The following is a 144,179-nucleotide window of genomic DNA, read 5'->3' as shown; positions in this document are numbered from 1 at the left end:
TAACAGGTCGTTTGGGAGCCGGTGATAGTCTTATAGTCCGCGAGAACCTAAAAAATTAGAACGTAAATCTACCACTGTCCAACTTGTATAAACGCGCCAGCCAATCAGTATCGCTCAATTTCATGACGTGATGGCACAGAGAACCTGTCACGTAATGACATGACACACAAATGGTGTCCTTTCGATGGCCAGGCACTGCGAGCCACCGAAAGCACTGTGCTTTTTGTGTCCACTAAACCACGTTTCGTCGTGCAGTCCCAGCTGTCCGAACCTGCTTCAGCTTCAGTCTCGGAAGCCGTCTTTCGCGGCAGTACAAATTTGTGTTTGAGATCCCATGCGCGGGCTTGGTGCGTTCTCGCCCACCGTTGTTTCACCACCAGCAAGTTGCAACACGGCATATGTGTCTCTCTAACCGCTCGGATATTCGCATCATTCGGATACTCATTACAGAGTCACCTGAAAATCAGGAGCCTTAACAAATCTAATCGTGCTCATGCAGGTGCAATGACACGAAGGTGCAGTTTTGGCCGAACTGTTGAACGTCCACGCCTGTGTATGCCTTGTCGCCGTCGAAAGCCTTATTCACCGGCACGCGGTACCGCATCCGTGTCGATATCTGTGCAGGTTTAGTGCTTTCAGATGACAGTGCGAGAATTATGGGGATCTTTTTTTGATATCTGTTGGGCCCATCGGCCAAATGAGTGGTTTCAGTGCAGCTGACGCAGTAAGCAGAGGGAGACGTTTGCTGACGCGACGACTGTGCAAGTCAGCACATCCATGTATGAAGAATGCGGAGTGGACGAGTGCAATAGTAAGACGGTTTCGCTCGTCCGGCGCACCAATTATGGGGCAGCTTGTGTTTATTTGTAGAGTTACTCATATTTCCGGAAGCGCATTCATTAGCCCATCCTAGCTGTGAGGGCCGGTCACACTGGTGGTTCTGGACCTGCGTGTGTGATTCGCGTATTGTGCTCTGCATGGGAGTGCCATAGGTGCTAAAGCGAATAACCAATGCTTCGCAAAAGGTAGCAGCCTCTGCACGTTAAAATCAACTGTTGTCACCAAACGGCGAAATTAACAAGGCAAATATAGTACCTGTGTTACACGGTAACTTGCCATCGCGATCAAGCGAGTGCCCCTTTGATAGCGCTGTAAACGGTTTTGAGAACAACAATTTTTAACGGCGTCGTAATCAGATGATACTGTCAATTTTTACCTTTTCATTAAACGTGTGTGTGTTCTTAGTATGCCTGCATTCTGAAAACATTGTATCAGCAATGGTGATTGATTTACTATGGATTGTAAATGTTGGCAATATGTCCAATATGTAACCGGCTTCTTCACCACTATAAACTGCTAAATGATCAAAGTGTGATGATTGGCGAACTGAAGCATTTCAGCTATATAGAAGTTCACAGGTGATTATGGCTCCTAAATACATAGCCAAATTATTCGCTGTACTGCATTTCTTCCCTTCTATTAGTTTTCTTGCAATGCTGCAGACATCTTAGTATGTAAATTCACTGACCCATGCATTAGGTTTTTGAATTTTGTCAGCTGTCCATGTTGTGAAATAATGAAAATTAGAGCGAAAATGACAGTCGTGGTAAATTTCCCTTGGAAGCAGCACAACCAAAGCGAATTTCATAAACGTTTTCTTACTGCTGTTCGCAAGAAAGTTTCTTTGTGCAATTTTCTTGCGGTAGCTAATGTATGGCACAGATTTTGACGTGTTCGCCTAGTGATTATGAATTTTTTCGATGTAACGTGCAGTCCTTCAACTTTCTTCATTGTGTGAAACCAGATTCAGTAGTGGCTACGAGCACGTAGGTAATATTTCCGTGTTTTTCTAGTTTAATACAGTAACAATGTCACTTCCTAAAGTAAACAATTGCATCAGTGTTGACATGACAGCGTATTTACATAGTACAACCCTTCTTGCATGCTCATAAAGTAGACAACAGTACATTTGCACTGACCTGGTCCCGGACCCATGCAGCGTCATCCTCAGCATTTCCAATGGCGCGCCTGCGTCCTCCAGGTGAACCGGAAGCAACTCTCTTCCACCCGTCTCCTAGGCCGGAAGAAAGTTGCCTGCGGTTCACATAGAGTAACCAACCAGCACCACCAACCAGTACCTTCATGAGGTCATCACCATTTCCCTCATTATAACCCCCTCACTGATCATGCAACGGTGAGCTGTTTTGCGTGGACTCTGTGTGATGCTCCCGTTTGCGCTAATGTAATTCAAGTAATGTTTCATGTGAACTTTAGGCTTAGCCTTGAAATGCTTAAAATATGTTACCCACCTATTTTCCGTTTCTTGTGTGTAGTAAAGACCCTGTCTATGTCAGCGGGAAAAAAACCGCTTTGTCCTCCTTTCGGTGCTCTGAGATCTTGCCTCAGTGACCCACTGAAAAAATAAGAACGTGCATCACAAGGACATGCAACTAATTTAAGAAAGTGTGGCACAACCTGAGTAAGAACACTGGCCGTCTTTTCATCGAAGCCTGCCGGTATGCGTATTGTAGCGTATGTGTTATATCCTGACACTGGTAACATGAGCAGACAGCACCGATGACAACGACATCTTTAGTTTCTTCGGTGGGTCGCAAAGCATTAGAAGAATTTCCCTTTCGTACCGTTGCAGTTGGGGAAAAAAGAACAGCCTCAATACAATCATCATTATCCCGTTGCTAGCGCCTTCACATCACCAACCTAGCTGTCATTACAATAATGGTGAGTGAGTGAAATAACTTTATTTGGGCCCAGAGAAGACGCAGGTGTCCGTGCATGTCCCCCGGCTAGTCCCACGTAGGGACTGCCAAGCCGAGCTTGACATTACTCTAGACATCCAGGGTTTGGTCGTTGAGTTCGGAACTGCCCAAAAGCGCAGCCCACATATCCTCGTTGAAGGCGGAGCCAATGGCTTCACACTCCCAAAACACACGGTTCAATGTTGCCGTTAGTCCACAGGCAGGGCAGTCCGCACTGGGATACCTTTCAGGGTATATAGCATGAAGAACCGCAAGGTTAGGATACGCGCGAGCTTGTAAATGTCGAAGGGTCCGCGCCCTGCATAAGGCAGGGTGCGGGAGGTGGAATACCTATCTTGACAGACAATACTGCTCCGTGATCGCATTATACGTCATCAATGGCTCCCCGCGGGGTAGGGAGACTGCGGAGGCGGCGTGGTCAGTGAGTCCTCGCGCGGGCTCGTGCGAGCTCACGTTAGGGTTAGAGGGAGAGCCCTCAGTCGACCCCAAGTGAGCGGGAAACCAAATGGGAGAACGCGGAGAGATACTTTTTAAGCTTTGGAGAATGCGAAGGGCCTGAGGGGAGACCATCCCTGTTTAGTAGGCCTTAATGGCCGCCTTAGAATCGCTATATATTGCCTCTCTGCGACCATCGAGCACAGCCAGCGCGATTGCAACCTGTTCGGCCACTAAGGGCTTCGAAGTGCGTACTGTAGAGCAGCAAGTGATCCTGGAATTAGAGTCGACGACGGAGACGGCGAACGCCTCTTGTTCGACATATGCCGCGGCATCCACGAAGCTTGCCTCAATGTGGTTGTTATGGACATGTTCGAGTCGAGCTCTACCTCTGGCCCGACGTCTACCGACGTTGTGTGCGGGGTGCATATTGCGGGGAATGGGCACGATGTGCAGTTGAGATCTGATGTCGCTGGGAATCCACACGGCGTCGGGGCACTGGTTGACAGGGTAGAGGCCCATCTCGTCGAGTATCTTGCGGCCCGCCGGGGTGCCGGATAGCCTGAGCAGCTGTGAACGATCTTGCGCCTCTATTATTTCTTCTAGCGTGTTGTGCCCTCCGAGCTTTAAGAGGTTTTCGGTGTGAGTGCTTACAGGTAAGCCCAGGACGAGCTTGAAGACCTTTCTGATGAGGGAATTTAACTTGTTCCTCTCTGCAATATGCCAATTATGCATGGCTGCCGAGTATGAAAGGTGGCAGAGCACAAGAACATGTATAATAAGAACGAGATTGCCTTCCTTGATTCCCCGGTGCCTGTTGGCGATCCTCCGGATGAGGCCGAGAGCACTCTCCGTCTTGGCGATGATTCTTCTGAGTGCGGTACCATTGGCACCGTTAGACTCGATATACATCCCCAATATTCGGAGTGAGTCCAGTCTGGGCACCGGGGACCCGTCACCAGTGAAAAGCCGTATTTCGCTTTCGGACGCCGGTTTCCAATCACGATGGCCACCACCTCTGGGTCTTTTCTTGTAGAGAAGTAGCTCAGACTTGGATGGAGAACATCTGATCCTAGTGGGGCGGAGAAAGCGGTCGGTCGCATCGATGGCGCTCTGCATGGCGTCCTCAACTTGGCCGTCGCTCCCTCTAGCGCACCAGATGGTGATGTCATCTGCGTAGATGGTATGGTTGATTCCTTGAATCTTGGCGAGCTTCCTTGGAAAGCCCGATCACTGCGATGTTGAATAATGTTGGCGAGATGACTGAGCCCTGAGGCGTGCCGTGTGAACCGAGGGTGATTTCTTAGGAGAGGTATCCTTCGATCTTGAGCTTAGCAGTTCTCTGGCTAAGTAATGATCGGACGAAGTTGTAGACCCTCTTTCCAAGCCCGAGGCCGGCAATTGTCTGGAGAATGTATTCGTGTGAGATATTGTCGAAAGCCTTTTCCAGGTCTATTACAAGGATGGCACTGGTAGCTCCCGTGCTCCGGTCGATGATCTGATGCTTTATCAGCTTCATGGCGTCCTGTGTCGAGAGGCCGGCTCTGAAACCAATCATATTGTGGGTGTATATGTCATTGGTCTCGACGAGCACCGTGAGCCGGCTGAGCAGGGCATGCTCTGCTACTTTACCTACACAGGACGTCAAGGTGCTTCCTGGTGCTTTGCCAGGTTTGGGGATGAGTACCGTGCAGGCCGTCTTCTACTGTGTGGGGACATGTCCACTGCGCCAGACTTCATTAATCCTTTCGGCGAGTAAGTAGATCGACTCATCATCGAGATTCTTGAGCATCTTATTAGTGACGCCATCTGGGCCAGGGGCAGATTTGCTGTTCAGGGAGAAGATCGTCGGATCTCAACCGCAGTGAAATTCTGGTGCAATTCCGGCACATCACACCCCGTGTAGTCTGGGAACTGGGTAGGGGCAGAGCTATCGGTGACTGGTAGATAGTTGTTTGAGCCTGTCGGCAATCAACTCGTCCGGGGTAGAGTCTGAAACGAGGCGGATGGCTTGCGCAAGGGTTCGTCTCTGGCTGGACCTGGTGCTGCCCTCATCGAGAAAGTGTTTGAGCAGACCCCAGCTCTTGTCGGATCTGACCTGGCCCTGGACGGATTCGCAGAGCTCCTCCCATTGTTGCTTACAAAGGTTCTTGCAGTGCTCTTCGATCTCCCTGTAGACCTCGGAAGCCTTCTTGCGGAGCCTCCTGTTATGCTTCTGCCCCTTCCATCTCGTAAGGAGGGCTTGCTTGACTTCGAGCAGGTGGGCCAGCCTGTTATCCATCTTGTCAACGTCGAGGTCAGTGACGACCTCCTTGGTCGATGCCGCGGCATCATCCCTGATTCCTTTGCACCATTTTTCTAAATCTGTCTCGGCCGTCGGTACACACTCCAGTTGGACACGGCTCGTTCTTATCTTGCGGAAAACGTCCCAGTCGATCATCTTGAATTTCCTCGTCCTAAAGCCGGCAACCGTGAAGGAGACCTCGATGACGTAGTGGTCACTTCCGAGGTCTAGAGCCGTGTTTACCCACTTCACCTTCCCGACGTTCTTGACAAAAGAGAGGTCTGGGGTAGTGTCCCGGCATGTGGAGTTGCCTCTCCTAGTGCGGAAATCCTTATCGGTGATGAGTGTCAAGTCCGCTTCCATCGCAGTCTGCCACAGGTCGCGTCCCTTGGCCGTGTCATAGGTGTATCCCCACACCCTGTGTGGGGCGTTGAAATCCCCGACGACGACAAGGGGGTTCCCAACCGCCAAGACCGACGGTCCTCTTGAGGAGAAACTCCGCTCTCACTCTGGGGTAGCTGGGACTGCAGTATACGTTAAAGATACAGAGGCTGTTCCTTCTGAGGGCCCTTCTGGGTGGGTTCATGAGGATTTCGGTCATGACATACTCGATGCGATCACTAACTGTGCCGAGGTCGCGCGAGAGGCAATTGTACTTTTTGTTGACGAGGGTAGCAACTCCCCTACCTCCTGAATGTGATGATAATACCAGATAACCCGCGAGTTTGATGGGGGTAGATGCAATTTGCTGAATAGTGATGATTTTGGGTTTACCTGCGAGGATTCGTAAACATTGCTGCAGAAGTAGCTTCTTGTTGGGAAACCCTCCGCAGTTCCATTGCCAGATGCTAAAGTTCTCGTCCGCACTATCCATGTCTAGGCTGAGGGGAGGGTTGAGCAGATAACGCGGCCCTCAGAATCGCGCCTTCCGTTGATGGTGCTAGTACATTGCGTTGTACTGCAACCTGCGAAGGAGCTGGCCTGGCATCGACCTCTTCCAATTTGCTGATGCGCTCACTGAGTGCACCTAATCCCATTTTGAAGTGCGCTATAGCTTCCTGGACCTTTTCTAAGCAAGCCTGCATGCTGGCGACGGCATTATTGAGCCCCGAGAGTAATTTTATAGTCTCAGCTTCCTGTATGTTCTCTACCGCTCGATGCTTGGGCGCGCTAGACCCGTGGGATGCCTCGGACGTATCCATGGCGACCGGGACAGGGACGGAGGCGGGTAGCGCCGGGGAGGGTGAAAGAGCGAGCTTCCTAACCTCCGCCATCTCCGCAGCTAGCCTGCTCATTTCTTGCTGAACCCGTGAGTTTTCTTTCCTCAACTGCTTGTTAACTGGGCGCAACTTCTCGAGCTCGTTCGCGTGGTGCGATTCGCGACGCAGGTCGTCACCTCTGGGGGCCTCACGCCCCCCTCGGGCCATGTCGGCCCAGGAGAGCGTCTGCTTCTTGCTTCTAAGGGAGGTGGGCGTGCGGGAGCGGGACCTGATCCGCCCCGACGTGTCGTGCCCCGGCCTGGAGCTGGAGCGAGGCCGAGAATCAGAGCGTCCCCGGGAACAGGCCCGTCCTGTGGAACTGGAGCGGGAACCAGAACGTCCCCTGGACGCGGAGCGGCCCCTAGATCCAGAACGGCCTCTCGAGCGGCTCCTGGAACGGCAGCGTCCTCTACGCTGAGGACCCAGGGTGGACGAACCTGGAACTCGTCCGCGGTGTCGGCACCGGCCATCTTGCAGCACTCACTGCGACGGCGACGCACGATGTATGGGATCTTGAATCTTTGAGCACATTCCTTACTAGCCGTGAGATGTTGGCCACCACAGAGTTTACACTTGGGGGTACACTGATGCTGCTCCTCGGGGCTACGGGCAGCACAGCCACGGAAAATCGCGTCACCGGGAGTGGGGCACACGTCGGCGCGATGACAGAGGCGGCCGCATGTATAGCACACGTCGATTTGCTTGCGGTAGAGGGAGCACTGCAAGAGCAACGGTCCATGCCTGACAAAGTTTGGTACACGATGTCCGTCGTACGCGACGATGACTGTGCCGGTTTGGGCTATTCTCTTGGCTGCTAAGGCGAGTGGATTATTGGCGTTGACAATCTTGGCATCGACGACTTCAGGGCCATTTTGAAGGTCGATGTTGCGGATCACCCCCTTGCACGTGGAGTGCGGGTTGTCTCGTAGGCACTGATCTCACGTACCTTGCCTGAGGTGAGTATCTGACTCATCCGGACGTAGGGGCTCGCATTCTCACGCTTGGGCGTACTGGCAACCATAATATTTTGCTGTAGATTCGGGCATAGAGTATCTTGGCATAGATCTTCCTGGCTGATGAAAGCGGCGGCGAGTATTGCGTCAGATACCGTAACCGCGCCAATCTTGGAGATATCCAGTCCACCTCGCGGCCTAATCACAATCTTGATATCATTTCGAGGAAATGAGGGCATCCTTTCCGCTCGTAGCACCTTGGATTTTAGCGCAGCACCACCCGATTTGCCACGGCGCTCTCCCGGCTGCGGCGATGGCGCATTAGTGTCAGCCGTGCGCGTTTTGGCGCCAACTCTTCTAACCCTCGCGGACCGCCAACATTGATCTTGAGTAACCTTTTCCGGAGAGATATCCTCCCCATCCACGTAATAGGGCATCTTGAGTAAGAAATTAAGCGTTCCGGGCCTCCAAAGGGCCGGCCGCAGGCAAAAGTAAGCCTAGCGTAAGCACGGTCTCCCGAGCCGCCCGGTAGGGTTAGCGAGAGCGCCGCCCCTCAGGAGAAGAGGCGGAGAATCACTCACTGTGGTCAAATATGGTATCGATAGAATCGTGGTGTCTTCACGGATCCGAAGCGAACAACAGTTCGCTTCGGATCCGTTTTTCTAGTGTTTTGCACTCAGTGCAAAACACTTTGTGATGCACTTTAATACTGGCCAGCGCCGTGTGATGGCTTCTAACAACCGCAAGAAAGAGTCTTCCTAGAGGGAGCCCAAGCGATCCGTGGCTTCTAACAAACGCAAGAAAGTGTCTTTGCAGCGCACGTGGCCGTTGACTGCCATAACATCCATCCCCCGCTTTGCAAAACACAATAGAGAGCGCACCGTGCGAGAGCAGAGCGGCTCGGGTGTGTTGTTTTCGAATGTGTCGGCCGCAGTACGACACAGGCGTGTTCGTTTATCTAATATATGTCGGGAGCAGCCACTGACACCGTGACGTCAAAATGACATACACCGGAACTACTAGGTGGCGTGACTTATTTTCCGGTTTTGCTCAACTAGCCAATCAGGGCGCGCCTGAAAGCGTAAAGCGAAATATAGCCGAAGTGGAACGTTTCAGAATATGTCCTCAGTGGGGTTAAGCGCGTCGGCGCTAAACCATACATGATTCATCGAAGATTCCAGAGTAATCGCTGGTGTCCGCGTGTCGTCCAGAAAGTACTACACCATTCGCGTAACGCATGCAACCGCATTGCACAAGCGTCGGTGACAGCAGACGACGGAGAGAGCCAACGATAACATTCGAGAAACGTCCGATACAAGCAGGCGCGTCCTGCGCTGAGCGATAACACTTGTCACGCGGTAAAGCGCCGGCACCCGAGAAAGATGCACTACACATGTCAATACCCTCCCCCCCCCACCCCCTCCCCTTAAAAAACATCGTCCCGACGATGCTACAAACACGAAAGCGAAAACAGAACTGCGTATAATAACGGAAAATAAACAACAACAAAGCAATTCAGAAAAAAAGTCCCTAAGTTCGTCAGCGGGCGTAGAAAGGCTTTAGGCGCACCACGTAGATGACTTCAGGTCATGCGTGGCGCCGCTGTGATTGCGAAATGCCGTCTGGCACGATCTCGTAGTCTAGTGCGCCTATACGTCGGATGGTCTTGTAGGGTCCGAAATACCGTCGTAACAGTTTCTCGCTAAATTCTCCTGGGCGTATCGGAGTGGAGAAACAAACATGGTTGCCGGGGTGGTACTCGACCTAGAGTAGTTGAAGATTGTAGTGTCAGCTGTCAGTCCTCTGCTGGTTCTTGATGCGCGAGCGGGCGAGCTGTCGGACTTCTTCGGCGCGCAGGAGACTGAAGCAGGTGGCGACGTCGAGATTAGACAGTTTTAGTATTGCGGAAATAGCACCACACTAAACGCAAAATATAGCGGGGTCAGACTGCGCATGCTCAGAACGCTATTTCAGTTTTACGCGTCGTGTGTCCGCTATTTTTCGAATTTAACGGAGGCGCTAAAAGCTCGCTAAGTTTGTTGCGTAGCAAACATGGCGACACCCTCAGAGTTGACGGCTGCCCGCTTCGCAGAAATCGTCTCGTCCTGCTGCTGCCTTGTGGGACTCGCTGGTTTACAAATAAATGGTGTTGCTGGTTTTCGCTTCGGGTATCCTTGCTTCGGTAACGGCCTACGGACGATAAGACAGTGTTTTGTCGCTGTGGATTCTAGGTTAAGCACACTCCACTTGCACAGCAAAAGCGTACCTCTGACTGCAAACACTCGTCAGACTGAGGAAAGAAATATTCAAATTATTCTTGCCCAATTTGTTTTCTTAATAATTGTTAACGAGTTTCAATTGTTTTGAACTTACTATCAGTAACCGATACGTCTCAAAGTTGTTACCGATTAAATTTCCGTGCCTGAGCGCTTGACTTTCTCATTACTAGGCGGCGTTGGCGGCGCCGCTAGAAGCCGACTGCAAGGCGCGCACTTTGAGCGCGAAATCAGTCAGAAAACACAGACGGAAAAGAACTTTATTGTTGAAAGCACCTGCGAGGTTCTAAACTTTCTCGTGCGGCACCCGGTCGAGATGGCAGCATCCAAGACAAATGCGAATGCGAGGGTGCGCTTCAGTACGTCTCACGGCCTTGCCCTTCTACGTGAAATACTTGCTTCTGGAGCTGCAAGCGACTGTTCGAAATGGCCGGAGGTTTCCTCCCGCCTGTGTTTTGCAACCAGAGCGGGTGGCTGAGAGAATAAGTTCACGGTCCGTGCGATGCACCATTTGACGTGCGACCATTTTGACTTGCTGCTGTTGCTGCTCTCCACTGCCGATGCAGCGAATCTCAAGAAGTAACTAACTAATGCCTTGGAAATGTACAAACCTCCCGCCCCTTTCTCCCTTTTCTAAGAAGTTTAGTCACTAAGCATGTGAAACGCATTTTCGTTCCCGTCGAGTGACTTCAGGTGATGTAATCTTCGATATTCCAGGTCAGGAACTGATGAAGAGTATTCCGAAAAAGAACAACTATTGACGGAACTTCTGCAACTGGTGCGCGAGGTCGGCTATAAACATTAAGTTAGAAGAAACACCGCAGCGCAGGCTGAGAGCCAAACCTCGATCCATGCACGAGAGGCTGCGTCTGCAGCATTCTCTTCCACCTTTGAAGATGACACGGAGCGTATGGTCTTATTATTACTCTTTTTTACTTCGTGCGCACTCGTTGGTAGGTGCTCATGTGCAAAGGTTCTTAAATGCCTGCTTTGCCTTGCATGCCATCGAGCGCAGTCACGCTGTACTCGAACTACACATACACCAGAAGAGCATCTATACTTATATCAGGCTAACGCCAGCTAATGGTACGAGATGATTAGCGCGTGTGTCACATTCCGTAGCAATGTGCGCGATTGCACATCCATGTGTTCGAGCTTCTTTTACATCAAAGACGCAGCAACAAAATGCGCAACGTATTATATTTTGATTATCTGGCTCAGTAAAGCTTCGCTTCACAGATACTCCAGGATGTGCGTTCGGTCTGCATACTTTTTTATGATTTGCTTTTGTATAAGCCGGTTTCGGTTGAATGCGTCGTGTTTGTCTAAGCCAGAAGGCATACCCAGCCGTATATACATGACTACAAGGTCCTCTACACACGCCTGTAATATAAAAAAGCGAAGCCTAAGAACTTAGGCGCTCAACTTTTTTGTTTATTCGACGTTGCACTGCTTATCACAGAGCACGTCCATATAGCGTTTTATAGACTTGTTTTTTCGGAATAGCGGCCGTAAGGCTTTAGGGCGAACGTTCGCGAAATGTTAGCATCAAAAGAGTTGGCTGAATTGGCACCGCGCGAAAATAGTGGCAGCTGTAGTGTTAGAGCACAATTGAGAATGGCTCACAGAACGTTGGCCATGAACTGAAGCCCATTTATTGCAAGTGCGCAATGAATTCGCGAAGCTGAACACAAAAAAAGTCATCTAGAAAGCGTTACACTTTGAAGCCACATAGCCATTTCTTTCTTGTTTGAAGTTCCTTAATGTTTTTTTTTTCAATTTCTTTTGTGTTACGAAGTGAGCAGGTGGGCATTGCCCGCGTTTATTACCGGATTTGCGTCAGTTTAAAATAATTGCCGAGCCTGCTGCGCTTGATATTATTTGTGTTTAAATCTCAGATCCGGTGCTCCTTCAACAGCTGCTCTAAAGTTCCACACTGAACTATGCCACCCCACGATCAATGTCACGCTTCAGCTGCATAGTTTATGCCAGACCATCTCAGCCGTTTCATATTGCAGCACTAGCTGTTATGACTGTTGACAAGCTTAAAGATGTCTGCATGTGTAGTAGACGTCTGTCGTAATGCTTCCAGTACATACAGAATAACACCAGAATTTGCTAGCTGTTTGATTAAGGTTTACCAGGATCTTAAAACTCGCTTGTGGCGGGCGTGCAGTACAAATCTTTGACTTCAGCTGGAGTAACCAAAGAGGCAGGCGTAAGTGGCAGCAAAAATAAAAAAATGACCATATAATTATGAGGATCATATATTTCTAGCTTTTTACATTAGAGCACATATTTCGATTTCCGAGTTTCAGCCGAAGAGATTAAAAGAACATCTTTGGAGTAAGCGCCCTCGAACTGCTGGTAAAAATGCAGTGACGTTTCAGTTTTTTTTAAAATGTTTTTCAATGTACTGATACAAGAAAATAACTGCACCACCAGTTTTTTCTTCACAGATTTCGGGAATCAATATCTCAAGACTGGCTTAATTACCGACATTTTTTTCGAAGTGGAAACACATCAATTGCGGACTCACCGGCTCCAATTTTGGATTGCAACCTCTTCCAAAAAGCAACTGCTTGCTAAACTGTTAAAATGATTCATTTATGTATTTAGATGTATTGCAATGTACTGCAATGTACTGCAATGTCCGATTCTTAGAGTAATCAAGCTCAAGGAGTGGAATTGTGCCATTGGCAACGGGCGATTAAAAAAATCATGAGCCATTCCACTCTGTGAAGGCTGATGACCAGCGAAGCTGTTTAGCACACGACACAGAGGTGGCACAGAATTTTGAATAAAGGTAGGAACACGTTTATTGTCTTGATCGGTTGTCATCGTGACAATAGGAACACAAACACATTCTCGTACCATCTGTGTAATTGTATTATATCCATCATATTCGCGTACAGTCCGGACTCCCGAGGAGTACGTGCCTACAAAGAGTGACGGCAGGAACATAGACGAGAATGCAATCGTCGCCGGTGGCCGGCCAACACCACAGAGGAAGATCGTGCACAGAACGCCAAGCGAACTGCAATTTGTATTTCTGGTTCTTTATACACATTCACGTGGACGACGGGAGCGCAGTCCCGAGGCGCCGGAGGCAACTAGACACGCGTGACGTTTCGACAGCACCGCCACCGCGGGAGAACGAAAGGAAACTAGATACGCAAGCGCTTGGAACGCCGACAAAGAGAAGGCAGTGCGAACGTAGACATGGCCGATGCGCGTCGGCCTTTTTTGGTACGATCCGGTTACAGTATCTGTTCTTACCCTTGTGCCTGGGACCTCTTTCGGTCCCAGGTGTAAGAAGGGTAGTTCAACGGCCCGTTACAGGTCTTGGAGCTCATCACCGGAGTCGACAGGGATATGTGCCATTGCGCTTAGACCCTTCCTGCACAATCTCGGGAATCGGCTCACGAGGGCGGAGTTTTTGCTCGCGTACATAAAAAGTCTAGCCATAGGTGCCATACATGAGAAGTCTAGCCATAAGCAACTTCGCTGTAAAATTTTAATAATATGACGGGTAGATCGAGGTCCGGCTTGCGAACCACTACACTTGCGGACAACTCTTATTGGCTATGCAGCGATGGATACCGTACCAAGTCGTGCCTCTTAAACCGCAGCTGCAAGTAGTCCCGTAGTTTGTTCATGCCCCCACGTACCCCCACGTACCCACATGCCCCCTCCCCTGGTTAAGTTAATGGTTCTTGCTACTGCCGAAAATCACTGCCCTCTGAATATTCACACGTTTAAATAGCTTGCTACTATGCGCATATACCATATATGAGGTCAGTGAACTAAGAACATATGCAGCACACAACATTTAGTGAAACACAACAGTCGACTGGGGTTGATTAGACATTTGTGAGACTGAAGGGTGCGCAAACGGCAGAGAATGCAGTCCAAATCAGCCACTATATCAGCCGTTACAAGGGCCAACAGAAGACGATACAAACTTGCTACGTTTATGGATTGTGGGAGCCAGATATTTTGGTGTGAGCGCAAACATGTGCAGTCGATAGCAGTTAAAAACAGAAAGCAACGTTGTGGGAAGAGGATAAGAAATTTAATCATCTCTGTGGTTCCATTGTTCGCAAGGGAAGTGCACTCTACGAGAGCGACCATGTTTCTGATGTGGCTGTGACTTGAAATGGCCAGTAGACATGCGAGCGAACTGATTTCTCCATACAAGCATGACACTGCGCACCATTATGTAGTTTTATGTCATTGTAGTTGCCCAGCTCTGTCGTGTTTTCGTTATTTGATTACCCTAATGAGCCTACTGTACCAGCGCGACGAATTAGACACCCGAATGGGCTACAGCAGCCACGCGTTTCCTTCCAGCTTAATGTGCCTTGAAGTGCCAACACGGTAGGAAAACAAATATTTTCTAAGCTGTTGGTGAAGTAATGTCACTTGTTTTTGTGTCGGTATGTAGTCCAGAAGGTACATTTTAAAACAATTCACTTCACATGCAAATAATCTCGCCGTACAAGACACACGGGAGATGGGTAAAAGAATATTGGAAAATGACATATACCCTAACAAAATACAACCACACGCACACGAAAGGCGCAAACGATTGCTAAAAAACTTCCGGCCTGCAGTACCCAGTAAGTCTGGAAAGCCGACGGGATAAAAAAAAAAAAATCGCTTAACCTTGCACTCAGCCGCGCAACGCTTCAAACAGCGAAGCTGGACGATCGTTCCCCAGCATTTTCGGGAAGTGCGCGCGAACTTTTCATCTTATTACTCATGATGATGATAAGTTCTTTTCGTGCGTCTCGCACTTACGACCGTCACTGCGCTTTGCATAGCGCAGCTTGCAACACCGACACCGCGTTCCAATGCCGACACCACGTTCCACCGCGTTTCAATGCCGACAACGCGTCCCAGCAGACCCGCTCCATGAATGCATCTCTCTCCCTCTCGCTCTCGTATCGTGAAAAACCTCTTCTTCACCTCGCAGAGCACGAGCGTGCGAACGCGCCAGCTGTGGACGAAGACGAGGGCGCTCGAACGCAATCATGGGCGCTATAACATAAAATGATTCCAAGCTGCTTTGATTCCAATTTCTGCAATCAGTCTCCAGGATTGGTCAAAACATTTTCGGGCCACTCCCAATTTCGCCTGTCTGTCACGCGACGTCACGAAAACCGCGATAGCTCTCTATCTGATATAACGTGTACACACTGATTATGCATAATTAAACCGCACGAAACAAAAATAAGCATTCCTGATTCGGCACCTTTTCACCATTAGCCCTCTGCTAGTGGTCCAAACCGTCCAATGTTTTCTGGCTACGCCCACTTCGCCTGTCTGTCACGCGATCTCACAAAAGCGCGAAAATTCACCACGTCAAAGTGACGTGTACGCGAGAAAAATGCCTTAATATGCCGAACAAAACTGAATTTTTTTCTGAATAGCCACAGACTGCCCCGTTCCGAAAGGAATAGAAGATGGCTGCCCGCCAATCGCTCAGGCCCTCGCTACTCGCACCTGCCGTTGAGCATGTATTTATTTGCGCATGATAAACCTTTTTGCATGGCAGTAAAACGTTATCGAGCCCTTTCGGCATGCATACGACATCGCTCTACCAACTCTTCCTTGCTGAGGATCCGTTTTAGCGGCATTCTTATCCTTCCGTTGCACGCCGCCGCGATTTTTGACCAGCCACCGCAAGCTAAGTAAGGCGAAGCGGACCAATCGGAGAAGCGGGCCACCCTGTTCATGCGGTTATCTATTTTCACTGTGCTGGCTCGGCCCCATCGAAACCCTCTCGCCTAGAGCGTGCTCCTCGCCTCTTGTGAGCCAACTAGATAACAAAAACCACTGAGTGTTGAAAATGTTATTGGTTTTGAAAGCGAATAAAGGTGACCTCCTATAAACGAGGAGAGTGTTTGATTGGGTTGTTCAGGCAACGCTGCGGGTCACTGCCCGATGCTTGCGTCGGTGGTTAATTAAATTTCACGTCAGGAGTTTGCAATAAAAACAGTTGGGAATCATTTTACGTTATAGCGCCCGATATTGCTACACGCGTGTGGTACTTGATTGTTTGAACGAGGCGCGCGGGCGCCATCACTCGAGAAAAGAGGAGGAAGAACGAACTGGGCTCGCGCTGTGAATCTAACCGGTCAGCGCTGCAACCGTTGTTCTAAATATAACCTGTAAATAGTTGCTCGTCTTACCGACTCGTCCTTCGTGTAACAATATGGTTCGCATAAATGCACGCTCTGCAAGCGTGGCTCTATACCGTAGTGGTTACGACGGTCGCCTTCGGACCGTAGGTACGAGGGTTCGAATCCCGCCTCGGCAAGAAAGTTTATTCTTTTATTTCTTGAACAAGCCACAAATTATGGCTGGCTTAAACAGCTTCGCTGTTAAAATTGCGCAAAAATATACTGTACCCAAGGCTCTACACACGGTCCTTTCCTTGAAAGCATCCTAGGATTCCTGTATGCTGAGTGGCATGCAGTATTGCCAGCGTGGTTCACAGCCTCATATTTGCTCGTGAGAGCCATGTTCTGCTGTAGCAAATAGCCGTCTTGGATGCATAGGTTTTGGCACTCAGTTTTCATTTTCTCTGGTGAATGGAACACACCACCGTCAAATTGTGTAGGACTCAGGAGCTCGTAAAGCTATTGTTTTCACTTCTCTAGTGCCTGCCGAGCAGAGCTCTCACAAATGTTGATTGATGAACAAATTCCAGCAGTAAATAAGCTCCAGCAGTATATTTTATAGAATGTATCTGCGGACAACGGGGTCCTCAAGAGCGAAAGAAGAATGGGACTCACCGGATTTGGCGACGACATGCCGGTAGCAACCCCACTGCCCATTGCGGTAAACATTCATGACGAGGTTCTTTTCCATTAGATCCTTGCATTCTGGATTTGTCAGGTTGAAGTCAGCTAGCTTGTCCGTCCCGGCTGAACTAGCGTCGAGCACACATCTGTGTATGATTAAGGCACAGAGAAAAGCTGCGGACTCACCAATGATAAAGGCAGCTAGCGAATCGTTACAACAGTAAGATTCATGATGTTTCTTACAGAATCGGCTTTACTAGAGAACTGCAATGGCGCGTCTATATATGTTGGAGAATCACCACTCAGTCAATTTTGCGTACCGCTATTCCTTATGCAGTCGTTCCTATTTCTTGCTGCTAGCACCACGTATTTTTATTTAAGCGCTCGCCAATTCCTCGTTTACAGTAAGGCACACCACCGCCACTGCCTTCGTGAAAAAATGCTGCCACAGAGCTCGCATTGCTTCGATGTCACTGCAGCACTGCTGGCAGAGCCTGATGTTTTTACTGGCTCAACGAGTAGATGGGACGTTAGTCTTCTGGCTTAAGTCAGGATCGTTGTGTAAGTTTATATATATATATATATATATATATATATATACACGTATAAAATGAAGTGTTCATTCTTTCTTTCTTACTTTTTTTTCATACCTCTATGTGAAAAGGAGTAGCCGGCGCCAATTAAAGGCGCCAACATCTCCTAAAAACCATATAATAAAAAAATGTAACCATCCTCTTTAGCACTTTGGCGTCGTTGAGGTCAAGAGCACTTGGTCGTCTGAACCTACCATGACTTCCACGTGTACAGAGCTTGGGAGAAGCTGGGCAAAGCAACTCAATCAGTGCGACTGCTGTCTCGGTCTCTAACCTTCGACACATTATATCTGTAATTGTGTGGCTGCATGTCTTTATTCACATGAAAGGGAATTTGTGCACCGTAAACTCTTGCGTAGCCCGTCGATACAACAAAACAGAAAATTGAAGTTTGTCGCATTTTCGTGCAGTCGTCTGACATCTGTGGTATGTATAGTCTGAAATTATTATTGATATAAAGAAACAGCCCGTCAGGGCGACATGAAGACTAAGAAATGGCGATCACTGACCAAATCAAGAAGAAAAAAAATTTACAGGCAGAACTCCAGATGAGTGCTAGGTAATGCAAGCATTGTTGTATGATAGTAAAGGGCACTCACAAACCGTGATGAAATTCTGAAGCAGCACGTACACCGCAAGTTGGGACGATGAAAACTTTACATGAAATTGAATTGTTAGATAGGATGATTATGTACGATTTTATGATTTTACACTTTTACATTTTGTACAATAACACATGCGTTCATCACTTGACATAATTACTCAATGTCCGTTGGTTCAGTGACTGTAGTTTCGACTGTGTCTGACGGTGACATCACTGGTGGTTTCAATGGTGAATTCAACAGCAGCGCCCATTCTGGTGGCGCTGCTGTTGCACAATTCAAATTTCTGCTATTCTCGCACTGGTTATGAAAATGCTTTCTTCTTCTTTCTTGGGTTCTATGTGCCAAAACCAGTTTTGATTATGAGGCACGCCGTAGTGGAACTCCGGAATAATTTTGACCCTCTGGGGTTCTATAAGAATGCCTGTATTCCTGTACAACAAAGTTAAAGTAGCTAGTTCTAGTGACTCTACTTCACCACTTGCACGCATGCATAACTACCTTTTGCTTTTTTTCAATTCTCTATCAAATACAAGACAGTTACTAAGTTAGGTAAAGACGGTGCGCCATTATGGGCGACTGCACTGGGGCCGGATCGCCACGTGGCTTCACACGCGTTCTTTTTTCCGCGGTAGCATTAAAAACGTAGCCTTTTGGTACGAATTGTTTCGAATTATTACGTGCATGACAATGATACGAATAATTTTCAGTTATGTATAAGCGGCAACCTTATTACGTTGGTTTCTTTATTTCTAAAAACAATGGCCGCTACCTTCCGTCAAGTTTACAACACCGCGCTAAAGAGTTCATTATATTAGCCACTAGCAACTCAGTTTTACGACGTCCTGTCTCTAGTGATTGCACCGTTACACACAATCCGCTTGTAACATTCTATTTCTGCGGCCCTTTTATAGCATATAATCAAAGTACCAAAGCACAAAAACTCACTTGGGAGGCAAAATGATTTTTGCTTAGTGGCATATACACGTAATAAAAGGGCACCTCAGGAACAGCTAAGGAGGTTCGCGTAACCACTAAGCGACAGTCATGCAATTGTACGCCTAAGACAAATTGGATCCTGCGACATCAGATGAGGGCTTTCTTTCCTGCTCCGGGGTGATCTCACGCATCCTCGTTCATCTTTCGTGGTGTCACAAAGATTGCTCAATGGCCAACACATCGTTACGAGGAATCGCTAAAGCACTGCGTTCAAGTATTGCAGCGACCACTTTATTATTTCCAAGGACGCAGCATGTTTTTTGTGAAGCGCTTAAATCTCAATGCGGCAATAAAAAACTTGGAGTACGCTCAAGCTTCGCGAATGAAACGCGATAGCATTATTGGACGCCGTTACCGTATTTTCTGAGACATGGTGCCTGATCAAAACGAATTAGCAGGTAAAGTTCCAATTTGACCTGCCTAGGATGCGAGCGCCATCTGGATATCATTTTTCGCAACTAAAATGCCCGAACACGCGGCTGTAGGTCTGGTAGAAATGCTGGAAACGGTGTTTGTGTTTGAGTTTCCTCGTAGCAGAATTTGGTTTTCTCGTACATTAAAATTACAATTCGACGCCGATTGGTAAACAATCGACGGCGAATCCAACGCCGAATGGTAAAGTCATACGCCACCATTTTTCTGACGGATTTCACTGTAGAAATTCAATTTTTGTTCACCAGAACCTTGCACCACGCGGAGGGCCTGCGCGGTCGGGGTGGTTGGGGATGAATTCCTCCGCCACTCTCCCGACATTGCACGCCGGTTTCCGACACCAGATTTTCTGCGAAACTGGGCCCTTAACGCTTTCGCGTTAAAATTTCACATATTGTGACTAATGGAGGGTGAAACGATCACACATCACGGGCTCGACGCGTGCATGCACTAATTTTATTGCAGCGCAAGGACCACAGCTCAAAGCCAAATGTCTCCACACAGTAAAAAAATGCCTACCACCATTTACGACTGCGATACAACCACGGAACACACAGACATTAAAAAATATGTGCGCCGTACGTCCAGATGTAAACAAGTAGCGGCTACCAACCGACGCAAGGCGCCATCTGCAATATCACCGACACACGAAGTGCCAGACAAACACTGGCGCAGAATGGCGCCAGACCCACACGCCAGGCACACAGAAACACACTAGTGCTCTGTGTGTATGTGTGTTTCTCCCTTGCGTGTGTCTTTTTAGCGCGTCGAAATTCATGTTGTCCAAACTGCACCAACTCGCGCAAGAAGAAGCGTTATTACCAGAAATTGCTGTTGTTTTTTTGGATTTGGATGGCGTTTCACGTTGCGGTCCATTGTTAAAATGTTACATAGAATTGAAGGAACAATAAGCCATTTATTTCTTCAATCCTATCGGGGAAAAAGATGGGGAGGTTGGGCAACCATCCATATTCAGAGATTATTTTGCAGGCTTTCGTGCGAAATGGTATCTCTAGCCAGCGCTTGGATAGTAATAAAGTGCTCTCTTAACGAACAGTGCGTATATTGTGTGTGCTTGCTGAGCGTGGTAATCTGCTCAGTTGCAGAACGTCGACCGCGGCGCCAATACAAACCATTCCCGAGTAACGTGAAGACAGGGGAAGTTTCTTAATGTGAGCTTTACCGGGTCACGCAAGGAACTAGGTGATTTCTGTAATTTATTTACCCGCAGTTTATTTTGTATGATCGGAATGATGACATGAAGACTAGTTTTGGGGAGGCTGCTACAGTAACGGTGCGTCTACAATCTACGGAATGATGTTTCGCGACGTTGAGGACGCATCCTCAGAGTACGCACCGCAACAAATACTGTAAGATCATTCACGATCTCACAAAGTACATAAAAATATTTTAAAAATTTATGTGGCTAGTAGGCTTGAGTATCTCGTGCAATTTCGTTTTTTTTTAATTCTTGCGTAGAATTCTGACTTAGCATGTTTAGTGTTTGGTGAGTGAGTGAGTGAAATAACTTTATTGAGGTCCAAAGAAGACGCAGGGGACACCCCGCGCCACCCGGCTAGTCCCACGTAGGGACCGGCACGCCGAGCTTGACGGCTCGATCGCAGGCACTCTGGACGGCTAGGGTTTGGTCGTTGAGTTAGGGGCTGCCCAACAGCGCAGCCCACCTATCCTCGCTGAAGGCGGAGCCGATGGCTTCACACTCCCACGACACATGGTTAAATGTTGCCGTTAGTCCACAGGCAGGGCAGTCCGCACTGGGATACCTTTCAGGGTATATAGCGCGAAGAACCGCAAGGTTAGGATACGCACGAGCTTGTAAAAGTCGAAGGGTCACCGCCCACGCCCTGCGTAAGGCAGGGTGCGGGAGGGGGAATACCCGTCTTGACAGATAATAATGCTTGGTGATCTCATTATACGTGATCAATGGTTCCCCGCGGGGTAGGGGGACTGCGGAGGCGGCGTGGTCAGTGAGTTCTCGCGAGGCCTCGTGCGCGCTCTCGTTAGGGTTAGAGGGAGAGCCCTCAGTCGACCCCAAGTGTTCGGTGTTATAATATCATCAGGAACGTATGCGGGGTTCTAATTGATGAATTATGCATTGAGAAAAGACAGGTTCGGACAAATAATTTCGAGTGCGGAACAAGAAATTGTTGAGACAAGTTTTTTGCAATGAATACCGACACAAGTAGTTATAGCATATTGCGGCTTGCCGAAATATGAAATGTTTGAGTAACATCTTCGACAAACAATTGTACACCAGCAAATTTTCAAGAAGCTATTACTATTATCATGGTTATTTGGCCTGAAATGTCTTCAGTCGGGTTTTTGTGCGGGGACGCTGCTTAACTCATGCCATTTTCAAGACATTAGAAACAGAACTAAAAGAAAATATTGCGCAGAAACGGTATTTATTGCCTGATGTACGCTGGCTTCCACATAATCCGTGTTGTTTCGGATGCAAGCGAATTTTAAAGAATATTGCTTTTTTAGCCATATAACCGAGGCATGAGCATATTTTGGTTCTTATGTTAGGCAACAAATAACTGAGAGGTAGATCCAATTTCAGGCTGGCCTGGCCAGTATCTGAATGCCACTGAAAACTCACGCCACTTATTGCGGAATAGTAGGCAGATAACTAATATCATAGTCGCTGATACTAAGTCAACTTAGATGAAACTGCGTGAACCAGAAAAGGCTGCATGGAACCGTGTCCTGCTGATTGAAGCAAACTGCATGCACTTGCGGAAACGGTAGAACCGACGCAGAAACAGGATTTAGTTTTCGGCATTGAGCCTACTATGTCTTTCAATTGTTTCCACCTATTTTTGCTTGTACAAGTATAGTTCATTGCTTTGCTTCTGACAAGACGGAATGAAACTCTGAGCCGAAACTCTAGATTTTTGACATTCTCCATTACCAACCTATCATATTTAGAGTTTGCACTTACAGTTTACTGCTTTTCAGTGAGTGAATGTGTCTTCTGACCTGTGAGCCGACCCATTTGCTATTTTACGGTAGTTTTAATCATTCACATTGAAAATTAATGAGCGTCATAATGCATGTCGAGAAACTTCAATCACCATGGCTCGGAATATTTATTGGACATTTTTTTAAAGATCAGCGATAAATGTTTTGTTATTATAAAGAAAACGATGGTTAAGGATTCGCAAAAAGAAACAAAATATCTAGACGGAGATTTCTCACCTGATGTGACTTCCTCCGGATGCGTATCGGAGACAGTTCACCAAGCCGACAACGCCGCTTGCTCCAGGCCCTTCTGCAAGCAGCCACATGTTCTCTCCTTGTGCCTTCCACTCGTAGTCGAGAGCTTTCTTCTTGACCAGATCGACCAAGTTGCAATGTTCACTGTCAACCATGACTATTTCCTGCATTGCTTCTTCGACGGGCACGGAAAGCTTTCGGAAAAGATAAAGACCAGACAAGTTGTTAGACTTTAAAGCCACCAGACGTAGCCCGTGCTTCAAGAACTGAGCTTCCACCTCGTCGGCAGGCGCTACCTGAAACTCGACGCCTCCGAATTCACCGAGTAACCGTTCGGCAGGTGTCAGTGCTGTACGCTTGGCGATCAAAACGAAACCATTTTCTCTACAAATAGAAGACACTTCATCGACGAGGTTTCTGGTTTCACTAGAGGACCAGGTGGCGCTTCGGGCCACAATCAAGTCCACTTCAGGAAGCGTCTTCCTAGATGCGGCCGAGCCAAATGACACTACCGTGGCACCTTGAGGGACCTTTCCTGACAGTCGCTCTGGAGATGAATGTGCTATTGTGTACTCGGTAGTAGGCAACAAGTTGAACTTGGAAAGATACGTCGCTAACCAGGAGGCGAGCAGACAGTCACTCCCTTCAGCCGCCAATTCCAGTACTCTGAGCTTCTTCGGGTCGGTGTTTTCGACCACGGTGTCAAGGAGGAATCTCAAAGGATCTTCCTCAAAGAGGGCAGTGCTGAGTATATCGGTTTCCAAGTCTTCGCTGTGTGCAGGAAAAGCTGACTGGATATACGCCGCAAGGGAAGTGTCAATGCGATCTGCTTGCTGATGGACAGCGTGAAGAAACCGCAGGAGGCCGTGGCTCATATGAGAGTCTTCTAGATACTGGCTGACCACGTGCTCGGGGATGTTACGGACGTCGCTCATAACGTCACGAACAGAAGACTTACTGTCGCAGCAGCTGTCGAGGGCTCGCCTGGCAACGCTGTAGCAGACTTCAACGTATTCACGTGTGATTGACTCTCTCTTGTCCATGCTGTCTTTGTCGTCCATGTATGGTACGAAACGATACTCTTCGACAAGCGGCGTCTGTTGCTCGGTCCCGCTGTTAATGGTGCTGGTCTTTAGGCCTCGTATGACGACGCCTCCAGCACGGCAAGTGTCTGTCGCCGGATTGTAGGTGACTTGCACACCTGCAAAAAGTGGAAAATATGGAGCGCAACTGAAGAATATGTGCTGTGAAATTTTTATCGTTTTGATGTTCATTATGCGGAGGGGTATCAAGAGACGCTTGCTAGCCGACGAGACCTGTTTGTGGATAAAGCGGTACGTCCGGCTTTTTTTTTCACTCTCTTAAATATAAATTGTTGCTGCTGTTAAAATATGCAGCGGATCTCTATGCATTATATGAGTACCGAGGGCCATATCAACTGCAAAACTATATATTGACAATTGCGTTGATTGGGAGAGGAGTTACGGTATATACCCAAATTATCTAGGCTTCGGTTAATGTGTTAAATTGTTAAAAGTTACCCTGTATGCCCCATGAAGCCTAAAATGTTTCTACGTATTCCTTTCTCTAGCGATTTGGGGTCAGTATTTCACTAACAAAGACGCAATGCATGTCAGTAGCATGCTTGACTTGAAAGCACCAAGCACGAAGTGTTAGAGAGAGTGTCTGAAACAAAATTGCATTTTGCAACAAAATTACGTCCTCTAGCGTCCTTTGTTTTCGCGTGAAACGGCGAACTCAGAAGCGCTTATGTGACAAGCTGCGCAAAAAAAAAAAAAGAAAAACTGTCTAGATCCGACGCACTGTGAAATTTGTTATGCGAAGTATTTTGCAGGCACCAGGCTATCTAGCATTGTTTTTGGGGTCCCGCAAAGCAATACCAGGTTGACCAACGTGTTCCTGTAAATCGAGTAATTGCGTGTGTGGGGGTCACGAGCATACGTGTCTGTGACGACAGCACTATGACGACGTCCGCGTTGAAGGCGATTGCACGGCGGCAACGGCGTGATTTCTACGCCGACCGTTTGAAGCGGGCTTTCGGGACAATAGACTGATCCCACCGACCGATCTGCGCATGCGCCGGTTTTCCGTATGTAGCACTACCACCATCTTGGTAGTAGTTAACTGGTCAACCACACCACCGCAGTCCGCGCTCGTTGAGTACTGCGCACGAGCTTCCCAGACATCTCTCCGACTCCACCACCGAGAAACATTCGTCATGTTTTTTTAAGAAATTACATCGGTTGTGCATTGAAACATGCGAGGCGAACGTTGAAAAGTGCCTACTGCTCTTTCATTTTGGTCGTTACCCGCTGATTACGCGTTGAGCATCGTATTTGTTCGAGCTTTGTATGTAGTAGATGCTGATGTACGCGGTCGTCTTGCGTTAGTATTTTTGCACACGTGCATCTAGGTGACTGAATCGTTATGTTTGCTTAGTGACGGACATAATGGGATTTGTATACCTGTTGGAGACAGGTTTGAAATGCGGCGCCAAAACTTTCGTGCCCTAATGAGGCTTACCTACATGGGTTTCGCGCACGACTTGCAGACTTCGGTAACAGCGATATCTAGAAGTTCTTAGATAAGCTGCCAATAAGACAGCCAATGATCGTCAAGTCATCGATACCCGATGAATAACTAATCGATAATCAATCAATAATCAATAAATTCCGGAAAATGCTGGGCATGATTGGTAGTGCTTAGCCTAGCCCAAATACGTGGCCAATACCTTACGATAGCCAATCAATTGCTAATCGATAATTGATCAATAATCTATAAATTCCGGATAATGCTGGGGATGGCTTGGTAGTTCTTAGCCTAGCCCAAATACGTGGCCAATACCTTGTGATAGCCAATCGATAGCTAATCAATAGCTAATCGATAATTGATAAATTATCAATAAATTTCGGGAAATGCTGGGGATGACTTCGTAGTGCTTAGCCTACCCCAAATACGTGGCCAATACCTTGAGATAGCCAATCTATAGCCAATCAATAGCTAATAGATAATCGACAAATATTCTATAAATTCCGGGAAATCTAACTACACGCCTGTTTTCGCAATTTGTCCCCATGGAAATGCGGCTGCTATTCGTCACTGTGTTCCTTCTTGCCATGTGTATTACCAGTAACACCTATTAATCCGTTGCATCCACGTCTCTCGAACCTTTCGCTCTTTAGAAAACACAGAATCCGAAGCCTTTGTCCCTTGTGTGGTTGTTGTAGCACCTAGGAACGCAGCAGGTCAGCCATCGCACGATGGCTCTACACGAACCATAAGAAATTGCCAAAAATCGTTCAGAAACAGGAAGCACAGGCACTCCGGGCGGCTGGAGCGGCCGGATGACTACAAGTACGAGCATGCACCACGGCAGCGGTGGCGTCGTGAAAATGGCCGGTGGGATCGGTCTATTGTTGGCTTCTACATAAGTAGTGCAGATATCCGACGAGCGTAAACGAGAGAAACACAGATTGTTACGTCATCAGCGACTACATGATTTGCACTCGGACGTATATGTCTACGACACGTGATGTTTGTAAAACAACGATAAAATTTGTGCTTAAAAGCAAGGAATTGGTAAATCGTGATTAAAGGCGCGAATATAGTGGGGCGTTTCCAGCGTGACAGGCAGCGGCCGTCGGATGCGGTGCGCCGGCGACACGACGATAGAAAAAAAATTCTACGACCTTTCCACCCTGTGAAGGTGGATGTACATCGAAGCTATTGTCGACGTTACACAAGCACTACCACCACATGCAACTCACATCACGCGCGCACACACATGTGCGGATGTGCAGCATATATCCTCATTCTTCTAGGCCCTCCACCGAGCGCGAGTGGCTTGTTGAAGTAAATTAATGTTTAAAAGTAAATTGCGTCAGAAAAATGCGTAGAGTACGACTTACACCCAAGTTGCAGACATGATAGCTTCGGACTGGTATTCGAACATTGGAGAAAACATAATTCTGTTATGTGGAAAGTCATACACAAAACCCTCCAGCGGCCATTTGATTTTCGGTGAGCACAGACCGAAAAATCCCGACAAACTAGACACTAGCAACATCGCTGCAAAACGTTTGTGCTTTCTGCAAACGTTTGTGCTCAACGCACCGAACTATAGTTCGGTGCGTTGAGCTTGACCCGCAACAGCAGCGTTTAGCGAAGGCGCCAACCCTGCGCAGTATCTTCAGTGTACGCTAACTGTTGGCCAGCATACTGCCGGGCCAGACTAGATGGCACGTGATGCACTTTAGTCTAATGGCTGCGGCGTGAGATTGGACATCTTCTATTCTTGCGCTGGCCCCGCCAAAGCGTGCCGAACGCCGTCAGGCACGCTGGCTGCGTGGTGACGCTAGGCTCTAAGCCCACTTTGTAGCCAACACAGCGCAAGTGCGCCGCAATTGCGCCGTAACGCAACTTGCGTCCGCGTTACGCGGTAATTCGGGCGATCATAAGTCGGTACAACCATACAACGTCACCCAATTTCTACGTATCGTGTTACGAGGAAAGTACTCACAAAAGTGGGCTGGTGCCGGAGATCGTGCACTCAAACACGGCGCCTCAGTGCACGAACTGTCGCAAGGAAAAAAGACGAGGAAGGGACATGGGGCGCACGCACCGAGCATTTCAAAGAGCTGGTTTGCTTCAGTCGGAGAAGAGTGTGTGTGCGATCGTGGCCTAGGTTACCGATTAAGTTAGTTGCGAGGTGCGATCATCTGGAAACGCACTGAAGGATTATTACTTGAAGCAGCGTGAAGACGACGAGGACAAGAACCGAAAGCAAATACATCATGAAGACCGCTCGAAACAACGTCGTGTTGTGTTTATTTTCGGTTCCTGTCCTCGTCATCTTCGCGTTGCTTCAAATTATACTCAGGATGTACTAGCTCGCCCAAATGAAGTTGTTGCACTAAAAAGCTTTGGCTTGGTGAGGTACCGTCTAAGCGCGCTTTGGCCCATAATAAAGCTCACGCCAAGCTAAATAACATGAAATAAATTCGCTACTGTAGCAAATTGATTAGTGAACAAAATTTATTCATCGAGCGTTTTTGGAATGCTCTCGTGAACTGTTTAAACAAAGTAATGATGTTATACTGACAGGTTTGTATTCGAGTTCTTGAAACATGTGTGAAAATTAGACAATGACGCATGAGCTTACCCGGAACTACCAACCTGCTCGCGGCAAGTCGAAATGGCAACCAATGATCTGACTTTGAGCAAGGATCTAACGCCTGACCATTTGGGTGCAGGCTTTTATAGAACCTTAGCACAAGTGCGAAAAAATGTTTACACACAATATATACCGAGGCAATCTGATCCAGAATGGGTACCTGCGTCGTTTCTGAAGTCGCATATTGTGCGTAATGCAAGACGGACGACTCAGTAAAACTTCAGTAGGCAGATTCATTCCGACCAATATCAGTGACAACCACCGACTACAAAATATTCACGAAAATATCAGCCAAAGAGTAAAAAATTCCGTAAACCAGATAGTACGTCCAAACGAAACACGGGGGATGAAAAGATTGATATAAACTAACATCCACATATCCAGAAGTATTTTAGAATGCTATGACACCTCTAATGATGGTGTAGCAATGTTGCAATTACATTTGCAAAATGCATTCGATCGTGTGACGCCTAATATATTGCTCCGAGTACTGTAGCATGTCAATATTGGCGCAGTAACTTTCGATGGTGTGAAGATGTGCTATGTGAATTGCATCTAGAGACTTATTATAAACGAGGAAGGAACTGAGAGATTTGTGTATGTTCTTTCGTGCGTCACAACTGTCCTTTGAGCCCCTTATTTGCGTTTGAGCTTAAGCCTTCCTGGTGCCGAAAAATTATAAGTTTTGGTGACATTTCAGATTTTGATGCTCTAAACGAGGAATTAAAGGTGCTTACACACGCCGGCGACAAAGCACTATCCTGTACCATAAAGAAAGTGCCGCGACTGCTGTGAAGGAGGCGTTAGCACTGTATAGGGTCTGTCAGTGCCATTAGATACATACTCGGACGTGTGGCATGGAGGAAGAGACAAACCTCATGTCACACAAGAATACTCAATGAATCGTGACGCCGGCTAAGTATCTCGGTGTGCTATTAAAACATTACAAATACCCAAAAGGATATGATAATGATGAAACAGAGTGGGTGTGGGAGAAAACTGTTAAATTGAATGGCCATGACTTGTCCATCTTTGATCGCGTTACATTCTCCAAGGTGTCTACATTGGTCAAGGTGTGTTATGTGCTACAAGCAGTTAGTATGACTGGAGCTACACAGAGTGCTGGCCATTTTTGCGTGGGGGCTCAACGTGGGAAACGTGTTTCGTCCCATCAAAGCAGGCGGGCTTGTATTTGGACACTTGTTTTTAGAACAAATAGTATTACGAGTTTTCTGTTTGAGAGACCAAACGGATTTGTTTTTGAGAACTGCCGTATACATGCAAACCTCGCCGTAGCTATGCCTAGTTTCGTGCGTAAACGTGTCCCTTAGTCTTGTTACTGTAAGCCGGTTTATGAAGGAATTAGTATACACGCTTATCAATTTTGGAATGTGCAATTCTCAGCCGAATACCTTAGTCCTGTAAAAAAAAGAGTTGTACAAAGATTGATCGATTCGGTTTTGCCAATGCCGCTATGTCGCACCATATTGTGTTGGATTGGAAAGAGATGGCCTTATACGCGTGAAACGGAACAGTGTGGCCATCGGCGAAGTCTTTGTTATTTCAATTTCATAAGCACCCCCTACAAGTTACATGTTGGCTTGCAGAAAAAAATATTTTGCTTCGTGATTCTTAGATTGCAGTTTACGACATAAACTAGAGACAATAAAACATATATTTTTGGAGTGTTTAGAGGTTGTGCTCCATTGAACATCACTCACAGGGCATTGAAAAAGGTTCTTACCGATAATGCCGTACGGCTTTTGGTTCCTTTACCAAAAAAAAAAACAAACGAGAAACTGGTGTCAATAGACGTTTCTCTTGTTAACCTTGCACAGCTTATGGCGTATAGGTATACGGCCGTCCGATGAATTTGATTTAAATGTAGGCTTTGTTCCGGAAAACCTATTACAGACTAAATGCTATATTAAGGAAGTTTATAATGAATTGTTTGTAGAAGCACTTTGGTTCAGTTTGTTGAACGATCTGTGGAATCACAACCGTCTTTAGTAGGCTGTACTGAACAAGCGACATGTACTTTTAGCCCTAGAACAACGTTGTACCCTTGTATGTGATGAGAAGCAGGTAATAGAGAGAGATAAAAAAAGAAAGCAGCCGTGGCCTAATGGTTAGAGCACCAGGATACTGTAATCGAAAGCAGAGGTTCGATTCCGCCGTCGGTCACACATTATTTTCATTTTTATTACCGGGAGGCGAGACAGCAACCTACCTGCTGCTTACCTACCTAGCTGCCGCAAGGTGCCAAGAATGAGGTACGGAATGCTTCGCATTAAAAATGTATGTGCGAAACAAGTATCTGGTGAATAAAATTTGCACGCCTGAGACTACTGCCAACACCTTGTGCTTTTACTCGAGGCTTTGAGGAAAAAACGGGCCCATATTTATTGCATATGGGAATCCATTCTCTCTGTCCTCCCAATCACCTTTCGTAATCCTTTTTTATTCACTGTTCTGCTTTGCCGGACTATAATAGAGTGTTTTAGTTCAGCGTCTTTACGGTCCGCTCCGCTCCGAGTTGCCCCGCTAAGCCACAGCGGAGCGGCGGGCGACCTGCACGTTTTAGTTATGCGTGTAGCGTAGCGGAGCGGAGCTTTCGTAGTTGCAGCGCCCACTGGGCAAATTCAGCGTAGCGAAACAAAATAAAAAACCGTTTTGTCACTTTTACAAAGTAAGACGAGTAGATATAACTTATTTGTTCATGAAGTATCTAGACGGGTGCTTGTAATACGTTACCGGTCCATTTTATCGAGTGGAAAATGAAGCGTCGACTTGGTGAACGCCACGTGATGGCCAGCGAGTTTGCATTTCGAATCCAATCCAATCCTTTCTGACGCCAATGCTACAGTGTACTAGAAGGGGGCAGTGGGCTTACTCTCCGGCGGAGGCTATGCGATGCAGCGGCTCCACGAATGTCGCCAATATGAGCTTCTCCAATAGCCCGAGCGGCGGCGCTGGCGTCGGTTTCAATGGAACGTGGGTGCGACGGCGCAGCTGCCCAGTGCCCGCCCAGTGCCCGATCATATGAGTTGGAGTTGCTGAGCTGCGTTGTTTTTTCTGTGGACGTCGTCGCGTGGTTTTTTTTTTTCCTTCAGTGTTTTTTTCGCACACAGCCTGCAAGAGATTAGTATGCTTTTCAGTAACTGAGCCATGCCGCGGCATCGACAAAACCACTGTTACGCGCCTGGGTGCCAAACAGGCTATGTTTATGTGAAGGATGGGCCGAAGTTGTCCTTGCTTGGCGTCCCGAAGGATAAAAATAGGCGAAAATAGTGGGAAAAGAACCTCCACAGAACCTCCCCTGGACGACACGAGCGCAGTATGCGACCTCCATTTTGAGCCACTACGTTTTGTGCTCAACTCCAACGCAGTTCCTGATCACTGTGAATTGTTTTTATTTTTATGGTCTAGTTAGGTCAGTTAGCGAAGGAAACTGCGAGGATGGTACACTGGCCTCCTTATTGGAAGTTGACTCTCTCGAAGCATCAGGTGACAGAAATGAGTTCAGTCAAACTGCTGCTAGCGCTATACTGCCACAGAGTCCACACAAACGTGGTACCCCAGCATTGCACGGGCCTGCGGGTTTCAAACGATCACAACCAGCACGTGGCCAGAAGCGACTCGAGGCTCACTTACCACATTCCGGGCTATGTTGCGCGGAAGTGTATTGTCAATTTCAGCACAGAATGCCAAGAATGCATAAGGATGGATGGATGGATGGATGGATGGATGGATGGATGGATGGATGAGGCTGAACCCTTTAAATCGGGCGGTGGCATACGCCACCTAGCCATGACTATGAACATATTTTGTACTTTGTGGTGGGTGAAATTTCACCCCTGCCTTGATTTTATCCACCAATCAGATAACCTCTGTTTGGTTATTTCTACCCGCTTAATGTCTATTTTGCCTTCACTGTCCCTAAACCCCAATGCTTTGAAAAAATCAGCCCCGTTGCTTTGCACTGTAGGGTTAAGCCCTTTACAGAAAAGTATGAGGTGTTCAGCCGTTTCCTCTTCTTCTCCACACGCACAGCACAACGTGTCTATACCTTGGTACTTGACTCGGTACATCTTAGTCCGCAATACTCCCGTCCTGGCTTCAAACAACAAAGAGCTTCCCTTAGAATTATCATAGATATTTTCTTTGGCAATTTCTTGCTTGAAAGTTCTGTATGTTCCCAGTGCTGATTTCGTCTGCATCCGTGTTTTCCACAGACCCCTCTCTGTTTCCTTAACCTTTTTCTCAACCGCTGTTTTCTAGTTTGCACCCCTCCTGCAGTCCAAATATTTGATTGACAGTTTTCTGGTCAGCTTCCTCCATTTTGTATCAACATTCCTCATGTACAAATAACTGAAAACTCTCCTTGCCCACCGCTTTTCTGTCATTTCCCTCAATCGCTCCTCAAATTCTATCTTGCTGCTGGCTTCCCTGCCCTCGAATGACGTCCATCCCATGTCACCCTGTACCCCCTGATTCGGTGTATTTCCGTGTGCTCCCAGAGCCAGTCTACCTACCCCTCGCTGCTTAACTTCCAACCTTGCTCTAACCTCTGATCTCATGTACAGGACCGCATTGCCGAAAGTCAAACTAGGGACCATCACCTCTTTCCAAATCCCTCTCACCACTTCGTACCTATTGTAATTCCACAGTGCCCTATTTTTCATCACAGCTGCATTTCTGCTACCTTTAGCCATTACATATTTTTCATGTTCCGTTAGGTACTCAGCCCTATTGTTTATCCACACTCCAAAATATTTGTACTTATCCACCACCTACAGCGTAACCTCCTTTATCCTGTGCTCGCTGCCCTGATTATCATTAAAATCATGACTGCCGATTTTTCTTTACTAAACTTCAAACCTAAGCTATCTCCCTCTTCACCACAGATGTCCATTATTCTCTGCAAGTCTTCCTTGCTGTCAGCCATAAGTACAATGTCATCCGCATACATCAGTCCTGGTAATTACTTTAATCCATTCTCCTTGCTTGAAATAGGAAAGGTTGAAGCCAAGTCCACTCCTCTCTAATAAAGCTGCTCACTATGACGCCACCAGGCGAAAGTTTTCAACTTGTCCGGCTAACAAACTTCTGTGACCGAGGAGGCCTCCTTTATTCTTCCAGTCAGCTGTACGGCTTCGTGAAAAAGCTAGAGGATCTTTTCACAGAATGCTTCTGTCAGAGTGAGCTACCCTCTGACAGCGTTATGGATATGCTGGCAGTTGTTAAGAGTAAGCTTTCCCTTGAAGTTGGCTGCAATGCGCACGCTCTTAGCCTCACAGCTGAAATAATTAGTTTTTACATTATCACACGTCTGCATTTTCATGGGAAAGGAATTAACTGTGACAAGGCAGGAAAGCGGCAGAGGGCCAAGCAGCTGAAGTTGAGCTGTTGCACATGGGTTGAAGTGCATGAAACAATGGCTTGGTGTACTTCTTGCAAATAAAAGCTTTGTGTCAGCAACAGCCCTGTTAACTTCATTTTGCTTACCCTTAAATAACTGTAGATAAGCATAGGCGTGAGCCTTTGTCAAGTGAACTAGTTTTCACTTTTTGTTCAGGCCTCCCTCCATTTCTTTATGGAAAAATATAAACCTGATTTGATCTAACAAATGTGTGCCGGCGCGTAATGATGGTTAATAATAAACGCAGAAGGCTACTGCGAAGCATGGAACAACTAAAGTGCAACAATGAAATATTTAAGCCATATATACAAATTCATTTTGGCTAAGCAGAGGCACAAACCTGGTTAGCATGCCTGATTTGTTTTTCTTTTTTTTTTGAGCCCAGCTGGGAAGTATGCGCGCACTGTTTTCTGTCTGACAAAATTTTACATTAGGTCGGCACGGCATGAAACCGTTTTCATTTTTTTAACGATTGCCCGATAATTCGGAAAATTCGAAGGCCCCTTCCGCATAAGCAACATCCGTCAGCGGCGACCTCTTCGCACAAAAAGTTTAAGAGTTAGGATAGGCAGCAAATTGCCCAAGAGTTGCCGTCTTCCTTTTCCACAAGGTACTATTATGGCAAATATCATGTGGCCTAAACAAGTATAGTGCTTGCTAAAGATATGTAAAGACTCTCAAGTATGCCAAAATTAAAAACAAGTAAGAGTGTGAACTGCTTCGAACTGAAACCTACAGAAACGCAAGGAAAATCAAAGCTTCTGCAAGCAAAGCTTCCATTGCAGTTGCCAGTGGCGCCACCTCTTGGATGCGACGCTGACTGCGTCAGAGGAGCAGCTGAGTAAGCCCACTGCCCCCTTCTAGTACACTGTACCAATGCGCTGGCGACGTTTTTGGTAGCTGTGCTGTTCACTTTATTTCCTGAAAAAAAAAAAAAAACCAGCTGGGAGGTGTAATACACAAGTTATTCGCGCTCACACGACTAGTGCATCGATGCAAGGTGCTTCGATGCACGCGCGAGAGAGGGCGGGTGCATCGACCACACACGCTAGCGGAAGACGGCAGCAACGCTCCGCGCTCCGCTAAGGCAGCTTGTAAGCGGACCGTGTTTCTCGCTCCGCTAGCCCGCTTGCGGCTAAGCGGAGGACGCATGCGCATTCGTGCTTCCGCTCCGCTCAGCACCTATGCGGAGCGTAAATACGCTAGACTAAAACACTCTAATAGCAGGCACGTCATCTCGGGCCCACCCTTAAAGCCACATAAGGTTCTCTCTGAACAAATGGGAGCAACATGCAGCGCTGCATAAATATTTACCATTCGGTCTCAAATAACAACCGCGCTGTTAATAGTCGGCGATCATCGTATTTAGATGTACAAATTTTGAAACTAAAGCTCACCTGTGTCATCGGTCTTCTTGATGACTTCGTCGTGAACGCAGGGGTCGAAGCGACACGATTCAATGCTAGTAGCCATGCGGAGCTCTCGATCAGGGCTCTTGAACATGATGTACTGAATCATGCTGTCGAAGAAGGTCACCCAGTTCTTCTGCCATTGGAGCATTCCGTGCGACCCTGGTGAAAATGGCAAGCGAACGTAGAATGCAGTGTTGTTGAGCAATACGTACGAGAGACGCTATACTGCATCAATACTCGCCCAAAATCAGCCATAATAATTGAGGCGTCTCTTGTGGCGGTTGTGTGGTCGCAAAAGAAGACGGGCAGGCTAGACGACTGGTCGATAACTTGCAGCGCAAGGCAATGGGGCAATGAAACCCATAAATTCATGTACCTACATGTGTCTGTTCTTGTGCTTACGTTGCATGGAGTACTCCTGAGCACAACGTTAGCACAGCTGTTTAAGCAAAAACAGGGTCAAATGTGCGACGGCAGAGGAGGGAAACGGCAGTAACGATAGCTCCAGATTAGCGGCAGTTTTAACTGCGTTAAAGAATTCGGAAACCAAGAGAACGTGCCTTTTAAATTGCGAACCTTAAAATTCGTAAACGAATCCTTCGGGCACAAAACCGAGGTGCGGGGGTGGGGGGTGGAAGGGGGTAGCACTTGTATATTAAAAGGTTGGTTTGAGCAAGTAAGCTTTTTTGAGGTTTAAGTACGCGCTTTATTACCTATGATTTAGCTTTAGACGTGGCCAACAAGCAGAAGGAGCAAAGTTGGAACAACCGAGAGTGACAGGAAGCAAATTTTTCTTTATATGACAGGGTTTTTATGAATTTGCTGGTGCAGAATTCGCCAGCTTCAGGAAATTGTCTGTATCAACTTGCTTGAAGCGTGCGCCCGTCTCGCACGTTGTAACCATAGGAAAACTTCCAGTCTCTCTCGTCGGGGGTTCGGATACCTGACGAGAGAGACTGTTTCGTGAACAGCATTTTTCGTAACACCTGACGTAACATTCGTAAAATCTTTAAGAAATCCGCAATTCGAAAAGCTTACGACCAATTCGGGAGAGCTGCCACATATGCGAAGAGAATGAACATATATAAAACGAATTGCGCTGGGTCATGGTTAAAAACTACTTTCCAAGGCAAGAGTGTGCAAGGAAGCCGCGAACAAGCGTTCATCAGCAACTCTTGATGTACACAAAGCAAATGCCTGCCAACACGGAAGTATCACTTTCTATTGCCCCGTATTCGCATAAATAGAAATACCTTCATTCAGCCGATTATATAGGCATCACAATGCATCGGTAAGCCCAGCCGCGCCTGTTACAAACTGTAACACGCTGGAGCTTTTTCGTCGCGAATTTTCAGCTTCAGGAAGGACACTAGCGCTACGGCCCGAGTTTCCCGACCTTTTTGTGCGGGGAAGACGGTACCTCAGAACTGCAACTGATTTGATTTGCGGCAAACAAGCTTACAGTGGCGTTTTAGGAAGCAGGTTCTTTCGTTAACACGTTTAACTGTCTCGGTTTTGCCCTACACTTCTAAACCAAGACTGCTCTGTTTCTGAGTAGCATAAAAAAAGTCGCACTTTCGCCCGAAAGGTGAAGCATCGATTGCGATAGTAAACTAGTAAAAAGCCATACGAAGTAAGCATGGTAGTTTTATCGGCCGTAAAAAAATTGTAAACATACGCATGCTAACTAAATTAAGAAGCATGGTGTCCCGCGCGCACAAGAAAACCTAACCGCATCTCACTCGAAGACTGTGGAAACTCGCTGTCAAAACGCTGTAGTCAGTAAGCTCAACAGCAGTAGCGAGCGAATAGACCTTTGTCCCGCCGCTCGCATCAACGCGAACTAAGCCGCGAAAACACAGCGCAGGGAGGAAGGACTCTGCCCCCACCACATATGGCTTTCACGAGACAGCCGCGCAGGCGGGAGCGCGCGGCGTAGTGCGCAGCCTCCCCCCCCCCCCCCTCCCCCCGGAGCCTTGCTGCCCGGCGGGCGCGCGCGGTGGATCGGGCCCTTCCCTTCCCTCCCTCCGGAGCCTTACACGCGACTGAAGGACGGCGCGCTTCCTACCCGTTTCGTTCGCTTGCGTGCGGGAGACAGCCGCAATCGCATGCTCACCCTCGTTTCACTCACACATAGAGCATGGAGACGATGGTTTTATCGCCCATGGATTTTATGCGGAACCTCACGGCGACGGCGACGCCGACGGCATAATGCGCCTGTAGTGCCCATATAATTGCTATCGCAATAGAACGAGGCAAAAATAAAGAATCATTTTTGTCAACTTGGCTTTTTTAGGAGAGAGGCCACGGATTTCTGAATAAACGACGCGGTTAGCTAAATCTCTGCGTTTATGACGTCTCAGCGTTCCTTCCCGCGGAACGTTGTCGCGAGGAGTACATGTGGTTTACAACTAAGATAACGCAGAAGAACGTTTGCACTTAACGTCAGGAAAACAGTTCCTCTTTCAGTATATGGCAATGCATTTGCGATGGTTGTTCTGTAGGTTTCGCTCGGCTATTAGGGCTTCGTAAATCACGTTAGAGTTGTATGATCACGTGGGAAACTCTTCCAGGTATAAGTTGTGAAGTGAGTTGCAGGGAATGAACGCCATACAGTACCACCCTACACTCACTAAGCACTGGCGACGACCTCAAAAGCTTTGCTTGAAGAGCGCATCCCCGCTTTTACTGCACGAGGAATAGAACACGGAGCATTTTGACAAACTGCATCTATTACCACGAGAGTTATTTTTCTTGGCTGGAGTGTTAACACTAACAATGACACGGCTATAAAAAACAGTTTACATTGTAAACACATTGTCTAATATAAAGCGTAGCAGGTACGAAAGATAATGTGATGTACACTTTTGGGCAAGTTGGTTTTATACAGTTACGGGAACTATAGCGTTTAGGTGCGCGGACAGATCCTAGTCGTTCTTTCTAGTCCGTGTCACCTAAGCGCTATGACGTAATGATGAGATGTTCGCTCTCTCTTAACTTCTGTTGTACATAGCTCTATGCCATAAAAATGAAGTGCCTTCAAATTTAATGTAGCAGTAATATCAATAGACCTGCTACGCAAATCTTTCATGCACAGGCTTTTATCCGCTTTGGTGGACAAAATTTCGCGAACAAGCGTGACAAACATATATTTATGAAAAATTTTTAATTAACTAGTTTTAATTTCACGACAATGGTTAAACTTATATTATAGAAACTTGAAGACCATCGTAGCCGAAGTCAATTACACTTTGTCTGTTAATAATACTTTATTTTGAAGGAAGTATATATAGTATATGTAAAGGGACGTTTTAGACCTCCGTTCAGAATACCCAGGCGAGTAAAAGTCCCCCCCCCCCCCCCCCCCCCCCCCCTTGGGGTTTCATTTCATTTCATTTATTGCTGAAAGTGCGCAAGAAAAGTTCCATGCCTTAGTATTGGTGCACTGGTGTTACAGAAAGATACCGGGTCGGTACAAGGTTGATAGCAAGGAGCTTTATGCTGTGAGCGCACCACAAGAAAGAAAGGCGGAAGGCGATGCAACCTCTATTTGACGTGGCGAGCAGACGACACCTTGCCGACCGCGGGGGGAACGGGCCGGTCGCCACAGCGAACAGACGCGACTCCACATCGCTCCGTCCATTTCGCCCTATTTATGCCGCAAATCTACAGGATTTCCACCGAAGTTTGTTTGCAGAGACTCCCTTACATCTGGAGACCAAGTGGATCAAGTCTGAAGCCAGCTGGGCTGCCCCAATAATTTCTTCGGCACGTTTCACCAGAACCGCCTGGGTTAACCCTGACGAAGAACAGGGAACGCTGCGACGCTCTTGCGTGCGCGGCCCCGACGCGCGCCGCGTCGATACAGCATGCCTCCTAAACTCGTCACAGACGCCGACGGCTGGACCTCCAAGGCCCCGCGCACGCCCAAGGGTAAGCCCAACCCCGAGAATTTCCTGACTCTTATCTTGCGGCCACCAGCAGGATTTAACTTAGCGGTCGTCCGTCCACAAGATCTGCACGCTAGTCTGGCTCTATCGGCAGGCCTCACGAATTCTGAAGCAAGCTCGACCACCCTCAGAATACGCAACGAGAAGAACTTGGGCGTGATAGAATGTGCCGATGTAGCCGCAGCCAGGAAGTTGCAAAACGCTGAATCATTCACCTACGACAATCAAACGTACCCTTCGAGGATCTATGCCATGCCGCCACCTGACTCATGCAAGGGAATTGTACGCAATATCGAACCCAACACATCATCGGTGGATCTAATGGAAGGACTTCGAGCTCCCAACTACGAAATACTTAGTGCACGCATGATGGGTGCCACCGCAACGGCCCTTGTCACGTTTCGAGGCACGTACATCCCATATGAAGTTATCTACAGAGGGGGCATCCTCCGCTGCGTTCCACACCAACCCCGAGCTCAATTTTGCACCGCCTGCTTAGCTATCGGCCACAGACTGGATGTCTGCCCCAACAGCAATGTTAACCGTTGCAAGATTTGTGGGCACACAACGACCGACTCGAACAGCGCACACCACTGCAAACCTGGCTGTCCCAACTGCGGAAAGGACCATGCGGCAGATGATCCAGATTGCGAGACCCGTAAGGCAGCAGACCAAGCGGTGCGCCGGGCAGCCTACCTCAAGCGACTAAGACATAGACAACATGCCAACCCAGAGATCCATGTTCAAGGTGAAACACCACCTGCACCTACCCACAAAGTCGTCATTGTTCGAGAGGAAAGCCAGAGCCCAGAACGGAACAGGAACCGCCACAGGAGCCGCCACAGGAGCCCCAGTAGCAGCCGCAGTAGAAGCCGCAGCAGAACCGGCCCCACTGTCCAGGGACCCATAGTGCGCAACACCTCTATAGCCTCTGTGAAGGCCCTCTCTGGGAGCCCCAGTACAACAAGGGAAGCTAAGGTGAGTCAGCCACTCGATACCCCTCCTTCCCAAGGCCTCTCTTCAACCCGTACTGTTAAATCACTCACAAAGCAAGCAACACTCGACTATCGACGCGCTCTCATGAAAACGAAAGTCGCACCGCCACACCCTAATACACAAGGGGCACGAGCTTTATCCAACACAGCGGACACGCCATCAGACAGCATGGACACAACAAACATAGACAACCCGACAAATTCTACTGCTGAAACTGCACTGCCTGCACAAGAGGTTGATGTAGATACACAATCGCCGGAACCAAAACGAGCACGATGCCAAGCTACAACGAGTCAGACACTCGAACAGCGCCTTGAACAGTTCGACGCCATGATAGATGCTAAGATTACAGCAGCCTTAGAAGAGTTCATGACGCGCCTTATGCCAAAGATCGAATCCCTCATCGACACCATTATAACCAGGAAGTTAGATGCTCTACTCATGCCGCAGTTAGAAATCGCACTCCAGCCAATAACAGCACAACTGGACGTGTGCAGCAGCAAACTGAAACGCTACGACGAAGCAGAACTTACTAGGTCGCGTAGGCAAACAAGCACTGCGCGCACCACTCCATACCCCTCACCGAATGCAATCCAAAATGAGTGATAGCACCATGGCCGATGATCTCACTGTGTGGCAATGGAACTGCAGGGGCTTCTCTAAGAAGCGAGGCTTGCTCACGCAGTACATTGCCGCACAGGATCGTCGCCCGGACGTTTTACTCATTCAGGAAGCAAACCACACACCGAACTTATCAGGCTACAGAACTTTTTGCACCCACAAAGAAAGTGCGCCAATCGCTATCATGGTTCGTAAAGACCTCACGGCAGCACATGTTCATGACACACCGCAAAGCCTAAGCATTAGGATATATCCCACACAAACAAATAAGCCAAGTAGCTCTCATCACCTGTACATAACAAATGTGTACAGTTCACCAAAACAGAAAGCAGATTTTCTCGCGGAAGTAACACATATGCGCCCTGCAAGACATTTCACACATTTAATTGCTGGAGATTTTAACGCGGCCCATACGTCTTGGGGGTACTCAAAAAATACCCAAAAAGGCACCTATGTCAACCGGATCATACAACAGGAAAACTTCACGGTGCTAAACGATGTCGACTCACCCACGCGACACGGAAACTCTGTCGAGCGTGACACCACCCCAGACCTAACACTACTTAAAGGCCCCATAAATGCATCGTGGATCAATACACACGACACGCTTTCCAGTGACCATACCCTGATAAAAATAATACTGCACACAGGATGTTATAAACGAAGAACACGCAAGCGCCGCTTAACAGACTGGACTAGCTTTAGAAAAGAACAATTGGGAGATATAACGGAGCATACACTACAGTCATGGAGCGAGTCTCTGAAGAAGCGCGTGAAAGCACATACCACAGAAATTAGTGAAACAGAACACACACCCAACATAGATACGCATCTTCTTCACATGTGGGAAGCGAGACAGGGCCTGATAAAAAGATGGAAAAGAAACAAAACGAATACGAAACTCCGAAGGCGCATAGGGCTACTAAACGAAGAGATTGCCGCGTATTCAGACCATCTCACCCTCGAAAGCTGGCATACTACATGTGACAATCTGAGCAATACACTACACCTGGGGTCGGCCTGGCACCTTATAAGGGCTCTTTTAGACCCAGCACAGACCAAAACCGAAACAACAAGCTCACTCCGCAAGCTGCTTGACGGCTACCAAACACCGGAGGATCTATTCCAAGAACTACATGATAAGCACATAGCCACAGCATGTAAACCTCAGTATGCCGATTACACAGGCCCAGAGCCCACGAACCCTAACCTTAGTGGCGAAATTACACTTGAGGAGCTCAAGCAAGCGATAGCCGAGACAAAATCCAATAAAACTCCCGGACCCGATCAAATCACAACATCGCAGCTTCGAAATCTCACCAATGACGACTATGAATTCCTCCTTCAACAAATGAACAAAGCATGGAATACAGGTCAGCTCCCACAGGAATGGAAGACGGCTAGGATAGTGTTCATACCGAAACCGGGAAAACCCCTAGCGGTTGAAAATCTCAGACCAATTTCTCTCACCTCTTGTGTGGGGAAACTATTAGAGCGTATAATACTCAATAGGCTCCGTACACATCTAGATAGAAGGGCATATTTGCCACACTCCCTTATAGGATACCGGCAGCACATATCTACACAGGACGTGTTGCTCCAACTACAGGAAGATATCACCCGAGAACCCAGCATGGCCCAACTAAGAGCCATCCTTGCAATAGACCTTAGAAAGGCTTTCGATTATGTGACACACGACAGCATGCTACAGGAACTTGCAGGTACTGCATGTGGCGTAAAACTATACAATTACATCCGTAGCTTTCTGAAGGAACGCACCTTCACGATTAGCGTAGGTAGCATGACGTCAAAGGCTTACCCGCACCCTCAGAAAGGCATACCGCAGGGATCAGTCATATCCCCCACGTTGTTCAACCTTGCCATGTGTAGAATACACAGGGCGCTACAACAAGTTCCAGACATCAAATACACAATTTATGCCGATGACATCACGATCTGGATAAAAAGAGGATCCCCAGGTTTTATACAAGACACCCTTCAAGAGGCTTTCAACATTGTTCAGGCTGCGGCGGCACAAATTGGACTTGGATGCGCTCCCGAAAAATCAGGACTTCTCCTAGTGCACAACCCCAGGTGGAAACCCCCATGCATCACAATTATGTGTGAGAACACACCCATACCTCAGCCCAAATGTCTAAGGATTTTAGGCCTCCATGTACAGAAAGACGGTGGCCCCGCCGCTACAATACAACACTTGCTTAGACAAGGAGAGCAAGTTCTTCACATGATGCGAAGGGTATCTAATAGAAACCGGGGACTAAAAGAAGCAGACATGCTACGCCTTCGCGACGCGTTACTGATATCCAGACTTCGATACCATTTGCCTTACACCAATCTTCGCAAACAAGATACGGCACGCATCGATGCGTTAATTCGCAAGGCTACCAAGCTAGCATTGGGACTCCCCGTCAGCACGAGCACACAACTACTTAACGACACGGGTTGTCACAATACCATCACCGAAATAGTCACCATTCACAAACGGAGACAAGAACTCCGACTGCAACAAACTGCGCAGGGCAGACACATACTTGACAGTGTGGGCTTTCAACCATCACCCACACCCATACCAGCCACACTGTCACTTCCACCGCAAACTAGGTCACTGCTCAAGATCGCGCCACTCCCCAGACACATGCACCCCGTGATTAATAAGGCTAGGCGGACACAGCGAGTAGCATACTTCAAAAGATACATAGGACGCAACCCACACGGCACATATTACTATACAGATGCTAGTGTTCAAGACAAAGGCACTTCTATAGCGGTGGTAGATCACACACTTCGGACGATACACAGTGAATTAATTCCAAACACTGATACGACCACAGCAGAACTACAAGCGGTAGTAGCAGCGATACAACATCTCCCAGTAACACTCATCACTACACCCATCATATTTACTGATTCAATGTCAGCATGTAGAAAACTCATACATGACGACTTACCTAAACATATCACACAACAGTTACAAGAATGTCTCCATCGGCAGGTAGAGATTGTCTGGATTCCTGGTCATGAGGGGATGTTGGGGAATGAACGAGCTAACCTGCTTGCCTGCGATATGATACTCCAGGCTCCCAACATCCCCCGGCCAAATCTATTAATCTCACCAACGCCTCCACCACAATTGCAACCATTTAGGGACGAGCGTAGGATATACCCTAAGCTACACCAAGACATTACAAGGACACAGGGCACACTCATCAGACAAGCCCAGACGAACACCCTGCTCACTCCAGCACGGAAACACCTCCTGCAAGGCATAATTACTGAAGACCTCCCTCGCTGTAGCCACTGTGGTGCCTATCCCCCCAACACATCACATATCCTATGGCAATGCCATCCAAAACTACCCCCCCTACCCAAACCTTCATCCCTCCCACCTACCCCTTCCTCCGAGTGGCTGACCGCCGCAACCACCCTTCACGACCAACGATTCCTTGCGGACTTCATCGGCCTAGCGCTGAAGCACGCCGCAAGTGACGCCCTGGACTGAGGGCGTCGATGCTTTTTTTTTTTTTTTTTAATCTCAGAATAAAGTGATTTCTCTCTCTCTCTATTTGACGTCGATCAAAGAAAACGTCTTCCTGAGTGAGGGGGGGGGGGGTTGAGAGTAACCTGTTACGCACGGTACGCTTGCGTGTCAACACTCACGTGAGGGGACTATAGGATTGTCTTGGGAGTAGGACTGATTACTAGATTTTCTTCGCAATCGGCCCACATTTTTGACTTCACAACCTCCGGAATCGGCTCAAATGGCAGACTGAACTTACCGACGGGAACGTCCCACATTTTTAGACTGATCTACCTTCGGGATCGGCCCTTATTTTAGACTGCGCTGTCTCCTGGATTAGTCTATGAAAGAGTCTAGAACACATATCCATTTCGGGATAGTGTTCTCAACTTGAAAAATCTCACCTTGAATGTCAGCCTTCATGATGCCTCGGAAAGCTCCTTGGTAGTCATGACCACGAACGGCGAGGTCCTTGTATATGTCTTCGGCGTCCAGCTCGTACGTTATGCCCTCGGTAGAGGCCACCGGCAACTCCGTGTCGATCGGCGAGGCTCCACCTTGGACCGCGCGAATGCAGCCACTTGCGGCCAGCGTGCCGTCTTCCATCACCTCGAACTCGCCAGAGGAGTGCACGATGGTGATGAGTCGCACAGTGCCTGGTTCACGGGAGATTCTCTTTAAGGCATTCAACGAAGCGCACTGTCGCTTTAATACGTATATTAGAGTGCCGTGTAAACCAATGAATATTTAATGCTCACAGGATCACCCAATCGACACATTCGATTACTCTGATCTTTGTGCTACGTGAAAGTAGATACCCAATAAATTATAGAAAGAATGCTTGAATGTTTTGCAGCATCCTAATTGAATTACTATTGATACAATGCAAAGCATAGTCAACTCCTCTGACATCTGCGTAATGCGAAGCATTGCGTTTATGTCACTATGTAGGTGATGTTTGTTGTTGTGATATCCAGTGAATAAAGTGGGCATCCAAAAGACTCATTAAAGAGCGCCCGTACCCTGTGGGACAGACCCAGCGACAGATACGGATTGGCCCCCGCAGTACATCGGCCCACATTTTTTCAACGGTGCTGGATCGGCCCATGAAAACGTGCGGACGCCGACTAGATTCCGGGAAGAGAAACCTGTTTTGAACTCGATAAGAATGCTACGCATTAGAAACTATGCGGATTAACATCTCGAAACTTCCCAGTCGGTTATGACGGAGTAGTCGAGAGTTACACACTTATTGTGACAACTTGGGCTTCTTAACGTGCAGCTAAAGCGTGGCACGCCGGGAATCCAAGTCGTCATTGTGCTTAACAGCGCAACACCACAGCCACTGAGTAACCGCGGCAGGTGAATAATGTACTATAATTTTTGTTTGCAGGTATGGTGGATACGTCATGAAGTCTTGGTACACTGGCTCATCCGTTCCTACCAAACGCACGAGAAGAAACGCACGCAGCATTCTTTATTTTATTTTCATGAGCAACGTCGTCCCACTTAGCCAACTATAATACTACTATCATGATCGTGATCAAGTGCATGAAGCCAGCTCTGTTAATTTCCCGACCGACTTTGGTGTGAAATTGAAATACCTGATAACTGTTTCCGAGCAATCATACTTTGCAAGGTGATTATTTTATGTGTAAATGCGCGGGTGAAACACTTTCTACAACTTTGAATGTATGTGCCAGCACTCATCCAAATGGGATACTTAACATGAATATTAGGCAGAGTCGGATCGCTTGAATTACACTCTTGTAATGCCAGAGATGCCAGTATTACCGAAACTGCAGGCATCGTACCACAGGAAATGCGCAACAACGACAGACAGGTGGTGACGTCACCTTAAAATTAACGCTCAGTTCATCGTGCCGTCACGAATTTTGGCACCGTTTTGGCATTTGGTAACCGTTCATTAATAAAGAAATAATTACTATTTGGAAGGGTCAAGAGATTCAATTTAGGAAGCTCCAAGTTCTTTTCGACACAAAACGAAAAACAGCCTATATGCGCACAATTACTACAACGTTTAGGACGTCGCACTGAGGGCTGTGACACTGAGATGTAGGCACAAAGTGCCAAAAAGGAAAGCTTTAGTTTCCATGTCAACTGCTAGTATTGCACTAATGTCAGCCGTATAAATAAGACTTTGAGATGTGTAAGGATAATTTCTTATTACAAGTTTAATTATTCTATAAATTTTCTGTTCATATAACGCAGACATCATCAGTACAATATTTAACGCACTGGTCGCGCAAACACAGCAGTACAATTTTTACTGCGAAGCTCTTAACGCAGCTATAATTCTAGGTTTTCTGGTCAAAAAACTAGATCACTCACAAAGTTTCTATGTTCACGGAATGTGAGGAATGTTTGGGGCAATACGCAAGCAAACTTTCAAGTTTTGAAGCACGTAATGGGTTAAATGAAAATGGCTAAACCCTCGTTTTCAGCCTGCTTCTTAAAGAGATGTGTTATATTAAACGCTTACAAAGTTTCCCAGTTTTGCAGAAGGGTGGCTTGCTGGGCTAGTTGGTTCATTGCAACTTATGTAACAGCGCGAAAAATAACAAAGAAGGGACGACGATAGAGACAGATAGAAAAGAGCGCTGACTTTTAACTTTTATTCTACCGACGATGCTAGGCAAATGTACACACAAGAATCGTCAGCAGGAAAGGAAAAACAAGGAAATAAGGAAAGAAACAACAGTCAGCATTAATCGCACAAGGTGATATCAACATGGACCCAATCACCAACCAATGTTTTCCAGTTTCCCTGCGAAGACAAAGAATTGCACATAATTTATATTTCAATAAAATAGTGGCTACTTGAAGGTGATTTGGACCGAAGCTTTGAAGCGTGTAGGTTAACTATGAAGTCTTTGTAAGCAATGCCTTAATAATTTGTTCAAAAGTGTGATACGGCTGTTATCTGCCGTGCTTCACAATGTTCACAGATAACTCTGCGCTGCTCCAAATGTACGTATGTTTGGTGGAATGGGTGTGATAATGTGCAATGTGTAACGAAACTTTAACGTTTACATCCTTATCAGAAACGGTGCGAGAGATCGCTTACTTCATTTTCTTTCGTCTTTTTTATCTGTTTGATAAGATTAGTGTTTTTATGTGTATGACGATGTTTGTAGTAAGTTTCCCCGGTGTCCTCCGTCGATTAACAAACGAGACACCTCGAGACAGCGTTGTTTGGCGCTGCGTAGAATCGAAACCGCATCATATATGTTCAGACAATCTCGCCTGAACATATACTCGCACACGTGCTAAGCGCGGACTTCTTGGCGGCACCACCAGGTGGCGTAGTTTGTCAAGAGGGAAGCGCGCGAGAGAAATCCTGCTGCATGCTCGTCTCATACATAACACGTCTTTGAGGCGCAATACGCCGTGTCACTACATTGCTTCAAGGTTAATCGCATTAACGTCGACATTATTAGTGAAATGAGTTACTACTACTACTACTACTACTGCTACTGCTACTGTTAACTGCTAATGGCTGCTACTAATATTAATATTTATTTTGCTATGTTCGTTTATCCAACTATTTTTACATATCCATAAAGTATAACTTACACATCGTTCAACCTTTCCACATCCTTTCTTTGTCTTCATTGTCTTTCATTTCGGATGATTGCGCGCGCCTCAATTCTGTCATGCTAAAGTATATCGTGAAAAAACTTAATTTCTCTCACGCGCTATGCACTATGACTACTTCCCCTACTAACACAGCTATACGTTCCTTGTATAATTTCAGTAATCCCGCTGGAATGTTCGTGGTACACAACGGTGTATATATGTGCGCCTCATTTGCTCGCTCCATACCCGTCTCAGGCAGGACGATGTTCCTGTGAACCGTGATGTTCTCTAAGATGACGGGCAGCTCCTCCATATATTGACCCCGACGTTTACTCAGAGACTTCCACGCAAGCACCAGGTGACCACCGACCGGGAATATCGCCTTGCCGGCCAACCGATGCCCAGCCAGGTAAGCGTTCGCCTCGTTTTTGCCGATGTCAATGTTTGTAATATCGTCCTTTCCCTGCGCATGATAGATAACGTGGTTACCTAGCGATGATCATCCTACTGCAAGTTTGATGTTCCAAATAACAATGTTGCAACCATCTGAAGCAAACATACTCCGCGGAAAGCATACGGGAAGTTAACTGACAATTTTATTTGAAGTTTAATAAGAATGAGGTAAACGTAAATGATAGTGCACGAAAACAACTTGCCGGAGGTGGGAGCCGAACCCACGCCACCATACGGGTGGCGCAACCACTATGCGTACGTGGTGTGCCGCTTTTTGCACTGCAGTATATCACGTCGGCCACCTTTCCACCTACTTTCTTGAGTATTTGCGTATATGTACAAAATGAGCTCGGTGGAATGTCAGCCAGCGCTATTCACAGCCACGGAAGCCGTATTATGGGTCATATAACGTAAAACTATCCCAATCTGTTTTTATTTCAATCCACTGATGTCACATTTACGTAACCGCCTACGCAAGCACCAGGCGGTGATTCGCAGTGTTGTTTGAACAGGTGAATGAAAGGCTCTCCTCGTTTATAGGAGGCCAATTTTGTTTGCTTTCAATGCGAATAGCGTTCCCTTATTTGACAGGTTTTTCTTATGTGATTGACTAACAGAGGCGATGAGCATGCATAAGTGGAGAGGGCTTCCGTAGGGCTAAGGTAGCGCAACGAAAGTAGATAACCTGATGAGCAGGCTGGTGCCGGTGTTTACGATTGGCGCGCTTCTTCTTGCTTAGCTTCCGGGGTCTGGTAGAAAATCACGGCGGCGTGCAACGGAAGGGTACAAATGCAAATAAAATGGATCCTCAGCGAAGAGAATTTGGCCCATCAATGTCGTGTACGTGCCGAAAGGGCACGATAGCGTTACATAGCAACGGAAATTTTTTTATTACACCTAAATAAGTCCATTCCTCCCGGCAGCGCCGAGTAGCCAGTGCCAGACTGATCGGGGGGCAGCCACCTTCTATTCTTTTCCGAAAGGAGCAGTCTCCGGCTATCCAGAAAAAAAATGATTTTGTTTTGCATATTAATGCATGTTTACTGCGTACACGTCACTTTGACGCGGTGCGTTTTCCCGGTTTTCTGACGTCGCGTGATAGGCAGGAGAAGTGGGCACAACTCGAACACTTTTCACCAGTTACCGAGGGCTGATGGAGGAGAGAGATATACAAACTTTATTTAAAGAGCAGACGATGACGCTTGTCCCCAGGTGGGTGGCATAGAATGGTAAAATCGGAAATAATCACTTTTCTTTTGATGGGACTCATCCTGCATAACTAGTGTGTACATGTCATATCAGGTGAGGAGCTTTCACTTTCAAGGTTTTCCTGACGTCGCTTGACAGACAAGCGAAGTGGCGGCGGCTTGAAAAACGTGTGACCAATTGTGGAGGGCTGATTGCAAAATGGAATAGAAAAGTTTGGAATAGATTTACATTATAGCACCCACGGATGGTATACTGTTGAATACATGGTAAATCTAGGTTGGGTAGTTTGTTTATTCATATCGGTAATTTTATTGGACTCATTTCTTACGTTTTAGATTGGTTTATTATTGTTAGGGTTAGTATTCTGTAATAGTTATGTTTATTTTCTATTTTTTCACGTGCCGCGCCGAGGTACCAACTCTCTCTAGAGGCATGGTTCACAAATACATATATTCTGCATATAATAAATAGTGGGTGAATTAGAAATCCGATAGGCCAGTATCAACGTTTCGACAAGGGACTTCGTCAAAACGGGGGCTTTCGTTCTGACATCATCATCATCAGCCTATATTTTATGTCCACGGCAGGACGAAGGCCTCTCCCTGCGATCGCCAATTACCCCTGTCTTGCGCCAGCTTATTCTGACATCATCAGCTTCATAATCAGCCTATATTTATGCCAACTGCAGGACTAAGCGAGAGCAAATATTTATTTTAACGCGACATCGTTAAGGGCCTCGTGTCGCAGAAAATCCGGTGTCGGCATCGTCCCGCGCTGTCCTTTACCGAAAATTACCGCATATATTTAAGTGTATGTATATGCTATGCCTCGCATAGATTATGCAAAGATTATTAAAAAGCATTTGATTCAGTAGAGATACCAGCAGTCATAGAGGCATTGCGTAATCAAGGAGTACAGGAGGCATACGTGAATATCTTGCAAATATCTACAAGGATTGCACAGCAACCTTGGTTCTTCACAAGAAAAGTAGACAATTACCTATTAAGAAAGGGGTCAGGCAAGGAGACATAATCTCTCCAATGCTATTAACTGCATGCTTAGAAGAAGTATTCAAGCTCTTTGACGGGGAATGCTTAGGAGTGAGGAACGACCGCGAATGTCTTAGCAACCTTTCGTTTGCAGATGGCATTGTCCTATTCAGCAATAATGGGGACGGATTACAGCGAATGATTGAGGACCTTAACCGAGGAAGTGTAAGAATGGGGTTAAAGATTAATATGCAGAAGACAAAGATAATGTTCAATAGCCTGGCAAGAGAACAAGAATTCAGGATCGCCAGTCAGCCTCTAGAGTCGCTAAAGGAGTATGTTTACCTAGGTAAATTACTCGCCCGGGGACCCTGATCATGAGAAAGAAATTTACAGAAGAATAAAATTGGGTTGGAGTGCATACGGCAGGCATTGCCAAATCCTGACTGGGAGCTTACCACTGTCGTTGAAAAGAAAAGTGTACAATCATTGCATTCTACCGGTGCTAACATATGGGGCAGGAACTTGTAGGCTAACAAAGAAGCTCGAGAACAAGTTAAGGACCGCACAAAGAGCGATGGAACGAAATATGTAAGGCCTAACGTTAAGATACAGGAAGAAAGCGGGGTGGATCAGAGAGCAAACGGGGATAGCCGATATTCTGGTTGACATTAAAAGGAAAAAAATGGATCTGGGAAGGCCATGTAATGCGTAGGATGGATAACCGGTGGACCATTAGAGTTCCAGAATGGATACCAAGAGAAGGGAAGCGTAGTGGAGGACGGCAGAAAACTAGTTGGGTTGATGAAATTAGAAAATTTGCAGGTGCAAATTTGAATCAGCTAACGCAAGACAGAGGTAATTGGAGATCACAGGGAGAGGCCTTCGTCTTGCAGTGAACATAAATATAGGCTGATGATGATGATGATGAAAACCAGTTTAAGGTAGCACGTATTGAGCAACAGAACTCTATATCGCGAGTTTTTCATTGTGCTCTACAATTTTCTGATCGACACTTTTCATGTAATTATAATATTCGAAAAGTTGATTTAATAATTAGGATTAATTATGTAAGTAGGCGGATTGTACAAAATAATCTGAGTATATCCAACCGACCGCAAACAACATTACCTTGGTTCTGTCCAGCTACGTGGCAATTGCATATTTTAAAACCTTGGTGCATGATAGTTGGGATACCCTGTATATTGCCCAGGCCAAACATGACACGGCATTGCTATGATTCTAAAGTTTCGGGAAGTTGCCTTCTGGATATCAAATTTAATCACGAGCGAATCGACAAGTACTGCTTAATGAAAACATATCTGGGCCTTTTTCTTACATATAGACGGTTATAATATTTTTTTATAATCTTTCCTCATTGCTTTATGACTTTTTGTGTCAGAACATATTTGTTAACCCCAAATTGATAATGAGCGGTATGTTCTCACATTGCACGGATGAGCTATTCGGTGCCTTGAAGCATTCGTTGATTAGCAACGCTCTTCTAAACAAGTGCAACACGACAGGTGGAATTATCAGCTCAGTGAAATTTAGTGTTGAGTCAAAATTGCAACCACTTTCGACGACTGTCTCTAAAGCTATAGAACACTTCAAAATGTATTAAAGCTTTAGAGATAACGTGACAGTTGTATTTAAAATTATAACAATGGAGCCAATTTAAAAGCGGTCGTAGAATAAGTCTTTCGGTCTGTTTGTGAAAAAGCCGCACACCCTAATTACATTTCATTTCAGACATCGACCTGGTTGTTCACCCGAATATATTTGGACTGCGTGCTCACAGTAAAAAAAAAAATCATAGATTATGGCGCTCTCTTCAAGTCTACCAATTGTGAATTTTCGACAATTATTTGCTGCTGCTGCGCGCACGGTGACATTTTCTCAAATAACTGCCAACTCACCTCTATGAGGTTAAGGTCGTCTTTCCACGATGCGACGGCCCACTGGTGCGAGTGGTCCCAGCTGACCAGATGTCCAATAGTCGGCGTGCCGCGAGGCACAGGCCACGGTACGGGGGGATAGAGTGCGGATAGGTCCAGTTGCACTCCCAGGGTATGGAGCTTGCCAAGCGAGCCCAGGAAGAATGACTGGTTGTCCACGTCTCGATTCATGAGGCCGACAATGGAGGTGCCAGAGTCCAACGCACGACGCAGAACCGACTGCGGACAGATCTCTTCTTTAGCTACGTACGTCGAGCTATGGCAGGCTATTTGCATTTACTTTTTATTTTGAGGCCAAGTTTTTTTTGGGGCCTCTTTTCTACAATTTGCAGATGCTAGCTGCTGTTTGACTTGCCGATTACACAACTTGTGCCAGTTGGCGTGTACCGCTGTGTATGCGCCCGAATAGACAAGCTGGGACATTGCATATGTGCACCTGAGCATGAGCGACTGGGTTTATGTCCGGATGAGCTATTTGGGCCACTTGGTATTGCGCAGCTGGACATATGTGGCCCTAAGTATGTTAACATTCTTGGCCAATCCCCCACAATGGGTATTTGCCTCTGGGTAGGTGCCAAAATAGCAAAGAAAAACTAGAGGTAAGAAACGAAGAAGCAGGCAACAGACAGTTGAAGTCAACTACAGAGAAGTGATGAAGTCGTTAATTAATGAAGGCGTTAACTGAGTGCAGAGCAACATGTAGAGTGAACAGAATGGAACGAGAGCCTGCGTTGAACGAGCAGCGTTGAGTTACAAAGAAGCAGTGAAGCCAGCTACAGTAATGTGAAGTTGGCCACGCAGAAGTGACGAAGATGACAAGAGAAGCATCGGAACCTGGAGAAGGAGCTAAGTAAACAAAAAATTGAAGGACGCTTAAGCTCAGCCTTTAAGAGTGGAACGCGATAGCGTTATCGGGCTCCGTTCGCATCACATTCTTCTGTATGAGTATGCTTCACTGCAACACAAAACGTGGAAAGCCAGCTTACAATTAAAAGCTAAGCTTACGCTGATCCCCTTAAAGTCAGCTTCACTTTTAAACAAAAATACATTGCTGGGAAGACATTTTTACGGGAGCAATTTAAGCCGTCTTATATGAAGATGTGAAGGCCCTAGGACCTTTTTTTGTTCTTTTATTAATTGTTTGCTGTGGCCGGATGCGCACGCGTTTCCAAAACTTAGAAGGGCTCGGTTTTCAACATTCCTCTCATTGCTGCCTAGAACCAAAGTACAACCAAACACCATCAGAATTGGAGGACACTTAAGCTTCGCCTTTAAGAGTGGAACGCGATAGCATTCAAAGGTCCCTGGCTGCTTATCAGGCTTTTTTCTCTTATATTCAATTTACAATCAGACGCTATCACGCGTGTAGGTTGTGGTTAAGTCGTACTTGACGATGTGAGGGATTTTACTTCGGGAAATTCAATTTTTGTTCACTAACGCCTTGCGCCACGCGGAGGGCATGCGTGGTCGGTGTAATTAGGGATGATGTCGTTCGGCATGGTTATTTCCGCCGGACACCCATGCTTAACGCGGACGCCACAGCCGACGCCGGATTTTCTTCGACACGGGGCCGTTAACGCTGTCGTGTTAACATGGAACTAGATCGTGCAATGAGCGACAGCGTTGGCCTACCCAGAAGTGAAGAAGGAGAAGTGAAGACATTTCCCCAAACATCAAAGAAAGGTTCGCTTATAACTGAATCCTCTCAGGTGCGTGGGATGCGCCGATTTTAAAGTCGAGTAGGAGCAGGATGAGATAGAGGCAATGTAGGGAGGTCAGCTGAAAGAGCGCCCACTAAGCTGCGCTTCGCCGGATGAAGCAGGTTTTAAGGAATAAAACGAAGGAACGAATGAAAAGGGAGGCACTGACATTGTTAACACTTGGGCCTTACGATGAAGCCTAGCAGTGGTCAGAGGCCAGCTGATTTGAGAAACTCTAAAAATGCCGGAGTTGCTCGGCGAGCCTGAAGTGAAGCCAGGATTATGGTGCAAGAACAGCTTCCTACGCATCATACGAATATATCTGGATGACCTTGCAGGTACTTTCAGACTGCAATGGGAAAAATATACACAATATTTTTTGAAACTACAACAGGACATCAATCATGCTGGTCTTCAACCGATTCTACAGCAAGGGAAAATACAGCAGTGAAGTAACAGACAAATCGAATGGTTTAAATAATGGCGCACGCATGATACCGGCGTCGTCGGAGGTGATCGACTGTAATTATGACATTACTGAAGACTACGCACATTGCAAGGTGTCACTCGTGTGCAATGGAAATTGTATAACATTGTGCACGTGACGTGTAGAATCTGGATAGAGCACTTGTTCCTCTATAAGGTGACAACAACGTTGACGAAGTTTCCGATTCATTATGTGCTCCTTGCGTCACGCGATGACGGTGATAATTCCATGATAACGGCCCCCCACACAAAGTTACGTGTAGTTGGAGTCAAAAGTTTCGAGCATGAGGGTTACACGAAAATGTTGAATGTTCGACCATTGTGTGCGGAAGCCAGAAAAACTGTAAAGGCGTGCAAACTAGTATATTCTTGAAATAACACTGCTAAGGCAGGGTGCGCAGACTGCTGAAATATCTAGCTTTATTTTTTCCTTTCAAATGAATATTGTGTTACATACTTAGCAGGAAACGTGCCTGCTACGCAAGTAGGGCGGTCATTAAAGTCTGACTCTGCGCGTTTCTCAAGCACTTTTCTTTTTAATCTGCGGCCCCATCTACGGAATAACTAGTTCTTAAATTACAACTACAGCTTATAGAAACAAATTATCCTCCTGTTTTGCATTATTTACGCCGCGTGATGTTGTCCACACGGATTCTGTAGACGTTGTGGCTTAAGTGGAATTTTACTTCTTGACTTAGAATAGTGGTACGTATTGTTTTATTTGTATGTTAGCAAGCGTGGTAGAAATCGCTTATATCTTGATAGAGCGCGCGTGCATTTTTTCGTTAACGAGGCTTAATGATTTGTTCGGCGTAACTATTGTTTGGTTATTGTTGTGTTATGCAAATATGCGTACCAGTTGTGCTTCTGTGAGCGCTTTATAACCCACTTCCTGTAACAGCGTGTGCAAGGCTGAGAGTATCTGTCAAACAAGTATGTTTGTGTGCCCAGTATGCGAGGTATTATACTTCGGTCACGAAGGCGAGTGGTTTGCTTCGGTAACTGCTCATACAAACCTGTTACTCTACTCGTTTGGTGGTTAATATTTTCCAATGTATGACGCATTCCATATGACATTTACGTTATATATTTTTGCGTCATAATAAAGGAGACAATGTGGCATCAAATTACATGACGCGTACCTAAGTTTTGCTTACATGCGTGACGCACTAATGTTTTTGGTTGCGAATGTGCGAATTGAGACAAGTCTGTAGCCTTCGTAGCGCTACCCGCTATGCATGAAACAAAGTATAGCACGCCGTAAAACTTTCGCGTGTGGCTAAGGGGGGGTCTCTCTATTCAGAAAAAAAGAAAGAAAACTGTAAGCGCGAAAGTGTTGGGATGCTCGTTCTTACCAGCAGAAGGCAGTGAGGCGCGATCTCGACCACGATTGCGTCTCTAGGCACGTGTTTGAGCGCCTCGCAGAAGAGAACGGGTGAAACGAGATTGTTGACGAAGTACTCAGCAGAGCAGTGCTCGCTGATTGGCTCCTCCCAGCGGCTCTCGGGAACAGAGGAGCTCACCCAACGCTTGCCGCGGGGCTTTGGCTCCGGAATCACCTGTTTGAAGGCCGCAAACAAACGAAGGGATGGCGGTGAAGTTAGGTGACATTTACTTGGCCATTTTGCTGAAAGCTGGGCGGATTGCATACAGGTAATATGAAACGCGATAACAGCGGTGTGGAGTACAAAATAAAAGGTAAGCAGGTGTGGTGCGGCGTAAGTAGACCGACATGAAGAGAGACTCGATGACGACGAGAAGGCGCGTGTGAAACGGTGGTGTTGATGAGAAGCGCTTCCCGTGGGCAGCGCGTGCGAAGGGACACACCTCTAGCGCTGCACTGCCGATCCGGGCAGCATTGCATGTGTAGCGTGCGTTGGAAAATGTGGCCCGACTATTACTAACTGAATTAACAAGCGTGGTGTGAGCGCGCACAAACAAACATGAATAGATCACACTGAATGACTGCAGACAACGACCGTCAAAACTCTGGCAGCGAGCGGATACGCCGCAGCGGCGAAGGTACGTGCGGTCTATCGCTTCAACGGAAACTGAGCGGCGAATGCACGCGGCGCATAAAGGTCAGAGCCGTGTGGAGATAAGAGACGGTGCGAGCGAGCGACGAGCGCGGTTGTTGGCAGAGTGGAAGTGCGCCCCCCCCCCCCCCCCCCCCCCGCTCCCTCCGGCGCTGGCTTCCCGCTTCCTTGCTTGCGCGTGGGAGATTCTCTCCGTGATAGCGCGCGTCCCCGCACGCTTCCGCTCGGGCATACGGCACGCGGCGAAGATTTTATCTATAGGGAACCTCACGGCGACGGCGACGACGACGCCGACGGCAGAAATCCGGTTTAAGTGTCCATATAATTGCTATCGCAATAAAATAAAAATAACACTGCAAGGACACCGGAGGTCAACTGGTATTACTCGACATGTGATTGCAAGTTTAAAAAGCTCTCAGTCATTGCAGCATTTGAGAATGCTTAACACATCGCTTAAATCAATCATCAGACGTACGCAAAACAAATCCCCTTGTTTGAGTAATTAGTGAATTTATTCGAGATTCCGGCAGAAGGTGCGCCAATAACTGCATTTCGCATCTTGCCGAAACTATCGCTGGAAGCACGGTAAAAGCGGTTGCCGGCTGAAAATTTTGTGCATAAGGCAAACCTTCTACGAACTGATAGTATGTTGAACATCTGTTTGAGAGTTGATAAATGTGATTTGGCCACCTTATTACAAGTATGTACAATCATCGGAACGTTCAGCGTCCGATAAAACTCTGACGCGACGAGGGAAATACGTCACATGACTCTGTCGTTGTCGTGGTACAATAATACTCTTTTTCGTCATAGGTTCCACTGAGCCATGGTGAAAGTGATATTGTCGAAGCGATTTGGTACGAACGTCCTTGAGATTTTTCTTCGGTAGAGCCTTTTGCCCGATATTTCCAGATAAATTTATCTGGAAATATTTAGAATGTCATACAGTAAGTATGGCACTCTAAATATTTCCAGAAGTTTATGTTCCATTCTGGTGAACCTACATGGAATAAGGTTAAAGATGTAGGATGGGCAGCGGAGGCAGTGACGTCGGGACGAAAGCACCACGATAACTATAAACCTGGATGATATTTGATATAAACTTAGATAATGAATTGGCTTTGTTTTTCCTAATTCTGACCACTTTTCCCTGTATTTCCGAAAAGGAATCCTCTTACGCTACTTAGAGCCTATGTTCTGGAACCCCTGACGTCTGAATGATTTTTAGCAATGCTAAAAGTGCATATAACACACGCAGACTAGCACGACGTTTTATTTTTGCAAGGCCACTATGATCTCAGATTCCTGTGACGAACTGCTACGTAGTATGCATGTTACTAATGTACATTGGAAAATATTTTTATAAGTGTGTGTTCCTTACACAAAAATTTCAACGTGGGCCTGTTTAATACCTATTCGCTAAGCCTCTTCTGTGTGACATTTTAAATTCTTGTTTGTGCGATGCAGTTTACGTCGCATGCATGCAACAAATTTCTTTCAAACCAAATCAGGGGTTGTCTCATAAAAAGCACTTCTGCGTTTTACGATTATTAGAATAGGTGGCGTCAGAGTTGGCCCCGAGCTAAAACTTCCTTTTAAGGCTTTTAGTGCGGCGTGAATAAGCAAAAAAGCTTGATAAATTATTTATAACAAATTCGAAGTGACGAATAATCCAGAAGAAGCGTAATATATGAAGCCGACAGGGTATTTAGAAGCCAGAGGGACATTTTTTGTGTAATATTATTTACTGCGCCTCACATCCGTGTGGTCTGATTGCGCGTCTGCCGTCTGATGAATGTACTGGCGCCAGGAGTTCCCTCTATAAAACGTAACCTAAAGATTCCTATGATCCCAAACTTTTTGTCAAAGGTAAGAAAATCTCCCGTTGGTAAGCGAGAGCAGAAAGTTGTCTGTGGTAACGAGTGAAATCCGTGCTTTAATTTAGGGAAGTTTCCAATCTTAACCGCATGAGTCCCTGTACTTCTGAACTGTTCTCATTATCACGACAGAAGTTCTTGCTGAAACACAAATGTCATTCATCGGATATGTAGTTATGCCATCAAGAAAAATGCAATTTTGTGGTCGCATTAGCAACATTTGTAGTAAGTTTGGCGTTTGGTTTCTGTTCCTGACGAGCCAGCGAGCTCCAGCTTGATGATCTGAAAACGTTATTCGCGGCCGCGAAAATTCATACAGGAAACTGAGTTGGGACCGCTCAGGTACCACGGGATTAAGTGGTAGTACATGGATTGGTCTAACCTTCGAGCTTATGGCTTGAAAGTTGCTTCGGTATTATTGATTACACTTTCTCTATCAAAATTTGGCACTAATCGCATATTTCTAAACGTGCAAAGGCAAGAATTTCCAGCGCTTATGCTTAATCATTGCGAAATTCTGCATTTAAACTGAAACATTTTCCTGAAAATGATCAACTCGCTGAGTCGTAAAGCCGTTTTAGGTCACAACGACGATCTTTATGCCAATCCATGTAATATTCACCATTCTCCTGCTGGCTGAACCACCATGCTCGAAAGTGCCGTACACACTCACGCCGCAGTTCTCCACAGTACTTTTTTTTATGACACTCTACAGCAGCAATAGGTGAGGATTACGACATTACTGTATTAGAACTGCGTCTTCAGTGGATTCCTTCGCGGTTGTCTCGGGCACTTCTCGTCCGTCACTCACCCTCTTATATTCTTTCAGCAGCGCAGGTCCGACGCGTTCCATTTGAGTGCTGTGGAAGGCCACGTTCATTGTGTCCACAACACGGGCGAACACGTTCTCGGCTTGCAGCTCCTTCACCATGCCGTCAATGGCGTCTGTAGGTCCTGACACGGTCACAGAATCCTCCGCATTGTGGCACGCAGCTTCCACGCCATCGCGCCCACGCCTTTTAGCTTCCTCCCAAGTCAACCCTGCGAGTGCATGTCCCGGTGGAATGGACCAACATCGATTATAAAAGCTGATTGCCCTTGAGAGGAACGTTTAGAATGGGGAACACTCATTTTTCCGTGTTAGTAGGTGGGAAATGCATAAGTGTACTCGTTAGACAATGGCTAAGTTTGCGAACAGGAGCGAGTGGTCCTTGTCGTACCGTTTGCTTTGTCGCTCAAAGCAGATATCTCGTGACGCTTTTGCAGGAGACAGCGTAAGTCCCTTCCCCCCCCCCCGCGCAACGCCTTAGCTGACTGGGCCACCGCGGCGGGTGTTGGTAGCGTGAGTTCCGGCGCTGTATAAGACGTCGTCGCTATGCATACGTTTGAAAAGATTTTCAGCCATGTCAGTCGAATATACTTACTTTTACTTTGATGCTGCTTCGTCTACTTAAAGTACAGTCAGTGATTAATGCATAGGATTCTTTGGTAACGTTATTGAGAGAACACGTACACTACATCAATTCGATGGTAATCAGTGCCTACGGAGCTCAGGGCTCGCTTTTCTAACGAAACACGCATTGACTGTTTGTGTTTAATACGTCATAGGTTAAATGTTAGGGCAGAACGTACGCAAAGCGTACAGGAATCGGTTTTTAGAAACGTCGAAATAAAAGAAAAACATACGACAGGAACTGAACATTTTCTATACAGTGGTTATTACTACAAGGAGATATCAAAAGTGAGCCGTTTTCCTAGCGTTGAGGTAAAATATCCGATTGCTACGCTGGGTACTTCAGTTTGATTACCAATTCACAGTTTTTTTGAGTTGTGTTTTTTGCGTGCGGCAGTTTTCCTGACGTAGCGAAAGCCTTTTCGTCACTGACATTACACAACGCAAGACCACAGGAAGCAGCACGTCATCACTTTCTGCCTGACTGCCACACGCACCCTATCGTAGGGTGACGTGCTTTAGTAAGTTTCTTGCGCTGTACTTACATCCGCTACCGAGCGCATGTAAAACAGCATAATGAACGTATTGTATAGAAACAACGTGATAAGAGTACTTATCTGTATCACCCGACGGTACATTAGATCTTGACGAATGGCCCTGAGGACACGTTGCTTACTGTCATCTACATTTTCAAATCTAAGAGGCACAAATCTCTTCTGCCACGTGAGAAACACTGCAGAAAATTAAAAACATAAACGAGAAAAAAGATTAACTACGGAAAAAATAGGTTGCGACTGGGAATCTAACTCTGCACCACGGCGTAGCAAGCAGATATTTTATCTGAACACCAACGCTGAGACTTGCCAAACTGCATTTTCAGTTGTCACGTAAACCACTTCCTCAGAACTGATAAGGATTTTGCCACGTTATTTTGGTTAATTTCGGCGTTGTGAAGGCTGATTCTTGTAGACTTTACGTACATTATGCTCTAAACTCTTGCGCTATACCGCATTTAACGCCTAGAGCCACTTCTAATTGCGAGCCCTCTACCGCGCTAGCACTGAATGCCATCCGAAATGCCCTACGGCACGTACTCATCCCTCTTGCTTGACCAGCTTCCTAGCTCGCACATGGGATGACAGGAAGGTATGCGTGTATGATAGGCAGCTATGTACATATTTCAACTACTGTACTCCGAAGGTAGTGCGAATGTTCACGGAATGCGGTCGCCAAAGAGCATTCTGCTTATAGATCCGCCTTTCTGCCGTATCTTCAAGGCGACGAACTAGATAGCTTTCGCTGACGCCCGACGTAACTTTGTATGTCTCGTTATGTCTAATGACTGCTTTTTTTCCCCAAAAAAAGTTGAGGCATAAATGTTTAGTGGCTCTTAGCAGCCAGACTCCGATTTTTAGCGTTTCATTTTATACGTGCCTGACCTCATGAAAACTACTTATGCTGTCACCTAGCAAAATGATCTTTCCGTTCTCCATGCATTTATAATGGAGCTAATGGTGTAGAGCTTGCTAACTAGACGCCTGCAATCTCAAACTTCCTGCTAACGAAGTGACACTCCATGCTGAACGATAAAGTTTCTTCGAAGTGCAATAACGGAAGTTTCTCTGGGCTCAAACCTATCCCCGGCAGTAAACATTCATGCGAGTTATGCATGACCATAGCATGTACGGTGTCACTATTGGTATGACTCAAGTTGCAAATATGCAATTAAATGTTTCATCTTCCCATTGCAGTAACTTATCGGATATATTGCGCTTTCACGAGAACAGTTAGCAGACCATTGCGGATTTAGATTCTTCGTTCTACGAAATGTTTAGAAACGAGATTCAAAAGCGTATTTTTCTTTGAGACACCTGGAACAGTCAGGATGGCGTTCTGGGCGAGTTGTGTACTTCCTGTGAAACCCTGACCTTTTTCAACGTGTCCTGAAACATTCGTGTTACCAACTTAAGAGGTTCTAGGCAGAAGATTGGCTGACCACGGACGCAAAGCTAACCGTGGTTTTGGCTGCATCATTACTGCTATCACCATCTTTAGAATACACACGACAACGCTGGTTTTTAAAAGCAGTGACTGTATCATGCTCGCTGCTTCGAGAATGCGGGCACCATTGCTTACCTACAGCGGCCATGAGCCCCCTTGGGAGGTTGCCCACATCGGTGCATCGGCCCCGCCAGTAGCCGCACAGCACAGCCTGCTCAGCGCTGAGGCCCCCGTCGGCGTACGCACCGGCGATCTCTCCCAGCGAGTGACCCACGATTCCATCCGGCCTAAGACCCACAGCATGGATGACATCGACGAGCGCAACCTGCGGACGGGCCGCAAACCACCAGTTCTTTTTTTCCCTTGAAATTCGACGCTCACTCAATATTTATACCATCCTTATGGGCGTACCAAGGGTGTTTTGTTTCTTGCGTGGCTAACGTCCGTTATTCAGGGGTAAGATCGAATATCGTTGATGGGAACAAATAAAGCTTTCCTTGTTGGCGACATTTTGTTTCCGATAAACATGATTATACCACCGATAGACGAGATAAATAGAGCATAACATAAACTTTATAGTTATCGTTTCAAACTGTTGTTAGAGATATTTTGGTGCGCACCTGATGCTCAAGAACATTACACACCTTTGAAACAGGGCTTCTCTCAGGTGCATCTTGAGGTCTCTGTTGTGTACAATAAACATCTTTATAAGCCCACCGGTAAGAGTGTTAGCCATGGAACAAACCATCATCCCTAAGGAGGTAAACATTTTTGAATATAGGCGGCTGGGGCCATTGATGACAGCTGCCTGTGTGCTAAATCACGTAGAAGTTCTCTCGTGGTCTGACGACCAGTGCAGCGACTAACCTGCGAGAAGTCCTCCGTTGTCAACTACCTTCATCTAGGTTGCTCGGCTGTTAGTTCTCGGAGCACATTCAACAGCTTTGCCGTAGTGTTCTCGCTAAAGCTTGAAAATTTTCCCGCAAGATTTCAGATACGTGTTTGCAAACATTTCATCATTATATAGCTGAACCCTCGCAGCAGGCTTTCAAAAAAATACTTATTTTGTTCCCTTCCAATTACAAAGCAATTGGTCTACAAGTGTTTTTCCGCCTGCGAGATCGCTCCGAGTACAGTCGAATGCCGCTACAACGAATTCCTCAACAGCGAAATAAACTGTATAACGAAGGGTCCGTTCTGTCCTGGCCATATTATAATATTTTTTATATATTGTGAGTGCTTTCAACCGGAGACCAGTACAACAAGCTTGCCTGTAGAACGGAGAAATTTATTACGTTTCCCCGACAGCTGATTTGTTGCTTTACAACGAACGCCATGCCGCACAGTGGCCACTACCCTTCTCAGATATCACCAAGGTTCGCCTTGCGTTAGCGCTAACGGCAGCGTTGGTGATGCACTTGACCGGCGTGCCAATATCAGACGTAGTCCTGCTGCACTGCTCTAGGAATCCATAAACTCGTACGCTGATTGTTGTAACGCAAAATAGGGTGGGGCTATTGATGAGCTGACAACATCGTAGATGATGACGACGTGATTATATAATTGTAAGTGACGATAGACGACGTTGTCAGTTTTTTGAGCCGAAAAAACACGTGAATGTCAAGGAAAGCAATAGCAGTAAAGTTGCTGTAAACGAACGCATAATTTTTAAGGCAACGAATGCTATAGCGGTATGCGATGCCATGCAGCTTAGCTTTGCGCAGTTCTTGCATTCAGCCAAGGAGTATGCTGCAAACCTAGGTGCCGTAAGGTTGGCTCCATTCGCGAATTCTTTCAGACAGTGTGTGCACAGAAAACTTGTGACTTACTTTGAATTCTTGGTAATTCATGAATTCGCGTTAATACCGATTTTATATTGGCCAACGCGCTTAGCCTCCCTGTTATGAGCAGCTAGTGCGCGACCGTTACGAGAAAGTAATCTGCATAACGAAGAATTTCAGATATCCTATGCACTTCGTTATAGACGTGCTTGATTGTATTCAACGAAGCCAAAGGGCGAGTACACGCGATTTCAGCGAGTTCTCGTCGAGATTTCTACAGCAATATGCGAGGGTTGTAGGGAGATTGCTATGACGAATATTTACTAATGGTCGCGGGAAGAAGTCCTAGCCGAAGGAGTTGGAGAACAGATGCCATATCCTCGCATCAGAGTGCAGCCGGGTGCATTTTGAGTTCAGCCGAATGCAATAATTGCCACAAAAAGAGGAACGAGTTTGTGCTATAACTCTAGACTGTATAGGATAACATATTGTACACATAAACAAAGTGTGCCGTGACACAGCTGAAAAACTATCCTCCGGCAGTATGCGGCATCATCGTATCCTGCACTACCAATAAAACGAAACGGAAGTTCGCGTGTTGTGCAGACGGTGCCTTTTAGGAAATAAATTGTTGTCCCTCGTAGAGGAGAGCGTTTTTAACCGATTAGGCTACTCAGTCTTAAAAAAACAAAAGGTGTTTAGCTCCGATATGAATGGGATATGAAAAGTTGCGAGCCTGAGCGTGCTATAGGAAAGATTAAGTGTCCTATCGTACACTTTTGATGTCGTCGAACTGAAGTGCTTTTCAAGAAAGGTTTCGCATCCGGCAGCGCGCATTTTATTAACAGGAGGAGGTGAGTAGTCCTGATTTGTGCTTGCGTGTAATCGCAGTGGACGCTTGTGCAGTAATGGTGATAAACCGAGAACTCGTCCCGTGTAAACTTATTTTCATGTCATACTTTGTTGAGTGCAGGAATCAAAAAGGTGTTGTTTCACTGGAAAGCTTCTTCTGAGAACGTAAAGCAAAACGAAATATTTGTGTGAGACACCAGGAAACTTTGAGCGCAGTACCTTATTTACTCGTATTATTTTTTATCCGAATGGCTAATTGAATGACCGATAGCTAATATAATAGCATAGCTAAGCATAGAAAGCATACAATAGCATAGACATCTAATAATGGTATAGCTAAGTGGTCAGGCCTTCATGTATATATAGCTTTGAATGTTTTCGCTATGCTCCCACTGATACTAGCATTTTCTTGCATGTTCAGAAGAACCAATGGGCGCGAGATAATGCAATAGATATTTTTAATTTCACTGAAGACCATATTATGGTCAGACTGCTCTCACGTGACTGCTATCACAACGAATTAAACAATTCTGGGGACGTAAGAATTATCTGACATCTCGAGAAAATAGAAAAAAAAATGTCACAGTTTCGCCCTAAGGGCGAAGCAATGAATGCGATAGCAACTCAGCAATGTCATACGAAGTAAGGTGAGCGGCTTTGGTAGCAATATGAATTGTAGTAAACATGAGCTGATTAAGTAAGCAGGTGTGCTGCGGCGTAAGTAGACCGACATGAAGAGAGACTCGATGAACACGAGAAGGCGCGTGTGAAACGGTGGTGTTGATGACAAGCGCTTCCCGTGGGCAGCGCGTGCGAAGGGACACACCTGTAGCGCTGCACTGCCGATCCGGGCAGCATTGCATGTGTAGCGTGCGTTGGAAAATGTGGCCCGACTAATACTAACTGAATGAACAAGCGTGGTGTGAGCGCGCACAAACAAACATGAATAGATCACACTGAATGGCTGCAGACAACGACCGTCAAAACTCTGGCAGCAAGCGGATACGCCGCAGCGGCGAAGGTACGTGCGGTCTATCGCTTCAACGTAAACTGAGCGGCGAATGCACGGCGCATAAAGGTCAGAGCCGTGTGGAGATAAGAGACGGTGCGAGCGAGCGACGAGCGCGGTTGTTGGCAGAGTAGAAGTGCGCCCCCCCCCCCCCCCCCGCTCCCTCCGGCGCTGGCTTCCCGCTTCCTTGCTTGCGCGTGGGAGATTGAGTGCGTTCGCTCTCCGTGATAGCGCGCGTCCCCGCTTCCGCTCGGACATACGGCACGCGGCGAAGATTTTATATATAGGGAACCTCACGGCGACGGCGACGACGACGGCGACGCCGACGGCAGAAATCCGGTTGAAGTGTCCATATAATTGCTATCGCAATAAAACAAAGCTATATATAGGACAGAGCATAGCACCGCTAACCCGCATACTTAGACTGTGATAATTGCGACGCATCGGCAGCATACGTGCTCCTACGTCCCACCCGACCTTGCACACTCCCATTATTCAATGTGACGTTTCAGTATGTTGTATCTCTTGCAATGTTGCGATTTCGTGCACATTACGAAGCGCACTCGAACGCTAAACACACCTAGAGTTTCTGTTAGATACTATTAAAGAAGGTAAAGTCCGCCTATAATGGTATAAAGAGATGGGCGACCGATGGTGGATCCGAACCTCTGTCTTCCAACACAATACCCCAGTGCTTTAACCAGTAGACCACGATCGCACGCAGCTTCTCACGTGCAAAGTTGCAGCTTAAGACGTCTAGCGCGCCCAACAGTTTCGCGCATTCCGTCCTTGTGATAGCTTGTGCTTTCAGAAGCTGTGCTAGACTGCGCTACCTCGGGATCAGCCCATATTTTCCGTTAGATTCTCCATAAATGGTTGAAGTGCGTCTATATTGCTATCGCAATAAAGGAAGTACGCCCTATTGGGTATCCTTTTCCCTCACCTCCATCAGCACACTAAAATAAAGCCGTGTGTAAATTATCTCCAGGGCGAAGTTCTATTTTCGTGTTCGGTTGCATTACTGCCGAATAATAATTCACCCAGACAGCGAAAACAGTGTATTTCTGCATTTAATTAGCACGTCGTCCGCTATGGGAAAGGAGACGCTAGAAGGCGCTCAGTGGCGGTGCGGCCACGTGTTCCAGAATGACAGCGCTCATGCTGCGTTGCTGTAAACGGTGTTTACGTTATGAACGTGTAGCGTTGCGAAGTAAAGCACATACAAAAGAAGGAACCCGGTGACACGCACGAAGCGCAAATCATCAACAATTTACTGCCGAGAAGAACGTCACTTTATTTGCTCTCCGTGTGTGTCACCGTGCTGCTTATTTTATCTTCGTTTTACACGAAACGCTACACGTTCATTATGTAAACACCGTTTACCTCACCGCTGCATGAGCGCTGTCAGTGGAATAAGTGGAAACCTTATTGGCGTATGCGTATACATATCGCTGGTTGTTGTCTATGTATAGTGCGGTGGTCCAAATTATTCTGGAGTCCTCGACTACGGCGTGCCTCATAATCAGCTCGTAGTTTTGGCACGTAAAACCACTTGATTCTTTTTGTTATGTAGTGCGTGTGGTCTTCGACGACGACCACTAAGACACCATGTCATTAGGATGCGGTTCTTTACTGAACATTCAGTGACGTGCTACAATTTTACGTTGGAAATTACTGCTGAGCGGGTATGTCCTATTGAAAACAAATTTAGGTGTCTAAGCTACGTCCCCGTACTCACAGGAATACGCTAGCTCAAAATGCGTTGAAGGCTGGAAGACTTACTTGAATTGCTACGATGGACACCAGGACGCTCGCAATGGTCTCTTCGCCTCGCGGTTCGGCGCTAGTTACCAGGTCGATGAGGTCGAGGCCGAAATTCTTCGCGAGCAGGTCGTGCGATGCGCGGATGGAGCGGGCGAACACGTCGAACTCCATCATCTGCCTCGCCATGCCGTTCCACTGGCAGCCCATGCCGGTGAAGACGAACCACAGGGGTCTCTTTGCTGGGTGAACCTTCTCGACGACCTTGGTGACGGGCTTCTGGGAGCCGTCTACAGGAATTAAGGCGTAGCCGCGGAATGGGAACTGCTTTATGGAGGGCTGCCCTACTCGGTTCAAGAGGGCGTACGCAGAATCAGGGTAGGGACCTTCGGCTTCCAACCGGTCCAGAGTTTGCTGCCATGCAAATAGAGTTCAAAATATGTTATGTCTGATGTCCCAATAAGTCTTCTGAAATGCGAATGTATGTGGTCTGGGTGTTTCAATAGTTGTTCGTTATCGTGACTGCATTGTTCTAGGCGCCACACGCGTCGGTGGAAGCAACATCCCAGCAAATCTGTTCTAACGAAGGTATCGATGGTTTCACGGAGTAGTTCGCTCTACAGGAACGAGATGGAGCCGTCGGCGGCACGCCGCACGTTGCCTCAGCGAAAGCGCACGAATGCGAAACTATTACCGGTTCTTCCCTGCTACTATGTGACCAGCTGTAATGCGACTGGTTGTTTGCTGACGTGCTGTGCTCTATTCATGCTGAAAAATGCGGAGTTAGACGGAAGACGTGTGCAGTAGTTGGCTGCAAAAATGGTGACTCTCATATTAAGGAATGGAATTATTCACTGTGACCAAGTTTATGGACTGCTGCTACGTAAGGACTACCTCTGTTGCCGATGCTTCGCGATGCACGGCTTTCCTAGAGGCTAATAAACTTCGCTCATCCGCGCGCGTTCCATCGCTAAGCTCCCAAGACGGGGCTTCAACCCCGCAACGACGGCAACAGTGACTACTGCTCGTTACACACTGACAAAGAGCAGCGCAGCTTCCTGGCATAGTAAGTTTCTCGCAACGTATCTATATGAATCAACGCCAACTCACACGAAAACTTATGCCCGCTATATCGCCAACATATCAAGAAGAATTGAATAGTGCACACTTGAATCAATGCGCCGAATAATGGGTGACGCGATTACACTAACAGTGCACTAATGTACGAAGCTGAACATTTGTTAACGGTCCACGGAGTAAGCTTATGACTAGAGATAATACTTCTTGGCTACAAGATATTATAAAGTACAGACCCTCTACGTTCCTAGCTCTTGCGCGCAGCAAGAACAAATCTGTCGCAACTGAGCACACCCGGGAGCGATTAGGCCGAAAATAAACAATCAGATAGGGACCGCACGAAGAAACATTACCGAATCCGAAACATGACAAGTCACTGGGTCAAAGTGTTTGACAAATAATTAACAAAAATCAGAACACAGTGATCCTGATTTAATTCTAATCTGAAAATTTTGGACAGCTTGGAGTGCATTTCTAGCGCCCCTTTCATTACAAGTCCCGCTTACGCGGCTCACGCCCTTTGGACAAGACAAGCTCTGAAAGCACTTACATGTCCGTTGTACCTGCGGGCAAAGATTCGTGTCGTCCAGCAAATCACCGTCTAGAATATCCGCCGAAACAGAGATTTTCTGACCCACATTGGGGCACCATGCGCATTCTTTATAAACACGGAGGCAATGGAGGCCGCTGAGGCAAGCAATGAACGCGTCATCACATGATCAAACATGGCGGGGCCCACGGGATCACATTGAAAAGGGTTTATAGCAACCATCCGTCAGCTATGATGGAACATCCGGCCAGCCTCAGTCTGGCATTAAAATTGCCAGAAGATTTGGGCACGTGACGTTGCAAATAAAACTAAGCATCCCACTTTTCTGAAATATGTTATTTTTTACCACAACAAGTGTCAGGCGGTGTACTTATTTTTCAATCCCCAGAGAAAGAACTAATTTTTCCGGGCCCATCCCAAAAAACTAAGGACGAAGAAAACCTACCCCCAGTGAGTCTCCACTCCTTCCAGCCATGAGAACCAGCCTAGGAAGCTGGAGCTTTTCTCGGGCTGTGGTGTTCACGTGGGGTCCCGGGTTAGCCTCGAGAATCGCGTGACCGTTGGTCCCACCGAATCCAAGAGCGTGGACACCGACTAGGCCACCGTCAAAGGGCGTTGGTTTGCTGATCACCTCGATGCTCCCGTCGTTAAGACACGGTATCCTTGGGTTAGGATTCTTGAAGTGCAAGTTTGGCGGGATCATGCCTGTCTCCATGACAATGACCGCCTTGGAAATCGTGGTGATTGCTGCGAACAATAGGAAAGGAGTGAACGGCTAGCATTTTCGCTGGTAAAGGGGTTAAATTATAGGGGACTGAGAGACGAGAGAAATGTTTAAAAAATGTGACAACGGAAAAGAAACGCCATTTGACTTCAATATATAGGCAAAAATCCGGACACCAATATGAGTGCCTTTCAAAAGCAATTTATGAGTTACTCATAGAGATATAGTTTCTCTTGGTATAATTTTTTGTTTCTTTTCGATGGTTTGAGTGGTGGTGGTGGGATGAGAAGGAACGCCATTATATAACAGGCATTTTATCATGCTTAGCCAATATTTTAAATATCACCTTCCGGTGGTAAATGGTGTAGATGCGACGCTTTGCTTGAGTTGCTTGAGAATATGCACATTACTTGCGCGATAAAGAATACTGGTAAGCTAGGTTATGAAGGAAATATTGTTCACTTGAACCCGCAAGCTGTCATTACAAAATTCGACCAGATCAATGTTGCAAGCGTTACCAGTTTAGTGTAGAACTCGAAATCAGCCACAGTTCCCATTATCTTGTCTAAGGTGTACAGCATCTAGAAATCTACAAGAATAGCTTCAGCTCAAAGAAAAGTCATAAGGACCCGCCATAATTTTCAAACTATATGGTTAGTGATGCTGCACATTTCACAAATATAGATGAAGTAGGGACAATTTTACATAGAGATTGAAAAATTAGACTGCATAAAGAGCGATGGAACGAAAAATCTTAGGACTAACGTTAAGAGACAGGAAGAGAGGGGTGTGGATCACAGAACAAACGGAATAGCCAATATTTTAATTGACATGAAACAGAAAGAATGGATCTGGGCAGGCCATGTAATACGTTGGATGGATAACCGGTGGACCATTAGAGTTACAGAATGGATACCAAGAGAAGAGAAGCGCAGTCGAGGACGGCAGAAAACCAGGTGGGGTGATGCAGTTAGAATATTTGCAGGCGCAAGTTGGAATCTGCTAGCGCCAGACAGGGGTAGTTGGAGATCACAGGGAGAGGCCTTCGTCCTGCAGTGGACATAAATATAGGCTGATGATGATGATGATTGAAAAATTTGTCAGGCCCTCCATCGGCTGCCGCGGTACCTGCTAACAACAGGAAGCCTGATAGAATATTCTGGTAATTATTTATAACGTAAATTTACCAATCTATCATGTTTACACTGCTGTTACGAAAGCTCCAACTTGATAAATTTGCTCATCTTCCGTTGGTGATCTTTTCAAGATCATCCAGTTTACATCATGGCCAGGAATGAGCTTTTAAGAGCTCATCTTAAACTGACATACAACACGCGGGCGCATACTTGGCATGCGCAAGTGAGAAATTATCACAGAAGACGAAACGGCTGAAGACACGTTTTCGCGGGAAGTTGTTATTTAGAGTTGTGAGCGTAATAGTGACATTTTCTTTTAATTTTTCTTTTAGGCTATCCAATGTATAGACGGCACGGAGTGCTTTTGGATAAAATAGTAAGAAAACCTTCAACGTATCAGAACTTTGCAGCCATTATCAATATATGATATCAAGAGACCTTGATAAGAAATATAGGTTAGACGAAGACAAACAAAAAGCGATGAGCAATAGTTGAGAAGGGAAGCACAGTCGAGGACGGCAGAAAACTGGGCGGGGTGATGAAGTTCCTAATTTACAGGTGCAAGTTGGAATAAGCTAGCGGAAGACAGGGGTTATTGGAGATCACAGGTAGAGGCCTTCGTCCTGCAGTGGACAAATAAGCTGATGATGATGATGCCGCCTCTTTCTGATGACGGTAGGCCTCCTCTGCCAAACTTTGGCTCCTGGCTTAGGCGTCGCGTGTTAAATCACTGATGCCCACATGCTCAGACCTGTAAGAATTTGGACGAGAGCTATTGCGAATTGTTTCCATTACATTGCTGCAAGCACGCCTCCACGACTGGTCAGACATTTTCTGGGCCACTCCCCCTTAGCCTGTCCGTTATGTGACGTGAGGAAAACCACTAGAACTCCCATCTGATATGGCGTGCACACAGAGATTATGCAAGATTAGACCGAACATAGGAAGAATAGTTATTTCCGATTCTACGCATTTTCCGCCATCAGCCCTTCGCTACAGGTCAAACGTTTTCGGGCTACAGCCGTTTCACCAGTCCGTCACCTGACGTCACAACACCACGAAAACTCAACACGCCAAAGTGACGTGTGCGCATTAAAGATGTAATACTAGGTCGAAAAAAACCTCTTATTTTAATTTTTTTTGATAGCCGGGACTGCCCTGGCCCCAAAGGAATAGAAGATTGCTGCCTAGTGATCACCTTGGCACTGGCTACTCGGAGCTGCTGGGAAGAACGGTTTTATTTACATATAAAAAATGTGGTCAGCTTCCACCAGTAGTGCAAGGCTGAAGCAAACAGCGGAGCTGGTGATGGACCTAGCTTCTTCCAGGTTTTACTAGGCTTGGCTATGTTTTGGTAGGAAATGCTAAGTGCTGCTAGGCACGGTATTCCGTAATGTATCGCCGCTGACGCGCAGATTTTCGCTTGGCCACACGACGCACTTCAAAATGAGCGGCTTCTGCTTCGGGTGTCCGGATCTTCTTTGGTCGTCCCATGTCAAGGCTACATGTACACGCCACAGAGTCAACGAGAGTTCCACCGCCATCGCGGTAGCTCCGAGCTTTATCTCCCCGGTGATTTCACGGCCAAGCTGCGCCTAAGCACTTGCCAGGGCGTGACTGGTCGAAACCTGCCAAGTCACCGCCATAGGCGCCTGCTGCAATCACGGACACCGCGAGCGTTCGGCGCGAACGCAGGCAAACGGGCAAACGCGGACGGCGTCGGCAGCAGCTCTGCGCGTTTCCTCGTTGGTGCTGCTACGATTTCTCTCTCTCTCGCTCGCATTTTCTCTTTCTCTCTCCCGAGCACAGCTCGCACCGCGCGCATGCTCTGATTCCCCCTCCTTAACGTCCCATGTCAAGGCAACATCTGGATGGTTTGGAGAAGAGGCGAAGCACACGCCATTCGGATACGCGGTTACTAGGCAAAGCGCAGTCACGCCATCGCCACGAGCAGTTTTCGCACTACGAGGCGCAATCAAGCAACTTTAACAGCTCCGCTGTTAAAACTGCTTCGCGGTATGATGTAGTAGAGCCCTTTAGCCACGCATACGACATCGCGCCTGCAACTCTTCTTCGCTGAGGATTCATTTTAGCAGAATTTTTAGGCTTACGTTGCACGCTGCCGCAATTTTCTACCAGCCACCGCATGTTAAGCAAGGGGAAGTGGAGCAATCGCAGCAGCCTGCACCACCCTCCTCATCCGCTTATCTACGTTCACTGCGGTAACTCAGCGCCGCCGAACTCTCCACTTACACATGCTCCTCGCCTCCTGTGAGCCAATGATGTAAGAGAAAAATTCATAGACCTTCAACTACTCTGAAGACGTAACTCAGATAAGCTGTGACTTTGGTGGGTCTGCTATAGTGAATATCGCTATAGTGAATTTATAAATTACCCCTATTGACTATATTGAGCGTCTTCGGCATGTTCGTCAAAGGGCAAGGACAACGGCGCCTTCTTTACGCCCGGCGCGATCGCCAAGTAGTGCATTTGCTGCGCAAGTCCGCCCCATCGTCATAGACTAGCGTATGAGCGAAAGCGTTCATAGCCGCGGCACGCTGTGCGGTGTCATCAGGATTCTGAGGGAAGATGTGGTTAAACGAGCGTTCGTCGCATAGCGACTACCAAGGGAAACTGACGATAACAGCGTGATCTCTACGTCACGAGACAAAGGGGCACTACGGTTGGTGGGACGTGCCGCCGCTAAGTATCGCGACACTTGTGAAAGAGGCATCGGTGGTGGCGAAAGGTATAAGAATCTTCTGCATCCATCATCCGTTTTGACACTGTGCTAAGGCACAACTGGCGGGAAACTGCCAGGCACATGGAGTCAAATCACCATGCCCATGGAGCCAAAGCAAATGCTGACAGTTTTTTTCTACACGCGGGCATGATTCTCGGGAACCTAGCCCTTAACAGCTTGGCTGTAAAACCTGTCAATGAAGACAATGCTATTCTCTTTGAATGAAAACAAAAATGACCCGCTCTAAAGGAGGAGAGCATTTGATTGGACTTCTCCGACAACATTGCGGATCATTGCCCGATGCTTGCATCAGCGGGTACGCAAATCTGACGGCCGGAGATTGGAATAAAAACAGATTGAAATAGTTTTACCTCATAGGGTCTCTACATTAGTTGCGTGGTAGAGATCCATTCAGTGTTTACAAAAATATAAGCCCTTCACATGTTCCGGTTTGCCCCCTAACATGGCACGCTCAGCAAAGGGGGTAAATTAGACAAGGGCGAGTTGTAGGAGTGTGTTAAAACCCAAGCCTGTCAATTTTCATAAAAATTCCTCTGTAAGTGTTCATAACGCTACACGACAATTTTCCGTTACACGTCAAGTTGTACGAAGAATACAACTATTAGTCTTGAGGAATTAGGCACTTTTTTATGGGATGACGTAAAAAGTGTCTTTACGTACAGCCAAACAACTTAAAAATACTCTTTTTGTTACGATGTAGTCGACTGATCAGGCGCATGACTGGAGGTTTCTTGTGGCACCAGGCTCGCTACTGTTATTCCAGTCGCGAAAACATCTATAACACATTTGTACGGCGACCTGACGGATCTCAAGATCCACCAGAATAGTTTTTCCTGTACGTTGCGTTTAGTGGTCGATACGCCAGCAGTACAGGGCCACAAAGGTGTCTCCTATTTCTTATCAAGCGCATCCTTATGGAGGCCAAAAATTCATACTTTTTGTTGCGTTCTCACGATACCGTTCCCATAGAATATACAAGGATTTCTGTATCGTTCTGAATAATTTACGCGAGGATCGCATGGAAAACATGATACATTTGGACATATGCGGGATGCTATAATACGGTGCTAGATTAAAAGATTTGCTCGTTACACTCTAATCAGCAGAGCTCAAATGGTATCCGTGGATTAACCGTCTGAAAATGTGTCTAGGGTCGCAGTATTGCAAAAATATAGCCTCCCACACTACTTTGCTCACTGTGATTAAGCCGTCGCTGGGGGAGTACAATGTAGACCTCAGTTATTGCGTAATTTGTAAGAAACGTTATCTTACATGACGCTGCTTCCGCGTGTCCCGCGTTGCTCTTGACTGCACCGATTTTGAGGGGCTTCTTGCGCTCCGGCACACAGAAGAACCTGCTAAGCGCAGCCAACTCCTGAGGGTCGCCCACGTTGGTACCGGGGCCGTGGGTTTCGATGTAGGTGACTTTTAGCGGGTCTACATTGGCCTGGGCGTACATTCTGCGAAGCAGCTCCTCCTGCTTCCCGCTTGATGGAACGGTGATCCCTGAAATTTGCGTACAGCTCTGTCATGCTACATGTTCTCGGTGCCCCTAAGAACGTGAACATTGCAACCACACAAGCGTCTATTGTAACTTGCAGACTATGCCATCTAAATTAAGTATGAAGTACCTGGAGCCACATCAGTCTAGAAATGTCAATTTTCTTGCATCACTTTGTCCTCACCTGTTCGCGGCTGCGTATGGCGAGCAAGTGCAATGTTCGGAAGTGTGAATATGTCTGCAGAGTGTAGTGCGGAAGATACGATAGCCCGTTTTCCCACAAACAACAACTTACCTGGGTATTTTGGACAAAGCCGCTGTTCAATGTTCGACTTTATCTTCTGTATTCCAAGATCTCGATTTCATGCGGCTTTTCTTTAATTGCAATTATCTTTTCATTTGGGATAAAAAAATCCACCGTTCGATAAACTTGATATATATATATGTGTGTGTGTGTGTGTGTGTGTGTGTGTGTGTGTGTGTGTGTGTGTGTGTGTGTGTGTGTGTGTGTGTGTGTGTGTGTGTGTGTGTGTGTGTGTGTGTGTATTGAGCCGTCGGCGTACGCCAATCGGTTGTGCAACGCACGCTTCATGGGGAGATTGTGGCTTCGCCTCCCACTGGCGGCAAGTTTTAAATTTTCGGACAGTTTCATTTCCCTTATCTTAATTGTTTGCTACAGTGGAAATTTAACCACAGATAATTTCCCCTATAATTTCCTTGGCTTCATTGCGTGTTGGCTGTATACATGGTGATATAAAAAAAAAAAACAACGAGCCACTCGGTTGCCCATCTTTTCTCCTGTATATTTGTATCCACTGCAAGACGAAGGCCTCTCCCTGCGATCTCCAATTAACCCTGTCGTGCGCTAGCGTATTCCAACTTGCGCCTGCAAATTTCCTAACTTCATCATCCCACCTAGTTTTCCGCCATCCTCGACTGCGCTTCCCTTCCCTTCGCATCCATTCTGCAACTCTAATGGTTCGCCGGTTATCCATCCTACGCATCACATGGCCTTCCCAGCTCCATTTTTTTATCTTAATGTGAATTGGAATATCTGCTATCCCCGTTTCCTCTCTAATCCACACCGCTCTCTTCCTGTTTCGTAACGTTAGGCCTAACATTTTTATGTTCCATCGCTCTTTGTGCGGTCCTCAACTTGTTCTTGAGCTTCTTTGTTAACCTCCAAGTTCCGGCCCCATATGTTAGCACCGGTAGAATGCAATGATTGTACACTTTTCCATTCAACGACAGAGGTAAGCTCGCAGTCAGGATTTGGTAACGCAGGCCACTGATATGCACTCCAACCCAGTTTTATTCCTCTGTAAATTTTGTTCTCATGTTCTGGGTCCCCTGTGAGTAATTGACCTAGATATACATACTCCTTTACAGACTCTAGAAGCTCACTGGTGATCCTTTATGCTTGTTCCCTTGCCAGGCTTTGAACATCATATTTGTCTTCAGCATAGTGATCTGAAAATTAATTAAATTGTGGGGTTTTACGTGCCAAAACCAGTTCTGATTATGAGGCACGCCGTAGTGGGGGACTCCGGAAATTTGGACCACCTGGGGTTCTTTAACGTGCACCTAAATCTAAGTACACGGGTGTTTTTGCATTTCGCCCCCATCGAAATGCGGCCACCGTGGCCGGGATTCGATCCCGCGACCTCGTGCTCAGCAGCCCAACACCATAGCCACTGAGCAACCGCGGCGGGTAGCATAGTGATCTGTCTTGTGCATATATAGAGTGTGTTTCAGCGAACACTTTCAAAATTTTATAAAGGTTGCCTGTGACAGATAGCACAATTCTAGTTCATGAGCTGGTCTACTCGAAAAGGCGGACATTACTTGCACAGAAAATGAAAACGCATAATCGACATACTAACAGAAATTCACTAAATAAGTTTTGAACTAATTACCTTATGGCCCATATTGGAATTTACAAATTCTAGCCATAGAGTTCGCAAGGCAGATACACATGGAACTAATCCCCAGGATAGCACCAGTTTCGAGATATTAATTCCCGAACGTTGCGGATAAATGCATTGGCGTTCCAGTTACGTTTGTGCTTCAATGCATAAAATGACGTTCTCTTAAGAAAGTAACTGGAACGCCAATGCATTTCTCCGCAAAGTTTGGGAATTAATATCTCTAAACTGGTGCCATGCTGAGAATTCGTTCCAAGTGGATCCACCTTGCGAACTCTACGGCTAGAAGTTGTAAATTGCAATATAGGTCATAAGGTAATTAGTCAAAAACTTAATTAGTGAATTGTTGTTATTAGGTTGATTATGCGTTTTATTTTGAGTGCAAGTAATGTCCGCCTCGTCGAGTAAACCAGCGCATGCACTAGAATTGTGCTTTCTGCCACAGGCAACAGGCAACCTTTGCAAATTTTGGAAAGTGTTCGCTGAAACACCCTATATATATATATATATATATATATATATATATATATATATATATATATATATATATATATATATATATCAGGCCCCTTGGTTTCCTTGCTGCTCGTTCATATATATATATATATATATATATATGAACGAGCAGCAAGGAAACCAAGGGGCCCGATTGTTGTTATTCATATCATAAGCAGCCAACAAACAATGACACCAAGGACAACGCAGGGGAAATTACTTGTACGTACTATAATTGAATTAAAAAATGATAAATAAATGGAAATGAAAATAGATGAAAAACAACTTGCCGCAGGTGGGGAATTGTCCCACGTCTGCGCATAACGCGTGCGATGTTCTTACCATTGAGCTACCACGGCGCCGTTTTCCCATCCACTTTCCGGAGTAGTTATGTTTTACAACTAGAACTGACCCTGAAAGTGTTAGCCAGTGCCACCACTCACAAACCCAGGTGGCGGATTGGTTATGCGTTGGTTATGCCGCGCCGGGAATTAAGCAAACAAATTAAGCGCAACCTCCCCGAACGGGGAGGTTGCGCTTAATTGCCACGCTTGCCGCCATATAATGCGGAGCATTATATGGCGGCAATATATGCCGCCATATAAGCATTATATGCCGAGCATTATATGCCGAGCATTATATGCCGCCATATAATGCGGAGCATTATATGGCGGCAAGCGTGGGTCGTAATGTATATGCTCGACAATGGAAATATGTGCAGCTCTCTGCTCGTACTCCCCACGCATAAATGAACAAATAACGCATACTACATCAGCCTAACCTCCAGACAGATAATTACCATGCATACCGCATTCCGCACCACGTCGACAGCCATATATTGCTACACTTATCTTGGACAGTTTCCGTTCAGGTATATCGCACTGAATTTTTTTTTTCGAAGCTGTTTGCAAAAGAAAACGCGCTTCCATCGTGCCCCTAAATCTTGTATGTACGGTTTGTTGTGCAATGTTTTACTACATACTGTGTAAAGAAGATACTTGCTCATTAAACTATATTTAGGCTGCGTATCCATGCATAGTCTAGGTTTGCAAGGTGCCTCACACGGGTCGACTAATGAATCATCCAGTTTACTTATCTTTGTCCTGAATTTAGCTTGCCAGGCAAAAAGCAGAAATTTCAAGTCCCTTCAAGGCCAGCTGCAATATATAGTTAAAAGACAAAGAATACTTTCGACGTAGATATTAGACATTGCGCGCTGAAAGAGCTGGTTCTTGTTAGGTCACCAAAGCTCAGCAGTATGTAGCTTAGTCATTCTTTAAAAAGGTGAAGCTGAATTATTTTATGTCCTAGATGTCTCTTTCTTGTCCCTAAAATATTTTAGGTGGCCACATTGAACGACATAGTTCCAGCGTTTAACGTGGGAGATGGCTAATTACTTCTTACGCATAGCCAATACCACTAAAATGCGATAGAATTACACAGATAAAAAATTGGCCACAGATGTTAGACCCGAGTTTGTTATTTGCAATGGTGGTCGGCCCGAAGGCCACGTAAAAAGCGTGGGTTGACCGATGCCGACATAATTGCACTATAAGTGGCCGTCTAACAGACAGTTTCTAGTGCGAGACGGTTTCTAGTACGAAGATAAACGGCAGGCATTTATCTGTGCAAGGTTGTACTATGTAATCCGCGGCGTAGCTGCCGCCATAAGGGTCGCGGATATGGTGATCACTAAACGGGGCAGGAGAAGAAGCAGCTGAGTACCGTGACGTAGACAGGCACTTGAAAGCAGCAGCGGTGGTGTTGGCGCATGCGCTGCATTGCGCTACGCACTCCAGCAGAATTATTCACATGCTCACTGTCTTTGGCCCCTATAGCAGCAAGCCTCACCTTGAACCTTGTAGCCGTCTGCGTTGGATTTCACGTTAACCACCTTGGCGTAGATCCTGCGTGCTTCAGAAGCCCGCTGAAGAAACACAGCTCCTATGGTTTCACTTCGCACATAACCATCCGCTGCGCAAAGAAAAGATGCAATGTTATTTAACGAGGTGTTTAGAAGCGAACGCTTCGTGTATGTTCATGCAACTACTTCCAGTGATCGAAGGCAGTGGAGAGAAAGAAGTAAAAAAAAAAAAAAACTTGCCATAACGTTCTGAGGAAATGCTCACCACTCGAGTAGGCTTCTATCGATTACAAGGAATGGTTGAACCACGTGACATGTGTTGCACACTATCAGGCGTAACGAAAGTGCGTTTCACATCGGCGTGGTTTTCAGCAAAAGTAAAAAAAAAAAAATCCGAGGACAGCTAAGCAGTTATGAGTTGTGAATGCGAAAGCAATAATATCCAATTGAACGCCGCTAAGTGGTCCTTCGAGTTATGATTTCCTGACGTGCAAGAAAGCGCGTTGAGACACTTGGCCAACGCCTCCTAGATATCACAAGGCCGGTGCACTTCGATCCGTGACGTAATGCTACGTTGCGGGACTGCCATAGAATCTGATGGGGACGCTCCCGAGTAAGGAGCGGTGATTTTGACGTCACCAGTTTCGTCACGCCGGTCTTGGCAATGGCGATTTCGGTCCAAGTGGCGTGTTGTCATAAAGTAGAGTATAAAGACCTGCTGTCTAGGAGGCGCTGGTTTAGCCCAGTGGGTAAGGCACTCGGCTTCTTAGCGTGGGGTAACTCCCTACCGCCAACGATTTTCATTTCAAATTCATTGTGTTCTTTATACATTATTTTCTTTATAGCGATTACCGAGGTAATCGTAAATTGCTCAGGAGCTGCAAGCAGCAGCATACTATAGCGTAGCTCGATACGTCCGTTCTTATTACTACGATTACGACGTCAGCCTCCGAACATCCTGAGTAGTAGATTGCCGTATCACCTCGTGTACAACGCAGTATACATCAGCGCATTGAGAACGAGGAAGTCCCTACACACGCACTCGCAGCGTTGAACTAGGCGCATGATTTGCTGCATACTAGTGAGAAAAAGGAAGGTAAAGCTTCACGCTACTCTCAGAAGCCTGCCTATCCCCCACCGTGGGTAGGAGCCACATGCGTGATAGGCTACAACAACAACAACAACAACAACAACAACAACAACAACAACAACAACAACAACAACAACAACAACAACAACAACAACAACAACAACAACAACAACAACAACAACAACAACAAGCCTGCCTAAGGCTCTACATCTACATCTAAGCCTGCCTACAGCTCCCACGCACAGGGCGCTGCTGAAGAAGTCGCAGTGCCTGCTGCGCCCTGAGAAAGGGTGAGCGAGAGAACGCTCTATGTCCCTCTACAAACTGTCTTTGCAGGTGCGGGGACGAGTGTGCGTTTGAGGTTGTGTTCCATTTGTGGCCGGCTTCGAAGCCATTTGACAGCTATGAAGACTGCGTTATGCTAAAATATCGTAACACGTTTACAATGCAGTTCTGCGACTTGATTACATCTCGGGTTGATAAAAAATAGATAAGAGAATTAGGTAATAACTGTATGATTTCATACTTCACTCGCGTGCAACCAACAAAAACACAACCTGACCTATAGGTGAAGGAAAAAAAAAATAAAGCCCAAGTACACATTCTTGTAAGTGGGCAAACTAACAACCGCCGTGCTTCGTAGTAGGCCTTTCAGCCTCCTTTAGGTAGGCACAGGTATCCTGCAGCGTACTTTAATTAGATGCTGCCTTCTTTGCCAGCGTCGTCAGCATCGGACATCATAGTGGCCACCATAATTTTTTGCATGAATACTGTCTTCGTTCCGTCAGAAGTGAAATGGCACTTAACATCACCACTGTTAGCTTCGTTGTCTATCTTGCCGGGGAGGGCGAGTTTCCGAACACACTCTGAAGCCACTGTTGCGCCGAACAGCAAAAGATATGACCCCGGCAGTGAGCCCTGCAAAATCAGCAAACGTCGTTCTGCGGTGGACCAGGCCTCACATTTGTTGAAGGACAATACGCTGGAAGGGCGCCGAGGAGCACCGCCTTCCGCCGCTGTTTATTTAAATTTCATAAAGCAAGCCAGAGAATCCTTGTGCCACACGCTCTGATTTGCTGCACTTGGTATTTCTTTCTCTATGGGCAATCAATTGTTTTGTTTTCTTATACATTAGATAGATAGAGATGAAAAGCTTACCTTTATCGTCGAACGACTTGCTCTTCCCGTCTCGTGACAGCAGGCCAAAGCGGTACAAGGTTAGCGTGGTGAGCGGGTTGAGTATGATACTGCAGCCCCCCACGATGGCAGCCTCGCAGTCACCTGCGCGAAGTGACTGCAGGGCTAGGCTGAATGCTGTCATAGTCGAAGAGGATGCCGAGTCCACCGTAAAGCTTGGTCCTGATTCAGAAACAGAGAGCAGATGTTTTATCAAATCAACAATCAGCCTTCAGTGACTTCTTTGGTTCTTAGCTCACATTCTACGGCACAAATACGAACATCAGCAAAGTACATCTGACCAAAAAGGCTTGAAGTGGTGGAACAAGGGACGTCTTGACAAACGGGAGCCATTGTTTAGACACGGAGACTTGTCGTATAGTCCTATGAAGATTGTTGGAAGACGCGGCGACGCCTTAGCATTTGCTCGTTGATACACCGATTTTTGAAAAGATATAGCTTCGATAAATATCTGCAGATCCCACGCACTGTGAAAATCAATTTACATTAGATTTCATTTATGTTTGTGAATACAAAAGGTTTTTGCTTAGAGACCATTTGCACGCAGAAACTGCAGGACGAAATTGGACAAACTTTCACTAGGGACCACCTCTTTTGACATATTCAATTTCTTAGATTATTTCTGTCGTTCTTAATCATGAGCACGCCACGCATGACGACGAAGCAATGACGACGGTGGAACAACTGCGACAGCCTGAAGACGACTCTATGACGACGAGGCAATGAAAACTATGGAATGAGGAGGATGTCATGAAGACGATGGCGTGAAGATGGGACAATGGAGCAGGAATAACGACCATGGGATGTCGAGAATGAAATGACGAAGTTGGAAGCACAATTCCGTATTGACGGCGAAGGCCCGATGAGAAATGTCTGACAATAATGAGAAAAAAACGGCATTGCAATCACTACGACAGAGTGACGACGATGTAATGATCACGACGGCATGACAGCGACTCTGCGACGATGACGCAATAAGGACAATGAAATGACTGTGACGACCTGACGAAGATGGTGTGACGACAATGGCTAGGAGATGGCGGAATGAGGGTGACAGTATGACAATGCAGTGATGGCGTTAGAAAAAAAGCTGTGGAAGAGTGATGACGACATTGACAGCGAAGGAATGAACGGAACGGCTCAAAGGCGATAAAAAGACGACGACGGCACAGCAACTAAAGCGTGTTGGTGTTGGAGCTCACGTTAGCGCTTACGTGCATCACCTGCCGATGCGGGGCGCCACGATTCGCACTATATCCGGTGTTTGTTTGCAACTATGCCCGACACCGGCCAGTCGTTCAAGACTGAAGCCAGCAGACAGGCGGGATGACAGTGCTACGAGGTCGACGGCATGACGACAAAGGTGCGTACGACACTAGAATGACGACGACTGTGTGTCGGTGACGGTGTGGCAACGACGGCATGATGATAATAGAATGACGAAGCTGGAATGAGACGACGCAATGGCAACGAAGCAATGACGACGACAGCGTTACGACAATGGCGCGGACAGGATGGAATGGTGGTACTGGCATTACTACGGCAGAATGATGACAATGGAATGAGCAAGACGACATTGCAACGCAGGAATTATCACGAGTAGGGGTGTGTAGTAAACATAGGAGTGTCATCCCATGTGGGAGCCATCCGGCAAGCGAGCAGCAGCGAGAAAGTCCAAGTATTAAGCAATGAAAGCTTCGCTTTAAAATTGCTCACAGGCGGAGAGAACGGGTGTTAATATTTAGCTCTGTATTTTTGGTAGGTAGCAGAATATCCATGACCGGAAATGACATGGCATGCAAGAAGAGCGGTTTAGTGTTCTGAAGCAAACTGATTGTAAGAAGGGGTGGCACCTATTAGTATATTTCCCACTTTTCTTCTACGGCTCGGGGAATATACATAGGTCTGGTTACTTCGCTGTTTACTTTGAAACACCTGCGTTACGCAGCTTCATTCCTATAATGATTCATTTCATCCCAGGCTATCGTGCCATTCAGTGAACACTATGTTATTATTACGAGGTCAATGACGCATGTCCTGCCCATAATTTTCTATTCGGTCTCAACGATTAAGCAAGTTGGCCAGTCGGTCACTCGCTTGCTCAGTCGCTCGCTCGCTCGCCTACTCACTCACTCACTCACTCACTCACTCACTCACTCACTCACTCACTCACTCACTCACTCACTCACTCACTCACTCACTCACTCACTCACTCACTCACTCACTCACTCACTCACTCACTCAATCGATTGGCGGATCAATATTTACTTGACTATAACATCGTACTTTACATAAGCCAGGCATCAAATCAACATATAAATGCAGGTTGCACCAGCCCAAGGAAGCAAGTTGCTCTGTGCGTTTTACGGCAGCCCCGTACCGTCAAAGTCGAAGCAGTAGGAAACTCGATTCGAGAACATGTGCAGTGACGCCCCGGTCGAGATGTAGCCGTCGATCGTGCCCGCGTCACTGCCGAACAGCGTCATCGTCTCGGACAACGCGCAGCCGACGAAGACGCCTATCTTTCGTCCTCGCAGCGTCGCCGGATCGTAGCCGGCGTCCACGATGGCTTCGTACGAGCTCTCTAAAAGAAGACGCAGCATGGGGTCCATGAGCTGCACTTGCTTAGGCGGCACTCTGAAGAAGCTCGCGTCGAACCGCGACAAGTCTTTAATGGTGCCCATCCTATTGGGGACTCCGAGGAAACCTGTAAAGATAAGGTTGCGCACATTACAAACGCAAATATTTGTGCTTTACGATATGTTAGATTACGTAATTTATTCTATAGTTATTCACAAAGATATAGACTACTCCGCCGCCTACAAAGAAGACGCTGCACTTGATGCACTCGTACAAATGTGCAAATGCGGAAGTCCCGCAGCATCTTGTGGCGTTTCTTGCCACACGAATCTCCCGTCCAACAGTGTTTGGAAAAGTCATTTTCAGTACATTTTTACTTTTTGAAAATTATAGGGGCATGGCATTCGGACGACTTAAGGGCAAGCATATCTGAGACGTAGGAAACAAATAAATGCAAATTTGCAGAGGTACTGTTGTGCATAAAACGAAGAAAAGCTTTAACCATGATATGTGTTGTGGCCTCTGCAATTTTTGAAATTGGAGCTTGATAGGCAATCTTGGAGAGCTCTAGCTCGATATATCTCTAGCTCCATAAACTGATAAAATAAATCTGACACCAACTTGTTGAATGCATTTTGTCCTTGCGGTATTTTAAACAAATGAGACTACTAGGCTACCATAGAAGGGCCAAGTACACTAAGACTGGGTTGGAGTGATGCACATTTGATATGCCTCGAGCCTATGAACAGATGTACATGTTAGTTTCTAGCAAAGCAGGGTTTATCACATGCTTTCACCAGTACATTCTAACTATGCCAATCCAAATTAAGTGGGCTGTAAGTTGTACTGAAGTATCCAACAGGAGAGCCTGTTTGAATACATCGTCATCTTATAAAATAAGTATGATGATTCTTGTTTAGTGTTATTGTAATTGATACAGTTCCAGAAAAGTTGGACAGCATTCTCTTTTTTTGTCACTAGCCCACAAGTTCACGAAAGTTATAGTTCAGTAGAAGCTTACTAGAGGGATGAACCGCGCAGTAAATTCCACTATCATCAACGAACCACATTGCCGTTGCATAATGATCCGCGTTCGCAGCATTACCACGTGTTTAAATAAAAAACTAACAAAAGTGATACCAGCGCGCAACCTATAGCGAAGGAACCGTAAAGAATTTAAAACGATTGGACTTTTTTGCCTTAAATTTCAGCGGGGCGCAACATCTTTAGGTATGCCTAACGGTTAACATTACATGCCTGGAAGCCCCAGGTAAATTTTTCTATATGACAATAAAAAAATTTAAATTATGAGGTTTTACGTGCCAAAACCACGATCAGATTATGACGCACGCCACAGTGGGCGACTCCGGAAATTTGAACCACCTGGGATTCTTTAACGTGCACCTAAATCTAAGTACACGGGTGTTTTCGCTTTTCACCCCCATCGAAATGCGGCCGCCGTGGCCGGGATTCGATCCCGCGACCTCATGCTCAGCAGCCCAACACCATAACCACTGAGCAACCACGGCGGGTCCATATGACAATCAGCAATTCACATTTTATATTAGAATGCAGTGGTATATGAATTAATCAATTAATCACTCAATCAAGCAATTTGAGTGATTCAGAAATATTGCAAGATTGAGAATCAAGCAATTTTACACCAGTTTGGAGACATGCGCCATCAAACTCGCCGTAAAAGTGCATTGTTGTTACAGTTACTTTTTTCCAAAATGCTGTTTTATACATTGAAGCACAAATGTAACTGGTACGCCATGTTTTTCGTCCCATACTTTGGGAAATAATACCTTGAAACTGGTGTCATCCTGGAACTTCATTTCAAGTGGGTGCATCTTGCAAACTCACCGGCTACAATTTGTAAGTTGCAAAATGGCTCGTAAAGTAATTAACTAAGAAGTTAATTAGTGAATTTTTGTTAATTAGTTGAATATGTGTTTTGATTTCTCGTACTACTAATGTCCGCCTCATTCGTTAACCCAGCTCAATGATAATAATTATGCTACCTGGCACAGGCGATTTCTAAACATTCCCTAAAGCTTAATTTTGAACACCCTGAATATCTATGTGTTCCCCATACGCCCACCATGGCTCTAATTGACGCCAGCTAACACTCAAACGCTAGATTTAGTAAACATAAATTCCCAAGTTAGTGGATGTATTTATGACGTCACCGTAGCACATTTGGTAGTGCAACGTGCGCGTGATGTGGAAGCGTTGGGTTCGACGCCTGACGGCGCCAAGTTATCTTTTCGTGCCCTTGCATTTGCTTTTTCGTTATTATTATGACTAGCTACATTAGCCACTTTCTGCGTTTACACAAAATTTCAACTCTGTGAATCTGAATTATCACTGTAGTAAAATTATTTGATTACTATTCTAATACAGCGCCAAAAGATGCCAAGCAGATTTAAAACATTTTTACTGAGCTCATTGTTCACTACCACTCTTTCAAGTTAATGTGGTTTTCTTCAAGCTGGTCCGGACGTACAATAGAAATAAATTCAGAGCTGCATTGGACAAAAAATACATGCAAAGAGGAACTGAAGCCGTCCATCAAAAACACGACAAAATTTGAGCTGTGCCGTAAGCTTACGGTGTGCCGAAAAACCTCTGCAGATCCTCTCGCGAAGACCCCCTGGAAAAATACGAGTGCACTAAAGCTCAAATGACCTTCCCTGAAATTTCTTCAGTGCCCAGTAAAATATTAGCTAAGGAGGGAGTGCACGCTGAGCTGCGATTCTCACCTTATCTACCCGCAAGGAGAAGTTTTTGGCAGAGGCTACCAGAAGGCTCACATTCGTGCCCACCATGTTGAAATAGTAGAGGACAGCGAAAAAAAAGCGAAGGCTGAGGTATTTCTTCAGCATGCAAACAGACCAACAAAAATGTCCTGCAATCACGCAATTCCCACCAAAGTGAACTGGGAGTGTTTCTTTTGCACGAAGTTGTGTAGCAACTTGAATCTGACACTTGCACGAAGTTGTGTAGCAACTTGAATCTGACACTTGCACGAAGTTGTGTAGCAACTTCGTGCAAGTGTTTTTGACAAATCCTTGTCTTCAAGTACCGTCCCCGAGTCCTAGAGGTTAGCTGAAGTCCTGCCTCTGCATAAATCAGGCAATAAACAACTTCTGTCCAAGTATAGACCTATATCGCTTACCTCCAATTCCGGGAAGCTGCCGGAGCATATCATTCATAAGCATATCACTGAGTATCTTGAATCTAACGACTTTCTGTACAACACAAAATGCGGATTTCGTCGTGGTTTCAGCCCAATAACACAACTGGTAGAATTTTCACATGACATTGCTAGCAATTTAAACACCGACAATCAAATAGATGGGTTATTTATAGATTTTTCCAAGACTTTCGACACCTTTATACACAGCAAGCTTCTAAGTAAACTAAACGTAATTTTAAATAATCCTCAATTGATCGACTGGATAGCTAGCTTTCTCAACTCGCGCTCTCAATTCGTTTCATTTAATTCCCACTCGTCCTCAGCAATAAAAGTAACATCTGCTGTTCCGCAAGGCTCCGTTGTGGGACCCCTGCTATTTTTGATTTTTATAAATGACCTTCCCAGCAATATTAGGTCCAAAGTCAGTCTCTATGCCGACGACTGCGTGCTATACCAGGCAATAACTTCTTTTAATGATCACACTTTACTTCAGGATTCTTTCAGGCAGTTTTGCTAATGGTGCTCGGATTGGCCGATGCGCATAAACTTTCAAAAACAGTAGTATTGTCATTTACAAACAGCCAATCTCCATCACAGCATGTGTACGCTTTCAACAACATAACAGTTCCCCAGGCGCAGACGTACAAATACATTGGCGTTATGTTCACACACAACTTGCAGTGGTCACGTCATATAGATTATGTTACCTTTAAAGCCCTAAATAATTAGGTAATTTAAGACAAACGTCATTAAATCTCCAAAATGCACTAAATTACTAATGTACAAAACACTCATTCGCCCTATATTAGAGTACGCTTCATGCGTATGGCATCCATATAATGTGTGCCACATGAATAAAATTGAATCTGTCCAAAGGAAGGCTGTTCGTTTCATTCACCACCACTATGACCGTGATTTTTCACCCTCATCTGCAATGACCGCTTTGAAGTTACCTCTTTTGTGTACCAGTCGTGATAATGATTCTTTGAAACCGTTAAATTCATTTGTTCACTCGTCTTGCCGACTGTCTAATAACTACATCGTGTATGCTACTTCTCTTCCGACTAGACGTGGCCACAACCTCAACCTAAAGCCCTTTTTTGCGCGCACTAACGTATTCAAACACGGTTTTTTCCCGAGAGTTATTGAATGCTGGAATGATTTACCCGGCTGTGTTCGTGAAATGGCGACATCTGATTTTGTAGAAGCATTGGTATGATGTTACTGTTCTAAGTCTTTCATTTATGTAGTACATGTACCCCACTCCTGAAATAGCCCTGCATAGGGCTGCAGTATTTAAAAATAAATAAATGAATAAGTGAATAAATAAATAAATAAATAAATAAATAAATAAATAAATAAATAAATAAATAAATAAATAAATAAATAAATAAATAAATAAATAAATAAATAAATAAATAAATAAATAAATAAATAAAAGAGCACCATGCTCTGTGTGAATTCAATGCAGATGTTGAAGGGAGTGAACCCATGAAGCCTGCGTGGTGACCCACGGGATCTACTCCAGGTGCCTCGTTTGGAAGGAATAAATAGTGGTATTTTTGGGCTTGTCTCATTTTGCCACGCCTTGCTATAATACGTACGATGAATACGTTTTACTTTAATAGGCGAGTAACAAAAACTGCTTTGCAAGCACATTCCACAACGATTCTTTTCGCTTGATGGCGCGCTTTTGTTCTGATCTGTCGGTCCGAGTGGCCGTACTCCGGCGTACACCGGGGCGACCGCGAGCGAGCCGGTCATGGTGTACGAAAGAAAACCAGGATGAAAAGAATCCTAACAAATACGACAGTTATTCACCTTTCTGCGTTTTATGCATACCAGCGTCGATGCACTTTCCACAAACTCCTATTAGCTCAAGGAACCCACAGTTCATGACGCAGCTCAAAGCTGTAAAGAATGCAGCTTTGTTTCCAGTTCCCAATGCGTTTGGTTACCTCGGGGCCAACGAGCTTCATCGTCTGTGATAAAGTCGACGCCCGCGTTGAGCTTCTCCTTGAACTCTGAGAAGCTGTCCGCTTGCGGGTATCGTCCCGAAATGCCGGTGATGCAGATGTCTTCTTTCGTCATGGTTTCCTGCCAGCGAAAAGAAGGCTTACATAAACAAGCATTCTTTTTATTTGGGGGCGGGGGGGAGGGACACGCTTTGTGCTACACTACCGTGAAGATAGTCATTTGGTTCTGCTAGGATCCAGAGGCTGTGTTCGTCTAAAAAAAGGGAATCGGCTGTTGCTGTCTTTAACCTCTTGTTCTAAACGTGCCAGAACTCTTCCGTACTAAACAACCGTACCTCGCGACGTCTCGTGGACATAGCCTTTCGTTTGTCGCAAAGTTTACCTACAAGCAATAGCCGAAGGAAACTGCTGTTACATGAAGCAGGGTCCACACGGCCGCGTAGGTTAATTTCTTATTTACCTTTTTCCCGTCGATTTCGTGAAAATTGGTACGAGCTCATAGGAGACCTTTGTATCATTGTATCAGCGCCAAGGTGAAGCACATTTAAACAACAGCTGGATGACGTCGCAAACCAACGTGCAACGTTACCATAATAGTGTGCCACATAATAATCTATTGTATTTGTAGCTTTTAGGTAAAAATACGGGGTCATTGATTCAAGAAACGCGTTTACCTTTCTCGTGATCGTGGAGACGTGGCTGTGGTCATCTACGTATGCTTTTTCAATAAACAATACCTTCCCTAAATTCGCAGCAAAGTAGTCGGTAATAATATCCATGTGCCAAACTTTCGTCTAACAGTCCCACTTTAGCTAACAATAGTTTCTTCAGGATAACGACACAGCACTCTGCAAAAAGAACTGACTAAAATCGGCATAAGTTACCCTGACGCTTTAAGCAAGGGGCATTATTGCAATCCGCATTCTTCGCGGACTTTACACAGTTTTCAGTACGACAATGTTCACATCAACTTGTGCCATTGGATACGTGCAACTGGACACGTGCCTTGAGCCATGAACATGAGAAAGAATAGACAATTTGGGCCACTGGGTGTGCGCAACTGGGCATTTAATATTGACATCATTATCATCAGCCTATATTTATGTCATGCAGTGGACATAAATATAGGATGATGGTGTCAATATTCTTGGCCAATACTACAGAATGGTTATATGTGCCACAGGGTAGGTTCTCCGATAGAAAACACAGGACAAAAGCCTAGAAATGAAGAAGTTAGCACCAGAAAAATGAAGAAGTCAGATACACATAAGTGAAGCAACCGATATCAAAAGCGTCCGAATGTGAAGAAAGAAGTTAGGTGAAGAGAATGGGAGCCGAGCGTGCATTGAGCGAGGAGCTTAGAGCTACAGGAAGGGAAGATGTCGGTAACTGGAAATTGAAGAAGTCAGCCACAAATTTGGCAGTGCGGTACGTCGCTGCCATCAGTGCTCAGCGCACAAACACCGACCTGCGTAGTGAGACGCGTCTGCGAGATTTTTTTACGCTTGCAGCAAAAAAATTCCATGAAGATAACATATTGCAATATGTACATGTAACCGTGCCACTTTGACAAACAATAAATTATGTTCTTATGGAATCAATCGCCTATTGGGAAGTGACTGCTAAGTGTGTACCTAACGGGCCACATTAGCTAAAATATATTTATTTTGGATATACAACAATCTAGTCGGTAATGAGAACTTACTACTAAACGTACATCGAACAATGCAACTTTAGCAAACAATGTTGCTCTTTTCTAGGTCCCAACGAAACACTGTAATGAGAACTGAATGATATCTATAGTCAAAATATGCTACGCTAACAAAGAATTGGTTTTTCATGTTCGGTAAAATTTATCTAATAATCCGAACTGATTGCAAAACAACCTCTAAGCGGGCAGGATGAAATGCTCAAGTTGAAGTCATCGGAACTGTTTGTCACTAGGTAGATTTTGCCAATACAAGAACTCACTCCACTGTTTCGAAAGGTAGTGAAAGTTGCAGTGCTTCCTCGATTTGGCAACGGAACCGTACTGTAGTCTTGTTTTCTCCAACCAAAAAGACATGGCCTCAACACATGCACGCTGCATATAGCCTCAGGGGCTATTCATCTCTAAATGGTTACATGCAGGTAGTGGCCGATAATGACAATTTCGAAAAGTAGCCGACCATGCTGTGTGCCTGGGGCATATATGGTGCTGCTCGAAAAAGAAATTTCATGAATAATTACTTGCTTCTAATTAAGTCTTGGGTAATTTTCATAATACTGAAAATAAAAGGACGCGGTACAGTAACAGGTGTGCATACTCGAAGCGTAGACTATTACCCACATATAAGTAGACGCGCTGTGATAGACAGGAGCGGATTGCAACAAGAAGTGGTCGATGCTCTTGCTGCAGCGGCAACCAGTGAGATATATCTTTAAAATGTCGTCGCTGCTTTATACATGTGCACCTCTTATCTCGCAGCATCAATACGCGCCGGATGTTTGAGGGTGTATTCCAGCTGTAGCCACATTCCAACCTACGTCATCCACATATTTTTTACATTGATGTGCTTTAGAAATTTCGTACCGCTTATGAGTTCGAACGCTGTGTTAACAAGGCTGACTCTTTTTATTTTTATTTTTGATGGCAGAGGCTATAGCATGACAAAAACAAAGCAGCCATATCACCGGAAATAAAGCCAGAGTCATTCCCACCTAAGCACACATGCGAGATCTAAGCCGGTGAATGGTATCAAACCTGTGCAACTAAAGGTGATATAGAAAGAGTCAGCCTTGCTAACAAAGCATTTCACTTCATAGATGATAGAATATATCAAAGGCCAATGAATCTGGAAAATATCTTAGTCTTGTGTTGGTTGCGACTACTTCGGATTGTTTATGATTGTTTTAAAGCAAATATCACTTTATGCTTACTTCAGCCATATTAAATCTATGAATCTATCTATCTATCTATCTATCTATCTATCTATCTATCTATCTATCTATTGATGTAGCCTCTTACGCCGACACAATGGCCCAAGTTGTTTAGCAATGGCCCAAGTCGTCTACATGCATCACGACCAGGAGTACTAGGTTTGTGCTCCTGGTCGTGATGCGTAGCGGTCGTTCCATTGTCGGCGCTCCACCTTCGTGATATCTTGCTTTCGGCATGCCGTCAGTGTCACGCCTCCTTCCCGACCCAGCGGCCGAAGTGTTAGAACAGCTTGTGTCACTAGGTATGGACTCGTGGTCGATGCATCGCCGTCATCCATGCTTTGTCATCCGACACTCGTCATGCGGTCGTCGTCCTCATGCATACGTTGTCATACCACCATAGCGATGCCGTCGCGGTTGTTGATTCGTCATCATTGGAGCTTCGTGATATGGTTCTCGTCGTGCTACCTTCATCACGGCTTCTACCCACCCCAGTGTTCCAAGTTGTCTAATAACTGGTGCCACTAGGTTATGTGTTCGGTGTCGTGATGCTGTCCTGGTCATTGCGTCGTCGTTGTTGCAGCTTGCCATCCAACGCTTGTCATGCCGTCGTGGTCAGGGTGTCGTTTCTTTATGTCATCCCTTCAGTAAAGGCATCCCACTGTCGTCATACAGTCGTCGTTGTACGCCTTTGTCATTCGATTGATATTCCTACGTAATTCCATTGTCACTGCGTCGGCGTCATAGAGTCGTCGTCATGTCTCCATACTCACTAGACACCTTGGCAAGCGAGTGTCGCAGCAAAGTGGGACGATATCAAAGTATGATGCATATACCAACACCACCTAAATAGCATAAGGCCTGTTCACTCGCATCCATGACGTCATGCTACTGGCGTGACGTTAGCGGTGACCTCGAAATCACCGCTGCTTACTCGGGAGCATCCCCATTAGATTATATGGCAGTAGGGCGAGGTAGCATGCCGTCATGGATCGGAGTGAACAGGCCTTGCGGTATCTAGGTGGTGTTCGATTACGGCCATCACGCTGTCGTCAACACCTCCTCGCAATCATGCTGTGATCGTCATAGTATTGTCACGAGACCGTCGCCATTACGCCATCGTAATCATGCTACAATCATGCTACAATCATGCTACAGCCATCGTAATGGTTGCGTCACCGTGGTACAGTCGTCGCCCTACAGTCGTGGTCAGAGCGCCGTTGCGATACCATCGAGGTCTTTCTATTGTCGTCATTCTAGCTTTGTCATCTCACTGTCTTCACGCTATCATCGTCGTACAGCCGTGGTCACCACATCGACGTTAACGCGATCGTCTCTATGCCATCGTCATTTTCCAGCGTTGTCATCCAATTGTCTCCGCGCCATTGTCGTCATTTCCTTCGATTTCTATGGTGGTCATCAGTGCATTGTGTTCGTTCCCTTTGTCCATATTCTGCCTTAGTTATCCTACTGCTGTCATGCTGCCGTCTCCGTCACGCCGACGTCATCGTTTCATCGTCGCCATGCCATCATCGTTAGTGCGTCGTCGTGAAACAGTCATCTTCTTGCCGTTATGATCATTCCATCGTAGTCATGCCATCTTCATCTTTTTTTAATAATCATATCATAAGAAGCCCAGAAATACCCCAGTAAGTGGGGTATTTCACGTACTCGTGACGTCTGCGTCAGAAAGGATGTTACCCATCCGCCGCCAAGGTTTGTCAGTGGTGGCACTGGCTAACACTGCCAGGGTTAGTCCTAGTGGTAAAACGTGAAGACCCCAGAACGTGGATGGGAAAACGGCACCGCGGTAGCTCAATTGGTGAGAGCCTGGCACGCGTAATGCGAAGACGGGGGATCGTTCCCCACCTGCGACAAGTTGTTGCCATGCCTCTCCACAAAGTGGGGAGGTATTCGCGGCGCATGACATGCGGTGAGTGCCGGAGTTCTATGCTGCTGGGCGTTCATGGCAAGTGTTACGACTGGCCTGTGTGGTGAACAACTTGTGTTGCGCCGCCAAAGCTTTCTAAATACGTCAAGCCGCCCGCAACCGCTGAAAAACGCTTAGGAGACTGCAGCGTCGGGAAGGCGCTAGTGTTGTGGGCGCATTCTGGTCTCCTTCCACCCCGGCGCGCGCTGCGCCCTGATGTCTGCGTACGCTCGCCAGTGATGTCTCCCTTCAGTGAGCGGGACGGTTAAGCTTGGCGTGTGCATTGGTTCCTTCTCCTCCTCCTCCACAAGGAAGGCGCCGGCGGTCTCTGCGTGTACGCGTGTGCGCGGCAGTGCAGTGGCGGCGAGGGAATCCGATAAATTGTCTTACATGTACCGAGCGGCGGCCGCATGCGTGGAAAGCGTTCGCTGAGTGAGGACGTTCCAGACTTTAAAGGATGCCTCCGCCAACGGACTTCAGCCTTCAGCTTTTGAGTAAGCATGACTGTGTGTCGCTCAGCGCGAGGTAGCCTGTATAGCTGACCGTTCCGCAGCGACATAATTAAACGTTCTTTGTTATCGCTACGTCGTCACCGTGTATTTCTGGCCACCTCAGGACTCGTGAGCCACTGCAAACTGCATTCAGTGGCGCGTTCCTGAACGCCTGGGTGCACAGCTGATACCAACTGGTGCCGGTGGTGCGATCCGACAACTACTGGTCAAGCTCCAGACCGCCAGGACCGCGCTACTTCAACGGTCGTGGGTGAACCGTCCGCACTAACTGGTGCCAGCGGTGAGATACGATGTCCCCTGGTGGTATGCGTGAGATGCAACAGTGCGTCGGGATGCTCTACGCCGGATTCTTTGTTGCGAGGTTTGGGGAGTGCGAGGCCTTTCTCTACTAATTTTTACTAGGCTTTTCTCAGTGCAGATAATAAAGCGGGTAAAAGATGTGGTTGTCGCCTACTGTGTGTGACCGTTAAGGCAGTACAGCGTATACAATTGAGAAAGGAGCACTGAACTCAGCCATGCATTTGAAGTAGTTGCATGAACCGGAGTTGTTGGAGCTTGCGAAGAAGCAGTGTGAGGATGTCTCCGACACGCTTAATAAAGAACCGGTGTTGATCGAGGCTATTCTTGCATCGGAAGCTGATTATGTCGAGTAGTAGTAGTGATTTTGATGGAATGAGAAGAGTCACTGTTTTCGGAATGCCTTGAGACGATTCGGGAGGGGGCAAGAAGACAGGCACAAGAGCGTGCACGTGAAAGGCAAGAGCGCGAGCGTTAAAGACAAGAGCGAACAGAGCACAGAGAGTGCGAATTCGCACTTGAAATGACGCGGCTTGATGACGAAATAGAACGCATTCAAGCAGCACGTTTGGGTAGCAAGGCGCCCGCTGCAGGAGAAAACTTTGGCCAACGTCCAGAAAAATAAACCTTCGAGTTGCGAAGGTCGCGAAAAGCCGAGCTGTTTCAGGTATGTAGGGAGCTTGATATAAGTGTAGCGGAAAATAGGACGATTTATGCTATTGGTACAATCATATTAAAAAGCAAAAATGATCGGACGACGATCAAATACTTCTTGAAGACTGTTCTAACATCGGGACTCGTGAGGAAAGTTCCGATGAAATAGAAACATTAGGCAAAGAACTGGAAGAAATCCGACAGGAGTTGAGCCGCAAAGAGCAAGAGCGTTAAGACCGTGAAGGCTTGAAACGAAAACAGTGCAAAGTCGCCAGTACGGTTCCGCCGAAGGCGTGTGAGCACGCTGAAACGCCAGTAGTTCCAGAGCTAACAGTTTGAAGCTTCACACATGGAAACATGCAAACATGTGTGTCGTCAAAATGTTGCGCAATCGCACTTTTAGTATGCTATACCAACATGCCCAGTCTTCAACCTTAGCAAGTATCGTCTGCACTTCCATGGGCCCTTTTATTTGTCTTTTTGTTCAAGCGCTCCGATGTGTGTGCTTCTCTTCTGTCTCCCGCCAAGATGTTGCTCACTCCAACTTCTAGTATGCTGTACCAAGCACCTAGTCTTCAAACTTAGCTGCCAATGAACTGAAGTGCATTTATTGCAAGTGCGCAATTAGTAAACGAAGCTGAACACTAAAAAGACAGCAGACTTGTGTGACCTTTATGAATCACAGCCCAATTTCCGGCGAAACTATTTAGTTCGAGGAGGTGCAATAAAACTTTCATTTGACCGTAAAAAAGAATATATATACTTTATAGCGTTGTCTCTAAATGACTGGGCCATTTGAAATCATGCCCGCATATAAGGCTTTCGATCACTTGTGAAGGAATTTTTACAAGGGATTTTTACAAGGAATCTTTACAAAGAAATTTTACTCCGCGAGAAACTTGACCATGTTGTTCCCCCATTTTACACTAGATGTGACCGTGGTGGCATTTATAGTTCCACAGGCCAATATGGTGAATTCGAAGTTGTGCCTAAAGCATACCTATAACGCTCCGTATAGCTTGCATACGTAATATATGTTTAAGGCCATAATTTGCCCGCACACTTTTATTTCTTCTATACTTCTAACTCTACCGTGGAAAATCTGATTGTCATTGCCTACGCGCTTCCGTCGTTCTGGTTCCGGAAGAAACAAGCGTCCGTTGTACAAGTTGCGAAACTCCGCTTCAAACATCGGGTTTGTTCCGCAACTTTCTGTGGGAAGTCTAAGAGACTGACGCGCCACTAGTAAGCGTCAAGACGTAACTAGTCGTTACGAATCGTCTGCAAAAAGAAATCGAAATTACTAAGCCTGCTGACGAAAAATGTGCAGACTAAAAACACTGTACTACAAGTAGGGCTTCTCAAACACCATTGTGTCTTCGACTGAATGATATAGTAATCACATATGCCAGAAAAAAATGTGTGGTGAAACGTCAAGAACACCTCTCAAATAGTTTTCGAATATTGATCGGCCATTTTCATAAGTTGAATCCAGGAACTCGCAACAATAACGAGTTTGATACCGCAGTGCCTATTGCGAAACACGCTTTACGAATCCATGTGGGTTTAATTTTAACAAACTCCACATGTAGCATCTATAAAATAGCTTAACCAAACACACCACTCAATCATATTCCTTAGCTAAATTTCAAATCGTGGTATGGCGCATTTGGCAATAGCCGTTACTTGTGTTGAGGACCGCATTGCATTCAATAATATCCGATGATAATTATAGTTATTTCAATGTTTCGAACCTTCCCACATACCCAATTTATTTGCTTTTGCTTCAAGTACATGCCCAGATTGTATTTAGCTGTTGTGGTCAATAAAGTGGCGATAGAAAGTTAGCTTGGTGGTCCATAAGTGACGCGACCATCTGCAGAGCCTCGCTGTGTTGCCCAGTCATTGTGTATAGCTCGAGAAACAGCTCTAGAAACATGTGGTTTACAAGCAGTTTAACAAATGGTGGGCTCTGAAAGGTCGCAGGTGGATGGTTTTGTGTGTTTTGCTATAGTACTGGAGAAATAGCAATGCGTTTTTTTTATACATAGCAATCAAACATGGCCGAGTTTGCGTGATCATCTGGAGCCACGTTTTACCCGCTGCGTCTTTGATTTACGGTGCTTTCTCGCAAATAATGCGAGTGTTTTTTCCCGTGTCTCGGTACTTCAAATTTTCATCGCCTCGCACTCACTTCCGGTAGTAAAGTATTATATTTGCTCAAGTATTGTTACTTCTGGCAAGTAGTTTTCTTTTGTTTCTCAATCTTTATCGTTTTCGTTCATTTTCTTCTTAAGTGGAATCAAGATTTCCCGTGGTACTATTTGCGAATTGTACTTTTAATTAAATGGGCAGAAACAAAGCAAAAGCCTCAGAGATTCAGGTGTAGAAAAAGAATGATGACCAATACAGAAGACACCAAGAAAATTAGCGTACCTTGCCCTAGTGGCGCAAGGCTAAAGAAACAGTGGGACTGATCGGCTCCTAGCTGGTCCTGGCCTTAGGGGTTATGATTTTCAGGAATTTATAAGATAATTGATCGATCATCGATAACCTAATAATTGGCTATCACAAGGTATTGGCCACGCATTTGCGTTTGGCTAAGCACTACCAAGTCATCCCCAGCATTTATTACAGAATTTATTGATTTATTCCGGAGCTATTGATTGGCTATCGATAGGCTATCGATGACTGACTAAGTTTAAGTAGTCCCAACCATGCTTAGCTAGACTTAGCCAGGCTCAGCTTCGCTTGTTCACATGGGTAGGTGCCATTGCGCTTGGATCCTTTGTGCACGTCCGCCAGAATCGGCCCACACTTTAACGCGAAAGCGTTAAGGGCCCCGTGTCGAAGGAAATCCAGCGTCGGCGTGGATGTCGGCGTCCGCTACAGAAAAAAATAATCCTCATCCACCCCGACCGCGCAGGCCCTCCATGTGGTGCAGGGTTTTGGGGAACAAACATTTAATTTCTCACAGTTAAATCCATCAGAAAAACGGTAAAGTATGACTTAACCACATCCTACATACATGATGGCGTCGGATTGTAATTTGAATGCACGAGAAAACATTATGTGACGAGGAAACTCAAATACAAACCCCTTTTCCAGCATTTCTACAACAGCAACACGGCACGCTCGGGTAATTTAGCTGCGAAAATTATATCCAGAAGGCGCTCGCATATTCGGCAGATCAAATTGCGAGTTCGCCTGTCTGTTTTGGACACGCGCGTGCGTCGGGGCAATAGCAAACAATTAATAAAATAATAAAGAAGATGCTAGCGCCTTCACATTTACATATAATACGACTTATACTGCCCCTGGAAAAACATCTTGCCAGCAACGTATTTCTGTTTAAAAGTGAAGCCGACGCTAAGGGGATCGGTGTAAGCTTGGTGTTTGTAAGCTGGCTTTCCCACGTTCTCTGTTGCGGTGAAGGCCATTAAAACAAACATGCGATGCGATCGGGGCCCGATAACGGTGGTGCATTCTTAAAAGCGAAGCTGAAGCGTCCTCCAATTTTTTGTCCGTTCGCGGTTGACACAGTACACCCCGCTTAAACAGCTCCGCTGTGGAAAGATATACGCACACAATATATCTAGGCGTTTCTAATTATACCATGGTGCTCGAACATGTGGTCTATTTCGTAGGCTGCAGTAAGACAAAGTACAGTTGCCATCAGTAGCGCACCCAGGATCTCTGCCAGGGAGGGGGGTTAAATTTTTGTGTGTGTTTGTGGAGGGGGGAAGGATCACTTTGCATAATATGCAATTTCCGTGCTTTAGCCAGAGGAATCCAACAGCAGATAAAATGCCTAATCATTATAATAATGACACCAAGGACGATGACGACATCTATTTCTTCAGCGTTTTCCTCAAAGGAACTTAAGAGTGAATGACTAAATACAAGACAGTTATACAGTGTTTGGTTAATCAGGAAAATTCCTCAAGCCACCTCCTGAATAATAATAATGTGACCAGAGCACCTGAAGGTACACGTTGGACTGGTGGGGCTGGACGCGCGGGGGGGGAGTGACAACACCCGAACCTCCCGCCCCCCCGTGTGTGTACCACTGGTTGCCATCAAATGTTTTCACACCCCGGTATAATAATAAAACTCACAGTATTCGAGCCAAGACACGCCGACTGATACATAGATTTCCCGCCTACATTCGTATACGCAAACAGTATTGTATGCTTTATTTAATGCGGGAACACACTACTTGTAAATTCACAGTTTTCTAAGATGCTGCAGGTGATAAACTTTTCACAGTGACTGTGCGGTTCACAGTTGCTACTGTGAACACAGACCGCGTTTAGTGCTGTGTTCAAAGGAAAGCGAAATCCACAGGAATATGATGAGTGAAGTGCGTGAAATCGAGTATAGTGGTGGTGTGTTAAAGAGGACAAACATGAACCAAATATTGCGCGAGGCATAATGTTTTAAGGCAACAACATAATTGCTGTGGCTGGGCAGAGAGGATGACGACAAAGAGCCAAGCACGAGGACACGCGCTGCAATAAATACATAAGAGAAAAACGAGCCAATCGCTGCAACGCACAGAGATAAAAGCAACCAATCGTTGAAAAACACGGAGCTCTCAAGGAAACCAATGTTGGGGAAACACGCACTACGCAGAGAAGAGAAGCACGCTGAGGCGTTCCAGGAAGCCACGGAAGAAAAAGGTAGGCGACTGGACCAGGTGCCGGAGACAAGCCGACAAGTTCCGGACCCGAGCCACCATGACTTCAGGCAACTGGCACAAGTTAAGGGCCGATTAATGGCTTCCGACGCTTCGAGATTTCACCAAGCGTCGAAATTAAACCCAGAGGCCTGTTAACAGCTGAGCCCGTTGAGACAACGGGAGTAGTCGGTCGGTGAGCCCGAGCTTCCGTAGAGCTGCCTGGACAGGACGTCCCGGTCTCATGCCGCCTCATCCTTAGCGTTTCTGATGGTACGCGGAAACAACTCGCTTCTAGGTATCTCCGACACGTCAAGCGCTCGGACCAGAGCCTTGATGAGCTCCTCGACGCTTCACCCATCATCTCGCCCCACTCGTCAGGCAACGGCGAACTGTGTTACGTGGGCTGTGCCGCAGGTTACCGTTTGCGCTAGTGCATGTTGTTAGTCGTCCATTGTCTCAATTTGAGGTTGGCCTTAGCTGTGTAATGTTTTATGGAGTGTTATCCATCTATTTCCTGTTCCATGCATGTAATAAATGGCTTGTGTACCTACGTCAGCGTGAACACATGGCTTTGACGTTTTGTTAATTGCTCTGAGGTCATCCTTCAGTGTCTCTCTGAGAAAATAAAAATCATGTGCGCCACCAAATGGCATCCGGTAACAGGTCGTTTGGGAGCCGGTGATAGTCTTATAGTCCGCGAGAACCTAAACAATTAGAACGTAAATCTACCACTGTCCAACTTGTATAAACGCGCCAGCCAATCAGTATCGCTCATTTTCATGACGTCATGGCACAAAGAACCTGTCACGTAATGACATGACACACAAATGGTGTCCTTCCGATGGCCAGGCACTGCGAGCCACCGAAAGCATTGTGCTTTTTGTGTCCACAAAACCACGTTTCGTCGTGCAGTCCCAGCTGTCCGAACCTGCTTCAGCTTCAGTCTCGGAAGCCGTCTTTCGGGGCAGTATAAATTTGTTTGAGATCCCATGCGCGGGCTCGGTGTGTTCTCGCCCACCGTTGTTTCACCACCAGCAAGTTGCAACACGGCATATGTGTCTCTCTAACCGCTCGGATATTCGCATCACTCGGATACTCATTACAGATTCACCTGAAAATCAGGAGCCTTAACAAATCTCATCGTGCTCATGCAGGTGCAATGACACGAAGGTGCAGTTTTTGCCCAACTGGTGAACGTCCACGCCTGTGTATGCTTTGTCGCCGTCGAAAGCCTTATTCACCGGCAAGCGGTACCGCATCCGTGTCGATATCTGTGCTGGTTTACTGATTTCAGATGACAGTGCGAGAATTATGGGGATCGTTTTTGATATCTGTTGGGCACATCGGCCAAAGGAGTGGTTTCAGTGCAGCTGAAGCAGTAAGCAGAGGGAGACGTTTGCTGACGCGACGACTGTGCAAGTCAGCACATCCATGTATGAAGAATGCGGAGTGGACGAGTGCAATAGTAAGACGGTTTCGCTCGTCCGGCGCACCAATTATGGGGCAGCTTGTGTTTATTTGTAGAGTTACTCATATTTCCGGAAGCGCATCCACTAGCCCATCCTAGCTGAAAGGGCCGGTCACACTGGTGGTTCTGGACCTGCGTGTGTGAGATTCGCGTATTGTGCTCTGCATTGGAGTGCCATAGGTGCTAAAGCGAATAACCAATGCTTCGCAAAAGGTAGCAGCCTCTGCACGTTAAAATCAACTGTTGTCACCTAACGGCGAAATTAACAAGGCAAATATAGTACCTGTGTTACAGGGTAACTTGCCATCGCGATCAAGCGAGTGCCCCTTTGACAGCGCTGTAAACGGTTTTGAGAACAACAATTTTTAACGGCGTCGTAATCAGCTGATAGTGTGAATTTTTACCTTTTCATTAAACGTGTGTGTGTTGTTAGTATGCATGCATTCTGAAAACATTGTTACGGCAATGCTGATTGATTTACTATGGATTGTAAATGTTGGCAATATGCCCAATATGTCACCGGCTTCTTCACCACTATAAACTGCTAAATGATCAAAGTGTGATGAGTGGTGAACTGAAGCATTTCAGCTATTTAAAAGTTCACAGCTGATTATTGTTCCTAAATACATAGCAAATTATTCGCTGTACTGAATTTCTTCAGTTCGTTTAGTTTTCTTGCAATGCTGCAGACATCTTAGTATGTAAATTCACTGACCCATGCATTAGGTTATTGAATTTTGTCAGCATTCCATGTGGTGAAATAATGAAAATTAGAGCGAAAATGACAGTCGTGGTACCTTTCCCTTGGAAGCAGCACAACCAAAGCGAATTTTATAAACGTTTTCTTATTGCGTTTCGCAAGGAAGTTTCTTTGTGCAATTTTCTTGCGGTAGCTAATGTATGGCACAGATTTTGACGTGTTCGCCTAGTGATTATGAATTTTTTCGATGTAACGTGCAGTCATTCGACTTTCTTCATTGCGTAAAACCCGATTCAGTAGTGGCTACGAGCACGTAGGTAATAATTCAGTGTTTTTCTAGTTTAATACAGTAACAATGTCACTTCCTAAAGTAAACAATTGCATCAGTGTTGACATGAAAGCGTATTTACATAGTACAACCTTTCTTGCACGCTCATAAAGTAGACAACAGTACATTTGCACTGACCTGGTCCCGGTCTCATGCAGCGTCATCCTCAGCATTTCCAATGTCGCGCCTGGTCCTCCAGATGAACCGGAAGCAACTCTCTGCCAACCGTCTCCTAGGCCGGAAGAAAGTTGCCTGTGGTTCACATAGAGTAACCAACCAGCACCACCAACCAGTACCTTCATGAGGTCCTCACCATTTCACTCATTATAACCCCCTCACTGATCATGCAACGGTGAGCTGTTTTGCGTGGACTCTGTGTGATGCTCCCGTTTGCGCTAATGTAATTCAAGTAATGTTGTGTCATGTGAACGTTAGGCTTAGCCTTGAAATGTTTAAATTATGTTATCCACCTATTTTCCGTTTCTTGTGTGTAGTAAAGACCTTGTCTATGTCAGCGGGAAAAAACCGCTTTGTCCTCCTTTCGGTGCTCTGAGATCTTGCCTCAGTGACCCACTGAAAAAATAAGAACGTGCATCACAAGGACATGTAACTAATTTAAGAAAGTGTGGCACAACCTGAGTAAGAACACTGGCCGTCTTTTCATCGAAGCCTGCTTGTATGCGTATTGTAGCGTACGTGTTATATCCTGACACTGGTAACATGAGCAGACAGCACCGATGACAACGACATCTTTAGTTTCTTCGGTGGGTCACAAAGCATTAGAAGAATTTCCCTTTCGTACCGTTGTAGTTGCGGTAAAAAGAACAGCCTCAATACAATCATCATTATCCCGTTGCTAGCGCCTTCACATCACCAGCCTAGCTGTCATTACAATAATCGTGAGTGAGTGAAATAACTTTATTTGGGCCCAGAGAAGACGCAGGGGAGGCCCCGTGCATGTCCCCCGGCTAGTCCCACGTAGGGACTGCCAAGCCGAGCTTGACATTACTCAGGACATCCAGGGTTTTGTCGTTGAGTTCGGGGCTGCCCAAAAGCGCAGCCCACATATCCTCGCTGAAGGCGTAGCCGATGGCTTCACACTCCCAAAACACACGGTTCAATGTTGCCGTTAGTCCACAGGCAGGGCAGTCCGCACTGGGATACCTTTCAGGGTATATAGCATGAAGAACCGCAAGGTTAGGATACACACGAGCTTGTAAAAGTCGAAGGGTCCGCGCCCTGCATAAGGCAGGGTGCGGGAGGTGGAATACCCATCTTGACAGACAATAATGCTTTGTGATCGCATTGTACGTCATCAATGGCTCTCCGCGGGGTAGGGAGAATGCGGAGGCGGCGTGGTCAGCGAGTCCTCGCGCGGCCTCGTGCGCGCTCCCGTTAGGGTTAGAGGGAGAGCCCTCAGTCGACCCCAAGTGAGCGGGAAACCAAATGACAGAATGCGGAGAGATACTTTTTAAGCTTTGGAGAATGCGAAGGGCCTGAGGGGAGACCATCCCTGTTTGGTAGGCCTTAATGGCCGCCTGGGAATCGCTATAAATTGCCTCTCTGCGACCATCGAGCACAGCCAGCGCGATTGCAACCTCTTCGGCCACTAAGGGCTTCGAAGTGCGTACTGTAGAGCAGCAAGTGATCCTGGAATAAGAGTCGACGACGGAGACGGCAAACGCCTCTTGTTCGACATATGCCGCGGCATCCACGAAGCTTGCCTCAATGTGATTGTTATGGACATGTTCGAGTATAGCTCTACCTCTGGCCCGACGTCTACCGACGTTGTGTGCGGGGTGCATATTGCAGGGAATGGGCGCGATGTGCAGTTGAGATCTGATGTCACTGGGAATCCACACGGCGTCGGGGCACTGGTCGACAGGGTCGAGGCTCATCTCGTCGAGTATCTTGCGGCCCGCCGGGGTGCCGGATAGCCTGAGCAGCTGTGAACGATCTTGCGCCTCTATTATTTCTTCGAGCGTGTTGTGCCCTCCGAGCTTTAAGAGGTTTTCGGTGTGAGTGCTTACAGGTAAGCCCAGGGCGAGCTTGAAGACCTTTCTGATGAGGGAATTTAACTTGTTCCTCTCTGCAACATGCCAATTATGCATGGCTGCCGAGTATGAAAGGTGGCAGAGCACAAAAGCATCTATCATAAGAATGAGATTGTCTTCCTTGATTCGCCAGTGCCTGTTGGCGATCCTCCGGATGAGGCCGAGAGCACTCTCCGTCTTGGCGATGATTCTTCTGAGTGCGGTACCATTGGCACCGTTAGACTCGATATACATCCCCAATATTCGGAGCGAGTTCAGTCTGGGCACCGGGGACCCGTCAGCAGTGTAAAGCGGTATTTCGCTTTCGGACGCCGGTTTCCAATCACGATGGCCACCACCTCTGGGCCTTTTCTTGTAGAGAAGTAGCTCAGACTTGGATGGAGAACATCTGATCCCAGTGGGGCGGAGAAAGCGGTCGGTCGCATCGATGGCTCTCTGCATGGCGTCCTCAACTTGGCCATCGCTCCCGCTAGCGCACCAGATGGTGACGTCATCTGCGTAGATGGTATGGTTGATTCCTTGAATCTTGGCGAGCTCCTTGGAAAGCCCGATCATTGCGATGTTGAATAATGTTGGTGAGATGACTGAGGCCTGAGGCGTTCCGTGTGAACCGAGGGTGATTTCTTGCGAGAGGTATCATTCGATCTTGAGCTTAGCAGTTCTCTGGCAAAGGAATGATCGGACGAAGTTGTAGACCCTCTTTCCAAGCCCGAGGCCGGCAATTGTCTGGAGAATGAATTCGTGTGAGATATTGTCGAAAGCCTTCTCCAGGTCTATTCCAAGGATGGCACTGGTAGCTCCCGTGCTCCGGTCGATGATCTGATGCTTTATCAGCTTCATGGCGTCCTGTGTCGAGAGGCCGGCTCTGAAACCAATCATATTCTGGGTGTATATGTCATTGGTCTCGACGAGCACCGTGAGCCGGCTGAGCAGGGCATGCTCTGCGACTTTACCTACACAGGACGTCAAAGTGCTTCCTGGTACTTTACCGGGTTTGCGGATGAGTACCGTGCAGGCCGTCTTCTACTGTGTGGGGACATGTCCACTGCGCCAGACTTCATGAATCCTTTCGGCGAGGAAGTCGATCGACTCATCATCGAGATTCTTGAGCATCTTATTAGTAAAGCCATCTGGGCCAGGGGCAGATTTGCTGTTCAGGGAGAAGATCGTCGGATCTCAACCGCAGTGAAATCCTGGTCCAATTCCGGCACATCACACCCCGTGTAGTCTGGGAACTGGGTAGGGGCAGAGCTATCGGCGACTGGTAGATAGTTGTTTGAGCCTGTCGACAATCAACTCGTCTGGGGTAGAGTCTGAAACGAGGCGGATGGCTTGCGCAAGGGTTCGTCTCTGGCTGGACCTGGTGCAGCCCTCATCGAGAAGGTGTTTGAGCAGACCCCAGCTCTTGTCGGATCTGACCTGGCCCTCGACGGATTCGCAGAGCTCCTCCCATTGTTGCTTACAAAGGTTCTTGCAGTGCTCTTCGATCTCCCTGTAGACCTCGGAATCCTTCTTGCGGAGCCTCCTGTTATGCTTCTGCCCCTTCCATCTCGTAAGGAGGGCTTGCTTGGCTTCGAGCAGGTGGGCCAGCCAGTTATCCATCTTGTCAACGTCGAGGTCAGTGACGACCTCCTTGGTCGCCGCCGCGGCATCATCCCTGATTCCTTTGCACCATTTTTCCCGTCGGTACACACTCCAGTTGGACACAGCTGGTTCTTATCTTGCGGAAAACGTCCCAGTCGATCATCTTGAATTTCCTCGTCCTAAAGCGGGCAACCGCGAAGGAGACCTCGATGACGTAGTGGTCACTTCCGAGGTCTAGAGCCGTGTTTACCCACTTCACCTCCCCGACGTTCTTGACAAAAGAGAGGTCTGGGGTAGTGTCCCGGCATGTGGAGTTGCCTCTCCTAGTGGGGAAATCCTTATCGGTGATGAATGTCAAGTCCGCTTCCATCGCAGTCTGCCACAGGTCGCGTCTCTTGGCCGTGTCATAGGTGTCCCCCCACACCCTGTGTGGGGCGTTGAAATCCCCGACGACGACAAGGGGGTTCCCAACCGCCAAGGCCGACGGTCCTCTTGAGGAGAAACTTCGCTCTCGCTCTGGGACTGCAGTATACGTTAAAGATAAAGAGGCTGTTCCTTCTGAGGCCCCTTCTGGGTGGGTCCATGAAGATTTCGGTCATGACATACTCGATGCGATCACTAACTGTGCCGAGGTCGCGCGAGAGGCAATTGTACATTTTGTTGACGAGGGTAGCAACTCCCCTACCTCCTGAATGTGATGATAATACCAGATAACCCACGAGTTTGGTGGGGGTAGATGCAACTTGCTGAATAGTGATGATTTTGGGTTTACCTGCGAGGGTTCGTAAATATTGCTGCAGAAGTGGCTTCTTGTTGGGAAACCCTCCGCAGTTCCATTGCCAGATGCTAAAGTTCTCGTCCGCACTATCCATGTCTAGGCTGAGGGGAGGGTTGAGCAGATAACGCGGCCCTCAGAATCGCGCCTTCCGTTGATGGTGCTAGTACATTGCGTTGTACTGCAACCTGCGAAGGAGCCGGACTGGCATCGACCTCTTCCAATTTGCTGATGCGCTCACTGAGTGCACCTAATCCCATTTTGAGGTGCGCTATAGCTTCCTGGACCTTTTCTAAGCAAGCCTGCATGCTGGCGACGGCATTATTGAGTTCCGAGAGTAATTTTATAGTCTCAGCTTCCTGTATGTTCTCTACCGCTCGATGCTTGGGCGCGCAAGATCCGTGGGATGCCTCGGACGTATCCATGGCGACCGGGACAGGGACGGAGGCGGGTAGCGTCGGGGAAGGTGAAAGAGCGAGCTTCCTAATCCCCGCCATCTCCGCTGCTAGCCTGCTCATTTCTTGCTTAACCCGTGAGTTTTCTTTCCTCAACTGCTCGTTAACTCGGCCCAACTTCTCGAGCTCGTTCGCGTGGTGCGATTCGCGACGCAGGTCGTCACCTCTGGGGGCCTCACGCCCCCCTCGGGCCATGTCGGCCCAGGAGAGCGTCTGCTTCTTGCTTCTAAGGGAGGTGGGCGTGCGGGAGCGGGACCTGATCCGCCCCGACGTGTCGTGCCCCGGCCTGGAGCTGGAGCGAGGCCGAGAATCAGAGCGTCCCCGGGAACAGGCCCATCCTGTGGACCTGGAGCGGGAACCAGAACGTCCCCTGGACGCGGAGCGGCCCCTAGATCCAGAACGGCCTCTCGAGCGGCTCCTGGAACGGCAGCGTCCTCTACGCTGAGGACCCAGGGTGGACGAACCTGGAACTCATCCGCGGGGTCGGCACCGGCCATCTTGCAGCGCTCACTGCGACGGCGACGCACGATGTTTGGGATCTTGAATCTTTGAGCACATTCCTTACTAGCCGTGAGATGTTGGCCACCACAGAGTTTACACTTGGGGGTACACTGATGCTGCTCCTCGGGGCTACGGGCACCACAGCCACGGAAAATCGCGTCACCGGGAGTGGGGCACACGTCGGCGCGATGACCGAGGCGGCCGCATGTATAGCACAGGTCGATTTGCTTGCGGTAGAGCGAGCACTGCAAGAGCAACGGTCCATGCCTGACAAAGTTCGGTACACGATGTCCGTCGTACGCGATGATGACTGTGCCGGTTTGGGCTATTCTCTTGGCTGCTAAGGCGAGTGGATTATTGGTGTTGACAAGCTTGGCATCGACGACTTCAGGGCCATCTTGAAGGTCGATGTTGCGGATCACGCCCTTGCACGTGGAGTGCTGGTTGTCTCGTAGGCACTGAGCTCACGTACCTTGCCCGAGGTGAGTATCTGACTCATCCGGACGTAGCGGCTCGCATTCTCACGCTTAGGAGTACTGGCAACCATAATATTTTGCTGTAGATTCGGGCATAGAGTATCTTGGCATAGATCTTCCTGGCTGATGACAGCGGCGGCGAGTATTGCGTCAGATGTCGTAACCGCGCCAATCTTGGAGATATCCAGTCCACCTCGCGGCCTAATCACAATCTTGATATCATTTAGAGGAAGTGAGGGCCTTGGATTTTAGCGCAGCACCACCCGATTTGCCACGGCGCGCTCCCGGCTGCGGCGATGGCGCATTAGAGTCAGCCGTGCGCGTATTGGCGCCAACTCTTCTAACCCTCGCGGACCGCCAACCTTGCTCTTGAGTAACCTTTTCCGGAGCGATATCCTCCCCATCAACGTAATAGGGCATCTTGAGTAAGAAATTAAGCGTTCCGGGCCTCCAAAGGGCCGGCCGCAGGCAAAAGTAAGCCTAGCGTAAGCACGGTCTCCCGAGCCGCCCGCTAGGGTTAGCGAGAGCGCCGCCCCTCAGGAGAAGAGGCGGAGAATCACTCACTGTGGTCAAATATGGTATCGATAGAATCCTGAAGCCTTCACGGATCCGAAGCGAACAACAGTTCGTGAGCACTCGGTGCAAAACACTAGAAAAATTGGCGGAAAGCGTGAGCCGACGCGAGCGGGACCATGGCTCGAGCGTCGTCTTCTTCGTCTACCTTACAATAACAAATGACAGTTTACTCTAGTCTGTACAGGTGTTAGCATTTCCAGAATATCGGAGGATTACACGTTAACTCAAGGTCTATTAGCGCCATTGTAGCGATGTTCCGTTCAAACAAGAGCATGAAATTGCAATAATAGTTTCGTGCTCTTGTTTGAACGGAACATCGCTACGACGGCGCTAATAGACCTTGGGTTAACGTCTAATCCTCCGATATGCTGGAAATACTAACATTTGTACAGACTAGGGTAAACTGTCATTTGTTAGTGTGTACGGAGTTGAAGAGATGAAATAAAAATATACAAATTGCGAGTGTATGTGCATCACATGGTATACTTTTCTGTCATAAGGTCCACTCAATTATATGAGTCGGCTGATTATAAAACGTTTGGTCTTTAATGATTGTAGTACCAGTTTCAGCCGTGCTTCGTAAACACTTTTTTAAAAGCGAAACTTCTCTTAGTGAATATCGCCGGGTTTCGTGACTGTGGCTGCGGCCTGGCTGTTCCCTTGCCTAATAGGCCACCTAATCACAGCAAAGTACACGCGCCATATGCACCGCTGGGTTCCTTGCACCATCACCAGACGGCACTCACCTCTGCACATCGTGAACGGAGCAACACATAGATGAGGCATGTGTATGCTGCAGCAAAAATCAGTGTTGACATGACAGTGCTAGCGGATGTTGTGCATTCTAATGGAATGCGAAGGAATTCCCCCAGTGAGAACGGTACGTAAAGTACACCTTCCAGAAGCGCTTGGATTTAAAGTGGACGGAAGCATCAACGGCTCAGCAGTCGAGATAAGCAAGGGACGTTTAGAGTATTGGTGGAAAAAAGTAGGGTAGAGATTGCATTCCTTGGTGAGTGGCCCGACACCCAAACGCTCTTTGTACATCACAAGCTGGTCAGCCTCCCAGGGTTCCATTCGGAAAATTATCGAAATAAACGATCGTTCCTAGAGTGCGGCCTCACATATGTTAACTGCATCGTGGAGACAGAAACATTAGCTTCTATTGTGTCACAGCAAGGATTATTGGGCGTGGTATTGCGCACTTGGATTTAGCAGGAACAGGCAATGGAAATATATGAACGACTTGATGAAAACAAAGCGAGCAAGGAAACCGACGAAAGAAGTAGACTTATTTTTGAGCTGAAACTGAAGCTCCAAGAAGGAGTTCGGAGATAATGCACAACAAATCGTGATCCAATCTCTTCACCGTGTGGCACCTCTTCGCTCCTCAACCCACAGAAATTTCTTCCATTTTTTCATGAGCGACGCGACGATCTGCATACATACTTGCATGCAGCGTGCAGTGGGCATGTGTGTAAATGTTGAAGCTGTAACATTGATTGGCCGAATGACTGTCGACGGCGCTTTAATCAGCAATGAGTGAAGAGAGCGTTGCTGCAAATTTTTTTATTCGCCTCACAAAAATATCAGGAGACATTTCGCAAGTATAGGTGGAGGGTAGAGAAACTAGAGACCATTAGATGTCACACTTTTAGGGTACTTTGGTCACTGAATTGATAAGGCTGGCGTGTTCATGGCGTTTGACAAACTTCGAGACCATATTATCGCGGAACAGTTTCTCTGATGTCGCCATTCCAAGAATACTATACTTTTAAAGAACGATAATGCAAGTAACTCTAAGCGCTAGCTGACGCAACTGGCCGATTACTGTCGAACCTCAGTACGGTACGGATGTAAAGAATCATTTCACCAAGCATCCCATGGATATTCGACGGAAACCACCACCAAAGTGTTATGTATGCAAGCGCCTACGCCATAGGCTCATGAATGTCGCCGCTCAGCCATAGAACTGACGAAGTGCAACATCGGTCACAAGAGCCGCAAATGCTGGAGAACGCGGACGCAGACAGGGCACAGTTCTGCCTGTGTGGTCACCGAGAACCGTTGGGGTCCTTTTGAGTGGCAAAGATATGAAACACAAGAAGGGGGAAATTCCTGGCCCAGCTAATGGGAAGCCTGATGAAAGAAAAACCCCTTTCCTGCTTGAATAAAATGCGAGTATTGCAAGGGAAAGTTCTAGGTCGCATGGTCAGCGACAACTCATACTTGATACGGGCAGCAATATTGCCATTATCCGAAGAGGGTAAGTTTTGGATCAGTGCTTGATTAGAAACATAACCAGCGTTTCGCTTATTTGTAGTTGTGGTTACGATTTGACCAGAGGTGAGACTTCAAGTACATACACCATACTTTACAGGTAAAATAAGAACCTTAGGTACAGACCAACCACTTTAAAATACTGTTCTAGGAAACCTTCCGGCTGTCAGAGGACCCCATGAGCCAGATACTCAGTGGAACCAAGCTGTAGCCGGTCATAGTGACGCTGCGTCGTGAAACATCAATCTGCAAGCAATACCTGTGCAGCAATCATGTTATGATTCTGTCATTTTTAAGCCACAGGCCGATGAGATGACTTTGTTGTGTGTGCCAGAGATAAGATGGTGCGATGTAGCCAAAGACCAATTTCCAGAGGTGCAGCGAAAAAACAGTTGCTGAAGTTCCTGTTGGCAAAGGTCTATAGAAACATCAAGTCCACAAAACATCACTGCTACCCGTTCCTTGTAAATGGTGGACTTCTCTCCACCAGTACCGGCTTGCTACAGGCAGGACATTTAACCAGCTCAGCCTATACCAGCCAATACGGGAAGTCACACACGAAAGTCTCATGGCCGGGCCTCTAGGTATTCAGCGCACGAGAGATGGAGAACTGGCAGCTTTTTACTGACCATATATGCACGGCGACGTGAATCGTTTTGCAAAATCTTGCGAGAGATGCCAGCTAACACTACGGAGAAGTGAAGCTGGTGCTGTGGCACTGGGCATCATGCCTCTCATATGAACACCTTTTGAGCGTGTTAAGGTGAAGGTATCACTGTCGCCATCTTGCGTGTAGTTCAGATTCTCCCACCAGGCGACGCCACTCAGTCATGTTTGGTTGGGTGCCTCGATGCCCAGCGCTGGCATCGAGGCGCCCTAATGTTTGGAAAAAGCGAAAAAAAATCACAGCATATCCACGAAGTGAATGATGATGAGTGGGCGAAGCACCGGGGGATCATTCGGGTAAACCACAGCTACGGACGAGAGATAAAGAGAGTGCGCGTCGGGAACGAGAGAGAAAATTACACCATCTTCCCGTAGGGGAACCCTGAGTAGTATGCGAAACAGCCATGGGGTCGACTCAAGGTAGTTTTATCAGCTGTATAAACTTGGACATGCAGCAGCACCAGCAACGCGCAGAACTGTTGTCGACGCCGTCGGCGTTTTGCCCGCGTTCGCACCGAACGCGCGCAAAGTGGAACCGGAACCGGAAGTGGAACCGGAACCGGAACGCCATCTAGTGAACACTTCATAAAACTACAGGTGGCTACATACTACTACTACTACTACTACAGAAGAGAAAACGACCCACACCCTAAGGAGCTTCGCCCCTAAAAGGATCTGCTCTTCGCCGCCACAGCATGCCCCGGGATGGCCCTCCTGCGACGCGGCGACAGGTGATCCGCCGAGTTGAGGAAAAGTCCCCCTCCCCCGAGGAGACGCCGCGTAGGGGCCAACGCGAGCGGATGCCTGCAACGTCGGCTCCGGCAAACGGTACGTGCTGCTCCTACCCAATCTCTCCTACGGCCACTAATCTGCTCGAGAAGCGACATAAGTGCCTAAGGAAGACAGGGAGACCGCCCATTCCGGGTGAAATCCTACCTTTTTTGTGCTGAGAACGATTATCGGACCGAGACGCTCAGCTGCCCAGTTAAGCCTCACCCGGACTCTACCTCTCCGCCGGCACCGCCGGCAACGCCAGCCATTATGATGGATGTAACGGTTGAAGGCCACACCATAACCGCACAAGAGCTCCAGTCAGACGATTGGACACCAGTGCTGTATAAAGCCTACGCCTCCCGACCAGCCAGTTCGCCGAAACCACCTCACCACTCCGGCAACGCTACCTCCGAGGCAGCTAACCCGAACGCCAGGAACGCGGCGCACGACGCAACAGCCGCCACCCGCAGCGGCAAGACGCCGGCCCGCCTACCACCTGCGACCAAGGAGACGCGCCTCACAGTGCAGCGTAGCAAGCAGCTGCCACCACTCCCACCCAACGCTATTCGGGTGGTCGTTCGCCCGCGAGGTGAACTACGACTTCTAGACGTCCCAACACCTCGACTTACGAAAGCAGTGCAGACCCAGCTCCGAATCCCTCTACCGGACGACTTCTGCCTGCGCACCCACCCGACCAACAATACTTTCACCATGGCAACAACACACTCCCCAACAGCCGAGACTCTCAAGACGCTAACCTCCCTCGCAATTGGAGACCAAACCTACCCTTGCACGGCTTACGTGGCACCCCCACCGGGGGCTACCAGAGGAGTCATCACAAACGCCTATGACGACGAGACCCCAACGCAACTCTACCAAGACATTGTCAGAAGAAATCCGGACTACACCATACTAGCAGCCCGACGCATGGGAAAGACGCACTCCATTCTAATCACCTTCGACGCAAACGCAGTCCCGCACTCCATCAAGTACATGGGAGCCATCCACCGCTGCACCCTATACCGCGGCAGTCCGGATGCCTGTACCAATTGCAGACAGCCGGGTCACCGTCACGACGTATGCCCAAGCCCCAAGACCAATCTTTGCCTCCGCTGTGGAACACAGCATTCGCAACAAGACCCTCCTTGTACGCCCAAATGCATTCTGTGTGAGGGCCCTCATCTTACCGGCACGGGATCGTGCAAGGGACGAAACCTTCACCAGCCAAGGAAACAGCCAAGCCGCCAGAAACGCAGCAGCAGGAATCGGTCCCACCCAGGGACAGTTTTCCCCAATTGTCATCCGGACACACCCAGCCCAACCAACACAAGCAAGCCTGGACAGAGCCATTGAAACAAGCCGGCAGCACGCCCCTTTCTTCTCACAAGCACACGACATCCATGACAGTGAATCCCAGTTTACAACACGCCCTGGCGAAATCCCAGGAGGAGGCAGCGGCAGCCAAAGCAGAAGCTACAGCAGCCCGAGCAGAAGCCGCCGCTCTTCGACAATGCATCGCCAAACTGGAAGCCCAGATAAGTGCTCTTGCCACTGGATCTCCCATTTCACCTACCCCCGCTCCAACCGCACTTCAACCTCTTCCCCTTAACCCACCCAACGACCATACCTTGCCCAGCCACTCCAACCCTACTTCCTCTCCTGATTCGCTAGCAATGGAGGCTGACACGGAACCCTCTACAAATTCAACCGCATGCACAACGCCACCTCCCTCCACCCCCCTCTCACTAGACGACATTCCAACCCTGCTTGAGTCATTTGCTGCTCGCTTTGAAGCAAAATTGCAGGACGCTGTCACTCACATCAACCAGGAATGTGCAACCCTCAAAGACGCGGTTATTAACATAACACAAGACAATGCTGCTCTTAATCACCGATTCGACGTGCTAACCCAAGGGTTTTCTGACCGCTATAGCGATCTTGAGTCCCGGCTCAATTCTTACGCAACCCGCCTCACAAAGCTGGACTCCACCCCAAGTAGACGTAAGAAGCCTAAAGCAGCTGAAGGACAGGACAACCCTATCCCTAATACAGCTCACGACTCCCACCCCCCAGGTATCACGACTCCCAACCCCCAATCGACTCTCATGCATGATGGCAGCTCCAAACCGTAATCTTACTCTCTGGCAGTGGAACTGCCGGGGCTTTGGCCAGAAGCGTCATGTGGTCCACCAACTGCTGTCCTGCGCTACAGGACCCGACATCCTTGCCCTGCAGGAGCCCTCCAACCCACTCACCCTCCCCGGCTATACTCCTATTCTACCCACATCCCCCCCGCCCACTCGGGTAGCGTTTCTAGTTAGCCGCTCAATCACCACCATCTCCCATTCCCTAGCGATTCAAGACATTGATCACCTTCTAATTGAGCTTGTGCCACAACACGCTCGAGCGAATAGTATCTTCGTCTTGAATGTTTACAGCCACCCTAAATGCCTACAAAGCAACTTCGAACGCCTTTTTACTCTTGCGAAGCGCATAGCAAACAAGTGCCCCTTACTCGTCGTAGGAGACTTTAACGCCCCGCATACGGCCTGGGGTTACCAGCACGACACACCGAAAGGACGTCGGGTGTGGTTAGCAGCGCAACAGACCGGTCTCTCCCTTCTTACCGACCCTACCTCTCCTACACGCACGGGAAACAGTGTCTGTAAAGACACTACACCAGACCTTACATTCGCACATCGCCTCCCTCACGCCACATGGTGCAACACACGAGAGAATCTGGGTAGTGATCATAGAATCATCGAAATTCTCTTAAATGCTCAACTACCCCGCAGACCTCCCAGAGGCTCCACTTTCACGAAGTGGGACTCTTTCCGATCATGTAGAGCAGCCCGCACCGTCGTCCCCATCACGGACATCACCGACTGGTCCAATCAATTAGAAAGTGATGTTCGATCCGTAACTCGTCCCCTACGAGAGGACTGCCCAAGCGACACAGTTGACTCCCGCCTCCTGCATTTATGGGAAGCTAAAGCAGGCCTAGAACGACGCTGGCAAAGGCAGCGCTGGAACCGAACACTTAGACGCCGCCTCGCCCGTCTCAACAAAGAGATAGAGACGCACGCGGCGACTCTTTCACGACAAAACTGGGAATCACTATGCAACAAGCTAGATGGCAATATGAGTCTACCTCAGACCTGGAACCTCTTTAGGCACTTGATAGACTCCACTCAATCTAAGACCACACAAAGACACAACCTCACCAAACTCATACATACTTCCGATACACCTCCACCGGAATTCCTCCAAGAACTTCGAAATCAGTACTTCCCCACATACCCTCCTGTAACACACCCTGGCTATACAGGCCCCGCTAACGAAGTCCTTGACCAACCCATTACAGAAGCAGAAGTTCAGGCTGAACTCCAGAGACTTAACACGTCCTCAGCCCCCGGCCCAGACGGGGTACACAACAAGGCGCTCCGGAATATCGACGCTGAATCCATTGCCGCCCTTACCGAATACTATAACGGGTGCTGGCAAAAGGGCACCCTCCCACCGCAATGGAAAGAAGCCAAAGTCGTGTTCTTACCCAAACCTGGGAAACCTCTGCTCACCTCTAACCTCAGACCGATCTCCCTCACTTCTTCTGTCGGCAAACTCATGGAGCATGTACTCCAGACCAGGCTCAGCAAGTACCTAGAAGGCAACAATCTCATACCCACCTGTATGTTTGGATTTCGTCCTGGGCTTTCCACACAGGACGTCTTCCTACAGCTAAAACAACACATTCTAGATTCCCAAACCTACGACACCAAAGCTATCCTAGGTGTGGATCTCACGAAGGCATTCGATAACGTTACACACTCAGCTATCCTACAGAACCTTACAACCCTGGCAGTGGGCGCCAGGATGTACAACTACATCCGAGACTTCCTCAGCCACCGCACAGCTACACTTACCTTCGGCGACCACCGCCTCCCAGGCATAACACTGGAAGCACGAGGTACGCCCCAGGGAGCCGTCCTCTCCCCTATTCTATTCAACATAGCACTTCTTCACTTACCCCAACAACTAGCTCAAATTCCCGACATTCATTTCAGCCTTTACGCCGACGATATCACTGTCTGGGCAAACCACGGCAGTGACGCCGAAATAGAACAACATCTACAATTGGCACTAAACACCATCGACACATATGTACAGGAGCGCGGCCTGACATGCTCCCCTTCCAAATCAGAGCTCTTTCTCTACCGCCCCAAGCAACACGATTCAGTCATTCCTTCCATCTCCCTTACGCTAGGTACCCATCCTATCCCACTAGTATCCAAAATCCGCGTGCTAGGACTAGTTCTACACTCCCACGGCGCGCACGGAGAAGTCATAAAGACTCTCCAAACACACGCTCAACAGACCACCCGACTTATTCGCCGCATAGCGAGCCGCCGGGCTGGCCTACGTGAGCGAAACACACTTCGCCTTACTCAGGCTTACATCATAAGCCGCACCACATATGCCCTTCCATACCTACCCCTCCGACAGAAGGAGAGAGACCGGGTAAACGCGCTCCTACGGAGTTGCACGAAAATGGCTCTACGCCTTCCCCCCAGCACATCCACCGACCGACTCCTCAAACTCGGTGTCCACAACACCTTTGAGGAACTCACAGAAGCCACCTTTACGGCACAAATATCCCGTCTATCTAACTCAGCCGCTGGCCGCGCTCTATTATCCCAATTAAGCCTAACCGCAATTACACACCCTACCGAGGGGGTCCCCCTTTCTTCTATCCTCCGCTCTAACCTCAACATACCTCCCATCCCCAAGAACATGCACCCTGAGCGAGATGGGAACCGCAGAATAGCAAGGGCTCGGGCCCTCCACAGACAGTACAGCGAGGACCATGATGTGGTCTACGTGGACGCAGCAGAGTATACGTCAGGCTCCCGTATGGCCCTGGCGGTAGCCGACAATCAGGCAAAGCTTCTAACCTCCAGCTCAATCATCACCAATTCCACCACAGAGGCAGAAGAGGCAGCCATCGCGCTTGCTCTCATCTCTACATCTGCCACCAAAATTATCACTGACTCCAAATCTGCCATTGTCAACTATGCCAACGGCTACATATCCCGCACCGCTGCTCGCTTACTACGCTTCTGGCAGCCCCGGCACCCCATAACCCTCATCTGGACGCCAGCACATGCCGGCCTCCCTGGCAATGAGGAGGCTCATTCCCTAGCCCGAGGTCTTACATTCCGGGCAGGAGGAGTCGAGCCCCCTCTACGGGCCAGGGAGCGCCTGCTTTCTTTCAGTGATATCCTTTCGTACTACCGGGACGAACGAAGGGAATACACACCCCCAGCCCCATCCCTCACCATAGCGCAGGCCGCACACTGGCGTCGACTACAAACTCGGACTGCCCCATATCCCTTGCTGCTACATGCACGATACCCAGACCAATTCTCCTCCCGATCGCCCACGCACTCGCCGGAGCAAGACGTGTTTTTCTTGCTCCCTTGCGCAGCTTTGTTCCCCTCCCACGACCACGCTCTGAGCGTAGCCCTTATTAGGGCTCCCAAGGGAGTGGGACGTTAGGAACCTTAGCTCTAGCTGAGTTACCGTATAGCTAGGCGGCTTCATTCAACATGTAGCCATCCAGCCCAGCACCCTCACGATGGGTGATCTCTCGGACGGCGAGTCCGGTTTCGCGCCCAGCGGCACCCCCGGCCGCTCGCGGAACATGGAGGCTCCCCTCAGAGCCACTCGACGGCTCCTGACCCAGGACCTGCACCCACCGGCTCTCCAGTCTGCATCCCAGAAGGTCGGAACAGTGGGTAAAAAAATGCGCACTGCCAAGCGCCTCCGGCCTTCACCCAGACGCACCGGCGCCCCGACCCCTGCAACGGCCCGAAAGCGCAAGCGCCGCAATGTCGCCGCAGCTCCCCGGTATGCTGCATCCCCCCCAGCCACACCACAAAGCCGCCCCAGTTTGAGAGAAGCTGAGACCACAACCGGTTCGCCACAGCACACCGAACTGGTCTCGCCTCCCCCACCCGCGCAGCACGAAGTGGTCACGCACTCCCCCCCACCCCCCCAGCAGCCTGATACAGCAGGGGACGGTGCGGCAGACGAAAAGAGCCCGCATACAAGTACGCTCTCCAGTCCCCCCCTCTCATCCGCTTCCACGAGCCCTTCTGAGAGCTCCTCCTCCCCCCCGCCATCGACTGAGAACACCCCGAGCAGCGAGGACACCTCCTCTCCAGCTTGCACCCGATCCCCTTCCCCGTCGGATCGCGAGGCGCCCGAGCTGTCAGAGGGAGAGGAACCAGTCCAGCAAGTCCACCACGTGGCCCACGCGCGGGCAGAGGTAGAAGAACCGGCAGAACCGGCTGCTCAACCCCCCGCACATCACGGAGCACCCAAGCTCCCGGAGGGAGAGAAACCGGTAGAGAGCCAACAACTTTCAGAGCACGTGGCACACAAGCTCCCGGCGAGAGAGAAATCTCCCCAGCGACTTCCCCCCCCCGGCGGACCAGGTTGACACTGCTCTACTGGAGAGAGGGAAACCGGTCCGACAGCTGCCTTCCCCGGCGGAAACGGCGCGCCCCAGCTGTGTGCTTGGTACCCTCGCCCCCCTGGTCGAGGATGCGTTCCCCCCTCTACCCCCTCCAGGCAAGCCGCCCCTCCCCCACCCTGGCACAGAGGCAAGCCTGCCACAGGCAAGGAGGGAAAAAGACAACCAGCTGAAGGAGTCAGCTGTGGTACCAAGGAAGCAGCCTAGTGACCGGGCCGGCACACGTGCACTCAACGGTGCCCCGCCCCCTCCAGCGATGCGAAACCGCAAGCGCCGCCGCCGCGGAGGCCGTCGACAGCGTCCTCGCCGCGCCCCAACCCTTCTGCCTTTGCGGGAACCCTGCGACACTGTGTTGTATCGCCCCCTCGCCGGGATGACAAACTTCCTCGCACACTCGCAGGAGGCGATTGCGGCACAGCTGTCGCGGGTGGCTGGCGCGCACCGGGTCAGAGTCAACTTCCGACTCAACATTGTCGCGGTTGATGCTGCCACCGACGCTCCACTGGACCCGCTCCTCGCAGTCACAGAAATATGTGGCGTCCCGGTTCGCGCGACGACGGCCCCGGCCGACTCCTGCACGGGATACGTCTTCGGCGTCGACCGCAACCTCAGCGATGACACCCTGCTGGCGAACATCGAGTCGGGTGTTGCGGTGCTTGGGTGCTTCCGTGCGGGCAGAAACATTGTCCTCCGCTTCGCGGGCAGGAAGCTCCCTGCTGAGGTCGCACTGTTTAAGGTGCGCCGGTCCGTGCTCCCGAAGCGCCCGCGTCCTAGGCAGTGCCACCACTGTGGCGCCTACGGCCATGTGGCCGCGACCTGCACCTCGGAACAACGTTGCCTTCGTTGTGCGGGTGCCCACAAAACGTCCGGCTGCACGGCCAAACAAGCCACCTGCCTGAACTGCGGCGGCCCTCACGCGGCGACAGAGCCGCGCTGCCCCAGCTGGCAGCACGAAAGGAAGGTCGCCGAGACCCTCGCCTCGTCTGAGCTGCCGATATCTCGCCGCCAAGCTACCGTCCTGGTCCGCACCACGGGACAACGCACCACACAGGGACCGCAACAACTCGCCGTCTCCCGTGTCCCGTCCCGAGTGCAACCTGGCCGGAGCTTCTCCGACGCCGCGGGCGACCGCCCGGCGAGGTTGCCCGTCGAGGGCAACACGTCGACGCCTCCGCCCCGATCGCCCTCGGCGTCTCCCGACTCACGCGACGCCGTCATCGCGCTGTTGACTGCCGCGCTCGCGTTCGCGACAGAGTTTTTGCCGCAGGACTGCCCCGCACGCCCACTGTGCGCGGCCGCCCTTGCCGCTCAACGTACACTGGCCAGCCATGGCAGTTAGACCTCAGGGTGCCTCTCGGCCGCGCATATTGCAGTGGAACTGCAACTCCCTGCGCCGCCGACACGCTGAGCTCGCAGAGCACCTTCCTCTGCACGACTACGACGTCCTCGCTTTACAGGAAACGTACGCACGTGCAGAGGAGGTCTCGCTGCCGGGCTACATCGGCTACAGCAGTGCGTCGGACTGTGCCAAGGCTGAGTGTGACGCTGCGCCGTGCTCCGATGACGCGCATCCGCCTGGCCGCCCTCGCGTCGCAGTCTACGTGCGAGCCGCCCTTCCTCATGCGCGGGTCCCCACGGACCACCTGTGCTCCGCGATGATCGAGTGCGTGGCCGTCACTGTGCGCGTGCGCGGCACCAACACATCGGTGGCCAGTGTTTACGTTCGCGCGGGTTCCCGTCGCGCTGACTACTCGTTTGTTGTGCGCCTCACTGCACTGCTCTCGCCCGACACCGTCGTATGCGGCGATTTCAACGCCCACCACGGTGACTGGGGCAGTGCCAGGAGCAATGCGCGGGGAGGGGACTTGTCGTCTGCCGTCGCGGCTGCGGGCCTCACCGTCCTCAACAGTGGGGAAGCGACGTTCGTGCGCCGGGACGGAGTCGCCACAGTGATCGATCTGGCGCTTGTCTCGGAGCGCTGCTCTTACTCCTGGCAGCGTGCTCCGGACACCGCCGGATCCGATCACTACCCCATCACCCTGTGCCCCACCAGGCCAAGTCGCGGAGCCACGCGCGTGTACGCTGTCGTGCGGTGGCCGCTTTTCCGCGAGATGTGTGCGAGACCGTCGCGCTCCAGTGATTACTTCGCGCACATCGCGGAGTGCGCGGGCCGTGCCACGACACGCGTGATCGTCCCCGCCGGCACGCCCTGCCCCGACATCAAGTTGCTGAACGTCCGCGCGGCTCGTCGACGTGCTCAGCGACGCGCGGTCCGCTCCGGTGCCGCCGCGGACTGGACTACGTACAATCGTCTTGATGCGGTGTGCAGGCGACACGCGAGGCAGCTGCGCCGACGTGGCTGGGCGGGCCTCTGCTCGTCGCTCGCAAAACCCCGCAACCAACACCGCGGCTGGCGCGTCCTGAGTGCGCTGCTGAACCCCAGGACACCACGGTTCCCTGTGCTCGCCATCGCTGTGGCGCACGGCATCAGTGAGCTAGCGCTCGCCGAACAGCTGGCGGACGCCTTTGCTGCTGCCGCCACCGCTCCCCTCCTTGGTGTGCCTGCGGTCGCGCTGCGGGCGCTCTACGTGGCTGTGTTCGTGCGGGGTGGAGATCAGTCAACCCACGCGCAGGCAATCACAAGTCTGTGCGAGGAAGACTTCACCTTTCACGAGCTGCAGCGCGTGCTGCGCCGAGGACGGCGCCGCAGTGCGCCCGGGCAGGACGGAGTCACCCACCAAATGCTGCGCAACCTGGACGAAGATCAGCGACACCTCCTGCTCAACGCATTCAACGGTGTCCTGCGCAGCGGGTGCCTCCCGGAGTCCTGGCGCTCCGCGCTCGTGGTGCCAGTGCTGAAGAGTGGCAAGCCGCCTCGCAGCCTCGCCTCGTACAGGCCCGTCTCTCTAACGTCAGTCCCTGGCAAGACGATGGAGGCGATGGCCTTGTCGAGGCTGCAATGGATTGCGGACGTCCGCGGTGTTTTTCCGCCTGAACAGTGTGGGTTCCGCACGCATCGCTCCGCGGCCGACTGCCTTGCCGCCGTTGTGGGCACGCTGGAGCAGGCGAGTCGCGACGGCCACGCCGCGTTCCTGCTGCTCTTGGACGTCCAGAGCGCGTTCGACTCCCTGCCCCACGACACCATCATCTCGGCTGTGCGCGCTCTTGGTGTAGAGGGCAGGCTTCTGGCGTACGTGCGGGCCTTCCTAACCGACAGGTCGTCCGTTGTTCGGGTTGGGCGGGCGACCAGCTCGCCCCGTTCAGTGACGTGCGGTGTGCCTCAGGGGAGTGTGTTGAGCCCCTTTCTGTTCAACCTCGCACTCGCGCCCATCAGCGAGTGCGTGCTCAGCAGTGGGCACCTCCCTGTGCGTGCCGTTGTCTACGCGGACGACGTGGCGCTCTTCGTCCGTGGCCCGCCGGCGGCGATGGCGCGGATGCGTGTGCAGCTGCAGGCGGCGGCGGATGCGGTCGGCGACTTCCTGCGGGCCATCGGCCTGCGCTTGTCGGCGGCAAAGTCGGAGGCCATCATGGTCCATCCGCGCGCTGCTGCCCGGCGCCACACTGGCTGCGTGGTCGTCGACGGTGTCCCCCTTCCCTGGCGGATGACGGTGCGCTACCTCGGGCTCACCATTGACCATCGCCTGACATGGTTCCCTGCCGTGAAGCGGCTTCGCGCTGCCATGCGGAAAGTTGAGGGCGCGGTGCGGGCGCTCCTCGCGCGTGGTGACGGCTGCCCCCCCTCGTTCGCGGTTGGCATGTACGGTGCAGTGGCGCTGTCCAGGGTCCTGTACGCGCTCCCACTGTGCAACCTGCGACCGCATCTGTGGCGACGCATCGACGCCGACCACCGACGAGTGCTTCGCATGTGCCACGGCCTGCCCAGTGCTTCTCGTGTCGCAGAAACGCTCGCGGAAACCGGCGCCTGGCCCGTCTCCCTCACTGCCGATCTGCGCGCCCTTGGCCACTTGGAGCGCCTCTCCCGTGCCCCCGGTGCCGGCCCCATGCTGTCATACCTGCGCGAGCTGCCCAAGTCGCGTGTGGGGGAGCTCCTCGAGCTCTTCGACAGCCTGGTGGTCGACGCCCCGGCCTCCCCTGCAGCCTGGCCGCCACCAAACCAGCGTGTGCCGTTGCGCGTGTGCCTCGACCTGCCGGGCGTCCGCTCCAAGCACCGCACGCCTCGTTGCGCTGTGGTGCAGGAGGCTGCTGCTCGAATACACGATGACCTGGTGGGGAGGGCACACCTGTACACTGACGGTTCTGTCCGCCAGGACGGTTCCGCGGCCGCCGCCTGCGTTGTGCCGCACCTCGATGTCGCGAGACAGTGCCGCCTGTCCTACCGAGCTTCCTCCACCACAGCGGAGCTTGTGGGTCTCCATCTGGCGGCCGACATCCTCGAAGAGTCGCCGTTCCTGAACCGAGTGGCGATTCTTTGCGACTCGAGGTCCGCTTTGCGCCAGCTGCTGCTCGACGAGCGTGCGCCGCCACTGGCACAACGCGTTGCCTGCAGGCTGCATGCTCTACAGCGACAGGGGTGCGACCTGTGCCTCCAGTGGATACCGTCGCACGTCGGTGTCGCCGGGAACGAGGCAGCTGATGACCTGGCAAGGCGCGCCCACGATCCCCTATCCCCGCTGTCGACGCGAGTCAACTCGTTTGACGAGGCGCGGCTTCATTTCAAACGGGAGCTCGCGCTGCGCCACCCCGACAGCCGCGTCGCGCGCGGTCGCCCGCCACGCCTGCTTCCGGAATCCGGCTTCACGAGGAGAGAGCGAGCTTTCCTCCTCGCACTCCGGACCGGTTCCGTCTGGCCCGCCGAGCGCAAGCACCGCCTCCGCGGAGCCTCCTCGCCCCTCTGCCAGGACTGCGGTGCTGTCGAGACGCTGCAACATCTGATGTGCGAGTGCAGTGCTTCGTCGACGGCGCGCGCTACTCTTGCCCGCGTTTACCGCGCGCAGAACCTCCCCTGCTTGACGGTGGAGGACGTCTTGCACCCCTCGGGCTGCACATCGAGCCACGGCAAACTCTTCCGCGCTCTGTTGAACTTTGCCGACGACGTGGGTTTGGTCGACCGCCTGTAGGCCTCCCGTGTGGGCTCCCGGCGGCTCTTTCGGGGCCGCCCGGGGTGCTGTGCTGGCGTTGGGGTCTGGCGGGTGCCTCTCGACGGCTACGCCCTTCCTCTTTTGTTTGTTTGTTTGTTGTTGTTGTGTTTATTGTTTTTATTGTTGTTGTTGTTACTTTTTTTTTTCCCCTTACGACCTGTTCAAATTTCCGACAGTGTGCGACGCGAACCCCACGCGCCTGCGGCGCCTTAGATGATGCTGCTGCTGCTTCCGCTCCTGCGCCTGCGACCTCTTTCCCTTCTCTTTCCTTTCACTCCCCATCCCCCTGTGCAGCGCGGTTGAGGTGTCCTCTATTGAGAGACAGTTATCGCGCTGCACTTTAACCCAATCTTTCACCCTTTCCAACAAAAATCTCTCTCTCTCCTCCTCATGCAAACTTTGCAGTAAACCAGGAGACTTCCTACACACCCTCCTCACATGCCCCACCTTCCCTCATCCCCCATCACAGACCGTGGCGGAGTCTTACTGGGAGACTCTTTTGACCTGCACTTCCCCTCAAGACCAGTGCTGGATCATCTCCAGTGCTATGAGAAGGATTGCGCTCCAAGGGCTCTCCTTCGCTTTGTAAGGGTGCGTCCTCACAGTAAGGGAGCACCCAAGTGCCATGTAGGGGTCTTCGCCCCCACCATCAATGGCAATAAAAGTTTCTACCACCACCACCACCCCCTCCCCCTTCTTTTCACGAGTGGTGCCTCGCAAGATTGTTGTTTTGTTTCTGCGCGTGGTGGCTTTCTCCCCACTGATACTTTCAACAATAGCTTGGACAAACTTTGTAAAATCGTCAGTGCTCATGATGATGGCAATTAGTGGTTCGTCACTACCGCTTTTGACGTGACTGTCAGGTGAGTGCGGGCCGCTGCTTCGAAAGCCGTCCCGGCAGATGGCCTGGAGACCAGTGCTCACTGCAGAACCTTGAGTGTCGTTTATCGTCAACAAGTTTTGTTTCTTTCTCTTCCAAGTGTATTCTTTAGCATTTTTCAAAGTACGGACCCGCTAAACGAAGCCTCTAGGCTTGAAATGGTCACCGTTGCTTTGTGCCTATAAATATAAATAAAGGAAAAGGAAGGAAATTGCTACGGACCACAGTAAGGGCTCTGTTATACTCCGGCGTTCACAACGCGCGCGCGCGCCGAGGTTCGTTTCGTCGCGTCACGTCGGCGATGCCCCGCCAGGCGCAAATCCGCCTCCCCTATAGTCCAACGCGACGCGGCCCGACGCAGCGGCCGTAGCCAAAGCAGCGCATGCTCAGTAGAGCCGAGCGCCGCGCGGAAAGTGAGCGCCGCGTTGAAAGAAACACGGACGCGGTGCAGTCTGAGTAAGGGCTCTGTTATACTCCGACGTAACGTCGACGCGCGCGCACGCTGGGCGCAGCGACGCTACGCTAGCAAAACGCGAGCACTCTATACTCTGACGCGCGGCGCGACCGACGCGACCAGCGTCCGTCGGCGCGGCCCGGCGGCAGCCGGCGCGAAATGCAGCATGCTGCATTTCGCGCCGACGACGTTACCCAGACTGCACCGCATCCGTGTTTCTTTCCACGCGGCGCTCACTTTCCGCGCGGCGCTCTGCTCTACTGAGCATGCGCTGCTTTGGCTACGGCCGCTGCGTCGGGCCGCGTCGCGTTGGACTATAGGGGACGCGGATTTGCGCCTGGCGGGGCATCGCCGACGTGACGCGACGAAACGAACCCCGGCGCGCGCGCGCGTTGTGAACGCCGGAGTATAACAGAGCCCTAACGTCGTCGGCGCGAAATGCAGCATGCTGCATTTCGCGCCGGCTGCCGCCGGGCCGCGCCGATGGACGCAGGTCGCGTCGGTCGCGCCGCGCGTCAGACTATAGAGTGCTCGCGTTTTGCTAGCGTAGCGTCGCTGCGCCCAGCGTGCGCGCGCGTCGACGTTACGTCGGAGTATAACAGAGCCAACTGTCTAGCGTAGTCTGCTGACGCCTCAACAGCGGTCAGCAGTGAAGGAGAGGTGGCGATCACTGCTCAATCTGGCGCCCGCAAGAGAGAGAAGCTAAAAGTAAGCCGTCTTCCGTTGCGCGAAAGGCCGTGCGGGGATGGGAGAGGTGGGGGGGGGGGGGGGCGGCGTTGCTCTCCGACAGCTCCTGCGTATTTCGCGACCGCGCGCATGGGGAACCGACCATCCGACATCCGAACACTAGCTCAGGGCCGGTATTTTGTAGCGATACCTTATGACTTTTCGATACCAGTCTTATCACCCACCGCTCACGGCCGTCTGATCCCGTCGATAACGCGCGCGGACCGTCGCGATGACCACTGGCAAAGCGCGATAAGCGCGAAAAGGCGTTATTACCGGAAAGGCATCGCTACAAAATAATGGCCCAGGGGTGCTATGCAGGATGCGCCGAGTTTGGCGAAACTCGGGATCTTCACGAGCTCTGCCGACGCCCCAAGATGAAACTACTAATGGTAACAAGACGAAGTTTGTCGGTCGGCACGCCTCCCATTTTATTGGTTTATCTAGGTTGACTCTGGTTGGCTATCAGCTCTTGGTAGTTGCCATATGGGCGGTCGACAAACTGGGGCTCACGTGATGATACGGTTGGTGCGTGGTCGTGCCTTCTTTCACTTGTTTGTCGTTCCACCAAGTGCATTACAGGCACAAGCAAGTTATAAAATGAATGCATTTAGTACAATATTAGTCACATTAACGTGGGTTATACGCATTTTAAAGTTTACAAGATGTACACTGAATGTGTATTAGACTAATACGTTTCGCGGTATACCACGAGGTGACGCTCGCCCTGCTTTTTTTCCCCTCTTGATTGAATTGGCGCGGCTCAATACGTGCTTGCGCTAGCATTTCCGAGCACAGATTGGCGTGTGCTTGGTTTTCGCTACTAAGCTATCAACAGATCGCTCGCTGCTCCTTCTCTTTCCTCTGGATTGAATTGGTGCGGCTCGCTGCGTGCTTGCGCTCCCATTTGCGAGCACAGATTCGTGTGCGCCTGGTTTTAACACCGGTCTTTCAACAGATCGTTCGTTACTCGCGCTAAAGTAAGGCTGCGAGACGATGTGAGCGTCGGCTAGCACCGAAGTTGTCTGCCGCGCGCTTAGCGTGTAAGCACGCAGTAATGACGGAAATCAATGGGTGAGAAAACTACGCTTTATATTCTTTTATTTTGATGATGCACCTTCATACTGGCCAGCGCCGTGTGATGGCTTCTAACAACCGCAAGAAAGAGTCTTCATAGTGGGAGCCTAAGCGATCCGTGGCTTCTAACAAACGCAAGAAAGTGTCTTTGCAACGCACGTGGCCGTTGACTGCCATAATATCCATCCCCCGCTTTGCAAAACACACTAGAGAGCGCACCGTGCGAGAGCAGAGCGGCTCGGGTGTGTTGTTTTCGAATGTATCGGCCGCAGTACGACACAGGCGTGTTCGTTTATCCAATATATGTCGGGAGCAGCCACTGACACCGTGACGCAAAATGACATACACCGGAACAACTAGGTGGCACGACTTATTTTTCAGTTTTGCTCAACCAGCCAATCAGGGCGCGCCTGAAAGCGAAAAGCGAAATATAGCCGAAGTGGAACGTTTCAGAATATGTCCTCAGTGGGTTAAGCGCGTCGGCGCTAAACCATACATGATTCATCGAAGATTCCAGAGTAATCGCTGGTGTCCGAGTGTCTTCCAGAAAGTACTACACCATTCGCGTAACGCATGCAATCGCATTACACAAGCTTCGGTGACAGCAGACGATGGAGAGAGCCAACGATAGCATTCGAGAAACGTCCGATACAAGCAGGCGCGTCCTGCGCTGAGCGATAACACTTGTCACACGGTGAAGCGCCGGTACCCGAGAAAGATAAAGTACACGTGTCAATACCCCCCCCCCCCCCCCTTAAAAAACATCGTCCCGACGATGCTACCAACACGAAAGCGAAAACAGAACTGCGTATAATAACGGGAAAAGAACAACAAAGCAATTCAGAAACAAAGTCCTGAAGTTCGTCAGCGGGCGTATAAAGGCTTTAAACGCACCACGTGGATGACTCCAGGTCATGCGTGGCGCCGCTGTGATTGCAAAATGCCGTCTGGCACGACCTCGTGGTCGAGTGCGCCAATACGTCGGATGATCTTGTAGGGTCCAAAATAGCGTCGTAACAGTTTCTCGCTAAATTCTCGTGGGCGTATCGGAGTCGAGAACCAAACATGGTTGCCGGCGTGGTACTCGACCTAGAGTTGTTGAAGATTGTAGTGTCAGCTGTGAGTCCTCTGCTGGTTCTTGATGCGCAAGCGGGCGAGCTGTCGGACTTCTTCGGCGCGCGGGAGACTGAAGCACAGACTGAAGCAGGTGGCGACGTCGAGATTAGACAGTTTAAGTATTGCAGAAATGGCAGCACGCTAAACGCAAAATATAGTGGGGTCAGACTGCGCGTGCTCAGAACGCTACTTCAGTTTTGCGCGTAGCATGTGTCCGCAATTTTTCGAATTTAGCGGACGCGCTAAAAGCTCGCTAAGTTTGTAGCGTAGCAAACATGGCGGCACCCTCAGAATTGACGGCTGCCCGCTTCGCAGAAATCGTCTTGTCCTGCTGCCTTATAGGGCTTGCTGATTTACAAGTAAATGGTGTTGCAGGTTTTCGCTTCGGGTATTCTGGCTTCGGTAACGGCCTACGGACGATAAGAGAGCGTTTTTTCGCTGCCGATTCTAGGTTAAGCACACTCCACTTGAACAGCGAAAGCGTACCTCTGACTGTAAACACTTAGGAAAGAAATATTCAAATTATTGTTGCCCAATTTATTTTCTTAATAATTGTTGGCGAGCTTCAATTGTTTTGAACTTACTATGAGCAACTGATACGTCTCAAAGTTGTTACCGATTAAATTTCCGTGCCTGAGCGCTTGACTTTCTCATTACTAGGCGGCGTCGGCGGTGCCGCTAGAAGCCGTCTGCAAGGCGCGCACTTTGAGCGCGAAATCAGTCAGAAAACAGACGGACGCAAAAGAACTTTATTGTTGAAAGCACCTGCGAGGTTCGAAACTTTTTCGTGCGGCACCCGGTCGAGATGGCAGCATCCAAGACAAATGCGAATGCGAGGGTGCGCTTCAGTACGTCTCACGACCTTGCCCTTCTACGTGAAATACTTGCTTCTGGAGCTGCAAGCGACTGTTCGAAACGGCCGGAGGTTTCCTCCCGCCTGTATTTTGCAACCAGAGCGGGTGGCCAAGAGAATAAGTTCACGGTCCGTGCGGTGCGCGACCGTTTTGACTTGCTGCTGTTGCTGTTCTCCACTGCCGATGCAGCGAATCTCAAGAAGTAACTAACTAATGCCTTTGAAATGTACAAACCTCCCGCCCCTTTCTACATTTTCTAAGAACTTCCGTCGATAAGCATGTAAAACGCATTTTTGTTCCCGTCGAGTGACTTCACGTAATGTAATCTTCGATATTCCAGGTCAGGAACTGATGAAGAGTATTCCGAAAAAGAACATCTATTGACGGAGCATCTGCAACTGGTGCGCGAGGTCGGCTATAAACTTAAGGTTAGAAGAAACATCGCAGCGCAAGATGAACGCCAAAGCTCGACCCATGCACGAGAGGCTGCGTCTGCGGCCTTCTCTTCCACCTTTGAAGATGACACGGAGCGTATGGTCTTATTATTGCTCTTTTTTACTTCGTGCGCACTCGTTGGTAGGTGCTCATGTGCAAAGGTTCTTAAATGCCTGCTTTGCCTTGCATGCCATCGAGCGCAGTCACGCTGTACTCGAACTACACTTACACCAGAAGAGCACATATACTTATATCAGGCTAACGCCAGCTAATGGTACGAGATATTTAGCGCGTGTGTCACATTCCGTAGCAATGTGCGCGATTGCACATCCATGTGTTCGAGCTTCTTTTACATCAAAGACGCAGCAACAAAATGTGCAACGTATTATAATTTGATTATCTGGCTCAGTAAAGCTCCGCTTCACAGATACTCCATGATGTGCGTTGGGTCTGCATACTTTTTTATGATTTGATTTTGTATAAGCCGGTTTCGGTTGAATGCGTCGTGTTTGTCTAAGCCAGAAGGCGTACCCAGCAGTATATACATGACTTCAAGGTCCTCTACACACGCCTGTAATATAAAAAAGCGAAGCCTAAGAACTTAGGTGCTCAACTTTTTTGTTTATTCGACGTTGCACTGCTTATCACAGAGCACGTCCATATAGCGTTTTATAGACTTGTTTTTTCGGAATAGCGGAACGTTTTCGGAACGTTCGCGAAATGTTAGCATCAAAAGACAGTTGGCTGAATTGGCACCGCGCGAAAATAGTGGCAGCTGTAGTGTTAGAGCACAATTGAGAATGGCTCACAGAACGTTGGCCATGAACTGAAGCCCATTTATTGCAAGTGCGCAATGAATTCGCGAAGCTGAACACAAAAAAGTCATCTAGAAAGCGTTACACTTTGAAGCCACATAGCCATTTCTTTCTTGTTTGAAGTTCCTTAATGTTTTTTTTCAATTTCTTTTGTGTTACGAAGTGAGCAGGTGGGCATTGCCCGCATTTATTACCGGATTTGCGTCAGTTTAAAATAATTGCCGAGCCTGCTGCGCTTGATATTATTTTTGTTTAAATCTCAGATCCGGTGCTCCTTCAACAGCTGCTCTAAAGTTCCACACTGAACTATGCCACCCCACGATCAATGTCACGCTTCAGCTGCATAGTTTATGCCCGACCATCTCAGCCGTTTCATATTGCAGCACTAGCTGTTATGACTGTTGACAAGCTTAAAGATGTCTGCATGTGTAGTAGACGTCAGTCGTAATGCTTCCAGTACGTACAGAATAACACCAGAATTTACTAGCTGTTCGATTAAGGTTTACCAGGATCTTAAGACTCGCTTGTGGCGGGCGTGCAGTACAAATCTTTGACTTCAGCTGGAGTAACCAAAGAGGCAGGCGTAAGTGGCAGCAAAAATAAAAAAATGACCATATAATTATGAGGATCATATATTTCTAGCTTTTTACATTAGAGCACATATTTCGATTTCCGAGTTTCAGCCGAAGAGATTAAAAGAAAATCTTTGGGGTAAGCGCCCTCGAACTGATGGTAAAAATGCACTGACGTTTCAGTTTTTTTTTTTTGCAATGTTTTTCAATGTACTGATACAAGGAAAACAACTGCACCACCAGTTTTTTCTTCACAGATTTCGGGAATTAATATCTCAAGACTGGCTTAATTACCGAAATTTTTTCGAAGTGGAAACACATCAATTGCGGACTCACGGGCTGCAATTTTGGATTGCAACCTCTTCCAACTTGCTAAACTGTTAAAATGATTCATTTATGTAATTAGATGTATTGCAATGTACTGCAATGTCCGATTCTTAGAGTAATCAAGCTCAAGGAGTGGAATTGTGCAATTGGCAACGGGCGATTAAAAAAAATCATGAGCCATTCCACTCTGTGAAGGCTGATGACCAACGAAGCTGTTTAGCACACGACACAGAGGTGGCGCAGAATTTTGAAAAAAACGTAGGAACACGTTTATTGTCTTGATCGGTTGTCATCGTGACAATAGGTACACAAACACGTTCTCGTACCAACTGTGGTATTGTATTAATTCTATCATATTCGCGTACAGTCCGGACTCCCGAGGAGTACGTGCCTACAAAGAGTGACGGCAGGAACATAGACGAGAATGCAATCGTCGCCGGTGGCCGGCCAACACCACAGACGAAGATCGTGCACAGAACGCCAAGCGAACTGCAATTTGTATTTCTGGTTGTTTATACACATTCACGTGGACGACGGGAGCGTAGTCCCGAGGAGCCGGAGGCAACTAGACACGCGTGACGTTTCGACAGCACCGCCACCGCGGGAGAACGGAAGGAAACTAGATACGCAAGCGCTTGGAACGCCGACAAAGAGAGGGCAGTGCGAACGTAGACATGGCCGATGCGCGTCGGCCTTTTTTGGTACGATCAGGTTACAGTATCTGTTCTTACCCTTGTGCCTGGGACCTCTTTCGGTCCCAGGTGTAACAAGGGTAATTCAACGTCCTGTTACAGGTCTTGGAGCTCATCACCGGAGTCGACAGGGATATGTGCCAATGCGCTTAGACCCTTCCTGCACAATCTCGGGAATCGGCTCACGAGGGCGGAGTTTTCGCTCGCGTACATAAAAAGTCTGGCCATAGCAGCCATACATGAGAAGTCTAGCCATAAGCAACTTCGCTGCAAAATTTTAATAATACGACTGGTAGATTGAGGTCTGGCTTGCGAACCACTACACTTTCGGACAACTCTTCTTGGCTATGCAGCGATGGATACCGCACCAAGTCGTGCCTCTTAAACCGGGGCTGATAGTAGTCTCGTAGTTTGTTCATGCCCCCACGTACCCACGTGCCCAGTGTGCCCCCCTCCCCTGGTTAAGTTACTGGTTCTTGCTACTGCCGAAGATCACTGTCCTCTGAATATCCACACATTTAAATAGCTTGCTACTATGCGCATACACCGTATATGAGGTCAGTGAACTAAGGACATATGCAGCACACAACATTTAGTCAAACACAACAGTCGGCCGGGGTTGATTAGACATTTGTGAGACTGAAGGGTGCGCAAAGGCCAGAGAATGCAGTCCAAATCAGGCACTATATCAGCCGATGCAACGGCCAACACAAGACGATACAAACTTGCTACGCTTATGAATTGTGGGAGCGAGATATTTTGGTGTGAGCTCAAACAAGTGCAGTCGATAGCAGTTAAAATCGGAAAGCAACATTGGGGGAAGATGATAAGAAATTTAATCATCTGTGTGGTTCCATTGTTCGCAAAGGAAGCACACTCTACGAGAGCGACCATGTTTCTGATGCGGCTGTGCATTGAGATGGCCAATAGACATGCGAGCGAAGTGATTTCTCCAGACAAGCATGACACTGCGCAGCTAGGAATACATTATGTAGTCATAATGGGATTCTGTAATGCATGCAATGCGCGGCATGGAATGCATTATGTCACTGTAGTTGCCCAGCTCTGTTGTGTTTTCGTTATTTGATTACCCTAATGAGCTGACTGTACTAGTGCGACGAATTAGACACCCGAATGGGCTACAGCAGCCACGCGTTTCCTTCCAGCTTAAAGTGCCTTGAAGTGCCAACACGGCAGGAAAACAAGCATTTTCTAAGCTGTTGGTGAAGTAATATCACTAGTTTTTAAGTCGGTATGTAGTCCAGAAGGTACATTTCAAAACAACTCACTTCACATGCAAATAATCTCGCCGTACAAGACACACGGGAGATGGGTAAAAGAATATTGCAAAATGCCATATACCTTAACAAAATACAACCTCACACTCAGGAAAGGCGCAAACGATTGCTAAAACACTTCTGGCCTGCAGTACCAATTTTGTCTGGAAAGCCGACGGGATAAAAAAAAATCGCTTCACCTTGCACTCGGCCGCGCAACGCTTGAAACAGCGAAGCTGGACGATCGTAGCCCAGAATTTTCCGGAAGTGCGCGTGAACTTTTCATCTTATTACTCATGATGCTGATAATTTCTTTTCGAGCGTCTCGCACTTACAACCGTCACTGCGCTTTGCATAGCGCAGCTTGCAACACCGACACCACGTTCGAATGCCGACACCACGTTCCACCGCGTTGCAATGCCGACAACGCGTTCCAGCAGACCCTCTCCATGAATGCGTCTCTCTCCCTCTCGCTCTCGTAGTGTGCAAAACCTCTTCTTCACCTCGCAGAGCACGAGCGTGCGAACGCGCTGCTGTGGACGAAGACGACGACGCTCGAACGCAATCATGGGCGCTATAACGTTAAATGATTCCAAAACTGTTTTCATTCCAATTTCTGCAATCAGTCTCCACGATTGGTCAAAACATTTTCGGGCCACTCCCAACTTCACTTGTCTGTCACGCAACGTCATGAAAACCGCGATAGCTCCCCATATGATATAACATGTACACACTGATTATGCATGATTAAACCGCACAAAAGAAAAATAATCATTCCTGATTCGACACCTTTTCACCATTAGCCCTCTGCTATCGGTCCAATGTTTTCTGGCTACGCCCACTTAGCCTGTCTGTCACGCGACCACACAAAACCGCGAAAACTGAACACGTCAAAGTGACGTGTAGGCGAAAAAATGCATTAATATGCCGAACAAAACTGAAGATTTTTCTGAATAGCCACAGACTGCCCCGTTCCGAAAGGAACAGAAGATGGCTGCCCGCCGATCGCTCAGGCCCTCTTTACTCACACCTGACGGTGAGCATGTATTTATTTGTGCATGATAAACCTTTTTGCGTGGCAGTAAAACGTTATCGATCCCTTTCGGCATGCATACGACATCGCTCTACCAACTCTTCCTTGCTGAGGATGCGTTTTAGCGGCATTCTTATCCTTCCGTTACACGCCGCCGAAATTTTCGACCAGCCACCGCAAGCTAAGTAAGGCGAAGCGGACCAATCGGAGAAGCCGGCACCACCCTCTTCATGTGGTTATCTATTTTCACTGTCTGGCTCGGCCCCATCGAAACTCTCTCGCCTAGAGCGTGCTCCTCGCCTCTTGCCAGCCAATTAGATAAGAAAAACCGCTGAGTGTTGAAAATGTTATTGGTTTGGAAAGCGAACAAAGGTGACCTCCTATAAACGAGGAGAGTGTTTCAGTGGGTTGTTCAGACAACGCTGGGGGTCACCACCCGATGCTTGCGTCGGTGGTTACTTAAATTTGACGTCAGGAGTTTGGAATCATTTTACATTATAGCGTCCTATATTGCTACATGCGCGTGGTATTTGATTGCTTGAGCGAGGCGCGCGGGCACCATCACTCGAGAATAGAGGAAGAAAGAACTGGGCTCGCGCTGTTAATCTAACCAGTCAGCGCTGCAACCGCTGTTGTAAATATAACCTGTAAGTAGTTGCTCGTCTTACTGACCCGTCCTTCGCGTAACATTGTGTTGGAGGTGGAACGTTGCCCATCCTCGCCACGGAGCTCCGAAGCGGCCGCACCGTCGACCCACTCAGCCATGGCTTCCGATGAAACCACCCAGTCGCCATCTACACCTGCGGCGCCAACCACAACGTACGTTACGGTTCCTAGTCTCCATGATCCTGGGACTTTCTCCGCCCAAAATGGCATTGACGTCGACGACTGGCTCAGCATGTATGCGCGTGTTAGCCAAAGCCACCACTCGGACCCTACCATCATGCTTGCCAATGTGGTCTTTTATCTTGACGGGACACCGCGTGTCTGGTTTCGCACCCATGAGGTCGAGCTCTCCAGCTGGGGCATTTTCAAACAGAGGCTTCGTGACCTATTTGGCAACCCGTCAGGTGGCCAACAGGCTGTATCAGCTGTCCCTCTATTGCGCTACAGGATAAAGAAATCCTGTACCTGAATGGTTAACATGTTCTGGTTTTTTGGTTCTTTTTGCGTTGTGTGTGGCCACGTGTGTGTATAAATCTGCTCTGTGATGTGGAAAAAACCTTAGTTGTGAGTCGGCGCTTGTGTTCGTGTGTTCTTTCGTCTGTCGTCTTCCTTGTTGCGCCGTTCTGAAGCCATGCGGGAAAAGAGCTTGCCACCCGTGTCCAGTCATCGACCGAATCGTACACGCTTAGCACGGTAACGTTTACTAAAGGGGTATATTGTTACAAAATTTGTGCACCTATAAAGAAAAGTTACATATTAACTTTTATTGAAGTAACCTTTAATAAAGGGCATAGTCTCAGAAATTTGTAACCTATAAGTTGGAAATAAAATTGTATCCTTTAATCAAGTAACCTTTAATAAAGGGGCATATTCTCACGATTTTGTGCACCTATAAAAAAAAGACTACGTGTACCTATACCAAAGGTTACTACAGTAACCTTTAGTATAAGTACACGTAGCCTTTTTGTATGTAACCTTTATTGTAGACATACAGTCTTGCAAGGCTTCACACGTGCGTCCTTCTGCGCATGTCCATGAATTTAGGACATTGATTCTTCGGCCAACCGCCAAACTTCACCGCAATACACTAGCTTAACTCTCTGAGCAGAACTTCATACAAATTCTACTTCAAATGACCGGCCGAATTTCTACAACTTTCGGTTGCCAACGTCAGGAGGATACTCGCTTCTGAAAATATAGGTATTTAAGGCACTTAGTCATAACTCCTCTGCTCCGCTATATTAGCGCTTTGGTCAAGGTTAAAGCACTGCTATAACTCAGCAGGGAAATTAAGACTAAGTGTCGTAAAAGCTTATGTTATCCGAAAAAGGTATCCTTTCGACGTAGCTAACGGAAAGTTGTTGAATTTCGGCGGATCTTCCGAAATACAATTTTTCTGAAAATGCTCAGTGAGTTACGCTAGTGCCCTGCAGTGAAGTTCAATGGATGGCCGAAGGAGCAATGTACAAAATTCATGTGCATGCGCAGAAGGACGCGCGGGTGAGAACGTGCAAGACTGGATGCCTATACGAAAGATTACAAAAAAGGTTCCTAAAATGGCCGCAGGTGTTATGCCCCAATTTATTGGACATGACTCATTGTCCAAAACTAAAAAAATATTCAGGTCTTAAGACAAAATGACATTTTATTGCTGTGAAAACTTCATAGCGGCGACAGACAGCATTTGCACGATAGACAATACATTTGGGGACAAAGTTTTACTAATTAGCTATTTTCATTTCTTTCGGGGCAATGTAATTGCATATTGAAGGCAGGTAGTACTGAAAGCATACCGATTTGCCATGATTGTGCCTGGCACCAATTTCGAGAAATTGAATCTGCAATGGAGTGCGTTGGCGTTTCAGTTATTCTTTCTGCACAACCTGCAGCAAAATTCTGTAAATATCTCAGCTGGAACAGCAATGCATTTTATGGCATGTTCGCAGTATGTGTTTTTGAGACAATTCTGTGGCAGATTGCTTGCAGCAACCGGATATGGAGTGCCAATTGACCAGCTCTGCCGTTAACCACGATTGTTTATTTACATGCTAATGAGTCAAACATTGGTAATATTCGTACTAATGATGATTATTCGAGTTTACTGGCACAATTTCTACTAATGATTATTGCTGAAATTCTGTTGCGATGACTATAAAACTTGTTCAGCAGAAATCAATATTTCGTCTCAAATTCTCGTTTGTAATATTCATGGACAGACTGTTTAACAACGTGTAAACCTTTGCCACCTGGCTATTTTACAGCGCAGGTCATTTACCCAAGACAGCTTACAGGAATTAGTATAAAATGCACGATGCATCAAGACAGTTGTACCTTTTCAAATAAGCTGGCACATACTTGGTAATTTTGCATGAAATGCGCAAACACAAAAAAAATTGTTGAAATACACAGTATGTTGCCTTTGTATAGGTGAATGCATCGTATACAGGTTCGTCCCACAGCATATTTCTTTGCTGCGGGCCATGTTAAAAGTTTTTTGCAAAAAGTATCATGTGATCCCATGATAGTGAGATTTCTAATCATTATATCTTGCACAAGTGGAAACACATCTGAAAAGGCGGTGGATTTCAGAATGAATACGCATTTCTGCATGCAGCATTTCAGTATCGAAAAAAAGCACCCACATTCTCGAAATGATGTGAGTAGCAGCTATGAGAAGGAAAGCTGACACAAAACATTTAGTGAAAATGTCATGATTACTTTAATTTGAGGGAAACTGAGACATCCACCCAAATGTAGCAATTTGCTACAATTGAAACCCAACCGGGTTCCTCGAAAGAAAGCCTCGCAGTTGAAGAAAAATTCGTCCTGGTCCGGGACTCGAACCCGGGACCACCCGCCTTTCCGGGGCAGCCGCTCTACCATCTGAGCTAACCAGGCGGCTAGCAGATGGCAGGGCGAAGTCGAATTTGTCGAAAACTCGAAGCAAAGGCAAGTATATGACGTAATAGTTCAGCGGAAATCCGCTAGGTGGCGATAAGTAATTAGAGGGAAACTGAGACATCCACCCAAATGTAGCAATTTGCTACAATGGAAACCCAACCAGGTTCCTCGAAAGAAAGCCTCGCAGTTGAAGAAAAATTCGTCCTGGTCCGGGACTCGAACCCGGGACCACCGCCTTTCTGGGGCAGCCGCTCTACCATCTGAGCTAACCAGGCGGCTAGCAGATGGCAGGGCGAACTCGAATTTGTCGACAACTCGAAGCAAAGGCAAGTATATGACGTAACAGTTCAGCGGAAATCCGCTAGGTGGAGATAAGTAATTAGAGGGACACTGAGACATCCACCCAAATGTAGCAATTTGCTACAATGGAAACACAACCTGGTTCCTCGAAAGAAAGCCTCGCAGTTGAAGAAAAATTCGTCCTGGTTCGGGACATTTCTCTTTTAGGAGCTTCGCCCCTAAAAGAGAAATGTTGAAGGTTCTTGTACAATATGTTCAAATACAAATACATATAAGTTTTAGAATTCCACGAGGAGGACGATCTCATCCTTGTTGCGAGCACAATCATGTCTCTTTGGTGCTAGTATGTCAGTTGCTAATTCTCCGATCTCCTTGCTGTGTCGTGGAGCCTACGATGACAGAAAAGTAATCTTACAATATCATAGTTACTTGTTAGCGTCACCCTGCAAACAACAGCTATTAACATGTAATGAAATAGACATAAATAAACCACAAACAGATGAAAAACTACTACAGAACAATTAATTAAACAAGCCTAAGGTGAATATACTCTTCTGTCTAGGAAATGTCGGTAACAATAAAAATTAGAATAAAAAACTGAACGAAAATGAATTCTCAAGTCAGTTCGTACTCCCCTCCAGTACAAGTACAAAAGACAACACCGCAATAATGTGACACTTTAACAGTAAAACGCAATATCAAGTGATTACAAACTGAATATAAGCACAAAACACCAGTTCCCTGCATGAGGTCAATGTTGTGCGTCCGCACAAAAGTGCAACATAAACTTCAGATTTATGAATAACCAACACGGTGACTGATAGTGATAAATATATTAAAACAACAGTGTTTATGAAGCGAGCAAGTAGTTCACTTAAATAAAACTGAACAGTGCGAGCATGAGCATGAATTGACGGTGACATTTACGACAGACACAGACCAGCAAATAAATAGTTGAACAGGAAGCATTGCTTACCTAGGTCACATTTATTGCTGTCTTCGGCATTCATTACAGCAGTCACAACACAAACGATGTTCACCACTCTCAGGTAAGCGAAGAACTTTTACCGTTGGCCATCGGCAATGCGTCTCGTTGCAGCGGCCACTCAGCACGCCAAACATGCCCCAGCTCCACGCCCGGCGTCATGGCTTCTCTTCAGCGGCGCGCGCGCCTTTAGGATTATCTTTAGTAACTGTACCACCCGTCACGAGTGACTCACACACACACAAGACGCTTGGTAAGCGCACGCCACCAAATCGGAGAACGTAAAAATGTGGTTAAAGCATTGAAACAAAGCGCGACACGACCGTTTCAAAACGACACCACCGGCGATACTCTTCCCGGCATGCATCGCGAGAGCTGCGCAATGCAGAGGAGATATGACAGCGCTGATGTTTGGCTGAAGCTGAAACGCGTTTGATTACGCCACGCATCTAGCGCAACTAAAGATAATAATGAAACTACAGTTCCATCAAAGTATCACAGGACCATATATATTATTACGATAACATCGAAAGATGTTGAAGAGACGAGCCGCCGCGCGAAAGACGACGAAGTGTGTCTGTGCTCTTGGTGCGAGCGATTGTGGGCCTGGCTGTCTGGCTTCTGTGTAAATAGCCTGTAACTAGCCTCTTTCGTCTGTGTCCCTTCACACGTAACATTCTGGTGGAGGTGCTGGGTAAAGACATCATTGAGCCTTCTTCGAGTCCCTGGTCGTCACCTGTGGTGTTGGTTAAGAAGAAGGACGGCACGTGGCGCTTCTGTGTAGACTACCGCCATTTGAACAAAATTACTAAGAAGGACGTCTACCCGCTCCCACGAATCGACGACGCCCTTGACTGCCTTCACGGTTCCAGCTATTTCTCTTGTATTGATCTTCGCTCTGGATACTGGCAGATTGCTGTCGACGACATGGACAGAGAAAAAACCGCGTTCGTAACACCTGATGGCCTATACCAATTTAAAGTAATGCCGTTTGGATTATGCAATGCCCCGGCCACCTTTGAGCGTATGATGGACTCCTTGCTCCAAGGTTTTAAATGGTCCACATGTCTCTGTTACCTCGACGACGTCATCGTCTTCTCGCCAACGTTCGACTCTCACCTTGAGCGTCTAACAGCTATATTTGATGTATTTCGAAAGGCGAAGCTGCAACTCAACTCGTCCAAATGTCGTTTGGACGAGTTGCCGCTCGTCGGCAACTCGTACGCTACAAATGTCCGTCAACAAATGCCGCCAAATTACTGTTCTGGGCCATCTCGTCGACGCTTCCGGAGTGCAGCCTGATCCCGACAAAACTCGCGCCGTCCGAGACTTTCCGGTTCCGAAGACAGCCGCAGACGTTCGCAGTTTTGTTGGGCTATGCTCGTACTTTCGTCGTTTTGTTCAGGATTTCGCGGCAATTGCTAGACCCCTCACTAATCTTTTGAAGGAAGGCGTACAATTTTCGTGGGGTACTTCAGAAGCCACCGCCTTCTCTCGTCTCGTCACTCTTCTCACCTCACCGCCCATTCTCGCTCACTTCGACCCTGATGCCCATACAGAATTGCGTACAGATGCCAGCGGTCATGGTGTAGGTGCCGTCTTAGCCCAGCGTCAGCGTGGCCAGGATCGCGTTATTGCTTACGCAAGCCGCCTCCTATCACCATCGGAGCGCAACTATTCCATTACGGAAAGAGAATGCCTTGCTGTTGTCTGGGCAGTTGCGAAGTTCCGCCCTTACCTTTACGGTCGCCCTTTCTCTGTCGTCACTGACCATCATGCTCTCTGCTGGCTCTCATCGCTCAAAGATCCTACAGGCCGGCTTGGTCGATGGGCTTTGAGGCTACAAGAATTTTCATATTCCGTGGTGTACAAGTCTGGCCGCCTGCACCAAGACGCTGACAGCTTGTCGCGTTACCCTGTTGACGACTCTGACTGCTCCAATACTGACAGTGCTGCTTCCGTTTTCTCAGTATCCCAGCTCCTTCATTTCGCCGACGAGCAACGTCGTGATGCCTACACCAGAGCACTCATCGACCGTTTGGAACACTCTCCGGCCGATACTACTCTATGCCTCTTCGTACTCCGCGACGGTACTCTATACCGTCGTAACCTTCATCCGGACGGCTCCGAGTTCCTACTTGTTGTCCCTAAACACCTCCGCTCAACCGTTCTAGAAGAGCTTCACGACGCCCCAACGGCAGGGCACCTCGGCGTCTCTCGAACCTATGACCGAGTACGTCGCCGTTTTTTCTGGCCGGGCCTTGCCCGTTCCGTACGGCGTTACGTCGCTGCTTGTGAACTTTGCCAACGACGCAAGAAGCCTTCCCAGCTCCCCGCTGGTTACCTGCAGCCACTCGACATCCCTGCCGAGCCCTTTCATCGTGTTGGCTTAGACCTTCTCGGCCCCTTTCCGGAATCTACATCAGGAAATAAGTGGATAGCCGTCGCTGCGGACTACACGACCCGCTACGCCGTAACACGCGCTCTTCCGACCAGTTGCGCTACTGACGTCGCGGACTTCCTCCTCCACGATATCATTTTGATGCATGGTGCTCCGCGTCAAATGCTCACCGACCGTGGCCGTACGTTCTTGTCCAAAGTCATTGACGACATCATGCGTGCCTGCTCAATACAGCACAAAATTACCACCTCCTACCACCCACAAACGAACGGCCTCACTGAGCGTTTGAACCGCACGCTTACAGACATGCTATCGAAGTACGTTTCCGCCGACCACCGCGACTGGGACCTCGCTCTACCTTACATTACCTTTGCATACAACTCTTCCCGTCTCGAAACTGCTGGCTTTTCCCCGTTTTACCTATTGTATGGCCGCGAACCGACGCTACCACTAGACAGTGTGCTTCCGTTCCCCACAGCTTCAACTAGCGATTATGCCTGTGATGCAATCGCCCGTGCTGACCATGCTCGCCAACTTGCGCGTGCTCATCTGCAAGTGTCTCAAGAAAAACAGAAACAACGCTACGACCTCCGTCACCGTGATGTGCATTTTGCGCCCGGCACCCTCGTGTTGCTTTGGTCACCATCGCGTAAAGTTGGCCTTTGTGAAAAACTGCTCTCCTGTTACACAGGCCCATATCGCGTGCTCCGCCAAGTGACCGATGTCACCTACGAAATCGTTCTAGCCACGCCCACTACGTCCTCCGCTGTGACCACCAGTGATATTGTCCACGTCGCCCGGCTCAAACCCTACACCTCTCCAAGCACCTTGGATATTTAACAGCACCGTGACGGCGCTTTTGCCGCCGGGGGGGTAGTATTACGATAACATCGAAAGATGTTGAAGAGACGAGCCGCCGCGCGAAAGACGACGAAGTGTGTCTGTGCTCTTGGTGCGAGCGATTGTGGGCCTGGCTGTCTGGCTTCTGTGTAAATAGCCTGTAAATAGCCTCTTTCGTCTGTGTCCTTTCACACGTAACAATATCAAGAACCTAAAATTCTAATGCTTCAGGATGTTGTTGTTTGTTTGTATTTGTATCTTTTCTCCCTGCTAATTTGGCCGGCCGCCATTGTGGCCTCCCACCGTGAGCGCACGTTCGTCTCTCTACGAGACCTTACTGGAGCGGCTGTCGCCCGCTGTCATGTGAATGAAACGGCGTCTTTTTCGCGTGTTAGTGAGCGGGCCAAATTGGTGCGTGTTTGGCGTTCTCTAATGAACCTAAAGCTTGCTGTAATTTAGGAACCACTCCCTCTAATACGTCAAAAGTACAAAAAAAGAAAGAAAGAAGAAAAAGAAAGCGTGGTGGCAAAACATTCAGTTGCAGTGTACAAGTAAGTCTGATTTCGAGGCATCTTTCTCGCCCTGCAGATTAGTTATTCGACCTGCTCAACGCTTTGATTTTTTCAGTCGTCGAGCTTTTACAGTACTCTAGCGTGCGCCCACGTGCGACCTTCAGTGTGCGCCCGCTGTTAGTGGGTGTCGCGTTTCAGGAAAATATAAAACAAACGCAAATATAGCGATCATTAATACACAAGAAATTAATAAAAAAATATTGGGTACAAATATACATTCAATCACCATAATTTATCCGCTTTTTGTTTTTGTGCAGGTACACAAGTTTATGTTTTATACCACAGCCTAAAATGCCTGCAGCGGTAGCGGGGGGCTTTCCATCACATTCAACAGTAGTGGTGATTCATGCCACAACATCGTTTGCCACAATATTCTCCGATGTATGTTCACTGTTTCTGTGGCTTCCTTTTAGATTATAATACACGTATGCAGTAGCCGGGTGGCGCGGGGTCTCCCCTGCGTCTTCTCTGGACCTCAATAAAGTTATTTCACTCACTCACTCACGTATGCAGTAGAGATCAGTGACGAATGAATTGCTGCTGGCACTCTTGAGCATACGCTCGTGCAAGCTTAATTTTTTTTTACATTGCGAAGCCAAAGATCCCCACTGGTTTCAATAAAACATTAATTTAGTCCAACCTGCCTCATTCCCTCGGCCGCACAACATATCTTATAGGTTAGTCCTGGCTAAAAACACCACATCAGGATCGCAATACGGCACAATAATAAGTAAACTTTCAATCCATACAGTAGGTCCCCTAAGCCACGATTCCAACTCGTTTAGAGGTTACATTCTAAAGGTTACGAGACATTTGGCGTTGCAGTAACTTTTAAAATATACGCTTCGGCACATGTAACCTCTATCCGCGACGGAAATTCACGAAAACACAAAGATCAAGATTTTTTTAGTCACCGAGTAACCTTTATGTTATAAGTTACTCGCACTTATA

The 144,179-nt window shown here is 48.2% G+C and overlaps 1 protein-coding gene and 1 non-coding gene across 2 annotated transcripts; both read right to left on the bottom strand.

The window, feature by feature from the left end:
- Positions 1 to 54,005: 54,005 nt before the first annotated feature.
- LOC119454362 (fatty acid synthase) lies at positions 54,006 to 106,186 on the bottom strand. Its single transcript, XM_037716314.1, has 12 exons — positions 106,004 to 106,186; positions 89,024 to 89,162; positions 83,664 to 83,990; positions 81,245 to 81,445; positions 78,984 to 79,106; positions 74,484 to 74,717; positions 69,033 to 69,334; positions 66,982 to 67,374; positions 61,693 to 61,882; positions 58,915 to 59,144; positions 55,546 to 55,749; positions 54,006 to 54,053 (listed from the first exon to the last, which is right to left on the bottom strand). The coding sequence occupies exons 1-12, from the start codon at positions 106,184 to 106,186 to the stop codon at positions 54,006 to 54,008; spliced, it is 2,574 nt and encodes an 857-aa protein (XP_037572242.1).
- Positions 106,187 to 138,330: 32,144 nt separating this feature from the next.
- Trnas-aga (transfer RNA serine (anticodon AGA)) lies at positions 138,331 to 138,405 on the bottom strand. The gene has a single exon. It is a non-coding gene; the product is annotated as a tRNA-Ser (tRNA).
- Positions 138,406 to 144,179: the final 5,774 nt, after the last annotated feature.

The sequence above is a fragment of the Dermacentor silvarum genome, chromosome 5, assembly GCF_013339745.2.
Source record: "Dermacentor silvarum isolate Dsil-2018 chromosome 5, BIME_Dsil_1.4, whole genome shotgun sequence".
Classification (NCBI taxonomy): Eukaryota; Metazoa; Arthropoda; class Arachnida; order Ixodida; family Ixodidae; genus Dermacentor; species Dermacentor silvarum.
The sequence above is the reverse complement of the archived record's forward strand: the minus strand, read 5'-3'. Positions and strand labels throughout refer to the sequence as shown.

What these genes read in the sequence shown, in the direction of transcription:
- LOC119454362 (XM_037716314.1), bottom strand. Translation starts at nt 106,186, where the DNA reads ATGGATAACTGGCTGGCCCACCTGCTCGAAGCCAAGCAAGCCCTCCTT. An exon ending in TGAAGCTCGTTGGCCCCGAG is followed by an intron (nt 83,991 to 89,023) that starts GTAACCAAACGC and finishes TTATCTTTACAG; the next exon opens with GTTTCCTCGGAGTCCCCAAT. An exon ending in CAAGTCGTTCGACGATAAAG is followed by an intron (nt 79,107 to 81,244) that starts GTAAGCTTTTCA and finishes TTCTTTGCGCAG; the next exon opens with CGGATGGTTATGTGCGAAGT.